A 127,522-nucleotide genomic window follows, 5' to 3' on the forward strand; every position below is an offset into this window, starting at 1 on the left:
ATGTAAACAAGTGTACTGCCATTTGCCAAATGGAAGAAATTCCCTTACCCACTGCCCTTCGAGGATGTTCCAGAAAGGGGCTGCAGTGCTGTGCCTTTATATCATGCAGAACCACCTGTGAACCAGGCCATAGACACAAGCTGGGAGAGAAAAGGCAGTGTATGTAGCAGGAATGGGATTCATGGACTCTTGGCCACTTCTCCATATAACTTGTGCCTTTAAGACATGCTCAGGCCTAGTCACACTTATGCCACTTACATTTGATGATGCATTGTAGCTGTGCATACCTAACTTTGTGGTTTTGTGGGTCACATATCACCCAGTTCTGATGCACAGGCCCAATTACAGGGCAGCTTGATGGCACATGGTTAAGTATTCAGTTTCTAGTAAAACTCTCTATCAGGCTAATAGCTGTCTACAAATGATGGCAGGGCTCTTCTCCAAAACTCTAAAAGCAGGTGATGTGGCTTACCTAATGGGCCTACCTCCAAATAGCTGCCCTATCTGCCAACGACACTGAGTCTGTGGGTCATGTTACCCAAGTAACAACAGCTTCACAGCAACCTGGACCTATGGCTGAGCATTCTCTTGTCAGGAACCTCACTCAAAACCAGTAGCTTTTCAGATCACTAGGTAAACACATTGGTCTAACACACCCAAATAAGGAATGAATTGTTTCCAAAATCCAAAGGGGCCCATTAGGTATTGTGCCTTCCTTAGTACTCTGAGGGACCAGATGTAACAAACTATCTTTCACTTAGAAAAAATATTTAGATAAACCCCACACCACTGGATTCTTAGAAATATAAGTCCCATGAATTTTAGTTGAATTTATTCCCCACCCTCTGACACACAGATTTCCTACCAACAGTTCTGTAGTTTGCTACTTCTTGCTCACGAGGTCCAATCAACACAATGGCATCAATATAATAGAGAAGTGTATTATCTTGTAAGAGAGAAAGGAGACCAAGATTCCTGTGAATTAAAGTATGACATGTTGGGGAGTTGACATATCCTTGAGGCAGGACAACAAAGGTGTATTGATGGCCTTGCCAGCTGAAAACAAACTGTTCCAGGTGGACCTTGTGTACAGTTATGGAGAAAAGGGCATCTGCCAGGGCAGTAAGGGTATACCAGATACTAGGATATATGTTAATCTGCTTTAAAAAGGAAACCACATCTGGCACAGCAGCTGCAGTTAGAGTCACCACCTGATTAGGCTCACAATAATCTATGGTCAGTCTCCGGGATCCATCTCTGCACAGGTGGAATAGGTGAGTTGAGTGGAAATGTGTTTGGAACCAACAACCCTCCATCTTTCAAGTCCCAGATGGTGAGACTAATCTCAGAAATCCCTTCAGTAATGTGATATTGCTTTAGATTTACCATTTTCCCTGATAGAGGCATCTCTACTGGCTTTTATTTGGCATTTCCCACTATAAGAGCCTTTACTCAACAGGTTAGAGAACCAATGTAGAAATTCTGCCAGCTGCTAAATATGTCTGATCCATTTATGCATTCTGGAACTGGAAAAATAACCACAGTAAGGCAGTGAGTTGGGCAATTCCCACTCACTCATCCTGGGTCAACCAACTGAACACAGAGCTGTTATTAACTCCTGGGCTGCAAAATAAATACAGTCTCTTTACTGGGCAGGTTCATATGTATAAATTTGACCTGATACAATATGTTCCTTCCACAATTAACAATATTTCCACAGTGTACCCTGAATTTTTTCTCGTGTAAACTAGGAAACTCAAGTAGTCTTTTGGAGCACAGTACACCTCCTCATGGATCATGCTCAGCACCCATGGCATTCATCCTAAAGGGTCATGCTCCTTTTCTCACTGCGCCCTGTCCTTAACCTGTGCCCAGGCCCTCAAACCAACTCACAAAATGGCTGCTCTGGACTTGGGCGCCATACCCAGGAGAAAAGAAAGGGAGGGCCAAAGCCTTTCAGAGAAGCCTCACCTTTCTATTCAAAAAGGAAGCGTCCCTCAGAACATTCAGCCTACATCTCATTGGCCTGAGGTGTGTGAGGAGGCCAGCAAAGAAGGCCAGGAGTTTGGAGGCCTTGTTTCTAGCCTTCATAACGTCAGAGGCCGGGGGAAAGTGAGCTGAGTGGGTGCCGAGCCAACCAATTTACATAAGTACATGCACAAAAACTTGCACACTTACTCGCTAACTACAGCAGCAGACCACGCATTGCTAGCCTGCCTAGAGGGATCACGAGAGATGGTCCTTTCTTTTTGTTGTTGTTTTTTTTAATTTATTGGTGCTTTGTAGTCATACATTTTAATGGGGTACATGATTGCGGAGGCATACGTGCGCACATCACCCAATTAGCCCTTACCCTCCTCCTCCCTCCTCATGTTTGGCTAAGTAATTGATAAGTTTGTTAGTGTACATCATGGACATTAGAGGATTTCCCTCATGGTCCTTTCTTTTTGGTCGTATCGGTCTGTGTTCCTCAGCCAAAGGTGTTTCTTTGCTGTTGCCCAGTATGTTCCTACACACACACACACACACACACACACACACACTGCCGCTCCTCGGGCAGTCAAGCTCCCTGGGTCAGAACAGACTGTGTGGAACAGATTAGCATCCAAACTGTGCCTTCAACACAGGGGAAGTTTTCTTCTTTTTCTTCCCCAAAACGACGAAGATTGCGGGCAGGGGAAGCCTCAGAACTCCAGTGCCCTGTGTCCTTGTATTTTGCTGCTCTGCTTTCTTCTACCTGTCATTTACCTCTCGTTCAACCTTGATGTCCCTAGAGCAGCACATAGTTGGCACCAGGACAGAGACTTAGGCTAAAGAGAAGGGAAAGATCTCCGTCGGCAAAGTAAGAGGCAAGGTGCTTTTCCACTTTTCTCTTCTGCTTGATGTTAACAGTTCTCCTTGATCTCCACTAGATGGCAGCACATAGATATATAAGGGGTAAGGCTGGTGAGATTTTCTTTTTTTTACAACTAAAAAAAAAAAAAAAAAAAAGCACTAGGAAGTGCTGTAGAAGGAACTACAAACCCCAGCGTGCGCTGAAAATCTGACTTGGTTCTGAACAAATATCTCCAGTTTCTTGCTCCGGCAGAGACCTGGAGGACGCCATCTACCCACTACTCTAAAGTAAGATTTCCTAATAGTTTTTAAACAAAACTTTGGACTGTGTGAAGGGGAGGTTTAATTCTTAGATTTGCTTTGTCCTGCACATTACCTATTTCTAGATTAATCTTAGCAACTAGATCAGGTCAAAGACAAGGATTTTAACAAATTTCTAACTCTGCCGTATTTTCAGCAGCCAAGCCAGGGAGCATATCTGGATCCCAGCTAGCTGGATTCGCAGCCCACCCACATAAGAAATAAGCAAAGAAGGAAAAAAGAAAAAAGGAATTTTATTCAGTTTCATAAAACTGGGGAGAAGCAGCAAGATTGCTTCTCTACCCATCCCACTTTATACAAATAAAAAGCCAAGAGCCATCCATATGTAGTTTCAGGGAGCTAGAGAATGTGGGGTGGGGGTTCAGCCGGCAGGGGGTGGGTTTTTATCCTCAGCATGAGGAGGGTGTGGAGCTGTTTCACCCATATTTATAAGCTTTCAAAGTAGCCAACGGAAAAGCAAACTTTTATAGTATTTGTCCTAAGTGAACATCTTTCTGTCTGGTTTATGGAAGTTATGGAACCCTTTAAATTTCCTGAAAATGCTCTGTTTATGTTTCTACTAATAAAAAATAATATTTTGCTCCATTATCTAGAGTAAAAAAGACAACATGCTCAGTTTTCATGTGGGATTTGAAAGTCGCGTCGGTTTACTCTTCTGGCCATATTTGCGGTCATTTTCCCAAAGAAATCTGTTCATTTGAGAATGCAGCTTCTCTACGGGAGGGATTTGGCTCTAAAACCTGATACGAGAAGGACAGTGAGGCCAGAGAGGGAGAGCTTTTCAAAGCAACGCAAAGGCTGCTTTGTGCTTCAGCCATTGTTCAGTAAGCGCTTCTCAGAGTCAGAGATCCTTAAGGAAACCCTTGTGCCTTTGCAGCTCCAGGAATCCAATATCCTGGTGTTGTGAAATGACACCTTCTTAATATGCCATGCTCAAACCGGGGGGTGTCAAGACAATTCAAGTCTTTTTCTAAAGTGTATGTTGAGTTTTCTTGTCTCTTTATATATTTAAAGTGATATTTTATCTCTCCTGTAAGAAGAGAAATTTGTTATATCATCAGAACAGGCCAGGCCCTACAAAATCATCAGTCATCTCTGTTTCTTTTTTTTTTTTAGAACAGGGGATGGAACCCAGGGGCATTCTATCTCCAAGCTACACTGCCAACCCTATTTTTTATTCTTTTATTATTCTTTATTTTTTAATTAATTTATTTATTTTTATTGGTGCAATGTATTCATACATCATAATGGTATAAAGAAAATATTTTTGTAGACATACATGCACACATCGCCCAGTTAGCCCCTACCTGATCCCCACCCCGTTCCCTCCCTATCCCTCCTTCCCATGCTTGGCTTAGTGGTTGACATCTAGTTTTATAGCAATTTATCCAATATTAACTATGATAATCTCACAAAACAGTTTCATTTGTCTGATACCAAGCTTTTGATGACTAAAAGATAACAGTTCTTTTTGCTTTCTTTCTTACCAGAGAATATTTTTTTCTTTTCTTTTTTTTAGGTGAAGCTATCATACATTTATTTATTTATTTTTCAGAAAAAATCTATCCTTATATGGAATATGGACTCTAGATACCCAAAACAATCTCGAAGAAGAACAAAGCTAGAAGATGTATATTTTCTCATTTCAAACCATATAAAGCTACAATAATTGAAACAGTGTAGTACTGTTCCAGAGGCAGATATATAAACCATTGGAGTTAAATAAAAGCCTAGAGATAAATTCTTCCATATATTGTCAAGTTATTTTTGACAAGGTTTCCACGAACATTTGGTGGAGGAAATAATAATCTTTTAACTAAATATTGTTGAAAAATAATAATTACATGAAAAATAATAAAATTGGACCCTTACCTAGCATATTTACAAATATTAACTCAAAATAGATAAAAGACCTAAGTATAAATCTTAATACTATAAACTTTTAGAAGAAAATCTGGGTCATAAAACCTCACAACATTGAAATTGGCAGTGATTTCTTGGATAAGATTTCAATGGCACAGGCTACAGAAGAGTATACAAACTCCCTAAAAAATAAAAAAAAAATATTGTATATCCAAAGACAATGTAAACAGAGTTAAAAGTTACTGATAGAATGGGATAAAATATTTCCAAATGCTATATCTGAAGGTATATTAATATTCCAACTATAAATCCTAAAAATTAGCAACAATAAAAGCAAACAATACCATTTAGAGATAGGTAAAAGACTAACATAAATAATGAATCTCCACAGATAACCAATCTTAGTTGTCTGTTGGATGGAAAATCTTGTTTCTCTGGTTCTGGTGTGTGTTACCTATTTCTTCTTTGTACTTAATCTCTTTGAGTATTTTCTCTAGCGCTGGTTTTGAAGACATAAATTCCTTCAGTTTCTGTTTGTCATGGAAGCTTCTTATTTCCCCATCTAATTTGATAGAAAGTTTTGCTGGGTAGGAAATTTTTGGCTGGAAGTTGTTTTCTTTCAGAGTTTGGAATATGTTACTCCAAGCCTTTCTGGCTCTCATGACTTGGTTTGGGAAGTCTGGAGTGATTCTAATTGGTTTGCCTCTGAATGTCACTTGGCCCTTTGTTTTTGTTGCCTTTAAGATTCTCTGCTTGGCTTCCACAGTGGTCATTTTGACAGTTATGTGGCGTGGGGATCCTCTTCTCTGATCCTCTCTAACGGGAGTTCTATAACTTTCCTGGACCTGTGTATCGACCTCTTGCTCTATGTTTGGAAAATTTTCTGCTATTATTTCCTTGAAAAGATTGTTAATCCCTTTGGTTTCACCTTCTTTTCTCTCCTCTATTCCAATTATTCTTAGGTTAGCTCTCTTAAAATGGGCCCTTATTTCTTCAATGTCAGCTTCCTGCTGTCGGATTTTTTTTTTTCTAAATTAGAAACTATGCGTTCATTTTTTGAATGATCATCTTCTAAGAGTGAGATTCTGTTCTCCATGTGGTCTAATCGGTTGTTTGTACTTTGAATTGAGGCCTTTACTTCATTAATTGCATCCTTTGTCTCTCTTTGGCTCTCTCTGAATTCTTTTCGAAACACCTCTATTATTTCTAGAGTTATTTTCCTGATTTGATCTTCTATAAATCTCTGAATTTCTGTTTTATCAGGTTCTGATGTTGTGGGGTTGTGGGCCTTCATTGCTCCATTGTTATTCCTCTTTCCCATGATTTCGGAAGTTTGTGCCTTCTCTGGGTTCTTCCCTGGGTCACTACGACTTCACTTAAGGTGCTGTGGATCTCGAGTCTATGGTATCTCAGTTCCCACTACTCCTTTACTGGGTTGTATCGCAGAGTCTCAGACCCAGAGAGTCAATCAAGGCTGCTTTAGATCACGGCGGGTGCCAGGTTGGGCGTTCTCCTATGGTGTAATATCTCTGCCACCACCACTCCCCCACTGGGTCAAGTCCCTGGGAGTACAGTACTGGGATTTCTCCTCTAGGGGCCCCAATTTGACTCACTGTTGAGTGCGCAGATGGAGTTGTCCTGGACTCGGTGAATTCGCTGCTGCTGCCGCCGGTAGCAATATGGCACCGCTGCCGCGCCCTCGGCCGTGAGGCTGGCATATTTCTTTTCTGTTTTTCAACTCCACTCTGGGTCCCTGCAGGGTGTGCTGTGCCCAGCCCCTGGGAGCTTTAGATGCTCGCTGCACCGAGAGATCTGCTGAATCCTGCCCAGCTGTTCTGCAGCGGCTCACCTCGGCTCGCTGTCTGCCACTCCTCTCTGGAGTTTGGTGGGCTGTTGAGTGTATTGGTCTGGTGCCATCCGGTGAACTCGCCGCTGCCGTCAGCAGTAAGGCACTGCTGCTGCGTTCTGGGGCGTGAGGCCGGCGTATCTCCTCTCTGGTTTCTGAACTCCGTTATGAGTTCCCTTCCTCTCTGGAGCCTGGTGCTGCAAGGCAAAATGGTGCCCACCGCTTCACGCCGTGACTCCGGCTGCAGCACTGCGGTCTGGTTTCTGGTGTCTCGTTTTCCAGTTTCTTTTTCTCTGTCCTTTAAAATTACATTTTTTGTTTCTCTGCTGATGGTGTTTTCTGGCTATGAAAGGCGCTGATTTTGTGGTAATAGAGATTGGTTGTTAGCGGGGCTCATAAGCCCCATTTTGCTCCATCGCCATCTTCCCAGAAGTCCTATTCTTTATTTTGAAATAGGTCTCACTAAGTTGCGGAGGGCCTAAGTGACTGAGGCTGGCCACGAACCCTGATACCCTCCTGTTTCAGCCTCCCAAGAACTGGGATTACAAGCATGTGCCAACTCCGTTTCTAACACTAGCAAAGGAAAATGGAATGAGTGGCTAGTTGTAAACAGGTCCCAGGACCTGATTCTTATAATGTGGCTGCCTTAGTCTGGACAGACTTACACGGGCATGGATTTTATTAGAGGGAATGCTACTGCAAAAGAAAATGAAGTGGGAACTAGATAAGGATGACAAGCCCTCAGGCCATGATGGAGACGGAATCTGAGCCAGGCTGGATGGACAGAGGCGCCCCGACTCCTGGGCAGTCTGGGAGACTCCACGAGGAGCTTGGGGTCTCCTGAAAGCAGGTCTGTGTTAGTCTCTCATTAGCTCCTAAAAAAAGTCACCTCAGTACAAACACCCCCTTGCCGATTATTCCCTGTAGTCTGCAGTGTGCAAAGCACCAGGGTGGAATTGTAGGGAGGTGAGCTGGGCACAGAAGGCTGGCTCTTGGCCCTGCAGTCAGAAGGCCTGGGTTTGAATTCAGAGCTGAAGAACACTGGGTAAACCATGATCTCTAAACTTAGCCTCACCATTGACCAGGGCCTGCTCTCTCTCACCTCTGAAACCCGTCTCACCCACTCCTAGACAATCCCCAGCAACCACCTACTTGCATGCCTGCCAGGTCTGTCTCTGGGCAATCTTTCTAATATACACATATGGTCCCATCAGGCCCCTTCCAGTTCTCAGTGTCCACCGCCTGCGGGAGTGACTAGCATTTGAGCATAGGGAGCCCTGACCAGGGCATGAGGCTTAAAGGGAAGGGCGGCTTGTGTTCTGGGGGGAGGGGAGAAGTTGGCCTTGTAGAGAGAATGCAGATAAGTTCAAAAGCAAGGGAGTAGGTAATCGGAGCCCTCAAGCAAGGCTGGCAACCTGGACCTTATCAGGCAAGAGGCTGAGCCAGCGACTGTGAAGGCTGTTTGTGCGTGACTATCAGTTGTTCTCAACACCCATCCAACTCGCTCTCCCTCCGCCCCTTCACTTTACACTGGCTGGAAAACAAAATTCTCAGATTGCTACCTCCATTGCTGTTAGGAGTGGCCAAGCTGCAGAGGTCTGACCAGTGCTATGCAGGTGGGAATTTCCAAAGAGGGCTTTCTCCACGAGTAGAAAGGTGAGGTCTTTTGCTCTTCCCTTTCTCTTTACCTGGGGTGTGGATACGATGCCTTGGGCCAGAGCAGCCACTTTGTGATTAGTATGAAGTCAGAGGTACACGTGAAGGACAGCAGAGCGAGAAGAACTTGGTTGATCATTCTGCGACTCTTCCTCAGTCCTGGTTCAGCTCCAGCCAATCCTCTCGCCCTGGGGTCCAACCCAAGCACTGGCCAAGTATTTCATGCATGCTGAATTTAACCTTAGCTCAGAGTTTCTCAACCTTCCCTTCTAGAAATTGCTGATGGTGCATGTTAAAGTGTTACTACAACATGCTTAAACTTTAAATGACCAGCAGCGTTCTGGGATCTTCTCACAGCAGCAGAGCCAGGAAGCCCAAGTTTAGTTCTGGCTCTGCAATTGACAGGCTCCATTACCTTCGGCGAGTCCAGTTTCCTCTTCTGTAAAATGGGGATATGGGACATGATTTGATTTTCCAGCCCTTTTGTCCAATCAATCTCTGAAAGCAACTATGAAATCTTTATTTTATTGTGGGTCTAGGGACGAAACCCAGGGCCATTCAACCCCCTGCCCTATTTTTTATTCTTTATTTTGAAACAGGGTCTCACTGAGTTGCAGAGGGCCTCACTAAATAGCTGAGGCTGTCCGTGAACCGCGATCCTCCAGTCTCAGCCTCCCGAATGCTGGGATTACAAGTGTGCACCACCACACCCAGCTACTATGAAATCTTTTTGAGGGACAAAATAAAACAATAGGCAATTGAAAGTGTGCCCTCAATCAAAGTTTGCAGAAGAGAAAAACAACAGAGAAGCAAGTGGGAGTGGCAAGGACACAGTCTGCCACAGTGGTGTGTTCAGGGGCCATGGGCAGGCGGCGGTGGCGGGGAGGATGCTGACCTCACAGCGTCAGGCTGGCCACTCCCGCTGCCCAAGGGACCAAAAGGTGAGTTAAAGGCCAGTGTCCATCGCCAGGTATGGCTTCAGTGGGTTGTGCTCAGTATAAAGCCAGGCACCTAAAGTGCACGCTCCCGAACAGTCAGACGGCAGGACTGTTTGTGCAGAGCTGCTGTCGTCGTGTTCTTAAAGCAGCACATTGAGCTGTCTGTGACAGTGTAAACCACTAAATGCACTTGTGTTTAGGTTAAACTGCAGGTTCCCCATGGGCCGACTCGATGGGAAAGTCATCATCCTGACGGCTGCTGCTCAGGGGATCGGCCGGGCAGCCGCCTTAGTAAGTGACCTCTTTGCTGTTTACACTCACTCTCGAAGTATTGAATAATGTGGATGGATGCGATGGTCATCCAATTCCGCTCTACTTTTGGGGAGGGTGCTGGAGAGTGAGCTCAGGGCCTCAAGCACCTCAGGCAAGCACTCTTAACCACCTAGCGACACCTCTGTCCATTTTCTTTTTTTTTAATGAACTCGTATGGTCCTGTTGTCTTAAGTTACTAAAAGAAGGCACTAGCCCCAGTACGATGAAGCAATTAATACCACACACGTGTATTGTGTGATGACACTGGTAACCTTCAACTCTGAGAAATGAAGTGCCTTGGTTTCTCTGTACTGTATCAATTTACTGCAGGGGGCCCACAGAAGTCTACAACTTTCTGAAACCATGATAATTCAGAATTAAGACTTCAACATTATAAACTCTCAGGTTACCTTTGTCTTTTGATTTACCTCAACTTCTCCCACTCTCTACCCCCCACCTCAAGTATAATCGTAGCACATGGTTTAACACTTATGAAGGTACTCATATGCTCCTAGGAGGGAACGTGCCCCCTTTTCTCTTACTATTTGGAGTTTAGTCACCTCAGGAATGGCATATAGGATGTCATCACAGATAGTAGCATTGTGAGAACTGTTAAAACAGAACTATAGTTTTTTTTTTTTAATTTTTTTTTTTTGAGCCAGGCGTGGTGGCGCACGCTTGTAATCCCAGCATTCGGGAGGCTGAGACAGGAGGATCATGGTTCGTGGACAGCCTCAACTACTTAGCGAGGCCCTCCACAACTTAGTGAGACCCTGTTTCAAAAATAAAGGATAAAAAAACAGGGCAGGGGGTGTAACTCGGAGGTCAAATGCCCCTGGGTCCCATCCCCAGACCCACAAAAAAAATTTTTTTTTTTTGTTTGAGACGAAGGGGACAAATTCAGATGATAAGCACAATGTAAGCCTCATTGTTCTAATGAATTATGAAAGTAATAATACGGGGGGAGAGAGGAGACTACGTAGTTTGAAATTCCACCTGTAGGGGAAACAACAATGAAGTAAGATACAAGAAGAAAAGCCACATGATTCACTTACTCAAGTAAACAAAAGATTTACTTGTACTTTGTCTCTGCCAGGCTTTTGCAAAAGAAGGTGCCAAAGTTATAGCCACTGATATCAATGAGTCCAAACTTCAGGAACTGGAAGAGTACCCAGGTAAGCGGCCTGGGCCTGGGCCTGGGCCTGGAGTTCAGAGTCTAGCAGCGGTTATAAAGCAGTGGCTTTTGCATGCTGGAAGTTCCTTAGCGGCTCAGCAGCACTGGCTGCCTTTTTACCTTCTGACTCCTTGATTACCAAGGCTATATTGCCATCAGGGTAAGGTGGCCTGCAATCACAGTACCTAGGAGGTGTGTGTGTGGGGGGGGGATCCCAGGTTCCAGAACAGCTTCAGCAACTTAGCGAGACCCTGTTTTAAATTTTTTTAAAAAAAGGTTGAGGGTAGGCTCCAGGCATGGTGGCGCACGCTTGTAATCCCCAGGCTTGGGAGGCAGAGACAGGAGGATCGCACAGGTTTGAAGCCAGCTTAAGAGCCCGGAGGTAGAAGGGTTTCCAGGAACCCCAGTACCACACACACACAAAAAGAGGTGGAGGTTAGCCAGGCGTGGTGGCACATGCCTGTAATCCCAGTACAGCTGAGGCTGAGATGGGAAAACCAAGGTTTGAGACCAGCCTCGGCTACTTAGTGAGGCCTTCTGCAAATTAGTGATACCGTGTTTCAAACAAAAACAAAAACGATAAAGGCTGAGGGTATAGAATGCCCCATGGGTTCAATCTCCAATACCAAAAAAAATTAAAAATTTAAAAATTTAAGGGCGGGAATTGGGTAAAGGCTAATTGGGTGATGTGTGCAGGTATGCCTCCACCATCTTGTACTCCATTAAGAAGTATGACTACAATGCACCAATAAAAAGTTCAAAAAGCTAAAATAAAAACCATGTTAAATCAATATAGTGTCAGCCTCAAAAATCTGTGTACTTAAGTGCATAAGAGAAACCTGAATCCTGGAAGAAGGGGAAGGAGAGTGGCAAGAGCTGAGGGGCAGATGATGAGGGACCAGAGCCTGGCAGGGTTCCACCGCCAGCTACGCCTTACCACCGCCCCCGAGCGGTGCCGCTGGAGCTAAGTGCGCCTTTTCAGTTGTGCTACCAACCTGAATTAATATTTAAACACTTTCAAATATGGAGGTTAGTCACCAATTTATTTTACTTTTTATCTTTCTTTCTTTTTTTTTTTTTTGTGGGTCTGGGGATGAAACTCAGGGGCATTCGACCTCCGAGCTACACCCCCTGCCCTGTTTTTTATTCTTTATTTCGAAACAGGGTCTCACTAAGTTACGGAGGGCCTCACTAAGTAGCTGAGGCTGTCCGAGAATCGCGATTTTCGGGTCTCAGCCTTCCAAATGCTGGGATTACAAGTGTGTGCCACCACGCCCGGCTCCAATTTCTTATTTTGGAGGCCAATTGTATTCAATTTTTTGTTTCCCATAATTTTTCTAAAGCATTGCTGTCGGATGCTAGAAGAAGGTCGGACAGCAGCTTTATTGTTTATGTTCCTTTTTGGTGGACTCTTAATGACTCCTTTTGGTTTGCTGGTAAGCTTAGTTTTCTTGGACCAGGCCCTAATAGTAATGCTTGTCAAGGGGTGGAGACAAAGGAACCCATTTGTCCAAACAAACTTCTGCCTTCTCAACATCTAGGTCTGTTTTCTGCCCTGGGCGCTCTTGGGGTTTCCCTTGTTGTTGAGGAACTTAATCATTGTGGATCTCTTGAGTATTGCAGTTGAACAAATATATATTTTCTTGATATATTCCCCAATCAAGCTTGTGAAATAATTCTGAAAACAACATCTATTTTGAGGACTATTTTTTCTTTTCTGGTAGTAAGGAGAGAACCCAGGGATGCTCTAGCACTGAGCTATATCCCCAGGCCTTTTTATTTTTTATTTTCACATAGGGTCTCACTAAATTTCCCCTGCCTTGCCTCCCGAGTTGCTGGATCACAGGTGAATGCTACCTGGCCAGCCCTGAGGACTATTTTTCACACACCAGGTGAAGATGCTAACGCTCTACATGAGGAGTGGCCAAGAGGCCTGGCCTGGGATGAGGGCCAGTGTCTCCGAGGCTAAAGCAGCCGCGTCAGTGATGAGACCCAGTGGAAAGGACTCGATGTCATACCAGTCGTTCTCTTGCCCCTCATTGCAGAAGTGTGGACACTTTTAACAGTGCGACACATTTTAACTCCAGAAAACAAGACTAATCCAGAAACAGTCTGCTAGTGGTTTCTGGCTACATTTGTCTTGCAAGTGTAATTTTTTGAAGTAACACATGAGTGATTGAATTCTATTGTATAGGCATAGACTTCCTCTTCACTGATAGATGAGGCCAGGGCAGAAGTTCTAGAGAGGACAAAATAATACTGAATTTCCCCATCTCTCAAAATAAATCTGAAGATGTATACTTAAATATTTTCTTTATCAAAAATAAGTAATACGCTAAGGATTTAGTTCCTAATTACAAAGTTATATATGAAAAGTAACTGTTGTTATGGCAACTGCTAAGGACAGCTCTTCACTTCAGCTCTCCTCTCCTGTCTGGTACTTGGTCCGATACTAACCTGTGGACTCGTCGATTTTCTTTTCTTCTTTCCTTTTTTTTTTTTTTTTTTTTTGGTACCAGGAAAATGGAACCCAGGGCCATTCTACTTCTGAGATACACTCGCAGCCTGATTTTTTATTCTCTATTTTGAAGCAGGGTCTCACTGAGTTGCAAAGGGCCTCACTAAGTAGTAGCTGAGGCTGGCCTCAAACCCAGATCCTCCTATCTCAGCCTCCCAAATGCTGGGATTACAAGCCTGTGGCACTACACCTGGCTGACTTGTCAATTTTCTAGGAACCACATTAAGAAAGTAAAAAGAAACAGGTGGAATTAATTTAATAATGTATTTTAATCCAATATACCTAAAATTTTGCTATCTCAATGAATATTCAATGTTAGGAATTATTAACAGAATACCTTTCTTTTTTCATACTAAGTCCTTTTATTTAAACTCTTACAACTTTATTACAAATTTCAATATTTATTTTCTTTTTATTTTCTTTATTTTATTTTTGTGTGTGTGTGGTACTGGGAGTGTAACCCAGAGGCTTTCTACCTCCGGACTATACTCCCAGACCTATTTTATACTTTATTTGGAAACAGGGTCTCACTAAGTTGCTAAGAGCCTCACTAGTAGCTGAGGCTGGCTTCGAACCTGTGTGATCCTCCTGTCTCAGCTTCCCAAGCGTGGGGATTACAAGAGTGTGCCACCATGCCTGGCTCAATATTTGTTTTCTTTTTTAGCTTTATTGAGGTATATTTTACAGATTCTCATGTATTCAAGGTATACAACATGATGTGGGGTTTTTGTTTGATTGATTGATTGATTGATTGATTGATTGGGTTTTGTTGTTGTTGCTGGGGATAGAACCCAGGGCCTCCTGCATGATAGGCAAGTGTTCTACCACTGAGCTCCATCCCACCCCAACAGGAGGTTTTGATGCACACTGTGAAATGATTATCACGGCGAAGTTAATCAACAAATCCATGACTTCATACAGCTCGCTCTCTCTCTCTCTCTCTCTCTCTCTCTCTCTCTCCTCTCTCTCGTATTCTTAGCTATTTCAGGTACACAATGTATTATTAACTGTAGTCACTGTCCTATTAAGTCTTCAGAACTCACTGATAACCACAAGACTGTGCCTTTTAACGTCACCTCATCACTTTCACACTGAATCTTCAATGAATGGGTATATAACTCAGTGCTAGAGCACTTGCCTAGCATGTGCAAGGCTCTGGGTTCAACTCCCCAACAACACCCCAAAAAAAGCATTCATATTAAATCTTCAGAAGCCATGTGTATTTGACACTTACACACATCTCAGTTCAGACCAGCTTTGTTTCAAGTGCTCACATGTGGCCAGTAGTTACCGCAATGGAGAAAGCTCAGCCCTAAGGCCACATCAAGGTGAGAACACCTAAGAGACTGCACAGGGCATTCATGCACCTCCACCCATGGCACCACACTGGACGTAACTCCGCATCAGAGGACTTCAACTACAGTTACCCTGGAGAAACCAGAGCAGAGAGCCCACTTGTGAGTTAACTGTTCCAGCAAAAAAAGACAGGTGACATGATCAAACACTCAGTACTTCTCAAATTATCCAACTGCATTAGTGTTACTGTGAGAATATAATTGTACATTTTCTGTCTAAGGAGCAGCTTAACTTACACCACCATTCTGTTACCTGGTAAGGACTCACATTCCTTTGCAAAAATGAGCATCTCCTAAGAGATTGCAGGAGTCGCCCCTTCCTGGTCTTCCCCTGTAGCTGACTGGGAAGAGTGTGAAGCTGTAAGTCCCACCAGCAGGAGTTCAGCACAGGAGCCCTGTGTCAGGGATATAAGACCCACCGAGTTCTTTGTGAGATGTGCTTTTACATACCCGGGAGCACCCTTTTTTTGCAAAAAAGTAAAATCGCCTTGCCAAACAATTTTTTTTGAAGCCATGAAAATGTATTTCTAACAAATTTGGCATGCAACGTGGGATATGGCGCCTCTCCAGGGTGAAGAGGATCCCTTCTTCTTAAGGGTGACACGTCATACTGCCTTATTGAAGTAGACTTGGGGGGAAGGGGATCTACAATCTCTGGGGCAGGCGACAAATCTCCAGGTGAAAACTTCAAGACAATGCAAAGAAGGCCTTAACAGATTCTGCGGAGGCCAGAAATTTCACATGGACCTAGGTACGAATGCTTCAGGGAGAAGCAAGTAGTGTCTGGGTGGCCGGGGCATCCTGGAGGTGTGTGTGTGTGTGTGTGTGTGTGTGTGTGTGTGTGTCCTGGAGGTTGTGTGTGTATGGTTGTGTGTGTGTGTGTGTGTGTGTGTGTGTGTGCACGCATGTGCGCTTGCGCTTGACTCTTGATTTGCTATTCTATTATCTCCTTGGGGCTTCATACAGAATAAGGGGGCCTCTTCAGAGAAGCCTGCTAGGGCATTATACTAGCCCTCCAAATAGATGAGAAGCACCTACTGTGGATATATTTTCCTCTAGGAAGATGGACAAAGAAAGACGAAGCACATCAGGAGAAGAATACTAGAAACCCCCAGCAGGGAGAAACTAGGTCTCAGTCAAGTATCTAGTTGTGGTCACACAACCAGGAAGGCTGAGGCGGGAAGTCAAGGCTGTGAGTGTGCTTGAATGAGACACAGCAGGTGTGGAGTCTGACCTGCCATTCTGTAATATGGCACTTTGTACAGCATAAGGCGGCCTCTCTGGAGGAGCCTGCCAGGGGACGTTACTAGCCCACCAGTAGCTAAGAAGCACCTACCATGGATATGTTTACATCTGGGGAGAAATACTAGAAACCTCCAGCAGGGGGAGACTAGGTGTCAGCCAAGGATCTAGTTGCAATTACACAAGGGGGCAAGCCAAGTTGGAAAACAAAAGTTCTCCACCCAGGGAGGAGAGGATTACACAGAATTCTCTCAGATAGTCCCCTGAGGCATATGCTCCAATACTGAGAAGACAGCAGGGGGAAAGAAACACCAAATGATAAAATACTGCTGTTTCATTTGGACATATGAACCCATCCTCTGACCATCAGTATTCTGGCCAAAATTTGGTTCCAGTGAGGATTGGGTTTGCCGATCATTAATTGAATATGTCAGTGATAAAAGGCCTACTACCCAGGAAGAAATAGATTACAAACTCTGCTAGAGAAAGGGACCTGTAGTCTTATTCCCTGTGAAAGAAGAAACAAACAAAAACAAAGGCAAAAATAGCAAGTGGGACCCCCTTGGCTGTTTACCTCCTCCTGTAATTCAGGGAATCGACATACTGGCCCTCCCAAGCCCCTGAGGAGGGAGGGAGAAGGTAGAAAATCTGTGTCGTCTACAGAGACGTCAGACGCCATCCCCCCCCCATTATATACCTCTCTTTTCCAACTGAGAAGAGAGGTTCAACAATTTAAGCAGAATATCCAAAATTTCCCTTTTCCTTCTAAAAAGAAACAGTCACAGACTCTTTACCCACTTAGGGAAGTTCCTCTGGGTAGAGGGGCTATTGGTTTTGTGAATGGCCCCCAAACTCATTCCAAAGTCAGAGCTATAAGAAAGGAACTCAGGCCTCTTATGGAGGATGACCATGGGGTTGCAGACCAGCTAGATCAATTTCTAGGGCCCCAGATTCAAACACAGACTGAACTTATGTCCATTTGGGGCATTGTCTTTATTGGGAAAAAAATAGGGCAGCCATTAGACAGGCAGCCATAGCCACACGGAAAGGAGGGAGCCCAGCAAGTCCAGATGTCCTAGCTGCTGAGGTTAAGTTTCCATTCAGGAGCTTCTATAGAATAACAACAACCCAGAACATAGAAGTCATATGAGGGAACTTCAGGAATTAGAGAATTCATACTTCAATCCCAGAACTAAGGCTTTTGATATACAGCAGGAAAAGGAGGAGGTGCCAGCTGATTTTCTTAACAGATGTAAAACAGATGTTAAACCCAGAGAATGCTCTAGGACAAGGAATGCTTAAGATACATTTTATTACTAAAAATTGGCCAGACATTGCAAGGAAGCTACAAAAATTAGAAAACTGGGAAAATTGGACCCTAGAGGAATCGTTAAGGGAAGCTCAAAGGGTATATGTAGGGAGGGATGAAGAGAAATAAAAGTAAAAAGCTAAAATAATGGTCTTTTATATGGAACAAGAAACCCAGGGGAAAACTGGTCCCAGAAGCTGGAGACAGAGATTCTCAACAGGGACCCTCAAAGGGAGGATGACTCAGGAACAACCTAAATGGAAAGGGAAAAGAATGTTACAGGTGCAGAAATGAAGGCCATTTTATAAAGGAATGCCAGATCAAAGGAAGGAGGAAAGTGTTAACATCCTTCATGACCTTCCAGGAGGACTGGGGAAGTCAGGGGCTCTTTTATGCAAATGGATCCAAGAGCCCTTGATAAATCTGCAGGTGGGACCTGAAAGGAAGGGTTAACATTCCTGGTTGATTCTAGAGCATCCAGGTCCTCCTTTGCCCACCACCCCCCTCCTCATGGCTGTCTAATAAGTTACTAATGGCTTCAGGGGTGAGGGGAGAAGGACTTAATGTATCTATTTTTAAGGAAACACAGGTTGAGACCAGACTAGCCCAGGCAGAATTCCTTTTTTGTACCCAAGGAAGGAACTAATCTTTTGGGCCAAGACCCAATGATTAAATTAGGAATTGAATTAAAAGTAGGTCGTCAAAATATTCAGATTTCACTCAATCTCTTATCCACCCTGGACAGGAGAGGAGACACCGTTTAGTCTGGAACAAAGAAGGAAATAGAGGGGGGCTTAAGATTTCTTCCATTCAGGTTGAACTGAAAAGAGAAGGGGAAGCCGTTAGGAGAACACAGTACCCAAAACCCCATGAAGGAAGGATTGGGTCACAACCCATCATAGAGGGCTGACTCCAGGATGGCCTGCTTGAACCCTGCATGTCCCCATTTAATACTCCTATGTTACACATAAGGAAATCAGATGGGTCCTACAGATTGGTTCAGGACCTAAAGGGCCATAAACCAGATTGTTTAGAGAAGGCACTCTGTAGTCCCCAACCCTTATACACTTCTAAGTAGGATTCCTCACAAACATAGCTGGTTTATAGTGGTAGATATAAAGGATGCCTTTTGGGTCTGTCCTTTAGCTAAGGAAAGTAGAATTATCTTTGCCTTTTGCCGGGGCCCAGCCCTAGCATGAGTTGGGGGTCATGTGTTGGTGAGAGAAGAGTCGAGGTTGAGTGAGAGAAGACTCTGACACACGAGACCAGATGCAAGCTTCTCCAACTTTATTCAGGATTTGTTACAATCTTTATACTTTCTTTCTTGGTAGGGTAGACAAAACCACAGTCATGCCTAGAAAACTTCAAGGACAGAAAAATTCTTTAGCAGACTTTAGGACAGGGTGCCAGACACTTAATAAATCATAAAAAGTATGCTTTGTCTCATATCACAAGGCCAGCTTGAACTTAATCTTGTATGTTGGCCCAAACTAAGGCCAGCTTGAGCTTAATCTTTGGCCCAAACTTTTTCTTAGGGAAAAAAAAAAAAAGATCTTTGCTGACTCAGTCTCTTTTACGCCGCTGCCCATTAGTTATAATGCTTATTCATAAAATTCCAATTACACATATTCAAATAATTTTAAAATAATTATTTTGAAGGGGGAAGGGTTAGTTTTTCTCGCGGGGGACTCCAGCCTTTGCGGGTCCTCTGGCCAAGCTTTTGCTCAAGGTCTGCACGAGATGCTGTAGCAGCCTTTGAGTGGGAAGACCCTGGAACTGGGAGGGAACAGCGATATCACTGGACAGTCTTTCCACAAGGGTTCACAAAGTCATCCAACTTGTTTGGACAAGTTCTAGAAAAGGTGCTAGAGGAATTTGAGGCTCCTTCTTCAATTGGACTGATCTAATATGTGGGTTACCAAAATAGACTTATTAAACTTTCTGGGACCACACAGCCTAAGGGTTGCAAAGACCAAATTGCAGTTAGTTGAAAAGGAAGTAAAATATTTAGGGTACCTAATCAGCAAGGAAAAAAAGAAGTTCGGTCCAGAGAAGATCTCGGAGTACTAGCATGCCCCTTCCAGGTACCAAAAGAGAATTAAGGACATTTTTAGGGCTTTTCGGGTACTATAGATTATAGATTAATTCATACACCCTCAAAACTAAGGAATTAGTTCTTCATCTCCTTGATGAAGAACCTGACCCCCTCCTCTTGAAGCAGGAGGAAATGTAATTGGCCAAGGGTCTCAAGCAGGCCTTGATCACTGCCCCAGTTTTAGCTTTACCATCCCTAGAAAAAGCATTCCACCTCAGTGTTAATCTAACTATAAAGGTACTGCGTTAGGGGTGTTAACCCAAGAGCATGGGGAAAAGAGCTAGCACATGGCCTATTTATCCAAGCTCTTGGACCCCATTTCCAGAGGCTGGCCTGATTGCACTTACTCAGTAGCAGTGACAGTCCTACTCACAGAGGAGGGTAGAAAACTGGCCTTTGGTGGAACTTTAGTTGAGAGTACTCCATATCAGGAGCTACAGGGTTTATGCCAGTATTATTTGGTGGTCCATTATTAATAAAAAGGTAGATTGAATGAATAATTTACAGTAAAATCAACAGAGATTTGTCAACTATATCCTAGATGTCATTAAGGAAATAGCTAAAGAGTTAGATGCTACTAACAAATAACCTAAGAAATAGACTAGCTTTAGATACGATCTTAGAAAAAAGGAAAAAGTTAAGTGCCATAAAAATTAGACCTTTTTAGATATTAGACCTTTATTAGACCTTTATCCCAAACAATATGGCACCAGATGGAGCTATAACTAAAGCTCTGTGAGGCTTGACTGCATTAGCAGCTGAGCTAGCAAAAAGTTTAAGGATAGATGATCTTTTCCCCAGCCTAATGGGACAATGGTTTGGAAAGCAAGGAGAAATAATGACTGTGGTCATAATATTTTCTATTATAGTATTTGGAATAATGATCCTAGCAGGATGTGGTATAATACGCTGGGTTAAGGCCCTAGTCCTGAGACAGAGACAGTTCTAATGAAACAATCCCCAACAGATTACCAAAATAATCTATTGTCAAACATCTATGAGAGCAAAAGTTGCCATGTATTAATAGGATTTGAAGAAAAGAGTAATAATATATAATAGAGCAGGGGGAATTGTGAGAATACAATTGTACCTTTTCTGTCAAAAGACAGCTTAACGTAAACTACCATTCTCTAACCTGATAGGGACTTGACATTCCTTCACAAAATTAGTATCTCTTACGAGGCTCAACCCTCCTCCTCTGTAGCTAACCAGAAAGAATATGAAGCTGTAACTCCCATTAATAGGAACACAGCACAGGAGTTTTATGTTGGGGATTTAAGACCCACTGGGTTCTTTGTCAGGTGTGCTCTTGAATACCTGGGAACATACTTTTTTCTTTTGCAAAAAAAAGTAAAATTGCCTTGCCAAACAATTTCGAAACACATGCCTTTTTGACACCATGAACCTTAATTTCTAACATTGCCAAATCCATTGCCCCAATTTGCTGAATCAAATAATTGGGACAAGTATTTGGAAAGAAGGAAAAAAACTGATTGATTCACTAGCAAATCAGAGAAACCAGTGAACTTAAGCATTTAGGAACAAGCCCTGGATTCCCCTGAACGAAGCAATCAGGTGCCTTTTAGAGGTTAGCTCTTCAGGGTCATGCTGGTGTCTTATCAGAAGAAATGCAATTTATGTTCGAGTCTTCCTTGAGTCAGTTCTTAATCAGATGCATAAGTGTCAGATACCCTTCTTTCAACAAACAGGTAAGAACATGTTATTCCTTAACATGGGGTGAAAGAATGGAGAACGAAGGGGGGAAAATGCCAGCTTTGAAACAGGCCATTTGTTAGCTGCCAGTTCAGAAGCAGCCCTCTCAGGTTAAAATATATTGAACTATGTATCCCATTAAGATATATGACTACAATGCACCAATAAAAAATTTAAAATAAAAAAAAATAAATTAAGTTCCAGCAAGTCAAAATAAATCTACTATACTGGAAGTCTTTCTGAAGCAAAATTTCAGTCTTGCTTTAGTTTGTTTATTCTTTTCTATCTTTAAAATAATCAAATAAGTCATGTTTATATTTTAAAGAGACATAAATGCAGCTTTTATTAGAGAACTTTTGCTTTTTTGTAACTAGTTTAGTGTGTCTCTCTCAGACCCCATGCCAGAGTGCTGTGTCCAGCCTAACAGTCACTTCTAATAAATAATGGAAGTGTAAAGATAAAGATTATAAACAAAAACAGTCTTTATCCCATGGCTACTCCCTTTCCTCACTCTCACTCCAACAGAATTCAGTGTTACCCTATTAACAACACAGTTTCTCGGGAAAACAACGCACTAAAATGATCTGACTTTCAGCTCTTGCTGCTGGATACAAGAATCATCTACTGCAGATCAGTCATAGTTCACTATAAAGTCATTACCCAGACAGGCTCTTATTACCCAAGTTAGAAAATGAAAGAGAGGGAGAAGAGTGAGTGTGTTAGGGGGGCCTCAAGATGGTATTTTAAGATTGTGTGTGTGTGTGTGTGTGTGTGTGTGTGTTGCACTAGGGGCTGGACTTGGAGTTCTACCTCTGATCTACATCCTCAGCCTTTTTATTTTTTATTTTAAAACAAGGTTTCGCCGGGCGTGGTGGCGCACGCTTGTAATCCCCGCGCTTGGGAGGCTGAGACAGGAGGATCGCACGGGTTCGAAGCCAGCCTCAGCTACTTAGTGAGGCTTTCAGCAACTTAGTGAGACCCTGTTTCCAAATAAAATATAAAAAAGGTCTGGGAGTATAGCCCGGAAGTAGAAAGCCTCTGGGTTCCACCCCCAGTACCACCAAAAACAAAAAACAAAAACAAAAACAAGGTGTCACTAAATGACTATGCACTATCCTCAAACCTACAAGCCTCCCAAGTGCTGTGATCACAGGTGTGCGCCACTGCACCTGGCTAAGCTTTTTATAATTTAAAGGGAATCTTAAGATTAAGACCCTAGCGATAGTCCACAATCCTGTGCAGCCAGACTGTAGGGGCCTTACTCTCTTCACACCTCACACCTCAAAACAGCTAAGTCTTCAAGGCTAAGGATTTTTTATATAGTTGTTAGTAATCGTATCTTTTGTTTTCAGGTATTCAAATTCGAGTCCTTGATGTCACAAAGAAGAAACAAATCGATCAGTTTGTCAATGAAGTTGAAAAAGTCGATGTTCTCTTCAATGTTGCTGGGTAATCCATAACTTTTTTTTTCAGTACCAGGGATTGAACTCAGGGGCATTTCTACCCCTAAGCTACACCCCTAGCCCTATTTTTAATGCTGTATTTTGAAACAGTGTCTCAGTAAGTGGGAGGGCCCCAAGATCCTCCTGAGGCTGGCTCCAGTCTCAGCCTCCCAAGTACTGAGATTACAAGTGTGCGCCACCATTCCTGGCAATTCATAAGTTTTTAATTTCACTTTCCTTACAGAAAGATTTTTTTTTTTGCAATACTAAGGATGGAACCCAAAGGCATTGTACCTTCAAGCTACAACCCCTGCCCTATATTTTATTCTTTTTTTTTTTAAACAGGGTCTCACTAAGTTGCAGAAGGCCTCACTAAGTAGCTGAGGCTGTCTGCGAACAGCGATCATCCAGTCTCAGCCTTTCGAATGCTGGGATTACACGCATACACCACCAGCCAGCTCAGAAAGATTTTTATGACTTTTTTTTTTTTGGTAGTAGGGATGGAACCCAGGGGGATTCTACCTTCGAGTGATACCCCCAGCTCTATTATTTATTCTTTTATTTTTATTATTTTTATATTTTATTTTTTGGTGGTACTGGAGTTCCTGGAAACCTTCTACCTCCGGGCTACACTCCCAGACCTATTTTATATTTTTATTTAGAAACAGGGTCTCTTAAGCCAACCTGGCTGGCTTCGAACCTGCGCAATCCTCCTGTCTCGGCCTCCCAAGCGTGGGGATTACAAGCGTGTGCCACCAAACATGGCTTATTCTTTTATTTTGAAACAGTGTCTCACTGAGTTGCAAAGGGCCTCACTAAGTAGCTGAGGCTGTCCACAAGCCATGATCCTCCTGTTTCAAGCCTCCCAAATGCTGGGATTATAAGCATGTACCACTATGCCTAGCTTTTCTATGACTTTTTAAGAAACAACTGTGTTAATATGGTAAATTTCTTCACTATGGATCATGATAGTCCTTGTGAAGTAGGACTAGATTTTGAACAGGATTTTTCTTAACACATAAAATATAGCAAGTCATTCAGCCATAATCTGGGTCTCAAGAACCAAATCGATAAGAATTCCAGTGTGGCTGGGCTGGTGACTGAGACACTTGCTTTTCCTTGCGAATTTTTATTTTTCTGAAGAAATCTAAATCTCTGCCACCGGAGGGCACTGTTGCTTTTGAAACAGAAGTCAAATAGGGCAGGTGTCTCTCATTTATTTGGGGCGTGGATCCTTCCAGTGCAGTTAGTAATGAGCGTCTTGATTTGGTGACGCAAGATGCTTGCCTTCTTCTTTTGAAAGAAGGATGTTGTTCTTAGATAACAAATATTCTAGCTTGAGTTTTCGGGATTCTTACCAACATAATGTTCTAAGTGTCTCTGTGCTTGAATTGTCTTGAAAAGGGAAAAGACAAGTCTTGAAAAGGGAAAGAGACAATGGTCAAGTCAATAAATAATAATGGAAATGATCAACAAAGGGATCCGAAATTTTGTGATGAGGATTTCTTATTGTTGTTTGGATTTAGGGTTTGGTTTTCCCAATGCTAGGGGTCAAACCCAGGACCTCAAGCATGCCAGGCAAGCACTCTACCGCTGAGGCTCGTCCGCAGCCCTTTAGTGACAGTCTTTCCCCACTGTTTGCTCACTCTTCCAGTTTTGTCCACCATGGAACCATCCTGGACTGTGAAGAAAAAGACTGGGACTTTTCGATGAATCTCAACGTCCGTAGCATGTACCTGATGATCAAGGCATTCCTTCCTAAAGTAAGGCAACCACCTCCACTTGATAAGTACCACATTAGATCCCATCCTGGGCAACCAGACAGGATGCCCCGTGTGCTGGAGAGCGATGGCCAACAGAGCAGCTCATGTGCATTGACCATTTATGCCAAGGCATTTGACATAAGTTAACTCGTTTAATCTTCCAGCTCATACATTCCAGAAATATTTTATATTTACTTATTTATTTATTTGTGGTACTGGAGATTGAACATGGGGTGTTCTACCTCTACACTGCATCCTTAACCTTTTTATTTTTTTTTTTGAAACAGTGTCTCACTAAATTGCTGTAACTTACTAAGGCTGGCCTCAAACTTGTGATCCTTCTATCTCAGCCTGCCAAATCCTGGGAGTATAGGCAGACACCGCTGTGCCCAGGTTCAGTAATATTTATTAAGCATTTCCTACATGCCAGGCTCCATTTTTTTTTTTTTTTTTTGGTGGTACTGGGGTTCCTGGAAGCCCTTCTACCTCCGGTATACACTCCCACGGGCTACACTCCCAGACCTATTTTTTAACATTTTTATGTGGAAACAGAGTCTCTTAAGCCAGCGAGACTGGCTCCGAACCAGCGCGATCCTCCTGTCTCCACCTCCCAAGCGCGGGGATTACAAGCGTGCGCCACCACGCCCGGCATGCCAGGCTCCATTCTAAGCACAAAAGATTCAAGGGAGACTTTTTATTGAGGGGAGAGAGGACAACAAGTAATCAGATAGACATGAAATGTGTGAGGTGGCTGTAAGTACCATGAAGGAAAAGAGACTAAATGAACAGCGAGGCCCTCCTGTTCCTTACCACCAAGGTGCAATCTTCAGATTGAGGACGCTCTGGCTCCAGGCAGACAAGCCAGCAAGGAGGTACACAGGGCTGGAACAATCCTGGGGGGAAGTGACTGCTTCATCATATTCACTGACTAAGAGGATAAAATTGAGAGGTTGGGTAACTTCCCAGAGGTCACACAACAAGTGGTTCGAACCAAAATGCGAAGCCTGGAAGCTCAGCTGCTCCTGAATTGCAGTGTCTACACCTCCACCCCCGAGTCAAAATAGGGGCACCCTATTTTGGTATAGTAATATTCAGGTATTAATTGTATGAAAGAACAGAGCAGGGGCACTGCTCTTCTCTGCCCTCAATAGCCTCCTTTTGCCTGGTGGTCAACCTGAGCCATGGAGGTACTACAGAGGCAAGAGAGGGCGTGCTAATGAGAACATTCCTCTTGGGTTAACTCACCTTGACTTTTCCAGTTTCCATACAGCTCATCACTGTTTTAAACTTCTTTTTATAAGCAAGCATTAGACGCCTTTTGGTGTAAAGAACTGAATTAGGTGCTGGGGGTTGTGGGTGTGGGAGGCCGATAGCCCTGACTGTGAACGAACCTGTAAGCCGCTATAGCAGACAGTGAGAGGAACTGACTGACACAGCTCAGCCCCAGCTTGTAAATGGAGCCCCAGTGAAATGCAGAGGAGGCACCCTCCCCCATCTGGATTAGATGACTGGCGCTGCTGAATGCTGTCCAACTCAGGACAGAGGACTTGACGGCACAGCGAAGCTGATGCTGCGCTCCACTCTCAATATTCCACCGAATGTCAAGAAGGATCCTGATGAACACTAACAAGAGAGTTAGACAAACTGGCTTGGTAATCGTCATGTTTAACATTCTCACTGCTATAATCCCAAATGACTGCCACCATGCCAGGCTGCTTTTCTTGGCACATGCTTGTCATCCCAGTTCTTGGGAGGCTGAGACAGGAGGACTGCAGGTTTGTAGCCAGTCACAGAAACTTAGCGAGACCCTATTTCAGAATAGAGACTAATATAGGGCTGAGAGTGTAGCTCAGAGGCAAATGTCCTGGGGTTCAACCCCACTATCACACATACACAAGAGCACATTAGGGTTAAATGTTACTTTTTCTCCTGTGGTCTTCCTTGACATGGTTGTGTCACCACAGCCTCTCCTGTGTCCTTTTAGTCCTCTCAACACAGTGGCTTCGGGTTATTTTAGACTCTGTTCTCTCATACAATTAGTACCTGAACATTAAAACAGGAAGTAAAAACTATACCAAAAGGAAACATCATCTTGGCTAGCACAGCCCTGGCTCCAATACCTGCACACCTTCCCCTTCCCACACCTCTGTTTTGTGAAAGCCTCTAAACAAACTCACCCTGACCAATGTAATTCTTTTCTCCAGACCCTTTAACTCAGCCAGTGGAGGCCCCACCCCTTCAGAAGCCATTTCTGTATGTGATTTTCATATGACAAACACGTCCTGGGTTTCCTTCTGCTCTCTACTCCGCCCTTTGCTTTAACTCTGTGTGTTCTCCGCTCCCCCACCTCCGCCTTGCTCTGTATGGCCGGCTGCCTCACCAATGACCTTGCTGGTGTTCTGTATGGCCGGCTGCCTCACCAATGACCTTGCTGGTGCTCTGTATGGCCGGCTGCCTCACCAATGACCTTGCTGGTGTTCTGTATGGCCGGCTGCCTCACCAATGACCTTGCTGGTGCTCTGTATGGCCAGCTGCCTCACCAATGACCTTGCTGGTGTTCTGTATGGCCGGCTGCCTCACCAATGACCTTGCTGGTGTTCTGTATGGCCGGCTGCCTCACCAATGACCTTGCTGGTGTTCTGTATGGCCGGCTGCCTCACCAATGACCTTGCTGGTGTTCTGTATGGCCGGCTGCCTCACCAATGACCTTGCTGGTGCTCTGTATGGCCGGCTGCCTCGCCAATGACCTTGCTGGTGTTCTGTATGGCCGGCTGCCTCGCCAATGACCTTGCTGGTGCTCTGTATGGCCGGCTGCCTCACCAATGACCTTGCTGGTGCTCTGTATGGCCGGCTGCCTCGCCAATGACCTTGCTGGTGTTCTGTATGGCCGGCTGCCTCGCCAATGACCTTGCTGGTGTTCTGTATGGCCGGCTGCCTCGCCAATGACCTTGCTGGTGTTCTGTATGGCCGGCTGCCTCACCAATGACCTTGCTGGTGTTCTGTATGGCCGGCTGCCTCGCCAATGACCTTGCTGGTGTTCTGTATGGCCGGCTGCCTCACCAATGACCTTGCTGGTGCTCTGTATGGCCGGCTGCCTCGCCAATGACCTTGCTGGTGTTCTGTATGGCCGGCTGCCTCACCAATGACCTTGCTGGTGTTCTGTATGGCCGGCTGCCTCACCAATGACCTTGCTGGTGTTCTGTATGGCCGGCTGCCTCACCAATGACCTTGCTGGTGTTCTGTATGGCCGGCTGCCTCACCAATGACCTTGCTGGTGTTCTGTATGGCCGGCTGCCTCACCAATGACCTTGCTGGTGTTCTGTATGGCCGGCTGCCTCGCCAATGACCTTGCTGGTGTTCTGTATGGCCGGCTGCCTCACCAATGACCTTGCTGGTGCTCTGTATGGCCGGCTGCCTCGCCAATGACCTTGCTGGTGTTCTGTATGGCCGGCTGCCTCACCAATGACCTTGCTGGTGTTCTGTATGGCCGGCTGCCTCACCAATGACCTTGCTGGTGCTCTGTATGGCCGGCTGCCTCGCCAATGACCTTGCTGGTGTTCTGTATGGCCGGCTGCCTCACCAATGACCTTGCTGGTGCTCTGTATGGCCGGCTGCCTCACCAATGACCTTGCTGGTGTTCTGTATGGCCGGCTGCCTCACCAATGACCTTGCTGGTGTTCTGTATGGCCGGCTGCCTCGCCAATGACCTTGCTGGAAACTTAGTTCTCAAGCGCCAGGACTTCTCCCAGCTTCCTGTTTCTTCCTCCAATACCCATGGTGCCCATCCCCCTGCTCATACCTCTATAATCTCAAAAACACTCCTGTGATGGCTAAGAAAGCCTAAGTTCATTTGAGAATAATTTAATTCAGAGAAGCTTTGCTCATTATCTACTCCTTTAGGTCTAGAACAGGGCCTAGCAATCTGCATTTTAAGCCAGCATCTCAGGAGATTCTGATGCACCAAGTTTTATTGATTGTACCATGTACCCTTTTGAAAAGACAAAGCAGCCAAATGCCTCCTCTTGATAAATTCACATTTCGGTGGAGGTTCTGAAGGTGGTCGTGGGAAACACTGAGCCAGCCTCAGCCCCATCACAGTCACCACTTACCAGGTCCCGCCCATCTGACCCAGCCATCTCCACCTTGCCACTCCGTACTTCTGAGACTCGCCTTTTACCATCCTTTTCCAAATCACTGCATCAGCTTCCACTGGTCTCTGCGTGGTGCCAGAGAAATCTTTGTGATCCCAGATCTGAAGATACTGCTCCTCCCTCCCCCCTTAACACCTGCCCTTGGATCTCTGTGGAGGCCTCGGCTGCTGGTGGCTGCTGGTTACGTCAGCCACTCCATCCAACAGGACAAGCTGCTCCCTCTAGCCTGGGATACTGCGTCATTTGTCTTTGAATCTCCTGAACCTTGCACAATACCTACCACAGTAGGTATTCAATAAATAGGTATTCAGTCTGGCACCGTGGTACATGCCTGTAATCTCAGCACCTTGGGAGGCTGAGGTAGGAGGATGGCAAGTTTGAGCCCATCCTCAGCAACTTAGCAAGACCTTGTTCAAAATAAAATAAAAATAAAAGTAGCTCAGTGGTAGAGCACCCCTGGGTTCTCTCTCCAGTACTGGAAAAAAAAATTCACCACAACACACATAGACACATACATATGCATACCTAACTTATTCTACATCTCTCTATAGCTAGCTAGCTACATAGATTGATAGACCAATATTATATATAGATATACCGATATTATGTATGTGGATAAATGATAGATAGATAGATAGATAATAGACTAAGGTAATAGTTTCCCAAAGCACAGTAATAGGAACACACAGTAACAACTGACAGTCATTCACATTAGCTCAGCATCTGTCCTTGGTCTTGCTGATGTTCTTGTATCACAGAACAGGGGCAACACCACTTGGAAATGCCAGTGAGTGTGTGCCAACACCACCAGCCTCAATCACAGCTAGGTGAGTATTGCGCGCTTACTGTTAATTGTGTCTAACATAAGCAATATATGGTCAAATTGGTTCTGCAAACCATAAGTTAACGCAAATATCCTAAAAAGGTAGCATTTTGAGGCTGAAGAGTGGAATTTCCCTTTTTCTTTTCTTACTTTTTCTTCATTTATTCTGCATTTGTTTTGTTTTGGCAGATGCTTGCTCAGAAATCTGGCAATATTATCAATATGTCCTCTGTGGCCTCCAGCATCAAAGGTAGGAAAGTGTTCCTTTCTCTGGGGTTCATAGTACACACACATGCACTCACACACGTGCAGACACACACACCTTTGTGAGATGAGTTTGAGAATAAGCAACTGAGATTTTTTAAAAGGCACACACTTGTAATCCCAGTACTTGGGAGGCTAAGACAGGAGGATCACAGGTTCGGGGCTGCCTCAGGAACTTGGTGAGGCTCTCAGGAATTTTAGTGAGACCCTGTTTCAAAATTTTAAAATATTAGCCGGGTGTGGTGGCGCACGCTTGTAATCCCAGCATTCAGGAGGCTGAGACCGGAGGATCGCAGTTCGTAGACAGCCTCAGCTACTTAGTGAGGCCCTCTACAACTTCGTGAGACCCTGTTTCAAAATAAAGAATAAAAAAATAGGGCAGGGAATTTAGCTTGGAGGTCAAATGCCCCTAGGTTCCATCCCCAAAACCCGCAAAAAAATATATATTAAAAAAATTAAAATATTAAAAAAGTAGGGCTGGGGATGTAGCTCAGAGGTAAATGCCCTTGATTTCAATCCCCAGTATTACACACACTATATATATGCCTGTGTATGTGTGTGTGTTTATTTATATATATACATACACAAATATATATCTACATACAAATATATATAATTTCAAAACATTTTTACAAAATCGGTATTAAGTTTCTTAACCATGAGACCTGTTGCCATAAACATAAGCCAGTTATAAATATCTTTTCTTTGCCTTCCCTTTTATTCCTCCTAATGGATATGGAAGTAAACATTGGATTGGGTGAAGGAAACATTTATCATTTACTTAATCCAAAATGATGAATTGATCAGGGTGCCATGACATACACCTGTAAACCCAGCTACCCGTGAGGATGAGGCAGGAGGATTACCTGTTCTAGTTCAGCCTAGGCAACATAGTGACATGTATTTGAAATCACTCTGCAAAACTCTAAAGGCATTTACAAAATCAACTTCTATTTCTCAGAAAAAAAGTGATTTGTTTTGTGGTACTAGAGATTAAATCCAGGGGTATTCTACCTCTGGGGTACACTCCCAGCTTTATTTTATTTTTTATTTTGAAACAAGGTCTCACTAAGTTGCTGAGGCTAGTTGTGAGTCTGTGATCCTCCTGTTTCAGCCTTCCAAGAACTGGGATTCTAGGCATGTGCTGAGAAGAATTTAACAAAAAATAATTTACTGAGCTCCTGTCCCCCAAGAGAATTCAGTCCAAAAGTGGGAGAAAAGTAGGCAAAAACCTTCCTGTAGAGTGTGGTAGTGTTAAAACAGAGGTTTCTACACAGAGCCATCACAAAATGGGGGAGAGCCTCCCAAGTACTGGATTACAAGTGTGGGCTACCATGCCCAGCTTAAAGTTGTTGTTGTTGTTCTTGTTGTTGTTCTTGTTGTTGTTGTTGTTGTTGTTGTTGTTGTTGTTGTTGTTCTTCTTCTTCTTCTTCTTCTTCTTCTTCTTCTTCTTCTTCTTCTTCTTCTTCTTGTCCTCCTCCTCCTCCTCCTCCTCCTCCTCCTTCTTCTTCTTCTTCTTCATCTTCTTTTTCTTCTTCTTTTTTTTTTTTTTTTTGTGGTACTGGGGATGGAACCCAGGGGCATTCTGCCTGTGGGTTAGAGAATGGCTTTCCAAGGACAGTTGATCTGGCCCCAAAAGGAGAAGACAGGTCCTTCAGGGCAGGGTGGCAGTGCAAATCAGAGGCAATGGCACAGCCTGGCACAGATGGGCTGGTGGCAACAGACAAAATCACTACTGCTGGGATGTCGTTGTCCCTGTCCTTGCAGTGATGCACAGGAAGGTAAAGACATGCTGAGGCCACTGGTTTTGTTGTCTTTGTTTGGTTTGGTTTCTCCTTTACCCCTCCCTCCTTTCGGCATCTGCCTGTAGGTTGTACTAAGAAATGCAGACCGCTGTTGTGAGCTAAGAGCTGCACCTCAACACCTAGGTCTCGACTGAGTTGCGCTTGTACCAATGCTATTTTCCCAGATTCAAGAACTGACCCTAGTATGGGAGAAAACCTGACATCTTTTCTTTTATTCCCTCAAGAGGAGGTGGGTAGGGGAAGCATGAAAATGGCTGCTGGGGAGAGCCGTGCTTCTTTTCTAAAGGAGACTGTGTTTCTGATTGCCTCCTTTCCACCCACGTCCACCCTCAGGCGTGGTGAACAGGTGTGTGTACAGCACCACCAAGGCGGCGGTGATCGGCCTCACCAAGTCTGTGGCCGCGGACTTCATCCAGCAGGGCATCAGGTGCAACTGCGTGTGCCCAGGTGAGTCAGCACCGTGGGCTGCCGGCCGGCCTTCCCAACGCCCAGACGCCTGTCAGCCATGTTAAATTGCATTCTGTAGCTAGGCGTAGTGACATATGCTTGTAATCCCAGAGCTTGGGAGGCTGAGATCGCACAGGTTCAAAGCCAGCCTCAGCAATGTAGTGAGACCCTGTTTCCAAATAAAATATAAAATAGGTCTGGGAGTGTACCCCAGAGGTAGAAAGCCCCCGGCTTTCATCCCCAGTACCACAAAATAAATAAATTAATTAACCAATTAATTTTATTCTGTTTCCTGGGAAAAATCCAGAAAAGTACATCTCACCTGTCTGAGCTAACAGCCCAGTTGTAAGTTGTGAAGGAAATCCTAAGGCATTAGGAACCAGCCACAGGTGCAAAGTGTTTCACTGGGGGACAAATCAGAATCAATTGGATAAGACACATTTGCCAAGGCCTGGTGTTTGGGAAGCAGACCAGGTGGGAAGAAGCTCTTAAAGCTGTAAAGATTTTGAGAAGAGTGTTCATGGAGGATTAAGATGCACACTGTGGGTAAAATTTTGGGCATTAACAAGGTTATTGACGAAGGATGTGAGGAAAATATTGGAAACTAGATAAGAGGGGACCTCTGTTCCTATAGTAACGTGAAGGTAGAAATTTACTTAAACAGAAGAAGAAATGAATAAACTGTAAATTGTGTGTGTGTGTGTGTGTGTGTGTGTGTGTGTGTGTGTGTGTGTGCTAGGGATTGAACCTCGGGGCATTCTACCTCCTAGCTATACCCTCAGCCTGAATTTTTATTCTTTTATTCTGAAATAGGGTCTCACTAAGTTGCAGAGTGCTTCACTAAGTAGCTGAGGCTGGCTGTGAACCTGGATCCTTCTGTCTCAGCCTCCCAAGTACTGGATTACAAGTGTGGGCTACCATGCCCAGCTTAAAGTTCTTTTTTTTGTGTGTGTGGTACTGGGGATGGAACCCAGGAGTATTCTACCTCCGAGCGATACTCCCAGCCCTATTTTCTATTCTTTATTTTATTTTATTTTATTTTGGTGTTACTGGGGTTCCTGGAAGCCCTTCTACCTCCGGGTTACACTCCCAGGCTTATTTTTATATTTTTATTTGGAAACAGGGTCTCTTAAGCCAGCATGGCTGGCTTCGAACCTGCGCGATCCTCCTGTCTCCACCTCCCAAGCGCGGGAATTACAAGTGTGCGCCACCACACCCGGCTTCTTTATTTTTGAAACAGGGTCTCACTGAGTTGCAAAGGGCTGCACTAAGCAGCTGAGGCTGCCTGAGAACTGCAATCCTCCTGTCTCAGCCCCCCAGTGCTGGGATTACAAGTGTGTGCCACCACACCTGGCTAAACTTCTTTATAATAAACTGAAATGCTTTTCCTTTGACTTAAAATGACAATTTCACCTCTGCCTGCCTGGCTCTGTGTGTGTGTGTGTGTGTGTGTGTGTGTGTGTGTGTGTGTGTGTGTGTGTGTAATGAGGATTGAACCCAAGGCCATTCTACCTCTGAGCTACACTATCAAAGCCACCGCCACTGGATTCTGCTGTATCTGTGGCACAGACACACTGTGCCATGGTCTGCTCGTATCTGGTTGGAGACCAATGACTCACAGCCCTCTGTCCCCTCTCAGCCACACTCACTCCTCCTCGGGTTTTGCTGCCTGGCTCCATGAATCACAGCCAGTTCTTTGTTCCAGAGAGTTTGATAACATATTTTCCAGTCTGATGAGAAATGCAGCTGATGAAACAACCACATTTTCTAAATCCTTTTTCCATTTATTCCTCTGGGTAAAATGGCATCAAGAATAATAGTTAAGCTCAAAGTAATACCAGCATGTTCACCAAAACCCAATGAAGCTCTTCTCTTTTTTTCTTAGTGTTATCTACATGTGCATTTCTACTCCAAGGAAAATCAAGCAGAACATCTCAAACACCAAGATTCCGTACCTTGAGGATATTTAGTAGCTTTTCCTCTTTAAACCAGTGCTTTTCAACCCAAAATTCAAGCAGAATCTCCTGGGGGGGGGGTCCTAATGACACACAGTTCTTCGCATTCACTCTGTCCTCATGATTCTTTTATGCCTTCAGGTTTGGAAAGATCACACAGGGGACTTTAAAATGATCCTCCAATCCCTAGTATTTGAGCTGAGACAGAAGGATCACAAGTTCAAGACCAATCTCAGCAATTTAGTGAGCCTCTTAGCAACTTAGCAAGGCCCTGTTTCAAAAAATAAAAATAAAAAGGACTGGGAGTGTAGCTTTCAGGTAGAATCCCCCTTGGTTCAATCCCTAATACCTCCCCTCCAAAAAAACAAAAAAGTCCTCTAAAAACCTCCAAGACCAGCTGTAAACTACTGAAAACCTTGTTCCTGGATTTGCAATATTTCTTTTCTAAAGACATTAATAATTCTTATTAGGCACCCTCTATTCTTTTAGGGTTGTGGAACCAGGTAAAAGAGCATATCTATCTAATAGATATACCTACAGTTACTGAAAACAAAAGAGTCCTTTTTTTTTTTTTTTTTCCGGTACTGGGGATGGAACCCAGGGGCATTCTACCTCTGAGCATCACCAGCCCTATTTTTTATTATTTACTTTGAAACAGGGTCTCACTGAAAAAAACTCACTAAGCAGCTGAGGCTGTCTGTGAACCACGATCCTCCTGTCTCAGCCTTCCAAATGCTGGGATTACAAGCCTGCACCACCACGCTCGGCCTGCTTTCTTTCTTTACAGGAGAGGTCTACACATTTTTTTTTGATAGACAACAAACAGTTTTGGTTTTGAGAGCCATTTCATCTATTGAAAGCACTCAGCTCTGCTCTTGTAGCATGAAAATAGTTATAGCCTACCTTCCTAATTAACTGGGCAGTCTAGAAGAGGTTAGTTTCCACCCAGAGTTGAAAGTGTTGTCTGCTTATAGGAAAGTGAGGAGAGAGAGAAGAGAGCCTAAAGAAAAGGCTCCACCTAGGAGATGAAATTTCTGATTTGGAAGATTCTCAGCCTCTCAAAAAAATAAAAATAAAAATAAAACTGATGCTAAAACTAAGAGATGCTTTTCAAGCAAAGATCAAATCTCTGGCATTCCCAAGGACATGTTCTAAATATGAAGCTGAGGGTGTGACTGTAAAAGCACTTGGAACATTTTCAGAAAGATCACGATGCCCCAAAGTGCTGTTCAGTCTGGGGGTGGGGAGAAGGCCCTAAAAAGAATCTACAGATAATTTGAGTTTTTTTGTTTTGTTTGCAGTACTGGGGATGAAACCCAGGGGCACTGTACCTCCGAGCTACACCCCTAGCCCTATTTTTTAGTCCTTTTTATGTTTGAAACAGGGTCTCACTGAGTTGTGAAGGGCCTAAGTAGCTGAGGCTGGCCTCGAACTGCGATCCTCTGGCCTCCACCTCCCAAGTGCTGGGATTACAAGTGTTCGCCACCACGCCCAGCCATATTATATGAGTTAACAAAAAAGTCTGGAGAACTTGATGGAGAGGCACGTAACCTAAGTGAAGTTTACATTTTTAGTATCATTCTTTTCTTTCTTTTTAAAAGAAAACAAATTTAAATTATATTTTTATCAGGAACTTAAAGCAGTGGTTAAAAACTGGAATTTTAAAACCAATGAAAACAGGTGAGATGATGAGGAAAATCTCAAACCACTAGACTACCTAGGACTGGCAGCCTTGGAGCTGTCCCCGAGGGTCCTCACAGTGAGTTTGACAGCAAAGAAGGGTTTTGAGATCACTGACTCAAACTGGACTCTTAAACTGGCAATGCGCTTATATGATTTCTTTCTGCACCTCAGGACAGTTGTGAGGGTAAAAGTGCTTAAAACAGCTGGGGATGGTGGTGCACTCCTGTAATCTTAGTACACAGAAGGCTGAGACAGGAGGATTGCAGGTTCAAGGCCAGCTTCAGCAATTTACAAGACCCTATTTCAAAATAAAAAATACAATATGGCTGGGAGTGAAGCTTGGAGGTAGAATGCTCCTGGGTTCAATTCCTAGAACCCCAAAAAGGTGCTTAAAATCCACCCATCATCATATAAATACAATGTTACTAAAATGTATGTCTTGGAGAATGCTGGGTAATTCACCTGGAGCCCTGCCTAGTGTCATATAAAAGTATAGTATGTGTTTTTAAAAACCATAGTGATGTTATTTAAAAAGTTATATGCTGGCCGGGTGTGGTGGCGCACGCTTGTAATCCCCGCGCTTGGGAGGCAGAGACAGGAGGATCACGCAGGTTCGAAGCCAGCCTTGCTGGTTTGAGACCCTGTTTCCAAATAAAAAGTATAAAAGAGGTCTGGGAGTGTAGCCCGGAGGTAGAAGGGCTTCCAGGAACCCCAGTACCACCACCAAAAAAAAAGTTATATGCTTATTAATTAAGAGGTTAAGCAAACTGGATGTATTGGTGCACACTTGTAACCCTAGTACTTGGGAGGCTGACTCAGGAGGATCACAGGTTCAAAGATAGCCTCAGCAAATAGTGAGACTTTTATCAACCTAGTAAGACAGTTTCAAAAGAAAAATAGGGCTGGGGCTGTAGTTCAGAGGTAGAATGCCACTCGGTTCAATCTCGTCACACACACAAAGAGACCAGGCAGACAAAAGTGAAATTGTCATTTTAAGTCAAAGGAGAAGTGTTTCAGTAATTGTATCATAAAGAAAAGAAGTTTAAATTTTATCTGTTTCTTTTTCTGTCTAAGTAAGTAACCAAGCTGAATGTCTCCTTTGATTTAGGAACAGTTGATACACCGTCTCTGCAAGAAAGAATACAAGCCAGAGGAAATCCTGAAGAGGTATATATATATATATATATTTTTTTTTTAGTACCGGAGATGGAACCCAGGGGATTATACCTCCAAGCTACACCCCTAGCCCTACTTTTTAGTCGTTTTAAAAAATTTTTGAAACAGGGTCTCACTGAGTTGCAGAGGGCCTTGCCAAGTAGCTGAAGCTGTCCAGGAACTGAGATCCTCCCATCTCCACCTCCCATAATGCTGGGATTACAAGTGTGCACCACCACATCCAGCTATAATTAGCATTTTAAATGTGCTTAAACATTTTGTTTTTAAAAAAATGCCCTCTTCCTTATGGAGGGTCAACAAAAGGTAGTACAGCGGTTGCTAAGACAAGGGGCAGAGGGAAATAGAAAGTTAGTGCTTAATGGGTATCAAGTGTCATTTTTGTAAGAAGACAAGTTCCTGGAGACAGATGGTGGTGATGGTGGCACAATAATGTGAATGTACATTACACAAGCGAATCATACACTTAAAATGGTTAAGACAAATTTTAAGTTCTGTGTGTTTTACACTTTTTTTTAGAAGCCCTCTTCTTTCAGATCAGCTTCCTGGTCTGCCCTGGGGTCTGTGGGTTTTAGTATGTCACAAATAGTTTGAGTAGCGTGGGTGAAATTCACTGCAACCCTGGCTGAAGATTCATCAAGGCAGCTGTGCATTCCTCCTGACGAAGTTACAGGTGGACATGCTTATCAGCTGACACCACTGATGTCTGGAACGCTCTCTGGTCACAGGCACTGAACGATTTCCTGAAGAGACAAAAGACTGGAAGATTTGCGACCGCGGAGGAAGTGGCCCTTCTCTGTGTGTATTTGGCTTCCGATGAAGTAAGCGCTAGGCTTTTGGGAGTTCTTTATTCTCCATCACATTTGGCTAGGACTTGCTCACCAACATGTCATCTACAGAGTCAATGGCATATACATGCCTAGATGCTTTATTTACAAGTTAAAGGGATCACTTTCCTGAGATACAGATGCTTCCAAAAAGTATAACTGGGAAGGAGTGGTAATGTACACCTGTAACTTCAGCCACTGAGAAAGCCGAAGCAAGAGGATGGCAAGGTGGAGGCCAGCCTGGGCAACTTAGCAAAACCCTGTCTCAAAATATAAAAGGAGAAAGCCAGGCGTGGTGGCACACGCTTGTAATCCCCGCGCTTGGGAGGCGGAGACAGGAGGATCGCGCAGGTTCAAAGCCAGCCGCGCTGGCTTAGGAGACCCTGTTTCCAAATAAAAATATAAAAAATAGGTCTGGGAGTGTAGCCCGGAGGTAAAAGGGCTTCCAGGAACCCCAGTAACAAATATATATATATATATATATATATGGAGAGCGGGATGCAGCTCACTGGTAGAGAACTTGTTTAGCATGTATGAGGCCCTAGGTTTGATCCTCAGAACCACAAACATTATATTTGGGAAAATCCTGAGTAAATATTCATTGAATTATGGAACCTCCAGTGTTGTGAGAGTTTCTGGTGAGAGGGTCAGCCTGACTAGTTGTGTTCAGTTGATGCATGTGGTGCTTTGGGTTCTACTGGTGACTTGTTTGGAAGAATTACACTGGCTGTTTTCCCTATTACTTGTTTATCATCGTGTATGAGAATTCTTTCTTTTTTTTTTTTTTGCGGGTCTGGGGATGGAACTGAGGGGCATTTGACCTCCGAGCTACACCCTCTGCCCTATTTTTTATTCTTTATTTTGAAACAGGGTCTTACTAAGTTGCAGAGGGCTAAAGTAGCTGAGGCTGGCCACGAACCGCGATCCTCCAGTCTTAAGTCTCCCAAATGCTGGGATTACAAGTGTGCGCCACCACGCCCAGCTTGAGAATTCTTAATTCTCGCTTCTACTTTGTATTCATTTAGTAAACCATTTTCTTCCATATTGTCTATTTTATATTCTTCTCTTTTTTTATTTTGAAGGGGGGGTGCTAAGGTTGAGTCCAGAGGCATTCTACCTTGGAGCTACACCCCCCAGCCCTATTTTATTTTTATTTTGAAATAAAGTCTCGCTAAGTTGCTGAGGTTGGCCTCGAACCTGCTATCCTCCTGTCTCAGCCTCCTAAGTACTGGGATTGCAGAAGCATGCTACCATGCCTGACTTATTATATATGAAATAAAAAATTATGCTACAGGTGGAGCATAAGAACATCTTTTGTTTTATGTCCTTGAATGTTATATAAACAAGGAGTAGCGATGTCTGGAAAGAGAGAAGGGACATGGGAGTGAGGCTGCCTGTCACTTACTGCTGGCGCCTCTTTACAGTGATCTGGTGCCCAGCAGATGGTAGATGAACATGACCAACACGGGGGCCGAAACGTTTTAGTGACAGAGCAGTTACCACTTCTCAGAACTCTGAGCAATAGTTGCTGATAGCTGGGGACACTACTAGTCCAAATATGAGAAGAGCGAGCACATTAGCCCAGGTGATTTTTCCCATATCTTTGGAAGTGCTGGTGATGAGTTAAATGACCCTTAGGTTGCCAAATATTTGCGAAAATTCTGGCTTGAATGTGCAGCAAAGGGACCTTTGGCTCGTTAAAGGGTCTGGGCATAGTTCATGTGCATATGAGAGAGAGAGATTGAGATTGTTTTCTGAAGGAACTTGGGGATGGTGGGAGCATTACCTTTGTAACTAATAAGCCCCCAGTTCTTCTAACTTATATTATTTCATATATTGAACTTTTACAATTTTTTTTCAGTACTGGGTATAGAACGCAGAGGCACTGTACCTCGGAGCTACACCCCAGCCCTATTTTTATTCTTTATTTTGAAACAGGATCTCACTGAATTGCAAAGGGCCTAAGTAGCTGAGGTTGTCCGCAAACCACAATCCTCCTGTCTCAGCCTCCCAAATGCTGGGATTACAAGCACGTGTCACCACGCCCGACGAACTTTTACAATTTCTATATTCATAGGACGAGTCTTTCCTTCTGCCATATTCATTTTTAAAGCTTTAGATCAATTTAAAGCTAAGAACACAAATGTGAGACTTTACTATTCGATTTAAATTAAAATATTTTTAAACTTCTACTACCAGGATTACTACATGTGCTGGTCCCCAGCAGAGGCCATTAGCACCAGGTGTCAAGAACACTCAGTTTTAAATCATCCAAATTTTAATTTGGATTTTCCTAAATTCAATTTTTAAGTGAAGTTTCCTCTTAGAGTCAATTGTTGAGTTATCCCCATCATAGAAACACGTTTGTTTTTTTTTTTTTTGTTACTGGGGTTATCTCTGAGATATGCCCCCAGCCTTTTTATTTTTTATTTTGAAACAGGGTCTCACTGAGTTGCTGAGGATTTCAATAAGTTGCTGAGGCTGGCCTTGAACCTGTGATCCTCCTATCAGCCTCCCAAAATACTGGAATTACAGGCATCCACACTTGGCTTGGAAAAAAAGTTTAAAACACAGTCTGTGGTCATCTCGGTTATCTGTTGTGTCCCTTGTGCTTCTCCCTGCAGTCTGCCTACGTAACAGGCAACCCTGTCATCATAGACGGGGGCTGGAGCCTGTGACCGCTGGACCTCCTGGCTGGGAAGGCAGGCCCTTCGTATCCGCAGTCAACCTGTTGTGAAGAAAACTCACCAGTCAGCTGTCTCCTAGGATCGATCATATTGATGAAAACAACCCTCCTTTAATGATTGTTTCCAAGAGTCTAGTTCTTTAAATATATTAATCTCTTTCTAATCTTTTCTGAAATCACTGGAAATCAAAATAAAAATATTGGACTCACTAGAAGAGAGTAAAATTTTTAAATAAACTTCGACTTGTAAGCATCTCAGTTCAGGCTGCTATAACTAATTACCACAGACTGTGTGGATTAAACAACATTTACTTCCCCCAGTCTGGAGGCTGAAAAATGCAACGTCGAGGGCCAGCAGATCCGATAGCTCACAGGGCGTTGTGTCCAGGTGTGCAGTTCCCCTGGAACTACAGAGAGCAACGTCTTGAGCTCTTCCTGTCGTTTTGTGAGGACACGCATCTCAATCATGACGGCATCCTTCCTCACAACCCACTACATTCCAAGACACCCCCTAACCATCACATTGGGGAGGGGGAGGGTTTCAAAGTCAGGAATCTTGGAAGGATACAAATATTTAGTCCATAGCAGCATATAAATAAAAATATCACTGTGAAGAAAAAAGGAAAGATTTTCTAAAGGAAAACGATATTAACTTCTATTTTCCACATCTTGTAAAAGTGATGTCGGGTCCCTCCCCTTCCCCACGTGATCTCATGGTGGGGACAGGAGGCAGAACCCTGGAAGTAGAGATATCGCGAGAATCCAGATGCCTCGAGACTCCAAACATCGCAAGACTACAGATTTCGTGAGAGAATCAGCATGCCTATAGGTACTCAGCTGGCCGATCAGGAGTATGCGCAACTCTCCAGATATATGGCTATTTGGTCCCTTCCCCCATGGCCGGCTGACTCCCTGGAGGGTGCTGGGTTGGAGGGTGCTGGGTTGGGTCCGAATAAAGCAGCGGACTCTGATAACCTAGTTGGTGTTTTTACCTCCCTCTTAAACTCCCTACTCTATTTTTATTCATTCAAAAAGGAGTTGCAATTCAGAACCATACTTTTGATTTGTTATGAAAAAAGAAAAATAGCCAAGTGTTTATATTTAATGAATATTATCACTTAGTAAGTGCTATTTTTTTAGTTTAGACAATCTTTATGAAAATGGGCAACTACATTTAAGATGTTCCTAAGGAATATATAGTTAATTCATTGCCAATGAATATATATATATATATATATATATATATATATATATATTGTTTGAGAGTTTGTGGTTTTTTTGTCTATTTACTTATTTATTTATATTGCAGTACTGGGGATTGAACCTAGGGGTGTTCTGCCACTGAGCTACATCTCCATAACTTTATTTATTTATTTATATTTGAGACAGAATCTCACTAAGTTGCCCAAACTGGCCTCAAATTTGCAATCCTCCTGTCTCACCCTCTGGAGTCACAGGGATTACAGGCATGCACCAAAAGACTTAGCTTGTTTTTTATTTTTTGGCTAAGTGCAGATTTTTTTCACTAAATTCCAGGATAGCAAACAAGAGAATATAAAATTTGGAAATAGTCATTAGATAAATAGATATAAATAAGTCATCTCATGTTAGGAAACAAATAAAATTTTTAAAAACAAGTTTTCTAAGAAAAAATTAGTAAATTTATGGATGATAATTCTATAACACTCTTAAAAGTTTTTCCATTTTTCTTTAATTTTAGGGTTTTATGATTGCTATTTTTTTGTTGCAACAAAAGACCAAATGGAATGATGCACATACACCTACTCAATAAACCAGTGCTTGACTCTTAGCTCTCTTTCTTAGAACCTTAATTAAGGAGAAAAACTTTTATTTTTTATTTTTACGTGGATCATATTGAAAATGGCATATATTCAGACAGTGCTTGGTGCCCTTCCCCCCACTTCCCCTTCTCCTCCCTCCCAACAATGAGTGTCCAGGTTGGCCATGCACGGAGGAAAACTTTTAAATGAACAATATAAAGATAACATCTTTTGTATGAGGAAGAATATCATGTGGCAGATGAAAATTCCCAGCAAAGGACAGTCTGAGCACCCTTGCAGATAAGGCCTGAGGGTTGTAAGACTCGCCACCGGGTTCTGCATCAGGTCCTTCACACGTGGACAGGGAGGGTTTGTCTTGTGACTCGTTCCGGTCATCAAATTTACCTTGGATCCTAGTTTTCCGGTTTATGAAATTAGGGAGTTGGGCTAACTGACTTGGGTTTCTTTTGGTGTATCAAATTACTGTGGCTTCCAATATAACAAATTAATGGAATGCTAAAGCTTACAAGGAAAGGATGAAATAATTTATGCTGTGAGAGGTTTACACTCATATGCATAGCTATAAATGAACAGATTCAAATAAACAATGAATTCTACAAAATGGATTCCAGTCTTAAAGGATGCTCAGGGTTAGTTCTCTCACAGCTAACATTAAAAACAGCAAAAACGTTCACTCCAGCCCCCCAGATTCAACGTGTACCAAAGTCTTGCTAAGTCAGGAGATGTATCATATGACACAAAGGAAAGAAAATACACTTTTTTTTTCAGAACTGGGGGTTGAACGGGGGGAGGGGGGGCTGGGGGTTCTACCTCTTAGCTACACCCTCTGCCCTATTTTTAAATCCTTCATTTTGAAACAGGAACAGGGTCTCACTAAGTAGTGGAAGGCCTCATGATGTAGCTGCAGCTGGCTGCAAACTGCGATCCTCCTGTTTCAGCCTCCCAAGTACCAGGATTAGAAACGTGCAGTACCATGGCAGCTGGAAATAGACATTTTAATCCTGTGATAAAAGGAGGTTTGCAGAGATCATATTTTTTTCAAGCTTTTGAAAAGGAAGGGTTCAGTTTAGGGAAACGATCATTTTAGATGTTCTGAGGAGTATTGGGTGGAACCTACGTTGATCACAGGGAGGAGCTGGGGGCTGTTTTATGTCTGGTGGAGAAATTTACTTGAGAATAGATCTTCTTGCCTGAAATCAAGGTTACAATTTGCACTGGCATAACGGATCGAAAAACAGATAAGTGGTGCTTGCACACACACACACACACACACACACACACACACACACACACACACACCCTACTTGGAGGAGGAAATAATGAAGGAAAACACAAAAATGGAAGTGGAATTCATTGAACACAAATCAAACTTACTGGATGGAAGGGCTAAAAGCTAATACAGAGATTCAGGCATCTGCTCGGCGCCAACAGCTGCTATGAGAACTTTATCCCATTTAATTTATCGTCTGAAAAAAAAAAAAAAAGAATCCTGTCATACCACCGCACAGAAGAAGCCCTTAGTCAACAGTGCAGCTACATGGTGGCGGAATAGGAGCAGGAAGCTGGCTTGGCAGCCGAGCACACGCCCTGCGGGCCGGCAGAGGCGGCGGGGGCGGGCCGCCCTCCCCCGAGAGAGGACCCGGGACCCAGGCCCAGGACCGCCGGAGCCCGCGGGCGTCCTCGGCGCCTCCCCGCGCAGCTGGCCACGGCGGCGGCTCCGGGTGCGGGGCGGCTCGGCGCCCCGCGGCTCGGCCTGATGCTGGCTCCAAAGCGTCTCCGCAAAGGGATGCCACCTGCGCCACACTGTCAGGTGAGTCGCCCGGGGAACACCGCAGGGTAAACAAGCCCGGCTCCCGCCTCGTAAACCTCGCCGCACTTGCGGGGGCCACGGACCCGACAGAGAGGGAGGGAGGACCCAGCCTTCTCTGGCTGCAGGGTGTTGGGTGTTTGTGGAAATGGTTTTCCTCTTTGTTCTTGTCTTCAAATCGACATGAAGGTGTTGCTTTTTGTGGACTAAGCTCCCCTGAGGTGCTAAGAATCAGCAGATCCTATTGACTGGAAAGTACAAGGCCTGTTCAAAGCACAATGAGGTCCTGGGAACTTTTTATTTTCCAGGCATCAGCTTATCACACCCTAGTTAAGACTCGTGAATGATTCGTTACACATAAAGATTCAAGGCAGGAAGCCACACTTTCCGTTAACCTACTGGCAAAAAGAAAAAAAAAAAAATCCACACCAACGACAGATAAACAGAGCAGACCCTTAGTCAGGCCAACTCTGTTCATTGAAATACTGAAGCCCATTTTTTCTGCCCTTTCTCTAATAACTTGCTTGGCAGTTATTTCTACACAATGCTCCCATGGAATTCTGGCTCACCGCTTTTCTCAAAGTCGGGAATGAAACATCAGTAACTACCTGAATATCTTCCCTCTGCCAAGCAGCCATAGAGACAAGAGATAGACATATGAATTAAATACCGTTTCTACTCTATGGGAGTTCAGAATCTAATGGTTAGAATACACCTGAACAAGTAATTAGGAAGCTATGATTCAAGCTGTACTGTTAGCAAAGTGACTCAATCACATAGTTATTTTCCAGCATATGAATGTCTGTGGGATAATAGCCCTGTGAACTACATTTTCATCATTTGTCAGGACTTCCACAGGAGGCATCAGAGAATAAGTGGAATAGAACTATGGGTGTGGGGAGGCCTTAGAGCAGCTGAAACACCCAGACTCAGCTTTGTGGTGTTGAATCACCAGCCATGTGGCTGTCAAGAGGCACCTGAGAAGCTGGAAGGACATGATGGCACACGCCTGTACTCCCAGTACTTAGGAGGCAGAGACAGTGGATCGCGGTTCTAGGCCAGCATGCAGTAACTCAGCAAGACCCTGTTTCAAACTAAATAATTAAAAATAGTGGAGGGTATAACTTGGAGGTAGAGTAGTGACCTTGGCTTCAATCCCCAGTACCACAAAAGAATAAGTTAACAAACATTTAAAAAGAGGCAGGTGAGGGAGGTGGTGAACATATTCTTTGTTCCTCCGGATAGTTTCCAGATCCCAGCCTCTCTGGTCACAGCTCCAGTAGTGTTCTTGGACTCCATAGGCCCAATGGAGGTTCTTGATTGTGGCAAAAATAGTGTGCTCCCTAATGGTTCCATTACCACTGTTAGAGAAGTCATTCTTGGGAGCTAGCCTATATTGTGCACTTCTAGCCCTTTGACAAACTCATGAACATGTAATTCCCTGCATAAAATCTCTTTCTGCTGAAAATACTCGCAGTGGCTTCTGTTTTCTGCGTTGACTGATGAGTAGGCTCACTTGCTCTCTGGCATCTAAGAATCACCTAAGCCTACTCTCCTCAGTTTCTTTAAATGGCAACTGAAACTATGGAATTAGATCCAGGCGCCTGCAGTGATTTGAATGTTCAGTTGAGCTAGACCCTCTCCAATTGTTACAGACTCCCAGCTTACTTATTTCCTGCCTGACTCCCAAAGACATAGATCTCCCAAGTCTCTTGTTCTACAAGCATAATGTAAAACATTTCTTCAAAATATTTGCACCGGGCGTGGTGGCACATGCTTGTAATTCCCGTGGAGACAGGAGGATCGCGCTGGTTCGAAGCCAGCCACGCGCACTGGCTTAGGAGACCCTGTTTCCAAATAAAAATATAAAAACAAGTCTGGGAGTGTAGCCCGGAGAGTCAAGTGGTTTTTTTATTTTTTTGTTTTTTGTTTTTTTATAATTTGTTGCTATTTCTTCGTCAGTAAATAAACTCCAGAAATAGATTTTTCTTCTAGGCCAAAGAGATTTACCTCTTTTCCAAAGGAAGCTTAAAACATAGTACATGAGAAAGTGGAGTTCCCTGTACATGAACTTGTGAAATGAGAGAGTGTTCTCTTATAATCATGTGTTAAGGAAACTTATAATCATGTGTTAAGGAAACCACAGTTGTGGTGGATCCTAGAGTATGCTTTTCTTTTTTTTTTTTTTTTGGTGGTACTGGGGTTCCTGGAAGCCCTTCTACCTCCGGGCTACCTCTGGGAGTCCAGACCTATTTTTACATTTTTATTTGGAAACAGGGTCTCCTAAGCCAAGCCCCGCAGCTGGCTTCGAACCTGCAACCTGCGTGATCCTCCCAAGCACGGGGATTACAAGCGTGCGCCACCACGCCTGGCTAGAGTATGCTTTTTGTTGTTGTTGTTTTTGGTTTTTGGTTTTGGCTTTGGGGGTTGGACCCATTCTACCTCTGAGCTACACCCTGAGCAGTTTTTACTTTCTATTTTGAAACAGCATTGCTGAGGGCCTTGATAAAATGCTGAGGCTGGCTTCAAACTTATGATCCTCCTCAGCCTTCCAAGTACTGGGATTACAGTCAGTCCCACCACACTCAGCTCTAGAAGGTTTTTAGTAACTTTAAAAAGTTAATGTCTTGTTGACATAATAAAAGCCCTTTGTCGTGTGTGTGTGTGTGTGTGTGTGTGTGTGTGTGTGTGTTACAGGGAATGGAACCTTTCTACCTCCAAGCTACACTCACAGACCTATTTTATATTTTTATTTGGAAACAGGGTTTCTTAAGCCAGCAAGGCTTCCAACCTGCGGGATCCTCCTGTCTCCACCTCCCAAGAGCAGGGATTACAAGCATGGACCACCATGCCCGGCAGCCCTTTGTCTTTTTTTTTTTTTTTTTTTTTTTTGCAGCCCTTTGTCTTTTAAAGATCAGTTCTCTTGTTTTTCTGTTTCCTGTGAATTTTGAATTTACCAGTATCCCTTATTTGCCCTCTTCAGTGTCTCATATGCATGACTTCCTTCTCAAGGAAAATAAAGGAATAGGGATGCATCTGTATTAAGACTCTATGCAGTACTTGTTTTAGGATTTGGGGTACAAAGATGTTGGTCAGCACGCTACACAGGAAGAAACTTGTCCCAACTGGTTAAGTAACTTGCCCGAGACAACCTGATTTACACTTTGCATCTTCCTCTGACTGCTCATGTTGTGCACATGGTCTCCTTAACACAAATGCGTAGGACGATCTAGTAAATACACTTGCGCATAGAATTCGCTCTATGACCTTCCTTTCATACTTCATCCTTTGCTCACATGGTTTCTCTGCCTGGAATGGTCTTCTTTAGTTTCTTCACAAGACTTAGTCCTCTCTGAAGGCTGCTTCTGGCATCTCCTGACCCCTGTCCCCCAGCTTAAAAGAGCAATACATTCTCCCTTCTGTTCAACTCTCTACCTGCACTTCTAACATCATAATTAAATTACCATAAGGCAAAACTAGCTATTATAATAGATAAACCCCCAAATCTCAGTAACTAAACACTATAAAAGCTTATTTCTATTTCACATAAAGTCCATTCTGGTGTTCAGCTGGTGGCCTTCTGCTCAGTGATTCAGGAAGCTAAACTACTTTTATATTATGTCTTTGCCATCCCCTAGGACCTCGGTATCTTAGTTTTCAGGCAATGGACAGGTAGAAAGTGTATGTGGAGGATTTCATGAGAGTCCTCTTATGGATGAGTCCTAGAAATAGCACATTGTTTATGCCCACATCCCATTAGCCACACCTCAGTCACATGCCATGCTGAACTGCAAAGGAGACTGGGAAATGTTGATCGTGCCCAAGAGGCAGAGAAAACCAGTGTGGGAACACATACCCAACTCTGTCCCTCCTTAAAAAAAAGAGACTGCATCTTGCCGGGCGTGGTAATTTCTTATAATTTCTGCATTTGGGAGGCTGAGACAGGAGGATCACTGTTTGCAGACAGATTTAGCTATTTAGCAAGGCCCTTAGCAATTCAGTGAGACCCTGTTTCAAAAATTAAAAAAAAGACTAAGAAAAAAATAGGGCAGGGGGTGTAGCTCGGAGGTACGATTCCCCTGGGTTCCAACCCCAGAACTACGAGAGAGAGAGAGAGAGAGAGAGAGAGAGAGAGAGAGAGAGAGAGAGAGAGAGAGAAAGAGAAAGACTGTATCTTATTTATTTTCGTGTCTCTCTTTGCTTTAAACACTGTAGAAACCCAGTAAAAGTTTAGTAAACTTTACTAATTGTTAAGGGATGGGGTCGCTAGCTCATATGCCTAAAATGGCCCTTCATTATAATTGCTTAAGATTTATCTCTGATTCTCCTAATAGAATCATAGATTCCCACAGTTGGAGATACCACAGGAGGGGGGCAGTGGAATGCTTCCAGGGGCCATAGGGGCCTCAGGTCCAGTTGGGGAGAATTGAATAAAAATAAGGGGTATGGAAGTGCCCAGAGGGAAGCTGGGTAATTCTTTTTTGAAAAGGGGGTGGTAAGACAATAAGTTTGGGAATCTATGGTAGATTGCAAACTACCATAGATAGGCAAAAGGCTTCACTCCTAAGTCACCAGCACGAAGGCTAGAGCACAGCAAGAGCCCAGTAGATGTTTATTAAATGAGAAGTCAACCAAATCATGAGGTTAAATAATCAAATCACACTGGGTGTTTTTCATTGGTAATTTGGCTTCATTGGTTGATTCATCTAATATTTTCAGATAAGGTCATTCTCATTCAGGGAAGCATCCTTTGTCATTTTAGTAATTGTCAAGGAAAGTGTTCAGTTCTCTTCTGGGGCCTGATCAGAATTCTTCACTGTTGGGTAGGACTTCTTTGGGGAAATATACATTAAGTCAGAATTGATAAACAAAGTCCAGAAACTGGAATGTTTGTTCTATAAAGAAATATTATATGAGAGCCAAGCACAGTGGCACATACCTGTAATCCTAGTACTTGGAACTGAGACAGGAGGATGGCAGGTCTGAGGTCATCAAATGATAACTTAGACCCTGTTTCAAAGTTTTTAAAATTTTTAAAAAGAGCCATGGAGGCCAAGTGTGATGACACACACTTGCAATCCCAGGATTCAGGAGGTGGAAACCAGAGAATCGCAGTTCATGGACAGCCTCAGCTACTTACTGAGGACCCTTGCAACTCAGTGAGATCCTGCTTCAAAAATAAAGAATAAAATATTAGGGCTAGGAGTGTTGCTTAGAGGTAGAATGCCCCTGGGTCCCAGTACCGCAAATAAATAAATAAATAAATAAATAAATAAATAAATAAATAAGCAAGCCGAGGGTGTAGTTTATAAGTAAGATGCCCCTGGATTCAATCCCTAGTGCAAGCAGTGAAGGAGGGATGTAGGGAGGGGGCTTGTAAGCTGTATGAGCTGAGAACCTGTGCTTCCAACATATAAATGGGTGAACACCGAAGGTGGGAGATTGTTATTCGTATAATTATGAAATATTTAATGAACAACTATGATGTTCTCTATTAAATGCAAGATTATAGCAAAGACTACTCCAGCAATGCCTTAGGCCATTCCTGTTGCGATAACAAGATACCACAAATGGTATAATTCATAAATAAGTAATGAAAATATACTTCTCACAGTTCTGTGGACTGGAAGTTTCAAGGTTATGATACCTGATGATTTGGTCTGATAAGGGCTGGTGCTCTGTTTGCAAGTTGCATCCTCCTGTGGAGGAAGGAACAAACCTTGGGTCCTCACATGGCAGGAGGGGAAGAGCAAAAGACATTAGACTGCTCCTGTCAAACTCTTTTATAAGAGCACTAACCCCTTTCCTGAGAGTGGAATGCACATGACAGAATCACTTCCCAAAAGGTCCAATCTCTTCATCTTTTCCTTCGGAGGTTAAGTTCCAACATAGAAATTTTGAAGGGACACATACATTCAAACAACAGCAAGCATATGTGTGTAAATTCTTAGTAAGATTACCCCATCAAATGTCTGGCCTATCAGTATCACAGACAACAAATTCCAAGAAAGACCACTCTTTATAGCATTAAGCATATTTTACATGATTGAGAATCTGTGGACATTTGCAAATTGTTAATTCCTTTATTTCTTCTAGAGTATTATGGAAGCAATTTTAAAGATTTATTTGGAAATAAACAGAAAAAGAGAAAACTGATTTGACAAATACCTCTCTGTTTGAGAAAGTATATTCATAAAAGTGTTTTTTTCAAAGTCTACTTCACTTGCCAGGTAGGCAAGAGGCAAATTGGCAAGAGTCCTATAGCTCTGCCTTTATCTGTTCCATTTGTGGGATTTAAGGATAAACTCTCATTTGATGAAGAATTTTTGTCTTTAAAATAAAGTATTAAAAACAGCTGTGGAACATTATATGCAGTTCTCCACCTCCTATGAAAATCACAAAAACAAAAAGAGATCTCAAGTTGTGGTGGAAGGAATTTAAGTTATCCAAAATCAAATCACCAGAAAGTACCTATGAAAAATATTGTCGAAGAAAACTGTATCATTGCTTTTTTCTAAAGCTTTAAGAATTAAAGATTCTGTTTTAAAATGCACTTAAAATGCACAAGAAAATCGTATTGTAAAAATCCTAGCAATATCTGTATAGAGAAAAGAAAAATAAAAAGTCCAAACACTCCAATTCCATTCCCCTTCACAAAGGTGAACTGCCGGTAGACTTGTTTCTCTCTGTTTACTTAGCTACATGTACCTACTTTTGACATTTTTTTATTCTTGATGTAAATGCAATTTTCTCTAAGTGTGAAGGAAAGACTATTCCTTTCAAGTTGGCAGCTCTATAATTTTGGTGGCATATGTCTCTAATTCTGGAAATAAAGTTCGAGTTAGGTTGAGATAGTATCAACCTAATCAGTTGATCAGTATGCAGATCAGTTTTATAGGAAACTCTGATTATTAGGTATGCTAAAGAGAGGCACGAGTGTCCAACAGCCTTTGCATATATTTTTAGAAAATATTTGACCAGGCCGGGAGTGGTGGTGCACGCTTGTAATCCCCACGCTTGAAGTAAAAGTAGTTTAAACAATTAGCTCAAAGTTTGGCAATGTAAGACTGGTATTGTAACTCTAAGATATCATCAAGAAGTCAGTTCTTCCTGTTTTTTTCATCTACTATCCTGTGTATAAATTTTTCATTCTCATGGTTAAAAGATTCCTGGTACTAGCTGGTCATGGTGGCACACACTTGTAATCCCAGTACTTGAGAAGCTGATAAAAAAATTTCAGGTTTGTGACCATCCTCAGCTATTCAGTGAGGCCCTCCACAAATTAATGAGAAGCTATTTCAAAAGAATAAAAAATAAGGGTGGGGGTATATCTCAGAGGTAGAATGCCCATGTTTAATCCCAATACCACAAAAAAAAATTAAAAAAAAAGCCAGGTGCTTCTCTAGAAAGGTATCTCTAGGGACTCCCACCTATAACTTATGCATGTATGTGGAGGGAGGGGAGTACATGGCTACCTCTGGCTACAAAAGTGGCTAGATTGGATCTTCACCTCTCTATAGCATAGGAAACCAATAGGAAAGGGGTGAAAGTGGGTGTTTATTAAGCCAATTTTGCAGGTTTTTTAGCTTCTTGGTATAAATTTTGGTTTTGGTATACTATAAGCCTATGGAGAACAAAGAAATGTGTTTTAGTAAGCCACAAATTCCTTACAATGACTAGAGAGCATTAACCAGAGTGCCCAAGATCTGTGGCTACGCCAATTGATGGATTAGTTAGTTAGTTAGTTAGTTAGTTAGTTTGTGGTTCTGGAAATGGAACCCGGGCATTCTACCTCTGAGCTACATCCCCAGCCCCATTTTATTTTGTATTTTGAAACAGAGTCTCTCTAACTTGCAGAGGGCCTTGCTAAGTTGCTGAGGCTGGCTGCAAATCTGTGATCCTCCTGTCTCAACCCCCCAAGTACTGGGATTACAAGTGTCCAGATTGTGCCCAGCTGCTGTTGTATTTTTAACTTTTATTTACAAATAAGAGCCAGGCAGCAATTAGTGGCTCTGGGCTCTCTGAAAATAATAAAATCTAGAGAGTTCCTTTGATGGCTCATTCCCCATTTTAATTTTGGAAAGTTTCCTGGAGGTTTCCTGCTTCATCAAGTTGGCCCATTAAACAGAACACTTCAATAGTGTGGTTGCTCATAATGTTTTGAAGTACAACAAAAAATAGGGTGGGAGAGAAATAAAAATATGATTGGTCAACAGGGGCTTTTCTTTCTTTCTTTCTTTCTTTCTTTCTTTCTTTCTTTCTTTCTTTCTTTTTTTTTTTTTTTGCGGGTCTGGGGATGGAAACCAGGGACATTCAATCTCCGAGCTACAGCCCTGCCCTATTTGTTTATTCTTTATTTTGAAACAGGGTCTCGCTAAATTGCAGAGGACCTCACTAAGTAGCTGAGGCTGTCCGGGAACCACGATCCTCCGGTCTCTGCCTCCCAAATGCTAGGATTATAAGCGTGCGCCATCATGCCTGCAAAAGGGGCTTTTTAAAGAGTGGTTAGTGGTATATATAAACAAAGCTAATGTACTGAAATCAAAGAAAGGTTAAAAATTAAAAGTTAAGAATAGTCTAACAATAAGCCAGGCATGGTGGCGCATGCTTATAATCCCAGCATTTGGGAGGCAGAGACCGGAGGATCGCGGTTCACAGACAGCCTCAGCTTCTTAGGCCCTGTTTTAAAATAAAGAATAAAAAATAGGGCAGGGAGTATAGCTCAGAGGTCAATGCCCCTGGTTATATCCCCAGACCCCCCCCCCACACACAAAATAGTCTAACATAATATTTTAACCATTCAGAGTTCTACGTGAAGAATAAGAAAAATTTACTCGCCTCCAAGGATTTTCAAATCACTGCTCTTTTATTTATATGATTTCTTCTTCAAAACAGATCTTGTTCCTCTTGTATTGTCTTCTTCATAAATAAAAACCATGGGGGATGAAGATAAAACAATTGAACATCAAGATTCAGAACCATCCACAGTGGTGAAGCACACAGCCTCTGTATGTCAAGAAATACAGGTAAAATTGCTGAGGAATGTAGAAAATCCCAGGTGTTTCAAAAAAGAAAGGACTATGTATTTCCAAAGTATGAAAGAATTGTGTTCACCTTCCTACCAGGTATAGTGGTGCATTCTTATAATCATAATACCAGAGGCAATCTACCTTTGAGCTACACCCCTGGCCCTTTTTCATTTTTGAAACAGGATCTTGCTAAGTTGCTGAGAATCTCATTAAGTTGCTGTGGCTAATGTTGAACCTATGATCCTCCTGTCTCAGCCTCCCAAGCACTGGGATTACAGGAATGTGCTACGAAGCCTGGCTCACTACAGAGTATTTTAATTACCACATTCTCAGGCCAAATCCTGTTATTTTACAAGTAAAAATTTTGCCTTGAAACTCACCTTATTGCAGTAGGACTTCCATAACTTTTTATTATATAAATTCAAGTAGATGAATGAATATGAATTAGTTTTCATTATAGTTATCTTTTCCTGAACCACTGTGGTATGTGTACCAACTATTGATCTGAATGTTGTCTTAGCTATGGCTTTATTTATTTATTTATTTATTTTGTTGAAGGAGTACTGAGGATTGAACCCAGGGACATTCTACCACTGAGCTACACCCCCAACCCTATTTTTATTCTTTTTTTTTTTTTTTTTTTTTTTTTGGTGGTACTGGGGTTCCTGGAAGCCCTTCTACCTCCAGGCTACACTCCCAGATCTATTTTATTTTTGGAAACAGGGTCTTTTAAGCCAGTGCGGCTGGCTTAGAACCTGCGCGATCCTCCTGTCTCCGCCTCCCAAGCACAGGGATTACAAGCGTGCACCACCATCCCCGGCTTTATTCTTTATTTTGAAGCAGAATCTCACTAAGTTGCAGAGCGCCTAAGTAGCTGAGGCTGGCTACAAATCTGCGAGCCTCTTGTCTCAGCCTCCCAAGTACTGGGATTACAAGCATGCTCCACCACGCCCAGCTGTTTTAGCTATGCCATTTTTAAACATTAATGAAAAACAGTGCTGATTGCTTTATGTGACTCAAGCATTTCGAATTCTAAAAATAGTGGCTCAGTGCTATACACTCCTAACATAGTTCTTGTTTCCAGCACTAGCTCATTGATTAGCTAGTAGTGAAGATGAACATTTTCCTTAAAAAGGATCCTTGAATCTGGTCATGGTAATTTGATTTATTATGTATAAACTAGTATCTATAAAGATGTATATAAAACATACAATTTTAAGGATTTTTTAAAAATTACTTTAAATACAGGAGGAGACAGTTATGAACTTCAAAGGCATAGATGGAAATGAACCAACAGAGGGAAGTAACCTATTGAATAGCAGGGAAAAAAAGCTACAAGAAACACCAGCGGAATCCAGTTGTTTGCAAAGACTGGGGCAAATATTGGCTTGCCCTCCACGTGGTGTCCCGGACAGAGTAATAACAAATGGTATGTATGTGGCAGTAATGGACTGATGATGAGGTTATAATAACGCCAGACAGTGGCACATGCCTGTGATCTCAATATCTGGAAGGCTAAGACAGGAGGAGTGCAGGTTGGAGGACAGCCTCAGCAATATAGCAAGACTTTAGTGAGACCCTTAAAAAGGGGAGGTGGGTCCTGGGGTATAGCTTGGAAGTAGAATGCCACTGGGGTCAATCCCCAGTACCCTCAAAATGTAATTATAATGAGAAATTCCAAAATCTTATGGTTTAATGGACAAAAAAAGAACTTCATTTCTCCCGCATAAAAACTACACGTGAGACTACATAAAAACTACCCAGGGGTAAGGGGCTCAGCTCCACACTGTCATTCACAGGCTGGTGGGGCTCCATCCAAGGCTTCCAGGATCGCTTCGTCACCACCATTTGAGCCAGTGAGGAGAAGAAAAGAACAGATTGAACAACTTTTCCTTTTTATAATCCGAAAAATTTCACAGAATTACTTTAGGGCTCCAATGGAAAAACAATGCTTGAGAAATCACTTGAATTTCTCATTGCTTGAGAAATCACTACATAGGCATTGGTTGTTATTGCTGTTAAAATGAGGCAACTAATATTTGAGCAAACGCAACTTAATTTATACCTTTTTTTTTGTGGTACTAGGAATGGAACCCAGGGGCATTCTACCTTTGAGCTACACTCTCAATCCTATTTTTTTTTTATTATTCTTTATTTTTAAACAGGGTCTCACTGAGTTGCATAGGGCCTTACTAAGTAGTAGCTGAGGCTGTCCACAAACCATGATCCTTCTGTCTCAGCCTCCTGAATGCTGGGACTACAAGTGTGCGCCACCACGCCCGACATATTTTAATTTTAATACATGTTATTTTATTTTATTTTATTTTGCAGTACTGGGAATGGAACCCAGGGGGCATTCTACCTCTGAGCTACACCCCTAGACCTATTTTATTTTATTTTATTTTATTTTATTTTATTTTATTTTTTTGAAACAGGGTCTCACTGAGTTGAAAAAGGCCTCACTAAGTGGCTGAGGCTGTCCGTGAACCACCACTCTTCTGTTTCCCAAATGCTGGGATTACAAGCATGGGCCACCATGCCCGGCCTTCTTTCTTTTTTCTTTTGCAGTGCTGAGATCATATCCAGAACCTCATGCATGCTAGGCAAGTGCTGTACCACTGAGCCACAACCCCAAACCAAATCCTGTCACTTTATAAGGATCTTGGTTTGAAATTCAACTGGTTTTAGTAGAGCTGCCATTATTTAAAACGCTTTGAAGATTTGGGGAGCTTGGCGTGGTGGCGCACGCTTGTAATCCCAGCATTCGGGAGGCTGAGACAGGAGGATGGCGGTTCGCGGACAGCCTCAGCTACTTAGTGAGGCCCTCTGCAACTCAGTGAGACCCGGTTTCAAAATAAAGAATAAAAAATAGGGCAGAGGGTTTAGCTCAGAGGGCAAATGCCCCTGGGTTCCATCCCCAGTGCCAAAAAAAAAAAAAAACAAAACAAAAAAAAGAAGTGGATTTGGGTTTTAGAGGCAGCCAAAAATTGTTCTGGTATTGGTTTTATGAATAAAAGGGATGTTCAGACTCAGTGATGCCATTTTTTTGTCTTTGTTCAGAAAGAAAGTGTGTGTGTGTGCCAGGGGCATATGTTAAAGCATGTGCAATATGTTAGAAAAAAAAAGGAGAAATGGCTTGGAAATTATCTATAAAGGCAAATTTAAAGACAATTTCCCAATTTTGTTGGGAAATGAATATATCATTAAAGTAAATATATGATTTCCCATATATATTGTTTACTAAAAAGAGTAGTTCAATTTGTTATGGCTATATTTCAGTTGAGAGCTCGAAAGATGTTTTTGTCATGATCATCTGGGACAATGGAAGCCAAGTATAATATGTTATACTTTAGGATCTGGATATGTTTTTAGTGAAATCAAGTAAGGTTCTGAACTAGCATAGAAGAAAATCTCAAAGATCATTTGGAACACATAGGGAAGAACAAAGTTTCCAAAATAGGGGTCTGCTAATAAGGCCACAGATAATTTGATACCATTTCTTCTTTTTTATTATTTTTTAATTTTATCATTCAAAACATGCCACGTTTTAGTTAAAACATTTGTAGTTAAACAGATACCATTGTCATAAAAAAGAGTAAAAATTAATTATGTAATTTGCTCCTTTTTTTAAATTGTAATTAACGTTCATAAAACTGCTTGAAAAATGGGGCTCACCGTAGACACTTTGTCACTTGTTTTCTTATACTTCTACTCCTAAGGTTTATAAGAGTAATTTGTTGTGTATTTCTTCCTATATCCATTCAGTATTTATGAGCATTCTTTGTGTGTGGGGGGGGGGGTTGGAGTACTGAATGCCCAGGGCCATTCTACCTCCAAGCTACACCCCTAGCCCTATTTTTTTTTTTTTTTTTTTTTTTTGTGTGTGTGTGTGTGTGTGTGTGTGTGTGTGGTACTGGGGATGGAACCCAGGGGCATTCTACCTCTGAGCTACACCCCTAGCCTTATCTTTTATTCTTTATTTTGAAATAGGGTCTCACTATGTTGCAGAGGGCATTACTAAGTAGCTGAGGCTGTCTCTGAATCTCAATCCTCCTGTCTCTGCCTCCCAAGCACAGGGATTACAAGCATGCGCCACCACCCCCGGCCTAGCACTTTTTATTTTTTATTTTATTTTTTAAATTTAATTTTAAAAATTTTTTGCAAGTGTGGGGATGGGACCCAGGGGCATTTGACCTTCAAGCTACATCTCCTGCCCTATTTTTTATTCTTTATTTTGAAACAGGGTCTCACTAAGTTGCAGAGGGCCTCACTAAGTAGCTGAGGCTGTCCGCAATCCTCCGGTCTCAGCCTCCCAAATGCTGGGATTATAATTGTGCGCCACCACACCCGGCTTATTTTTTATTTTATTTTATTTTAAATTATTATTTTTTGGGGGGTGGTAGGTGGTACTGGGGTTCCTGGAAGCCCTTCTACCTCGGGGCTACACTCCCAAACCTATTTTATACTTTTTATTTGGAAACAGGATTTCTTAAGCCAGCGCGGCTGGCTTTGAACCTGCACCGTCCTCCTGTCTCCCCTCCCAAGCGCGGGGATTACAAGTGTACGCCACCACACCCGGCTTATTTTTTATTTTAAACAGGGTCGCACTAAATTGTTGAGGGTGGCCTCAAAACTGCGACGCTCCTGCCTCAGACTCTCAAGTACTGGTGTTAGATGCATGTTCCACCAGGCCCAACTGAGGTTTTTTTTAAGTGGAAAACAAAAATGAAAACTCTTAATTCTACCTTGTTGAATTTAGTAAAAAAAAAAAAAAAAAAAAGAAAAAGAAAAAGAAAAGAAAAAGAAAAGAAAAGAAAGGAAGGAAGGAAGGAAGGAAGGTAGGTCTTTGATCTGATAAAGTAGAATTTAGTAGCTGGAAAATCCAATATTGCACTGAAATTTTAGTCCTTATAGACAACTGGAAAAAACTTAAAGTCTCTTAATTTATTTTGCTGCAATAGTATCCCTAGAAAATCTGAAACCATTCAGTGAGGATTTAGAAAAAGAAACCTAGAATTTGTTCTCTAAACAAACTTTAAAAATCATAATATGCTCAAGATTCTGTGAGTATTTCTGTTACTTAAACCAAGGAAATATCTGGGGAAAAAATGGTTTGTCTTTTTACATGTATGTACCTTTGCTATATCGGAAAAACAGATAATCATCATAAAAATATAATAGAAGAGTTAAGTAAGGAGAGTTAAGTAAGGAGAGTTAAATATGAAAATATAATAGGAGAGTTAAGTAAGGCCTCAATCTGGCTTTTACCCTGGAGGTTTCTGCCAAATCTCAGTGAAACTGAGAATTCTTTTGAGAGCTGGGAGAGCACAGGAAGCCAGGCCAGAGTCACGCTAGGCTGGGAAGTCTATCATAGGAGAGACGATTCTCCTTCTCATATGAAGACAGAGCCCAGTGAGAAGGTGTATCTGGGGTAATACAGCCCTTCTGATGGGGCCTACAATTAAACAATTAAACCTGCCTAAACCGGGGCCGTGGCCCACACATAATCCCAGTATTGGGCGGGGCGGAGGGGGGGTGCTGAGACCAAAGGATCGCGGTTCGCGGACAGCCTCAGCTACTTAGAGAGGCCCTAGGCAATTTAGTGAGACCTTGTTTCAAAATAAAAGAATAAAAATTAGGGCAGGGGGTGTAGCTCAGAGGTCAAATTCCCCTGGGTTCCATTCTCAGACCCCCCAAAAAACCACACACAAAAAAACTGCCTAAATGCTGGTTACTGGCTAGTATGTATGAGTGTGTGTGTGTGTGTGTGGGGGTGTCTTCACCAAAAATGTGTAACAACTTGATTTGTGCTTCAAATTCACACACACACACACACACACACACACACACACACACACACAATCAACCTGAATATGTATCTAAAATCTGAATGTGTCCTGGATTGTAAACTTGTAAGCATAACATGATAGAAGCAAATCTGGAACTATTTTAGAATACATTCAACCTAAGGATTCACGAAGCCCACAGATACAGTTCAAGAGAGAGCTCACAATAAAAAAATAAAAAACAGCTAAAGAAATCACAACATGCAAAGGAAACAGAACATAGAGATTTCACACATTTGCATTGCTGATTGGATACAGTGGCATATATCTGCAATCCCAGCTACTGGGGAGGCTGAAGCTAGAGGATCAAAGATTGAGGCCAACATGGGCAACTTAGTGATGTCCTGTCTAAAAAAAAAAAAAAAAAAAAAAAAAAAAAAAAAAAAAAGGGTTTCAGTCCTCTGAACAGCAAAACAAATTTTTTTGCATTAACAGAAAATAAAATATAAAATATTTTATATATAAAAAGTTAGTCAGCCGGGCGTGGTGGCGCACGCTTGTAATCCCAGCACTTGGGAGGCAGAGACAGGAGGATCGCGCAGGTTCGAAGCCAGCCGCACTGGCTTAAGAGACCCTGTTTCCAAATAAAAAAGTACAAAATAGGTCTGGGAGTGTACCCCGGAGGTAGAAGGGTTTCCAGGAACCCCAGTACCACCCCCCCCCGAAAAAAAAAGTTAGTCAGGCGTGGTGGCACACCCTTGTAATCCCAGCATTTGGAGGCTGAAACAGAAGATCACGGTTCATGGGTAGCCTCAGCTACTTAGTGAGGCCCTTTGCAATTCAACGAGATTCTGTTTCAAAATAAAGAATAATAATTTTTTAAAAAAAATAGGGCTGGAGGTGTAGCTCGGAGATAGAATGCCCCTGAATTCCATCCCCAGTACCATAAAATAAATAAAGAAAGCTAAAAAGAAAATATAAGTACAAAACAAGTAACTTACAAATTAGCAAATTTGAATAAGAACCAACTTGAACTTCTAAAAATTAAAGATATAGTATAGTAGTTAAAATTTTAAAATGTAGTAGAGTAAGCAGAGGATTAAGTGCAAAGAAACTTAATCAACTGGCAAAGAGCTTGAGAGATCATCTAGAAGGCAGGACACATAGGGTGGAAAAAATGAAAACGGGTCTTGGTAACATGGAAGCAGCACAATCATCCAGTGACCGCTAAAGAAAAAGAACAGGAGAAGAGGAAAATGAAATATTTGAAGAAATAAAGACAGAATTTTCCAGCATTGATTTAAAAAGGGACTCCTAAGCAAACCAAAAGGAAGCCGCACCTAAGCACATAATTCTAAAATTACAGAAAAACCAAAAGAAATACCTTTAAAATACCCAGAGAGAAAAGAATTATATAAAAGAGCTGAAATTACACTTTAAGACAATAATGAAATCCAGAAAACCAAGAAATAATATTTTCAAGGAACTGAGATAAAAATAACTTTTGACTTACAATTTAAAGTAAACCTAAGCTGGGCGTGGTGTTGCACTCTTGTAATCTCAGCATTCGGGAGGCTGAGACCTGAGGATCACAGTTCAGGGACAGCCTCAGCTACTTAGTGAGGCCCTCTGCAACTCAGTGAGACTCTGTTTCAAAATAAAGAATAAAAAATAGAGCGGGGATGTAACTCAGAGGTCAAATGCCCCTGAGTTCCATCCCCAGGTCAGCAAATAATAATAATAATAATAATAATAATAATAATAAATATATAATAATTATTATATATAATATAATTAATAAAATATAATTGTTATATATTATAATTATATAATAATAATAAAGTAAACCTAAAGCCAGGTGTGGTAGAACATGCTTGTAATCTCAACATTTGGGAAGCTGAGACAGGTGGATTGCGGTTCGTGGACAGCCTCAGCTATTTAGGCCCTTTGCAACTCAGTGAGACCCTTTTTCAAATAAGCACAGTCTGAATGTATGCCATTGTTAATATGTTCCACATAAAAATTAAAAAATAAAAAAGATATGGTCTGAAGTGCCCCTCCAAAAAATAAAGAATACAAAATAGGGCTGGGGATGTAGCTCAGAGGTAGAATGCCTCTGGGATCCATCTCCAGTACCTAAAAATAAAAAAAGAGCCAGGTGTGGTGGCACACACTTGTAATCCCAGTGTTTGGGATGCTGAAAGAGGAGAATCACAGGTTCAAGGCCAACTTTAGCAACTTAACAAAACCTTGTTTCAAAAATAAAATTGGCTGGGTGTGTAGAAGGCCCAGAGATAGAATGCCCCTGGGTTCAATCACCAGAACAACAACAAAGAATAAGAGGGAGGCTGAGACAGGAGGATTGCAGGTCGGAAACCTCGACAACTTAGACCCTGCTTCAAAATTTTTTAAAATTAAAAGGGCTTGGATGCAGAGCAATGGTAGAATGCCCATGGGGTCAATCTCTAGTTTTAAAAAAAGGAGATGAAGAAGAAGAAGGAGGAGGAGGACGAGGAGGAGGAGGAGGAGGAGGAGGAGGAGGAGGAGGAGGAGGAGGAGGAGGAGGAGGAGGAAGATAACATCAGACAACGAACAACTAAAGCTCCATATGAGAAAAATGGAATGTTTCTACACCATGGAGTAGCTTCTGTTTAAAGGCAAATATTGGGTAACATGGAATTTGCAGTTTTGTGCATATTTTTCCCAGCATATTAATAATTTGCATCATTAAAGAATAGCAAGTAAAGGTAAGGTGAATTGAAAACAAAGAGATCAGGTATATGCTTTCTTACAATTAAAGACCAAAACCTTCCTTTAACAGTGAGATCCCTGTCGGAGTGCTCTATTTTCATGCAGTTAGTAGTTGTGCAGGAGGATTAAGAACTCTTACACCTTCCACAACACAAAGCTGCTGGTGCAGCTATACAAATGGATAAGTGCAGGGGAAGATGCTGCCAATTTTGATATAATTGCTCTCTGTTTAAAACGAATTCCCTCAAGAATTTAAGTCTTGAAGTATAAAGTCTACATAGAAAAGACTGCCTGGGTGGGGTACAAATAATCAGTAGAGGTTTCAGTGTGCTCTTCTTATTAGGAAGATTGCATTCGTTATATTAGTGCTTTGCTCATAAGTCTTGAGTTTTGAGTGGTCTGCACACCAATTTGGTTTTTTTCTGTGAGCCTTTCTGTTTTTGTTTTGTTTGCGGTACGGGGGATGGAACCCAGGGGCATTCTACCTCCGAGCTATACCTCCAGCCCTATTTTTTATTCTTTATTTTGAAACAGGATCCCACTGAGTTGCAAAGGGCCTCACTCAGTAGCTGAGGCTAGCCATGAACCATGATCCTCCTATCTCCGCCTCCCAAATGCTGGGATCACAAGTGTGCACAAACTACTCCCAGTGAGCCTTTCTGTTTTTAGTGTGCAATTTTATAGAAGATAAACTGGAAACATATTTCACATTCTTTTTTCTTTTTTTTTTTTTGGTGGTACTGGGGTTCCTGGAAGTCCTTCTACCTCTGGGCTACACTCTCAGACCTATTTTATACGTTTTTATTTTGGGGAACAGGGTCTCTTAAGCCAACACAGCTGGCTGGAACCTACGAGATCCTCCTGTCTCGGCCTCCCAGGCACGGGGATTACAAGTGTGCGCCACCACGCCCGGCTCATATTTCACATTCTGATAAGAAAAACACTTACTAAAGAGACTAGTTAAGGCATCAGGATAATTGTCCTAGATGAAAGGTTTGAGATGCCATAATGAATGATGATTAAAAAAAAAAAATGTGGGTAATTCTAAACCAGCAGTGATTATGAAAAGAAAGAAGGATAATTAATTCATGATAGAACTAATACTGAAGTAGGATTGGGGTTCAGGTATTTTCATTTACCTGTGAAGAAGATAAAGATAGCAATTGTTTCTCTTTATAAAATCAATTGCTAATATATTTGTGATAAAATATTTTCTTAAAAAAATAAAGAAAGAAATGAGCTGGATGTGGTGGTGCATGCTTGTAATCCCAGCATTTGGGAGGCTGAGGCAAGAGGATTATGATTTGCAGACAGCATCAGCTACTTAGTGAGGCCCTGTGCAACTCAGTGAGATCTTGTTTCAAAATAAAGACTAAAAAATAGGGCCGAGGGTGTAGCTTGGAAGTGGAATGCCCTGGGTTCTATCACCAGTACTGCAAAACAACAACAACAACAACAACAACAAACAACAACAACAACAACACACACACACACACACACACACACACACACACGGTAAAAAAAAAATTCAAGATAGAGGTTCCTTCTGGCAGTGTGAAGGGAGATAGAGGATGGGATTGGGGAAGATTCAAAAGTTCCCATAATACCCTATTTCTTAAAATGCTGGTAATTGCCCAGTCGTCCACATTACTGATAGTCTTTATATCAAGTATACATGGTTAAAATGTTTGCATATGTATTCAATGTTCATTTAAAATTATTTTCAACTATATCAAAATCTGCACATTTCAACTTACTCATAGAAATCAGTTTTTCTGGTTTATTTCAGTCACCATGGTTGTTCTTCTGTGGGCTGTGGTTTGGTCAGTTACTGGCAGTGAATGCCTTCCTGGAGGGAACCTATTTGGAATTATAATCCTGTTCTATTGTGCTGTCCTCGGAGGTAAACTATTTGGGCTCATTAAGTTACCAACACTGCCTCCTATGCCTCCTCTTCTGGGTAAGTGCTAAATACTTTCTATTTTCTTTAAATAAATTATATTTTTATTATTTATTGTATTGTATTTTTGGTGCTGGGGATTGAACCCAGGAGTATCCTACCTCTGAGCTATACCCCCAGCCCCATTTTTTTGGAAACAAGATCTCCCTAAGTTGCAGAGGGGCTCACTGAGTTGCTGAGGCTGGTAAATCATATATATATATATATATATATATATATATATATATATATATATATTTTTTTTTTTTTTTTTTTTTTTTTTTTTTGGTGGTACTGGGATTCCTGGAAGCCCTTCTACCTCCGGGCTACACTCCCAGACCTATTTTTGTATTTTTGGAAACAGGGTCTCTTAAGCCAGCACGGCTTGCTTCGAACCTGCGCGATCCTCCTGTCTCCGCCTCCCAAGCACCGGGATTACAAGCGTGCGCCACCACGCCCAGCTGGTAAATCATATTTTTTAAACAGTCATTTGGAAAGCTTTAGGAATAAAGGAATAAAATATTTTTGTATGTTCTGTGCTGGAGCCAAAAGCCAAATGCTAAATTTTGAGAAGTGTTGTGAGCTAGTTGTTAAACATGGTGATTTAAAAAAAATTATATAAACTACAATTAAATAACTTGCATTGAAGAACATTATGTCAATATCCAAAACTGAAAGCTTCCAAAACTTTTTTTTTTTAATTTTTTTTTTTTTTTTTTTTTTTTTTTCGGGTCTGGGGATGGAACCCAGGGGCATTCGACCTCCGAGCTACACCCCCTGCCCTATTTTTTATTCTTTTTTTTTTTTTTTTTTAGGGTGGTACTTGGGTTCCTGGAAGCCCTTCTACCTCCAGGCTACACTCCCAGACCTATTTTATATTTTTATTTGGAAACAGGGTCTCCTAAGACAGCGCTACTGGCTTTGAACCTGTGCGATCCTCCTGTCTCCGCCTCCCAAGCGCGGGGATTACAAGCACAAGCGTGCGCCACCACGCCTGGCTTTATTCTTTATTTTGAAACTGGGTCTCACTGAGTTACAGAGGGCCTCACTAAGTAGCTGAGGCTGTCCGCGAATCGTGATCCTCCGGTCTCAGCCTCCCGAATGCTGGGATTACAACCGTGCGCCACCACACCCAGCAACCAAAACTTTTTTATTATGTTTTCTTTTACCTTTTTTTGTTGTTGTTTTTTGTTTGTTTGTTTTTGCGGTACTGGGGATGGGACCCAGGGGCATTCTACCTTCAAGCTACACCTCAGCCCTATTTTTAATTCTTTATTTTAAAACAGGCTCTCACTGAGTTGCAAAGGCTCTCACTAAGTAGCTGAGGCTGTCTGTGAACCGTGATCCTCCTGTCTCAGCCTCTCAAATGCTGGGATAACAAGCTCGTGCCACTACACCCGGCTCCTTATATCTTTTAATAAACTATTGTCTCTTCCAGAAATTTGAAGTCCTTCATCCTCTTACCCTTCACTGGGCCCCCTTGCTTATCTTTTTCCTTTGTTCATAAAACACCCCCTCAAGCTTTCATGAAATCTGGACTGCTGGTTTTGTCTTGTTCTCCCAGAAGCTGAAAGCTACTGGTCTGTTATATCTCTAATGCTCGCTACTGTGTCTAAAATACTCAAGGCCTTGTGTAAATGTCGAATAACTAAAGGAAAGAAAAGCCACGAGCTGGCACGCCAGGCATCGTCCAGGTCATCATAACTCACTCCCAAAGTCTTTGTAAAGTGTGAGCTATGTGTTTCTTGTTAAATTATCTGGTGTGAAGGTGAAATAGAACCCATGTAAGTACTTACTGGCTTTTCAGGTAAGTTGATGTAGCACATTGTTTCAGGAGTTATTTGCTGTTTGTATGCAAAGGGATAAAGTACTAACATTGTACTGAAACATCTTATAATTAGGATCTGATCATTCTTTGAATCCAAAGGCTACATCTTGTTTTTCCCTTTTATGTTCAGTTATTTGGGAAACATTGGTTCATTTAACCTCACTTTTTATGTGCCTATTAAAATCTTTCTTTTGTTCCTCTAATTTCTATTATTTTAATTTTTAATTAAAAATTTAACATCATTTCACCAAGAACAAAGCATAAAGGAAGATTATGTAACATAAAATATATTCAATTTGATACACAAAATATAAATTATAGTAGTCTCATAAACAAAGCACTGAAAATTAACCAGATTTGAAAACTAAGTCATCTTGTTTGACTTCCATTCAAGGCATGCTGCTTGCTGGGTTTCTCCTGAGAAACATCCCGGTCATCAGTGATAGCGTGCGGATCAAGCACAAGTGGTCTTCGGCTTTGAGAAGCATAGCCCTGTCTGTCATACTGGTTCGTGCTGGCCTTGGTCTAGATTCAAAGGTATGAAGTATAAACTTCTAATTATTGAATAGGAAGTTTGCACCATGTATTCCATGTATGTGGGAGCACTGAGATATTGGGCCGTGGACGTGGACGCTTTGGATGACATTCTCAAGAAGAGAGCAGATTCCATTTCACACAGGGCTGTTTTGCAGGTAGAACATTGTGCCTCACGGGACTCCAGCAGAGATTCCTGTAGTCTTTCATGAAGGAAGGCAGGGTTACTCTCTGTGGGGGAAAACCAATAAAAAGCGCTTCTCTTTTTTCTCTGACAGAGATATGGGTGATAGTTAAAATGGTCATGAGGGAAGCACCATGTGTTTTTGGTGTGCACGATCCTGTGCAAGTGGTTAGGGCTAACTGTACTGGCTCAGGAAAGTGCCTCACATGTTGAATGAGTCTCTGGTAAGCTTTTGAAATGCTGTTTTCTTTTTTAACGTGTATCTTTGAATGCAGGAATGTTCCTGGGGGATGAGGTTCTTCACTTCAGCCTCATCCTAGGCCCCAAACTATAAGTAAAACCAACACTAAGCAGGTTAGGTCAGCTAGTATGGGGGTTATGGGGACACTTTGTGTGGGAGGGGGCATCTGGGGATGGAACCCAAGAGCATTTGACCTCCGAGCTATACCCCCTACCCTATTTTGTATTCTTTATTTTGAAACAGGGTCTCACTAAGTTGCAGAGGGCCTCACTAAGGAGCTGAGGCTGTCTGCGAACCACGGTCCTCCTGTTTCAGCCTTCCAAGTACTGAGATTACAAGCGTGTTCCACCACGACTGGCTTATGAGGATACTTTGGAAGCCACTGGTCTGGTTGCTAGCCTGGCTCCACCACTCACCAGTTTCAAGACCTTTGGCAAATGACTTTAATTTGTGCTTTTATTAGATAAGAACATCTGAAAAATGTGTATTTTAATATTAATTATCTCATAAGGTTACTGAAAGGACTACATACATTGTCTCTAAAACACTTAAAATGAGCCAGGCGTGGTATCACACGCTTTTAATCCCAGTACTTGGGAGGCTGAGACAGGAGGATCGGAGTTCGCAGCCAACCTCAGCTACTCAGTGAGGCCTTTTGCAATTTAGTGAGATCCTGTTTCAAAATAAAGACTAAAAAAATAGGACTGGGGGTATAGCTCGGAGGTAGAATGCCTCTGTTTCAATCCCCAGCAACCCTCCCCCCCCCACACACACACACTTAAAATGCTGAAATGTTTGTTACATGAAAGTAATTCCCTTAGCTGAGCATGGTGGCGCTTGCTTATAATCCCAGTTCTTGGAAGGCTAAGACAGGAGGATCACAGGTTTTCAGCCATCCTCAGCTACTTAATGAGGCCCTCTGCAGCTTCGTGAGACTCTGTTTCAAAATAAATAAAAATTAGGACTGGAGATGTAGCTCAGAGGTAAAATGCCCCTGGTTTCAATTCCTGGTACCACACACACATACAAAAAGTAATTCCCTGGAAAATTCCTGATGACCCATACTTGGTCTAAATAATGAAGAGAAAGTGTTTAGAGGCCATGTTCTTGGCATGTCCTCAGAGGATTGTATTCATGTATCTGCTTTTATATTTCAGGCCTTGAAGAAACTGAAGGGTGTTTGTGTACGACTAGCCATGGGTCCCTGTCTTGTGGAGGCATGCGTATCAGCTCTTCTTGCCCACTTCCTGATGGGTTTACCCTGGCAATGGGGATTTATACTGGGGTAATCATTTTTTCTTTATCACATGAAAATATGCAGGAAAATTAACCTGCTCCCATACAAGAAAATGTATAATGACATATTCTTAAGTACCTTAGAAAGTCCAACAAAGATATTCCTATATCATCTAAATATTCTAACTTCAAAGCATAGTCTGTGTCTCTGAGGCATTCAGTCTTGTAGGCATTCCAGTCATTCACAGTATTGAAGAAGTCATGGTCCTTTGTCCACACCTGCTCCCCCGCCTGTGAGAGATGCTGGGTCTCGTCCTAGAGTCTTCCCAGGGACAAGTAAACACAGCAGCAGCAATCAACACTCGCCACTGGTCCCTTCTGCCACCAGGCTACTGTGACTCGGTGGTTCCTCTGTCTCTTCCTTTCACCGTCAGCTTTTTATTTCCAATAGTCAAGAGCCATGAGAAGCAAATAAGCTCAAAAGTGCTAAGGAAATGCCGGGCGTGGTGGCGCACGCTTGTAATCCCCGCGCTTGGGAGGCAGAGACAGGAGGATCGCGCAGGTTCGAAGCTAGCCGCGCGCGCTGGCTTAGGAGACCCTGTTTCCAAATAAAAAAAAAATGTAAAAATAGGTCTGGGAGTGTAGCCCGGAGATAGACGGGCTTCCAGGAACCCCAGTACCACCAAAAAAAAAAAAAAAGTGCTAAGGAATAATTTAGTGTTATCAAGTAGGCAAAAAGTATGAATTTGTTACTTGTCATGGTGAAGACCAGAGCTCTACTGCCTGGATTCCAATCCCAGCTCAGTAAGGTTTCCAGTGTGTGACCTCGACAAATTATTTATCAATCTGGGCCTCGATCTCTTTACATGTAAAAGGAAATAGACTGTATCTACCTCATAGGGTTGGTACAAGAAGGAAATTAGTTAATATATGTAAAATGCTCACAGTGATCATATAAAATTTTTTCCAGTATCACAACTGCTATTACTAAGATCATGGTCACTGGAATGGCCTTCTCCCTCAAATCTGTTGTTTTTCTTTATACCAAGTCCCACCTGAAGGCTCAGTATCAGTAGGTCCCAGCTCAGAACATCCATGGGCGTTTTTCAGACCTCCTATCTGCATGTTTTGTTTTTTAGAAAAGCAGCCTTCTAGGGCCTAACTCTGGTAGGACTTCTACACCATTCATAAATATGTTTATTTTAGGCCACCTAAGTAGTTTCAGATTGTTCATGGCTATACTTTGAAAAACAGTGTTCTATAAAACTTTTGTGTACAAATGCAAATGTGTTTCTTTGTCATTGAAACTATAATTGTTCAAAGCCTAACCTTTAAAGGAGTAGAGGTTTTATTTTTTTTATTTATTTTTTTTTTTTGTGTGTGTGTGTGTGTGGTACTGGGGATGAAACCCAGGGGCATTCTACCTCCGAGCTATACCCCACCTTTGATTTTTAGTCTTTTTTAGTCTTTTTTACCTTTTTTTTTTTTTTTTTTTTTTTTTTTTGCGGTACTTGGGGATGGAACCCAGGGCATTCTACCTCCGAGCTACACCCCCAGTCCTATTTTTTAGTCATTTATATGTTTGAAACAGGGTCTCATAAAGTTGTGAAGGGCCTCACTAAGTAGTAGCTGAGGCTGTCTGCAAACCGCAATCCTCCTGTCTCTGCCTTCCGAATGCTAGAATTACAAGCGTGCGCCACCACGCCTGGCAAGGAGGAGAGGTTTTAAAAAAGTAAACGTTAATGCCAGGTGTGGTGGCGCACGCTTGTAATCCCCGTGTGAGACAGGAGGATCGTGAAGGTTCGAAGCCAGCCAGGCTGGCTTAAGAGACCCTGTTTAAAAAAATAAAATAGGTCTGGGAGTGTAGCCTGGGGGTAGAAGGGCTTCCAGGAACCCCAGTACCACCAAAAATAAAAATAAAAAAGTGGCAGTTATAGCCACGCATGGTGGTGCACACCTATAACCCCGGTACGTGGAAGGTTGAGACTGGAGGATCACACGCTTGAAGACAGTCTCAGCAACTTAGCAAGACCTTGTTTCAAAATAAAAAACAAAATAGGGCTTGAGAGGGGTATTCAGAGGTAGAGCATCTCTGGGTTCAATCCCCAATACAAAAAAAAAAAAATTTTTTTCAAGCAGAGGTTATTATACTTTAAAAAAAATAGAAGAGATGAGTAAGGTGTCCCAACATCTGAAGTCTGTGTGCTCAGTTTTGTCTTAGGTGCTGTGTCTCCTGCTGTTGTGGTGCCTTACATGCTCCTGTTGCAGGGAGCAGGCTATGGTGTTGAAAAGGGGGTGCCGACCTTACTCATGGCTGCCGGCAGCTTCGATGACATTCTGGCCATCACTGGCTTCAACACGTGTTTGGGCATGGCCTTTTCCACCGGTAAACTAATCTGTTCACAACATACTGTTCTCTTGTCCTCGAGAGACATAGGTTAGAATGTTATACGCATAGCTGGGCATGGTCATGCAGACCTGTAATCTCTGTACTTGGGAGGCTGAGACAGGATGATTGCAGATTTGAGGACAGCCTCAGCGAGTAGTGAGACTCTCATCAACCTAGCAACACGCTGTTTCAAATTTTAAAAATTAAAAAAAGAAATAAAATAAGGCTGTGGGTGTAGTTTAGAGGTGGAATGCTCTATAAACATGGCATTCGCCAGGCGTGGTGGTGCATGCTTGTAATCCCCGTGCTTGGGAGGCAGAGACAGGAGGATCGCGCAGGTTAAAAGCCAGCCTCATTGACTTAAGAGACCCTGTTTCAAAAAAAAAAAAAATAGATAGATAGATAGATAGATAGATAGATAGATAGATAGATAGTAGGTCTGGGAGTGCAGCCCAGAGGCAGAAGGGTTTCCAGGAACCCCAGCACCACCAAAATAAATAAATAAATAAATAGACATGGTATTTGCTTAAGACAAATTAAAAACTGGGTAGAGCTGGACGTGGTAGCACACTCTTGTAATCCCAACACTTGGGAGGCTGAGACAGGAGGATCACAAGTTCGAGGCCAGCCTCAGCTACTTAGTAAGGCTCTCTGCATCTTAGTGAAACCCTGTTTCAAAACAAAGAATAAAAAATTGGACTAGGGGTGTAGCTCAGAGTAGAATGCCCCTGGATTCAATCCCCAGTAGTGTAGCTCAGAGTAGAATGCCCCTGGATTCAATCCCCAGTACTGAAAAAATAAATAAATAAAAATAAACAACAACAACAACAACAAAAAGAGAGAGCCAGATTTGGGGAGGCTGAGACAGGAGGATTTGGGTTTGAGGACAGCCTCAGCTACTTAGTGAGACCCTCCACAACTTAAGTGAGACACTGTTTCAAAATAAAGAATAGAAAATAGGGCTGGGGGTATAGCTCAGAGGTAGAATGCCCCTGGGTTCCATTCCCAAAACCTAAAAATAATAGTAACAATAACAAGAGTTCTGAACCTAAGGGGAAGCAGAAACTACCTGCTTTTACTCCCTTCTTCCCTCTAGACACAGGTTCCCAGGTGCATGCAGAAGTGCAGGAAGTAAAGTATAAAGGGGGAAGAGCTCTGCTGCCGCTTGGAGAGGTTGGGGAAGTTTAGTCCTGGAGCTCTCCTGCAAAACCTACGGAGGTCTTCCCTTGAGCACACATGACCCAGAGCAGGGAAAGTTGAAAGAAGGAAGACCCTGCTTCTAAAATGGCAACAATCTGTTCTCTCACCTGTAACAGTGTATGGGCAAGAAGAGCAGTGTCTTTATTGGGTGTTTTACTAATCCTTAATACGTGTCTGAAATGGATGTATTTGGCTTGAAATAGAACAAAGAGAAATGGAGGGTGCTTCCCTCTCTATTAGTCAATACCTTTATTGAACTGATGTGAACAAATGGTGTGTACACACAACCTAAGACAAGAGTGAGAAGAGATTCAAAACCTTTGGCATGGCACAGTTTAAGATTCCTCCTTACTCTTTTGCCAAAATTGGGAAATAAAATTTGCAACTTCATAAGATTCCTGAAGTGTAACTGTAGCCTAAGTTTAGCTTAGATTCTTCCCTGGAAGCACACTTCTTGGAAATTCATTTTTCTTCTCCTCTCCAGTCCCTGGAGTTATCTTCCTGTTTTATGATTATATGTGACTTATGCTGATTACCTAGAGCCTCACCCCTTCCCATTGCTCCAGGTCTGCTGTCATCTACTCTCTGGTCAATTCATCTTCTCAAACCAGTGGGTGTTTCTTTGTTTGTTTGCTTGTTTGTTTCTTTGTTTGTTGCAGTACTGGGGATTGAAACCAGGGGCATTCTACCTCCAAGCTACACACCCAGTCCTAGTTTTTACTCTTTATTTTGAAACAGGGTCTCACTAAATTATGGAGGGCCTCACTAAGTAGCTGAGGCTGGCTGTGAATCTGGGATCCTCCTATCTCAGCCCCCCAAGAACTGGAATTAAAAGCATGCATGACTATGCCTGGCCACATCCGTGTTTTTATGATGTTACTTTTTGTTCAGGAGCCATTAGAGATTCTCTATGGTCCAATTGTCCCTCTTTACCTCATTTTATGCAAACGTTTGTTGTTGCTGCTCCTTGTACACACCTTTAAAATAATGGTTCTCAGTCTTAGCTGCACGTTAGAATTACCTGTGGAGCTTTTCTTTTAAAAAAAAAATCTTATGTAGACATTATCTTAGACCAATTAAATCAAGTCTGTAGGGAATGGGGCAATCATACCCCCTGCCCTATTTTTTATTCTTTATTTTATTTTATATATATATATATATATATATATTTTTTTTTTTTTGCGGTTCTGAGGATGGAACCCAGAGGCATTCGACCTCCGAGCTACACCCCCTGCCCTATTTTTTTATTCTTTATTTTGAAACAGGGTCTCACTAAGTTGTGGAGGGCCTCACTAAGTAGCTGAGGCTCTCTGCGAACCTCGATCCTCCTGTCTCAGCCTCCCAAATGCTGGGATTACAAGAGTGAGCCACCACACCCAGCTTTACTCTTTATTTTGAAACAGGGTTTCACTAAGTTTCAGAGAGCCTCACTAAGAAGCTAAGGCTATTCACAAACTGCCATCTTCTGGTCTCTGCCTCCCGAATGCTAGGATTACACACGTGCACCACCACACCCTGCTCCAATTTTTTTTTTTTTTTTTTTTTTTTTTTTTGTGGTCCTGGGGATGGAACCCAGGGGCCTCTACCTCCGGGCTTACATCCCCAACCTATTTTTTATATTTTATTTTGAAACAGAGTCTCACTAAGTTGCTGAGCGCTTCACTAAGTAGCTGAGACTGGCTTCGAACCTGTATGATCCTCCTGCGTCAGCCTCCCAAGTACTGGGATTACAAGCATGCGCTACCACGTCTAGCTCCAATTATTTTTAAATAAGAGAGCTGATTGTTGCAATAACAACAAACCACAATACATAGTACATTTTTTCTTAGCATAGTTTTGAAGCATGACTTTGTGTTTGGAGCAATTTTAATATGATTTTTGGTATACTGTACTTACAAAGAGTTTTTTTCATGGAAGTTTTCTAAATCTAATTTTCATTGGGAAATCTAGATTCAATTTACCTCTATATTACATTTCAAAGAAGTTAAGCAACAAAGATTCTAAGAGAAATTTCAAGAGTCATTTGTTTCACATTTATTTTTATTTTTTATTTTTATTTATTTATTTATTTATTTTGGTGGTACTGGGGGTGGAACCCAGAGGCTTTCTACCTCCGGGCTATACTCCCAGACCTATTTTATATTTTATTTGGAAACAGGGTCTCACTAAGATGCTGAGAGACTCACTAAGTAGCTGAGGCTGGCTTCGAACCTGTGCAGTTCTCCTGTCTCAGCCTCCCAAGCGCGGGGATTACAAGCATGCACCACCACGCCCAGCTTCACATTTATTTTTAGAATAAAATCTGAGAAGATGAAGATGATTCTAGATTTTAATTGCTTGTGTGTGTGTTTTTTTTTTCCAGCTCTGGGAATCAACCCCAGGACCTGGCATATACTAGCCAGCCACTCTACCACTGAGCTGTATCCCAGACCATGCTAGATTCTCAAGTTACTGTATTCTTTTTTTTTTTTTTTTTTTTTGGTGGTACTGGGGTTTCTGGAAGCCCTTCTACCTCCGGCTATACTCTCAGACCTATTTTATATTTTTATTTGGAAACAGGGTCTCACTAAGTTGCTGAGAGCCTCACTAAATAGCTGAGGCTGGCTTCAAACCTGCGCGATCCTCCTGTCTCAGCCTCCCAAGCGCAGGGATTACAAGCGTGCGCCACCACGCCCGGCTCAAGTTACTGTATTCTATACATATCAGACTTACTAAAATCAATGTACATTTATTGTTTTTAAAAAATCAAGTTCTTAAATGGTAATTTGAAGATTTAACTTCTTACTCACCTAGATCTGTTTGTTCACCATACATATAATATGCATAGACTGTACATATAACATAGTATAACAAGCTAGCTCTACTATGAATTTTATTTTTCATGACTTGTTAGTCCCTAAAGTAGATTTTAGGTGTGTGTGTGGTACTGGAGATGGAACCCAGGGGCCTTCTACCTCCAGGTTGCACTCTCAGACCTATTTTACATTTTTATTTTGGAAACAGGGTCTTTTAAGCCAGCTGAGGCTGGCTTCGAACCTGCAGGATCCTCCTGTCTCAGCCTCCCAAGCGCAGGGATTACAAGTGTGTGCCACCACGCCCGGCCCTAAAGTAGAATTTTATTGAAGTAAACAACAAAGTACATGAATCATATCTTATTCTTGTTTTGAAATTGGTCTCCAATAATAGTTATACTCTTCTTATAAGATGGGCCTATTTTATTTGACATTCTTTTAAAGTTAGGAATGTAAAGTATATGAAATACAAGAATTTCCTTCTATTTATGTACTTTATATTGATAACCTTAGACTAAAGCTTACGTATTTATGAATTTAGAGTTACGTATTTATGGATTAAGAGTTGTCTGAAGTTTTTCTTTTTATGTGTTTTTCAGGCTCCACAATTCTTAATGTCCTCAGAGGTATTTTGGAGGTGGTAATTGGTGTAGCAACTGGATCTCTTCTTGGATTTTTTATTCAGTATTTTCCAAGCAGTGACCAGGTGAAAGAAATGATCTATGGGAAAGTCATGCTCTAAATTGTCATTGGGAAGCTGGGCACCGTGGCACATGCTTGTAATCCTAGCATTTGGGAGTCTGAGACAGGAGGATCACGGTTCACAGACAACCTCAGCTACTTAGTGAGGCCCTCTGCAATTTAGTGAGACCCTGTTTCAAAATAAAGAACAAAAAATAGGGCCGGGGATGTTGCTCACAGGTAGAATGCCCCTTGGTTCCATCCCCAGTACTGAAAAAAAAAAAAAGTCATCGGGAAAATATTCTAGAACACTTCCCTCAAAGCTGGATAAGGACATGTTTAAGAACATCACCCCCTATTTTAAAAATGCTTCCTGCTATATCAGTGTTGTACATGAAATTAATGATGTGGGCTAAATATATGAGATTTTAATGTATTTCCAGAATTTTTCTGTATATTATCTACATTTCACGTTTCACTATAAAATAAATAGCATTAATTTCAAAATAAGAGGATATGCAAGTTATCTGAGGTTTCATAATAATCAACTAAATTAAGATACATAATGACTTTTCTGTCCCCCTTTTTATTTTTATTTTTATTTATTTATTTTTTTAATTTTATTTTATTGGTGCACTGTATTCATACATCATAGTGGGATACAAACTTTTGTAGACATACATGCACACATCGCCCAGTCAGCCCCCACTTGATCCCCACCCCATTCTCTCCCCATCCATCCTTCCCATGCTTGGCTTAGTGGTTGACATCTAGTATCATAGCAATTTATCCAAAATTAAAAATGATAATCTCACATAACAGTTTCATTTGTCTGATACCAAGCGTTTGATGATTTAAAGATAGCATTTCAATATTTCTTTTTGCTTTCTTTCTTACTAGAGCATATTTTTTTCTGTTTTTTTAGGTGAAACTATCATATATATATATATATATATATATATATATATATTTATTTTTCAGAAAAAAATCTATCCTAACATGGAATATGAATTCTAGATACCCAAAACGATCTTGAAAAAGAACAAAGCTAGCAGATATATATTTTCTGATTTCAAACCATATAAAGCTACAATAATTGAAACAGTGTAGTACTGTTCTAAAGGCAGATATATAGACCATTGGAGTTAAATAAAAGCCTAGAGCTAAATTCTTCCCTATATTGTCAAGTTATTTTTGACAAGGTTTCCACGAACATTTGGTGGTGGAAATAATAATCTTTTAACTAAATATTGTTGAAAAATAATAATTACATGGAAAAGAATAAAATTGGACCCTTACCTAATCCCATATACAAGTATTAACTCAAAATAGATAAAAGACCTAAATATAAATCTTAAGACTATAAACTTTTAGAAGAAAATCTGGGTCATAAAACCTCACAACATTGAAATTGGCAGTGATTTCTTGGATATGATTTCAATGGCACAGGCAACAGAAGAATATACAAACTCCCTAAAAAATAAAAGAAAATATTGTATATCCAAAGACAATGTAAACAGAGTTAAAAGTTACTAATAGAATTGGATAAAATATTTCCAAATGCTATATCTGAAGGTATATTAATATTCCAACTAGAAATCCTAAGAATTAACAACAATAAAGGCAAACAATACAACTTAGAGATAGGTAAAAGACTAACATAAATAATGAATCTCCACAGATAACCAATCTTAGTTGTCTGTTGGATGGAAACTCTTGTTTCTCTGGTTCTGGTGAGTGTTACCTATTTCTTCTTTGTAGTTAATCTCTTTGAGTATTTTCTCTAGCGCTGGTTTTGAGGACATAAATTCCTTCAGTTTCTGTTTGTCATGGAAGCTTCTTATTTCTCCATCTAATTTGATAGAAAGTTTTGCTGGGTAGGAAATTTTTGGCTGGAAGTTGTTTTCTTTCAGAGTTTGGAATATGTTACTCCAAGCCCTTCTGGCTCTCATGACTTGGTTTGGGAAGTCTGGAGTGATTCTAATTGGTTTGCCTCTGAATGTCACTTGGCCCTTTGTTTTTGTTGCCTTTAAGATTCTCTGCTTGGCTTCCACAGTGGTCATTTTGACAATTATATGGCGTGGGGATCCTCTTCTCCGATCCTGTCTAAAGGGAGTTCTATAAGTTTCCTGGATCTGTGTATCAACCTCTTGCTCTATATTTGGAAAATTTTCTGCTATTACTTCCTTGAAGAGATTGTTGATCCCTTTGGTATCACTTTCTTTTCCCTCCTCTATTCCAATTATTCTTAGGTTAGCTCTCTTAAGATGGGCCCATATTTCTTCAATGTCAGATTCCTGCTGTTGGATATCTTTTTCTAGATTAGAAACTATGCATTCATTTTTGGATTGCTCATCTTCTAAGAGCGAGATTCTGTTCCCCATGTGGTCTAATCGGTTGTTTGTGCTTTGAATTGAGGCCTTTACTTCATTAATTGCATCCTTTATCTCTTTTTGGCTCTCTCTGAGTTCTTTTCGAAGCACCTCTATTATTTCTACAGTTATTTTCCTGATTTGATCTTCTAGAAATCTCTGATTTTCTGTTTTATCAGGTTCTGATGTTGTGGGGTTGTGCACATTCATTACTCCAGTGTTATTCCTCTTTCCCATGATTTCGGAGGTTTGTGCCTTCTCTGGGTTCTTCCCTTGGGTCACTATGGCTTCACTTAAGGTGCACTGGATCTCGAGTCTGTATTATCTCAGACCCCACTACTCCTTTACTGGGTTGTATCACAGAGTCTCCGACCCAGGGAGTCGATAGAGGCTGCTTTAAACTATGGGGGGTGCCAGGTTGCACGTTCTCCTATGGTGTGATATCTCTGCCACCACCACTCCCTCACTGGGTCAAGTCCCAGGAGGCCCAATACTGCGATTTCTCCTCTGTGGCCCGCAATTTGACTCACTGTTCTTGAGTACGCAGATGTAGCTGTACTGGACTCGGTGAATTCACTGCTGCTGCCGCCGCCGGTGGCAATATGGCGCCTCTGCCACGCCCTCGGCCATGAGGCTGGCGTATTTTTTCTTCTCTGGTTTTGATTTCCACTCTGAATCCCTGCAGCGTGTGCTGAGCTCAGCCACTGGGAGCTTTAAATGCTGTCTGCGCCGAAAGATCCCGCCTGGCTGTTCCGCAGCGGCTCACCTGGCTTGCTGTAGCCGTCCTTGAGTTCGCCGCTGCCGCCGGCAGTATGGCGCTGCTGCCGCGTCCTCGGGCGCGTGTGTCTCCTCTGTGGCCCTGAGCTCTGTTCTCAGTCCGCTTTCTCTCTGGAGCCTGGTGGTTTTTTTTGTTTTTCTGGTGATGGTGTTTTCTGGCTATGAAAGGCGCTCTTTTTGTGGTAATGGAGATTGGTTGTTAGCGGGACTCTTAAGCCCCGCTTTTCTCGGTCGCCCCCCCTTTTTAATATTAAAGTATCTTCTATTCTAATACCATCAGATAGATAAAATTTTAACACCACTCTATAATATAATAGACAAAAGTTCTTGACTGTACACAATAATTTCCTAATGAGATCCTCCTGTCTCAGTCTCCTAAGTACTGGGATTACAAGCATGCACCACCACGCCCAGCTTTCAAACCCTGTTATGGGAAGGAAATGCTACTGATGACTGACAATGCAAGCAGAACTAAGCATCACCTGCTGCCCACGTCCCTTTTACAGGCCAAGTCCAAGTTCTTTCTCGAGAAGCTCAGCCTGAACTGCACCACCCCTGGATTGACGGATGCCCTTGCTCTGGGCTCCTGAGCACCCCTTAGTTCCCGCATAATAGCACTTATACTGTTTTGCAATCTCTTGTTTAATGGATGCTTTCCTCAACTGCACTCTCAAATCCTTAAAGACAAGATTAGTATTGATGATAGGCCTGACACCAAAGGCTTTCAGCCAGCACAGTTAGTCCTCTGTACTGTGGGCCCCACATCTGTAAATTAAACAGCTGGAGATAAAAAATATTGGGGTTAGCTGGGTGTAGTAGCACATGCCTGAAATGTACCTCCCAGTGTTTGGTAGGCTGAGGTGTAACTCAGAGGTAGACTGCCTCTGGGTTCAATCCCCAGTACCACACAAGAAAAAATAAATTTAGTTATCAAGGGGCTGAAGACATGGCTCGGAGGCAGAGTGGTCATCTAGCAAGCCTGAGAGGCTAGGTTTGAACCCCAACAATTGAGGAAAAAAAAAATCAGTTACTTGAAATAATTGAAGTAATCATAATTTTCGTCTTGAAGGGCCACCTTGTATGGAAGAGGGCCTTCCTCGTCTTGGGATTCTCTGTGCTAGCTGTGTTCAGCAGTGTGTATTTTGGTTTCCCTGGATCGGGAGGACTGTGCACGCTGGTCATGGCTTTCCTTGCAGGCGTGGCATGGAGCAACAAAAAGGTGAGGCTCATTTTAAGTTCTGATGCTAATGATTCTTTTTTGATCAGATTGATTTTTCTTTTTAAATACTTTAACATTAATAAATTTAAGTAACAACATTACTTAAAACAGACCATGGTCACAGACTATCATGCTGCCTTCCCTCTTTATTTTTTTATACTTTCATTGGTACATTATAATTATACGTCATAGTGAGGTTCAAAGTAATACAAACAAACACACCTACAGATCTCAGTGCATTTCCCTTCAAATCCCACCTGCTACCCACCCCGCCTGTACATGTTAGTGAGACTCGTAATGGTATCTTCACATATGGCCATCGTATCATTTGAACTGTTTCGCTGTGTGTGTGTGCTGGTGGGAGGCACTGGGGATGGAACCCAGGGACCTTCGTCCTCCAGGCCATGCCTCCAGCCCAATTTTATCTTTTTATTTGGAAACAGTGTCTTGATAAATTGATAAAAGCCTCACTAAATTACTGAGGCTGGCTTTGAAGCTGAGATCCTCCTGTCTTGGCCTCCCAAGTCCTGGGATTATAAGTGCGCTCTACCAGGCCTAGCTTTATTGTTTTTTGTGTGATTTATTGTTTTTTATTGTTTTGTGTGTGGTTCTGGGAACTGAACTCAGAGCCTCACACATGCAAGGTCAGTGCTTTACTGTGAACTATATTCCCAACTCCCGTTTTTAATTTTTATTTTGAAACAGGATCTTGCTATGCTGCTGAAACCGGCCTCAAACTTGTGATCTTCCTGTCTCAGCCTCCCATGTAGCTGGGATTACAGATATGCATCACTATGCATGGGTCCTTTATATATATAAATATATATATGTATATAAATATATATAAATTTATATATAAATATATATTATATGTATTTATATATAAATATATATTTTATATATATATAATGGTGTGTGTGTGTGTGTGTGTGTGTGTGTGTGTGTGTGTGTGTTACTGGGGATGGAACCCTTCTACCTCCAGGCTACAATCCCAGACCTATTTTATATTTTTATTTGGAAATAGGGTCTCTAAAGCCAGCGAGTCAGGCTGGCTTCGAACCTGTGCAATCCTCCTGTCTCCTCCTCCCAAGCGCGGGATTACAAGTGTGCAACCACCATGCTGGCATGCATATATATATATATATATATATATATATATATATATATATATTTTTTTTTTTTTTTTTTTTTTTTTGTGGTGGTGGTGGTGGTGGTACTGGGGTTCCTGGAAGCCCTTCTACCTTTCTAGCTCCGGGCTACACTCCCAGACCTATTTTTTTTTTTATTGGTGCACTGTATTCATACATCATAGTAGGATACATACTTTTGTAGACATACATGCACACTTTTCCCAGTCAGCCCCAACCCAATCCCCACCCCATTCTCTCCCTATCCCTCCCTCCCATGCTTGGCTTAGTAGTTGACATCTAGTATTATGGCAATTTATCTAAAATTAAAAATGATAATCTCACATAACAGTTTCATTTGTCTGATAACAAGCTTTTGATGACTTAAAGATAACATTTCAATATTTCTTTTTGCTTTCTTTCTTACCAGAGAATATTTTTTTCTATTTTTTAGGTGAAACTATCATATATTTATATATTTATTTTTCAGAAAAAAATCTATCCTAATATGGAATATGGAGTCTAGGTACCCAAAACGATCTTGAAAAAGAACAAAGCTAGATGATATATATTTTCTGATTTCAAACCATATAAAGCTACAATAATTGAAACAGTGTAGTACTCTTCTAAAAGCAGATATATAAACCATTGGAGTTAAATAAAAGCCTAGAGCTAAATTCTTCCCTATATTGTCAAGTTATTTTTGACAAGGTTTCCACGAACATTTGGTGGTGGAAATGATAATCTTTTAACTAAATATTGTTAAAAAATAATAATTACATGGAAAAGAATAAAATTGGACCCTTACCTAATCCCATATACAAATATTAACTCAAAATAGATAATAGACCTAAATATAAATCTTAAGACTATAAACTTTTAGGAGAAAATCTGGGTCATAAAACCTCACAACATTGAAATTGGCAGTGATTTCTTGGTTATGATTTCAATGGCACAGGCAACAGAGGAGTATACAGACTCCCTAAAAAAAAATTGTATATCCAAAGACAATGTAAACAGAGTTAACAGTTACTAATAGAATGGGATAAAATATTTCCAATTGCTATATCTGAAGGTATATTAATATTCCAACTAGAAGTCTTAGCAATTAACAACAATAAAGGCAAACAATACCCTTTAGAGATAGGTAAAAGACTAACATAAATAATGAATCTCCACAGATAACCAATCTTAGTTGTCTGTTGGATGGAAACTCTTGTTTCTCTGGTTCTGGTGTGTGTTACCTATTTCTTCTTTGTAGTTAATCTCTTTGAGTATTTTCTCTAGTGCTGGTTTTGAAGACATAAATTCCTTCAGTTTCTCTTTGTCATGGAAGCTTCTTATTTTTCCATCTAATTTGATAGAAAGTTTTGCTGGGTAGGAAATTTTTGGCTGGAAGTTGTTTTCTTTCAGAGTTTGGAATATGTTACTCCAAGCCCTTCTGGCTCTCATGACTTGGTTTGGGAAGTCTGGAGTGATTCTAATTGGTTTGCCTCTGAATGTCACTTGGCCCTTTGTTTTTGTTGCCTTTAAGATTCTCTGCTTGGCTTCCACATTGGTCATTTTGACAATTATATGGCGTGGGGATCCTCTTCTCCGATCCTGTCTAAAGGGAGTTCTATAAGTTTCCTGGACCTGTGTATCGACCTCTTGCTCTATGTTTGGAAAATTTTCTGCTATTACTTCTTTGAAGAGATTGTTGATCCCTTTGGTTTCACTTTCTTTTCCCTCCTCTATTCCAATTTTTCTTAGGTTAGCTCTCTTAAAATGGGCCCATATTTCTTCAATATCAGATTCCTGTTGTCGGATATTTTTTTCTAGATTAGAAACTATGAGTTCATTTTTGGATTGCTCATCTTCTAAGAGCGAGATTCTCTTCTCCATGTGTTCTAATCGGTTGTTTGTGCTTTGAATTGAGGCCTTTACTTCATTAATTGCATCCTTTATCTCCTTTTGGCTCTCTCTGAGTTCTTTTCGAAGCACCTCTATTATTTCTACAGTTATTTTCCTGATTTGATCTTCTAGAAATCTCTGATTTTCTGTTTTATCGGGTTCTGATGTTGTGGGGTTGTGGGCATTCATTGCTCCAGTATTATTCCTCTTTCCCATGATTTCCGATGTTTGTGCCTTCTCTGGGTTCTTTCCTTGGGTCACTATGACTTCCCTTAAGGTGTTCTGGATCTCGAGTCTGTATTATCTCAGACCCCACTACTCCTTTACTGGGTTTTATCACAGAGTCTCCGACCCAGAGAGTCGATAGAGGCTGCTTTAGACTGTGGGGGGTGCCAGGTTGGGTGTTCTCCTTTGGTGTGATATCTCTGCCACCGCCCCTCCCCCACTGGGTCAAGTCCCAGGGAGTACAGTACTGGGATTTCTCCACTGTGGCCCACAATTTGACTCACTGTTCTTGAGTACGCAGATGTAGCTGTACTGGCCTCGCTGAATTCGCTGCTGCTGCCGCCGATGGCAATATGGCGCCGCTGCTACGCCCTAGCTATGGGGCTAGCGTTGTTCTTCTTGATTTTGATTTCTACTCTGAATCCCTGCAGCGTGTGCTGAGCTCGGCCACTGGGAGCTTTAGATGCTCTCTGAGTCTCCCAGACCTATTTTATACTTTTTTTTATTTGGAAACAGGGTCTCTTAAGCCAGCGAGGCTGGCTCCGAACCAGCGCGATCCTCCTGTCTCCTCCTCCCAAGTGCTGGGATTATAAGTGTACACCACCACACCCGGCTCCTTCTTATATTTGTAATGGCTGCAGAGTATTTCACTGTATAGCTAGACTACACTTTATTTAGCCTGTCTCCTATTAACAGATAATTAGGTTCTAGTTTTATGACCAAACATCATAATGCTTCAATAAAATATCCATACACATGCCACATTTCATAAACTCTAAGACATTATCAGTTCTTAAGAATGCCATCATTTTATATGCCACCAAGAAAGATATGGTATTCTGCTTAATGAAGTTCAGAATAGCTAAGCTTAGATAAATAAATAATTAATTAATTAAAATGAGGCAATGGGGAAAATTATGAAAAAATTACATCAAAATTAGCTGTATAATCATACTGCATTAGGAGGATTTCTATAGGGAGACAAAATTTCTTTGTAGATAAGTAGCACTTGTATAGGAGGCTTTCCAGACTCAGCAAATCGAGGGCCACATTTTTGTTCTCATATGTGGTGTCTAGAAAGAAAAAGGGAAAAGAAAATAGGCCTCGTGAAAATAGGAGACAGTGGTTGAAGGAGATGAGGGGGGAACAGAAGTGCAGAGAAGGAAAGAGACCAAGTAAGGCTATGCACATATGTGAATGTATCACTCAGAGTCTCACTATTATACACAGTTATAATGCACCAATAAAAACAAATAATAAATAAATAGGACCCTGTCACTCTATAGGTTATGATTATAGTTAGGATAAGGGTGATTGTGAGTCAGGAATGGATTAAGTAGAGCTTCCTGGAGCTTTGTGCCTTAAAGAATATTGAGGCCACAGGAAAGTGGTTGAGAGGGATTGGGCTCGGGTGCACGGGGAGCTGGGAGTTCCTCTCAGCCCTGCTCTGTGCACTAGATGGCACCTAGGTTTGCTACCTTGTCCGGGTGTGTGGCTATAAGCCTTATTTCAGATCTATTTTTTCAGTAGCACCTCTGTTATTAAACTCTACATTCTGATCTCAATCAACTTAATACCTGAGAATTGTAAAGCTAAGAGAGAAACCGCCTAGTATAAACTGGGTACTCTTCCATTACTTCTCATAAACATTTGCTCTAACTTTATCTGTTTTATTTATTTTTTTTTACTTCTTTTTTTTTATTTTATTGGTGCACTGTATTCATACATCATAGTGGGATACAAACTTTTGTAGACATACATGCACACATCGCCCAGTCAGCCCCCACCCGATCCCCACCCCATTCTCTCCCCATCCCTCCCTCCCATGCTTGGCTTAGTGGTTGACATCTAGTATTATAGCAATTTATCCAAAATTAAAAATGATAATCTCACATAACAGTTTCATTTGTCTGATACCAAGCTTTTGATGTCTTAAAGATAACATTTCAATATTTCTTTTTGCTTTCTTTCTTACCAGAGAATATTTTTTCCTTTTTTTTAGGTGAAACTATCATATATTTATTTTTCAGAAAAAAATCTATCCTGATATGGAATATGGACTCTAGATACCCAAAACAATCTCGAAGCAAAAACAAAGCTAGAAGATGTATATTTTCTGATTTCAAACCATATAAAGCTACAATAATTGAAACAGTGTAGTACTGTTCTAAAGGCAGATATATAGACCATTGGAGTTAAATACAAGCCTAGAGCTAACTTCTTCCCTATATTGTCAAGTTATTTTTGACAAGGTTTCCACGAACATTTGGTGGTGGAAATAATAATCTTTTAACTAAATATTGTTGAAAAATAATAATTACATGGAAAAGAATAAAATTGGACCCTTACCTAATCCCACATACAAGTATTAACTCAAACTAGATAAAAGACCTAAATATAAATCTTAAGACTATAAACTTTTAGGAGAAAATCTGGGTCATAAAACCTCACAACATTGAAATTGGCAGTGATTTCTTGGATATGATTTCAATGGCACAGGCAACAGAAGAATATACAAACTCCCTAAAAAATAAAAGAAAATATTGTATATCCAAAGACAATGTAAACAGAGTTAAAAGTTACTAATAGAATTGGATAAAATATTTCCAAATGCTATATCTGAAGGTATATTAATATTCCAACTAGAAATCCTAAAAATTAGCAACAATAAAGGCAAACAATACAATTTAGAGATAGGTAAAAGACTAACATAAATAATGAATCTCCACAGATAACCAATCTTAGTTGTCTGTTGGATGGAAACTCTTGTTTCTCTGGTTCTGGTGTGTGTTACCTATTTCTTCTTTGTAGTTAATCTCTTTGAGTATTTTCTCTAGTGCTGGTTTTGAAGACATAAATTCCTTCAGTTTCTGTTTGTCATGGAAGCTTCTTATTTCTCCATCTAATTTGATAGAAAGTTTTGCTGGATAGGAAATTTTTGGCTGGAAGTGGTTTTCTTTCAGAGTTTGGAATATGTTACTCCAAGCCCTTCTGGCTCTCATGACTTGGTTTGGGAAGTCTGGAGTGATTCTAATGGGTTTGCCTCTGAATGTCACTTGGCCCTTTGTTTTTGTTGCCTTTAAGATTCTCTGCTTGGCTTCCACAGTGGTCATTTTGACAATTATATGGCGTGGGGATCCTCTTCTCCGATCCTGTCTAAAGGGAGTTCTATAAGTTTCCTGGATCTGTGTATCAACCTCTTGCTCTATATTTGGAAAATTTTCTGCTATTACTTCCTTGAAGAGATTGTTGATCCCTTTGGTATCACTTTCTTTTCCCTCCTCTATTCCAATTATTCTTAGGTTAGCTCTCTTAAGATGGGCCCATATTTCTTCAATGTCAGATTCCTGCTGTTGGATATCTTTTTCTAGATTAGAAACTATGCATTCATTTTTGGATTGCTCATCTTCTAAGAGCGAGATTCTGTTCTCCATGTGGTCTAATCGGTTGTTTGTGCTTTGAGTTGAGGCCTTTACTTCATTAATTGCATCCTTTATCTCTTTTTGGCTCTCTCTGAGTTCTTTTCGAAGCACCTCTATTATTTCTACAGTTATTTTCCTGATTTGATCTTCTAGAAATCTCTGATTTTCTGTTTTATCAGGTTCTGATGTTGTGGGGTTGTGCACATTCATTACTTCAGTGTTATTCCTCTTTCCCATGATTTCGGAGGTTTGTGCCTTCTCTGGGTTCTTCCCTTGGGTCACTATGGCTTCACTTAAGGTGCTCTGGATCTCGAGTCTGTATTATCTCAGACCCTACTACTCCTTTACTGGGTTGTATCACAGAGTCTCCGACCCAGGGAGTCGATAGAGGCTGCTTTAAACTATGGGGGGTGCCAGGTTGCACGCTCTCCTATGGTGTGATATCTCTGCCACCACCACTCCCTCACTGGGTCAAGTCCCAGGAGCCACAATACTGGGATTTCTCCTCTGTGGCCCGCAATTTGACTCACTGTTCTTGAGTACGTAGATGTAGCTGTACTGGACTTGGTGAATTCACTGCTGCTGCCGCCGCCGGTGGCAATATGGCGCCTCTGCCACGCCCTCGGCCATGAGGCTGGCGTATTTTTTCTTCTCTGGTTTTGATTTCCACTCTGAATCCCTGCAGCGTGTGCTGAGCTCAGCCACTGGGAGCTTTAAATGCTGTCTGCGCCGAAAGATCCCGCCTGGCTGTTCCGCATCGGCTCACCTTGGCTTGCTGTAGCCGTCCGCTGAGTTCGCCGCTGCCGCCGGCAGTATGGCGCTGCTTCCGCGTCCTCAGGCGCGTGTGTCTCCTCTGTGGCCCTGAGCTCTGTTCTCAGTCCGCTTTCTCTCTGGAGCCTGGTGGTTTTTTTGTTTTTCTGGTGATGGTGTTTTCTGGCTATGAAAGGCGCTCTTTTTGTGGTAATGGAGATTGGTTGTTAGCGGGACTCTTAAGCCCCGCTTTTCTCGGTCGCCATCTTCCCGGAAGTCCTCCACTTTATCTGTTTTAATATGACTTCACTTTCCTTGTGGGCAGAGGCAAGTTATAGCACATCAATGGTCAGTCTGTATTTTCCTAACATCATCTCTAACAATCTCAGAATTTTCTGTCTGATTTTCCTTTTAATCATTAATTATGCTTTTGTTATATTTAGATGCTGTCACCTTTTTTCTTTTTCTTTTTTGGTGGTACTGGGGTTCCTGGAAACCCTTCTACCTCCGGGCTACACTCCCAGACCTATTTTATACTTTTTATTTGGAAACAGGGTCTCTTAACCCAGCGCGGCTGGCTTCAAACCTGTGTGATCCTCCTGTCTCACCTACCAAGCATGGGGATTAAAAGCGTGCGCCAACACGCCTGGCTGCAGTCACCTTTTTAAAACGCCTCATCTATCTATTGTTTGTTTGTTTGTTTGTTTGTTTGTTTGTTTGTTTCAAATCCAGGGCTTCTTTGATGACCTTTGGAGTTATAGGGTTTTCTTTTCTTGACAAATACCTTGATGTTTCTGAATCTCTAAATGCTCTAAAAAAAAGTACCAACCTAAGTAGATCTTTAACTTATAAAGAAACCTCCATTTCTCTTAACTTTCTCTTTTTGCCTATCCTTGAGAGCAATTTATATTTTTGAAGGTTCTTACTAGTCATGCATACAGATGAATAATGTGGCCTTAATTTTCAATGAACAGCATGGTCTTCATTTCCATGGGCTTATATTCTTTTACACTTAACCTACTCAATGACTCCTTTTTAATTTTAAATTTTATTTAGTTTTAACATTATGAAAAGGTCACAGAAGACATGACTACTCCCATTCATATATATATATATATATATATATATATATATATATATATTTTTTTTTTTTTTAATTTTTTATTGGTGCACTGTATTCATACATCATAGTGGGATACAAAAAAATCTTTTGTAGACCTACATGCACACATTGCCCAGTCAGCCCCCACCCTATCCCCACCCCATTCCCTCCCCATCCCTCTTTCCCATGCTTGGCTTAGTGGTTGACATCTAGTATTATAGAAATTTATCCAAAATTAAAAATGATAATCTCACATAACAGTTTCATTTATCTGATACCAAGCTTTTGATAACTTAAAGATAACATTTCAGTATTTCTTTTTGCTTTCTTTCTTACCAGATAATATATTTTTTCTTTTTTTTAGGTGAAACTATCATATATTTATTTATTTATTTTTCAGAAAAAAATCTATTCTAATATGGAATATGGACTCTAGATACCCAAAATGATCTTGAAAAAGAACAAAGCTAGAAGATATATATTTTCTAATTTCAAGCCATATAAAGCTACAATAATTGAAACAATGTAGTACTGTTATAAAGGCAGATATACAAACCATTGGAGTTAAATAAAAGCCTAGAGATAAATTCTTCCATATATTGTCAAGTTATTTTTGACAAGGTTTCCACGAACATTTGGAGGAAGAAATAATAATCTTTTAACTAAATATTGTTGAAAAATAATAATTACATGAAAAATAATAAAATTGGACCCTTACCTAATCCCATATACAAATATTAACTCAAAATAGATAAAAGACCTAAATATAAATCTTAAGACTATAAACTTTTAGAAGAAAATCTGGGTCATAAAACCTCACAACATTGAAATTGGCAGTGATTTCTTGGATATGATTTCAATGGCAGAGGCTACAGAAGAGTATACAAACTCCCTAAAAAATAAAAAAAAAATATTGTATATCCAAAGACAATGTAAACAGAGTTAAAAGTTACTAATAGAATGGGATAAAATATTTCCAAATGCTATATCTGAAGGTATATTAATATTCCAACTAGAAATCCTAAAAATTAACAACAATAAAGGCAAACAATACAATTTAGAGATAGGTAAAAGACTAACATAAATAATGAATCTCCACAGATAACCAATCTTAGTTGTCTGTTGGTTGGAAAGTCTTGGTTCTCTGGTTCTGATGTGTGTTACCTGTTTCTTCTTTGTGGTTAATCTCTTTGAGTATTTTCTCTAGCGCTGGTTTTGAAGACATAAATTCCTTCAGTTTCTGTTTGTCATGGAAGCTTCTTATTTCTCCATCTAATTTGATAGAAAGTTTTGCTGGGTAGGAAATTTTTGGCTGGAAGTTGTTTTCTTTCAGAGTTTGGAATATGTTACTCCAAGCCCTTCTGGCTCTCATGACTTGGTTTGGGAAGTCTGGAGTGATTCTAATTGGTTTGCCTCTGAATGTCACTTGGCCTTTTGTTTTTGTTGCCTTTAAGATTCTCTGCTTGGCTTCCACATTGGTCATTTTGACAAGTATGTGGCATGGGGATCCTCTTCTCCGATCCTGTCTAAAGGGAGTTCTATAAGTTTCTTGGACCTGTGTATCGACCTCTTGCTCGATGTTTGGAAAATTTTCTGCTATTACTTCCTTGAAGAGATTGTTGATCCCTTTGGTTTCACCTTCTTTTCCCTCCTCTATTCCAATTATTCTTAGGTTAGCTCTCTTAAAATGGACCCATATTTCTTTAATGTCAGATTCCTGCTGTCGGATATTTTTTTCTACATTAGAAACTATGCGTTCATTTTTGGATTGATCATCTTCTAAGAACAAGTTTCTATTCTCCATGTGGTCTAATCGGTTGTTTGTACTTTGAATTGAGGACTTTACTTCATTAATTGCATCCTTTATCTCTTTTTGGCTCTCTCTGAATTCTTTTTGAAACACCTCTATTATTTCTACAGTTATTTTCCTGATTTGATCTTCTAGAGATCTCTGAATTTCTGTTTTATCGGGTTCTGATGTTGTGGGATTGTGGGCATTCATTGCTCCATTGTTATTCCTCTTTCCCATGATTTCGGAAGTTTGTGCCTTCTCTGAGTTCTTCCCTTGTGTCACTATGACTTCACTTAAGGTGCTCTGGATCTCGAGTCTGTGGTATCTCAGACCCCACTACCCCTTTACTGGGTTGTATCACAGAGTCTCCAACCCAGGGAGTTGATAGAGGCTGCTTTAGACTATGCGGGGTGCCAGGTTGGGTGTTCTCCTTTGGTGTGGTATCTCTGCCACTGCTACTCCACTACTGGGTCAAGTCCCTGGGAGTGCAGTACTGGGATTTCTCCTCTGGGGCCACAATTTGACTCACTGTTGTTGAGTACACAGATGGAGCTGTAGTGGACTCGGTGAATTCGCTGCTGCTGCCGCCGGTGGCAATATGGCATCGCTGCCATGCCCTCGGCCGTGAGACTGGCGTATTTCTTCTCTGGTTTTGAGCTCTGCTCTGAGTCCCTCGGCTCGCTGTCCGCCGCTTCTCTCTGGAGCCTGGTGGGCTGTTGAGTGCGTTGGTCTGTAGCCGTAGCCGTCCGGTGAACTCGCCGCTGCTGCCGGCAGTAAGGCGCTGCTGCTGCGTACTCGGGCATGATGCCGGCATATCTCCTCTGTGGCTCTGAGCTCCGTTCTGAGTCCCCCTCCTCTCTGGAGCCTGGTGATTTTTTTTGTTTCTCTGGTGATGGTGTTTTCTGGCTATGAAAGGTGCTGATTTTGTGGTAATGGAGATTGGTTGTTAGTGGGGCTCTTAAGCCCTGCTTTTCTCAGTCACCATCTTCCCGGAAGTCAGTCCCATTCTTATATTTTACAATATATAAGCCCATGTCCTGTCATATAATGTGTCATAATAAAAAAAAATCGTGCCTCTTGTCTATAGTTTATAAATAAAAATAATTTGATAGAGAAAACTTGTCCTTCCAATTTTATTGTTATTCTGAGTATATGAAATACATTTGGAGACTTCCTTAAACAATTAGTCACCACAATAAAAAACTAAGCAACCTAAAATTAATAGAGTTGATTCTTATTCTTTGTTACTATGGTTATCAACTAAAATCTAGGCTTTAGCTATGATCTCTCAAAAATAATTCAAGTAAAATTTAAAGATATGTGAAAGGGTGGCAACTGGACCACAGGTTGGGCAGGACTGTTATTATCATTAAATGATAAAGGATCTTAATATAAATCTTTATTTTACAAATGAGAAAAATGAGATGCCCAAAAGCAGGTGGCTTGCAGTTAATGGGTCATGGATGTGAACCTAAGTCATTATCTGCTTCCTTATTATATGAAAGCATAAATTTTTGTGTGCTATAGAAATAAAAACCTTAAGTAAATCAACCAACCCCTGACATGCTGTCTTTCAACATGTATAATCCAAGAGAAATAGAATCTTCACTTGGAAAAAAATGCCAGAAATAATAAAAATGAAGGAAGTAGAGAAATTATGTAATCCTTCTCTGTGAATCAGAATATATGTGTATATACACACATATATATGAAATTACAGATACTTAAAATATATAGTTGTAAACATAATTATGTCATCCAAAAATATAGGTCCTTAGTAGTTAATTGAAAAAAATTGTCCAATGTAAATTCTGAAACACTGCTAACAGATATTGCTAAATTTATCTCTCACAAAAAAATTATCAATTTACTCTTCTAGCAGTTGTTGAGATTGCCTTAAGATCTCACAAATGTTTGATGTTATTAATTTTTTTGTGGTACTGGGCATTGAACCCAGAGGCATTCTATATTCCCAGTCCTATTTTATTTTTATTTAGAAACAGGGTCTTGCTAGGTTAATAAGAGTCTTACTACTAGCTGAGGCTGTCCTTGAACTTGTGTTCCTCCTGTCTCAGCCTCCCAAGTACTAGGATTACAAGGGTGTGCCACCACACCCAGATTTGCTTGATGTTATTAAGTTAAATAGTTTTTAGTAATTTTTCTAATGTGGTGAGCCACCTCATCCCCCCAAAGAAAAGGCATCTCACATTAATGTGTGTTTCTCTGGTTTCTGAGCTTTGACATCTTGAGTGTTTTGGTTATTTGCACCTCTCTGTATTAGAAATGCCTTTATGAAATTGTTTTGCTTTGTTCTAGCTAATCTTTTAGATATAGATGTTACAGAAATAAAGCCTATCTTATATTGAATGATTCATATTTCAAATTAGTAAAATTCTTGGCATTTTTAACTTCACATAATAGAAAGATCTATGTGTATTTTGTTTCTCTTTATTTTAGGCAGAGGTCGAAAAGATCATTTCAGTTGCTTGGAACATTTTTCAGCCTCTTCTTTTTGGGCTGATCGGAGCAGAAGTATCTATTGCATCTCTCAGACCAGAAACTGTTGGTAAGAATTCCAAAGTGATTCTTATACTAAAACAAAATCTCTTTATTTTCGAGAGAAATATCTTTAGATGGTATGTATTTGGTGGTTTGCGTTGTCACAACTGTATGAATAGTTAATTAACTATGATATAAGTCTTTTTAGAGTGGTTGGTCAGAAAAGAATGCTTGTAAATCTAAGATAGTAAATTCTATGCCTTTAATATTGTTCCTTGTAAAGAAAAGCAATACTGCTTACTACTATTCAGAACCTGGGCCTTAATATTTTATTTCCCAAGATAGAAATGTTCTTCTACCCTTGTTCTGACTGGGGGTATAGCAGCTCAGAGGTAGAATGCCCCTGGGTTCCATCCCCAGTGCCGCAAAATAAATTAAATAAATAAATAAAATTACATGTATTAAAATTAAAATATGCCAGGCATGGTGGCAAATGCTTGTAATCCCAGAATTTGGGAGGCTGAGATGGGAGGATCGCGGTTCAAGGCCAGCCTCAGCTACTACTTAGTGAGGCCCTTTACTACTCAGTGAGACCCTGTTTCAAAATAAAGAATTAAAAAAAAATAGGGCTGGGGGTGTGGCAGAGGTAGAAAGCCCTGGGTTTCATTCTGGGAACTGCAAAAAAAAATTATTTTAATAAAATTAAAGTATGGTGAGAATTATCGATAGATGATCGATACACACAGACATAGTTAGATGTACTCTTTCTCCAGTTGCCCCTCACCTGCCACACTACCACTTTCTTCCTCCTTTTAAATTTTTCAAAAGAGCTAACTCCAATTTCTTTTTCCACTTGGCTTTTATTCTCTTCCTCAATACACTTCAGTCCAGCTTCTGCCGCATCACACAACCAACCGAGCTCTTAGCAAGATTATTTCGCTGAACCAGTCCTTGTTTACTGGACCTCTTTGTTTATAGCACCTGGTGCTGTTGCCTCTTTACCACACTCTAACGTTGAACTCTCCTTCTTCCCAGAGCCCTTTGAGCCCTCCTTCACACCCTATGTAGCTTGAACACTGCTCCTCATCAAAGTTTTAAGTTTTTTCTAAGGCCTTTCTTTTCTCTCACTCTATGTCACTTCTCTGACCTTGTCTACACCACTGACATCAATGGCAAACTATATATTTCCAAAATCAACTCTTTTACTTTTTGTACTATATGCAACAGATACTTTTGAACACCTACCAACCTGGAAAAAATACTCTTTGACAAAGAGCCACAAAACTTTCAGTAACGAAACTATACTACAAGCTGGGCATGGTGGCACATACCTGTAATTCCAGTTCTTGGGAGCCTGAGACAGAAGGACCACAGGTTCAAGGACAGCCTCCGCAACTTAGCAAGCCCCTCAGCAACCTAGTGAGACCTTGTTTCAAAATAAAAATTATATAGGGCTGGTGGTGTAGCTCAGGGGTAGAACATCCCTTTTTTTTTAAATCCCTACTACCAAAGAAAAAAGGAAAAGGAAGGAAGGAAGGAAGGAAGGAAGGAAGGAAGGAAGGAAGGAAGGAAGGAAGGAAGGAGGGAGGGAAGGAAGGAAGGAAGGAAGGAAGGAAGGAAGGAAGGAAGGAAGGAAGGAACCTTGAGAAATTATTCATACCTTCTGAACATCAGATAGATATTTCCTATTGCTGAGAATCAGTTGTGAACCTGGGTTCCGTCTTTCTACAAATTTGAGGCCCATACAGGTACATTATACATTTTTATGTGCCAGGTATCTGATTTAAAGTTTGTCATGCATTATATTATTTAATAATTTTTTGTAAATGAACACATGGAAGAAAGTATGGACCTTCCTGTAAAATATAAGCAATACAACATTCCAGTATTCTTTATAAGAATCCAAAATGTTCAATTAATTTCTAGTTTTAATCTTGGGAACATTTTAGATAAATTGATTTATCATTAACATTGACTTTTTAATAAATAATGCCTAACCATTTTATATTTTAATTTTTAGTATTTTATCATTGTTTTTACTAGAATCAGTAATTCTACAGAAGATGTGATTTTGCTGCTATATTTTATTATTTCTAAAGATTGAGTATTTCTTACAGGTCTTTGTGTTACCACCCTGGGCATTGCAGTATTGATACGAATTTTGACTACATTTCTGATGGTGTGTTTTGCGGGATTTAACATGAAAGAAAAGATATTTATTTCTTTTGCATGGCTTCCAAAGGCCACAGTGCAGGTAACGATAGATAGAATGGCTTAGCCTTTTAACTGTTATTTCTATATGATGCCTTGAAATATTGAATAGGAAGGTTTATTTAATTTGGTGAGAAATCATTGAAATTGGATTTATGAGTTTATACTAATCTACCTTTTAAAAGTTTCATATTTTTGGCATATTGATTCTTTAAATGTAATGGCCATTTATATTTCTTTAGATTAACAGGCTATTACTAAAATTCTAATAAATTATTACACTCCTAGATACCAGTGGTAGCAAAAAAGAAGAGTTTTGATTTTAACAATTAAGAGTTCTCTAAATCACCCAAAGAGAGTGTTACTAACTCTTTTTACTTTAGTATCTTCACTGAAGAGAAAAAAATAGAAATAATATGGTCCATCTTATTATTTGGGAAAACTTCAGTGTCAATATGATTGTTGATCAGTTGTGCTTGACCACAGTCTTTATATATAAAATGGAGAAAAGATTTGTTGGGAAAAAAAAAACTCAGAAAATGCTTTTACAATAGTCCCCTTTTGTCCCTGATTTCACTTTTTGGTACCCATTGCCAACCACAGCCCAAAAATATTAAATGGAAAATTCCAGAAATAAACAACTTGTAAGTTTTAAATTGCATGCCATTTTGAGTAGTACTATGAAAGGTCACACCATCCTGCCCTGTCCTGCTTTGTCCTGCCTGCCTGAAGATATAAATCCTCTCACCATATCCACACTACATATACCACTCTCCTGTTAGTCAGGAGTTTTTGCAGTATTACAATGTCCATGTGACACTTCAAATGGTCCCAAAGCACAAGAGTAGTGATGCTGACAATGTGGATATGTGAAAAAGAAGCCATAAAGTCCTTTCTTAAATAAAAGGTGGAGGTTCTTTATAATAAGGGGGAAACATGTGGGAAAACATTGTAATATGAAAGATTTAATACTATTTGCAATTTCATGGATCCCTTGGGGATGTCTGACTTATCCCCCAAAGATAAGGGAGGGATTATTGTATTTATTTCCTGAATTATTCACTAACATTTATTATTCACAACTAGCTGAACCTCCTAACAAATGTTTTAATCACTTGACCCAACATTTGTGTACTCTAAAATAAAAAGCAAGTTGTAAAACACAGATAGGTGCTTGAAATTGTTGACCAAGCATTTGTTAGAACACATATAATTCCTAATTAAATTAGAACTATATAGATTATGATTTATTGTAAATGTAATATATCCCTAATTGTTTTACATGTTTCTAGATTCTAATATCAAACAAGATCTAAATGTTCTCTATCGTCATAATTATTGAAACATGCAAATTTTTATTATCATTAGGTGAAAATTAAATGTTCTTAATTTGGGAGGCTTTGGAGGGCTGGCTGTATTATATGGGATTATTTTCTTTTTCTTTTTCTTTTCCTTTTTTTTTTTTTTTTTTTTTTCTTTTTGCGGCTCTGGGGATGGAACCCAGGGGCATTCGACCTACGAGCTACACCCTCTGCCATATTTTTATTCTTTACTTTGAAACTGTGTTTCACTGAGTTGCAGAGGGCCTCACTATGTAGCTGAGGCTATCCATGAACCACGATCCTCTGGTCTCAGCCTCTCGAATGCTGGGATTACAAGCATGCGCCACCACGCCCCACTTGGAATTACTTTCTTTTCCTTCTGTTAACACTGTAGAAGCAACAAGACTTTCATACATATGTATTTTCTATATTAGCATTTTCTAACTCTTTTGTCTATGACCTGTAGAAAATGAAATCTCAATCACATTTCAGCATAGAGACATAACCCAAACATACATACATATACACCTGCAACAGAGAATAGAAATAAAAATATGCATTGTAATGTAATGTGTGAAATTGGCCAAATTATGTTATATGCATATACAAATATTTCACAAGAAATCTCACTATTATGTATGATAATAATAATGCACCAACAAAATCTTGCAAAATGGAAAAACAAAATATCAGTTGGCAAAAAATTCATAAAGTGTTGAATTAGTGATGCACAAGGTAACACACAATAACAAAAAGCCTTCATGTGTAAGGACTAAACAAGATAGATTTTTTTCCTCTCTGGCCAACAGTCCTCAGCATGGACATTCCATAGCTGACAGGGTAACAACCACTCCCAGCATGCGCTTCCATCCATGGGACCAACTGTCACCATTTTTCATCCAGTGGGAAGGAGGAAAGAATAAGGTACATGCCTCCATTCCTTTTCAGGAAAATAATCTAAAAATAGCACTTATGGCTTCCATTTACCCATTAGTGGCCAGAATGTACATTCATAACTATATATACTTGCAAAAGAAGCTGAAAAAATAAAATTTTTCTGCTTGAACAGCAACATACAGGAAGAACAGGAAGTTCTATTAGAGAAGGAAGAAATTCTGACATTCAGCTATCTGTGGACAACTGGTATTCTCTGCCATTATATCTGATGTGCAATATTTTCTCTTCTGTTTCAGTATCTTAGAGGCTTTTCTCTGTGGAGTAAGGAGATAACCCATTTGTTAATACATCTTTCCCCATGTACATTCATAATATTACATTTTGCCTTTAAACTAAAGTAGGGATTTTCATAGTGCTATTCTAATAGATACATTTTATTTTTGTTGTCATCTTTAGTAGATAAATTTTAAACTAAGTATTTCACCAACTCCCCAGGCAAAGAGTTAACCAAATGCCAAATAAGATTAACTTGAAGTTTTGAAGAACCCTACTGCTTTCGTATTTCATGTGACTTGAAATTAATTTCATCGCTAAAGCAATACTTATTCATTTAAAAGTTCTCCATTTGCCAATAAGTATTAGTACTTTTTGTTTGTTTGTTTTGGTGGTACTGGAGATGGAACCCTTCTACCTCTGGGCTACATTCCCAGACATATTTTTATATTTTATTTAGAAACAGGGTCTCTTAAGCCAGCGCGCCTGGCTTCGAACCTGCGTGATCCTCCTGTCTCTGCCTTCCAAGCATGGGGATTACAAGCGGATGACACCACGCCTGACTAAATATTAGTACTTTTAAAAATATTTTTTTTCTTTCTTAATTCTAGGTTCATAAAAATAAAGCAACAAGCAGTAACTTTCATCTTTACTGAGAAGAAATTTAGTATACAGAACTTCATGCTTTATTTAGTTAATTATGAAATGTACATTTTCCTTGTGTCTTGAAATATTTGTGCCTGATATTTACAGACTCCTGTCTTATGCAAATAGGTACATGTGAGTCATCAGTGTGTCTTCATGCAAGGACAGGGAGAGTTTTTAGATAATCAAAACAAATACAAGCCAAGCATGGTGACACATGACAGTAATCCCAGTATTTGGGAGACTAAAACAGGAGGCTTGTAGGCTCAAAGCCAACCTCAGCAACTTAGTGAGAGCCTCAGCAACTTAGCAAGACTCTCTTTCAAAATAAAAAATAGGCCGGGCGTGGTGGCGCACGCTTGTAATCCCCGCACTTGGGAGGCAGAGACAGGAGGATCGTGCAGGTTCGAAGCCAGCCGCGCGCGCTGGCTTAGGAGACCCTGTTTCCAAATAAAAATGTAAAAATAGGTCTGGGAGTGTAGCCCTGAGATAGAAGGGCTTCCAGGAACCCCAGTACCACCAAAAAAAAAAAAAAAAATAGCCAGGCATGGTGGCACATGCTTGTAATCCCAGCATTCGGGAGGCAGAGACCGGAAGATGGCAGTTTGTGGACAGCCTCAGCTACTTAGTGAGGCCCTCTGCAAATTAGTGAGACCCTGTTTCAAAATAAAGAATTAAAGCCAGGCGTGGTGGTGCACGCTTGTAATCCGTGAATTTGGGAGGCAGAGACAGGAGGATTGCACAGGTTCAAAGCCAGCCGGTCTGGCTTAAGAGACCCTGTTTCCAAATAAAAATATATCTAAAAAAAAATAGGTCTGGGAGTGTAGCCCAGAGGTAGAAGGGCTTCCAGGAACCCCAGTACTACAAAAAAAAAAGTAAAAAAAAAAAAGAAAGAAAGAAAGAAAGAAAGAAAGAAAGAAAGAATTAAAAAAAAATAGGGCAGGGGGTGTATCTCGGAGGTCAAATGCCCCTGGGTTTTATCCCCAGACCCACAAAAATAAATTAATAAGTAAATAATAAAAAGGTCTGGGGTATACCTTGTAGGTAGAATGCCCCCAGACTCAAAACCCAGTACCCCATTCCCTCAAATATGCAATACACTTTGAAGAAAGACTAAAGACTGAGAAGACAACTTTCTCAGTGGAGCAAAAGAATATGATGTTATTTTAAAAATTATGATATGTCACTTTTCAAAATATGTGCTTGCTGAAGCATGTCTACAATTTTCCTCTTAAACATTTATAGGCTGCAATAGGATCTGTGGCTTTGGACACCGCAAGATCACATGGAGAGAAACAGTTAGAAGAGTATGGGATGGATGTGCTCACAGTGGCGTTTTTGTCCATCCTCATCACCGCCCCAACTGGAAGCCTGCTTATTGGTTTGCTGGGTCCCCGGCTTCTCGAGAAATCTGAAGATCAAAATAAGGATGAAGTTCAAGGAGAAAATTCTGCACAAGTTTAGAGGTGAAAAGAAAAAAATCTGAACATAATGATTAGAAAGCTTCTAGCAGAGGCTAATTTTATCAGGATAGATATTGAAATGTGTAATGTTTAAGTTTAAAATGTAATAGAAGCCGGGCGTGGTGGCGCAGGCTTGTAATCCCCATGCTTGGGAGGCTGAGACAGAAGAATCACACAGGTTCGAAGCCAGCCTCAGCTTCTTAGTGAGGCTCCCAGCAACTTAGTGAGGCTCTGTTTTCAAATAAAATATAAAATAGGGCTGGGAGTGTAGCCTGGAGGTAGAAAGCCCCTGGATTCCACCCCTAGTACCACACACACACACACACACACACACACACACACACACACACAAAAGTAATAGAAGCCAAAGTGCCTCCGTTTTCTTAAATAGCATTTTTAGCCCTTGCCCTTAGCATGTGGGAGATAATGTTCTACATCCCAGCCTTAATTTCTCTTCCTCCCTCCAAATACTCCTTCATCCTATTCCTTAATTTGTATAAAGATACAATGTACTTAAACATATGGAAGTCAACCACTAAGCCAAGCAAGGGAAAGAGGGATGAGGAGGGAATGGGGTGGGAATTGGGTAGGGGTTAAATCAGTGATATGTACATGTATGTACACACAAGTTTTTTACCCCAATATGATGTATGAATATAATGCACCAATAAAAATTTTTAAAAAATTTGCATAAAGACATATCTACTTAACTATACTACCACAATTTAAAATGAACATGAATTAGCCATCAGGGAAATGCAAATCAAAACTACCCTGAGATTCCATCTAACCCCAATCAGAGTGGCAAGCATAAAGAAATCAAATAACAACAAATGCTGGTGAGGATGTGGGGAAAGAGGAACTCTTTTACACTTTTGGTGGGAGTGCAAACTAGTTCAACTACTATGGAGATCTGTGTGGAGATTCCTTAGAAAACTGGGAATGGATTCACCATATGATCTGGCTATTACCACTCCCGGGTATCTTTCCAAAGGGGTTGAAATCAGAGAACTACAGTAATATATGTATTCCCATGTTCATAGAAGCACAATTCGTAATAGCCAAAATATGGAACCAACCTAGGTCTCCATCAACAAATGAATGGATTGCAAAATTATGGGAAATACACACAATGCAATTCTACTCAGCTATAAAGAAGAACAAAATCATGTCATTCGCAAGAAGATGGAAAGACCTGGAGAACATTGTGTTAAGTGAGATAGTTAAGCACAGAAAGAGAAGGGACATATGTTTTCTCTAATATGCCCAAACTAGGGAGTATTGGGGATACCAGAGGGACTCCAGATAATGGAGGGGAAACCTCAGCAAAGCTAGAAAGGAAGGGTAGGAGAGGAAGAAGACTGAGGTTGATTAATGGAGGAGCTACATTTGAATATGTGCTTAAGTGTGAATGTAGCATGGTCAACCTGGACACTCATTGTTGGGAGGAGGAAAGGGGAAGCAGAGTGGAAGAGGGCACCAAGCACATTCTGAATGTATGTCATTTCCAATATGATCCACATTAAAAAACAACAACAAAAAAAAACCCTCTTACCTTAAATGTACAAAAATAAGTAAGTAAATAAATGAAAGATGGTTCATTTATAAAATGGAAAAAATAAATAAAATTAACATGGAGAAGACTAAGCTACCCAAAAGGTGTCATGATTCTTGGCCATCTCTAAGCTCTCATGCCTTGAGTTGTTTGGGGTTTCCCCCACCCATCTTTTTGTTTTGTTTTATTTTTGTTTTTAAACATCAAAATGCAGTACTTCATCAGTTTCTACCCACATTTTCCCTGTCAATCTGCTCCTTCTCAATTTCTACCTCTTACTACTTTCTGTGAAGTATTGTCACTTATTGGTCCCAACAAAAATTTTAAGTATACAAGGCTAATCTGCAAAAACTCCATGTACTCTTCTCCTTATTAGACTATGGTTCCAGCTCTTTTCACCATGGCAATTCTATTCGACACTAGCTTCATATTCACATATCCTAAACACACTTAGCATTCCTGGCAGCCAGACTCAGGTTATTTGATAGTACTGTGGTTTTGTTCTCACTGTGGAAGGAACTAATTTATATCAAAGTTCAGATAGGTATTTAAAACTGAACTTCATTAGTTACATGCACTTCGTTGGGGCATTCTAAGCTTAATACCCATCTGCTTCTGTACTATTGCAGGCTTTGAAACTACATTTATTCAACGATCACAGTCGCCAGTGCGGGATTGGTTCATCCCCCTAACTCAGATTCCAAAATCTGTGGACACTCAAGCCCCTTGTATAAAGTAGTGTGATATTTGTATATAAGCTACGCACATCCTTCCACATACTTGAAATCATCTTTAGCTTGCTTATTATACCTAATAAAATGCCTGTATATTATTTTATTTACATATATTCGGTGTAGTATTAAGTATTCTGCAAATTCAAGTTTTGCTCTTTGGAACTTTATGGAATATTTATTCCACACCATATGTATATAAACAGTTTATATGCCCAAACTAGGGAGTATTGGGGATACCAGAGGGACTCGAAATAATGGAGGGGAAACCTCAGCAAAGCAAATACACACACACACACACACACACACACACACACACACACTGGAGATGAAATCTAGAAACTTCTACCTCTGACCTTTTTATACTCCAGTTCTTTTTATATTTATTTTGAAACAGGGTCTCGCTAAGATTCTGAGCCTGGCCTTGAACCTACGATCCTCCACCTCAGCCTTCCAAACACTGGGAGGTACATTATGGGCATGTGCCGCTACACCCAGATAACCACAATATTTTTTTTTATCTCCAGTTGCTTTAAATCACAGATGTGGAACCCATAGTATAGAAGACTAACTGTGCTGACTGAAAGCCTTTGGTGTCAGGCCCATCATCAAGACTAATCTTGTTCTTTAAGGATTTGACAGTGCAGTTGAGGAAAGCATCAATTAAACAAGAGATTGCAAAATAGTGTAAGTGCTATTACACAGGAACTAAGGAGTGCTTGGGAGCCCAAAGCAAAGGCATCTGGTCAATCCAGGGGTGGTGCAGTTCAGGCTGAGTGTCTCAAGAAAGCAGGGCCTGACTGAGAGATGTTTGGACTTGGCCTGTAAAGGGGGCATGCGCAGTGGGTGATGCTTAGTTCTGCTTGCATTGTCAGTCATCTGTAGCATTTTCTTTCCATACAGGGCTTGAAAGCCAGGTGTGGTGATGCATGCTTGTAATCCCAGTACTTGGGAAACTGAGACAGGAGGATCACAGGTTTGTGGCCAGCAATAGCTACTTAGCAGCCTCTGCAACTTAGTGAGACCCTGTTTCACAATAAGGAATAAAAAAATAGGGCTGGGGTGTAGCTTGGAGGTAGAATGACCCAGGATTCAATTCCCAGTACTGGAAATAACAGGCTTTGGATACTTAACTTATACAAAATACAATTTGTTTCACTAAATCATAATAGTATTTAAAATATTCAGGACCCCAAGGGAAGATAGAGAAGTCCACAAAATGTATAAAGAATTGAAGAGCACATAAAGTCACTGCCAGTAGCCTCGGACTTTCCAAGGGCATGTAACAAGGTCCTTCCCCCTCTCCTCAGTGGGCAACCACCTTCCAAGTCTCTAAGACTGTTAAGTACTGGCCTTTGGATTCCTTCCACACCATCTCTGATGTTTGTGCCTATTACTGGGAACTCCTTGTAGGAATGTATTCATTGCTAGACTATGTTGCTATTTTAGATAATGGACATGGTAGGTCAGAGTGAAAAGGGCTGACCACTCAGCAGGGCTCACCACATGAAGCCTAGTGTTTGTCACCACACTAACAGCCATTACTCATGACTTTGTTGGTGAACCCAGAGTTAACTTGATCATGTATTGGCCAACTTATCCCACCCCAATCACAGATAGAAACTCAAACTTTTGGGTCCCCTGTACACACTTCTGTCAGCACACATATAACACATTTTTTTCAGTTTGTTTACATGTCTGTCTTCAATTGAGTCAGCTCCTAAGGGGGTAGAATCCTTGTCTTGGTCATCTTTGAATCCTCAGTATTTGTACTAGGCATGAAACACAGTATGCATTTGATAAATATTTATGAATCAGCGAGAGGGTCATCTTTCAGTATCAGATAACTACTTGCCTCGGATCTTGTTCAGATCTTAGTCTGCTTATCTTTCTTAGTCCACTTGTGTTCTAACAAAATACTATTAACTGAATGCCTTGAAGAACAGAGACGTATTTCCATTAGGGAATGGGAGTCTAAGTTCAGGACCTCCACATGGCCAGCCTGAGTGGTTGGCTTGCCACTGCCCACCTTCTCCTATGGCCCCACATGGCAGAGAGAACGCAAATAAGCTCACTGATAGCCCTTTTTGTAAGGGCACTCTAATAGCATCATGGCCCTACCCTCATGATCTGATCTAAACCTAATAAGTCATCCTTGGTGGTCCATGCCTGTAATCCTAGTATTTAGCAGGCTGAAACAGGAGGATTGCAAATTCATGGCCAGCTTCAGCAACTAAGGAAAGCCATTAGCAATTTAGCAAGAACCTCTTCCAAAATGAAAAATAAAATAGGGCTGAGAATGTAGGTGGAGGTAGAATGCCTCTGAGTTCAACCTCCAGTATTAAAATAAACAAATTATGTAAATCTAATCACCTCCCCAATTGCCATATCCAATTTCCATCACATTATGGGGTTGGAACCTCAAAAATATGAATTGGGGATGGGAATCACGACATCTGAGGTCTGCTCCAAGATGTCTTGCGATGTCTGGAGTCTCACAACATCTCTGCTTCTGGCTTCCAGGGTTCTGCCTCCTGTCCCCGCTGTGGGGTCTCATGTGGGAAGGAAGGGACCCGACCTATCATCCCAGTCTTTTGGTGATATTGGGCAATGACCAAGTCAATAACTACTTCCTGCTGTCAGGGGGCATTGTAGGGGGCCCCTTGACCAGGAGAGGTTGGGTCATTTGGAAGTGGGCAAGTGGGAGTATGGCTGCAGCAGGAGTTGATTGAAGGTTATTGTTGACAACTTGGTAATGCACGTTTGAATGAACTTTAACAGATGTGGGGCTACTAAAAGAAAAGGCAAATCATGAGAATGGGTTCCAGGAGGGGAAGCAGCCCAGCAGCTACTGGCCCTTGGAACTCTTCCAGATATGAGGGAGACTGTCAATATCATGTTTTTAGCTGCATTTTTCCTGAGAAAGAGACATACACCACCCTTTTAAGCAGTTTTCTTCATTAGACCAGATTCGTTAATGTATGGGTCAGTCTGGTCAAATGGAAAACATGCTATTGGGTCAGGAGCATCGGCAACAGATTTTAGAGAATTTAATACTTACGACTGGCATCCAGAGAGGGAGAGCACTGTACTGATCTCAGCTTGTGATTGGTCCAACATTTTATGAAAGGGAGCCAAATAGGTCTCTTGCATGGTGAATTTCCAGACATAAACAAGTGGGCCTGCTGAAATAAAAGCATTAAAGAGAATTATGATGAAAAAAATGGAGTTTAGTGGCCCCCAACATTGTACAGGAGAATTTGTCATGGGACTGTTGTAATGGAGCCCTTTTTAGCTGAGTAAGGTGATGCCAGTTGGGGTCCTCCAGCAGTTTGGCCCCAGTAGGTATGGTGGGGATCACTGTAAAAGTCCCAGTCCACCGTGGTGGAAGATGTTTTGGTTGAAGTGACTTAAGGAGGACTTAGTCTTCTGGCTCAAGGGCCTTGGCTGCCAGGTGTGGAGCTGCTTTTTCAGTCCCAGGTTGGGGAAGATATCAGTCAGCATGTTCCTGAAGGAGGTGCCTGAGAAAAGACAAGTAAGGGAGATAGGAAGCCAAAGGAAGGGGATCTGAAGGGAGAGTGTGATTAAGGAAAAAAGGGTGACCATACAGCAATTCAAAGGGGCTCATGAAGGTGGGGCTTTGAGGGGTGGCCCATATGCACGCCAGATCCAGTGGTAGGAGTTCAGGTCATGACACCCACAGCTCCAGGGAGTTTTGTTAGATAATTTTAAAGAAAACCATTCATTTTTTCTACTCTTCCTGATGACTGTGGTTGATATGGGATGTGGAGCTTCCAAGAAATGCCAAGGGCCTGTGCCACTTATTGAGTAACCTTAGGAATCAAAGCTAGTTCATTATCAGACCGTAAGGAATTGAGGAGTCCAAACCAAGGGGTTGATGTCTGAGCATAGAGCACTGGCCGCCATGTTGGCTGTCTCGTCCTTTGAGGAAAAAGCCTCTACCCATATTAGGGTATCAATCATGGTAAGAAGATATTTTAGTTTTTTGTGAGAAGGCATATGGGTGAAGTCGATTTGCCAGTCCTGTCCTGGCAAATGTCCTCTCATTTGGTGGGTAGAAAAAGAAGGGTGAAGCCCTCCTTGGGGAGAAACAGCAGCACAAGTAGAATAGGAGGCACTGGTTTTACTAATCAGCTGTTGCAGAAAGGGAGAATAAAACAAGGGGCTTAGAAAATGTTTAAGTGCCATAGGCCCAACATGCAGGGAATTATGCATTAAGCTAATGATTTCTTCAGCCTGAGCCTCAGGCAGAGCAATTTTGTCCTGTAAAAGAGGGCCTGAGCCAGGCATGGTGGCGCACGTTTGTAATCCCTGTGCTTGGGAGGGGGAGACAGGAGGATCATGCAGGTTCAAAACCAGCCTCATTGGCTTAGGAGACCCTGTTTCAAATAAAAAAACATTTTAAAACATAGGTCTGGGAGTGTAGCCCGGAGGTAGAAGGGTTTCCAGGAACCCCAGTACCACCAAAAACAACAACAACAACAACAAAAAGAGGGCATATAGTGCGTGGGCAGGAGAGCTTACCATCAGTCCCCTGTACCAAGATTGGAAAAGGAAAACTAGAACCCGGAAAGGATGGAAGGACTGAGTAGGCAACCAAAACAGAGGTTGCATTACCCACTACCTTGAGAGTTACCCTGGGCTTGGCAAGGGGGATCTAGGTTGAGGAGTCCGGGAGTCTTTGGCCAGACCAAGTAGGGCCAGTGGCAGGGCCTAGTCTGGAAGGGTAGTCCCCCTGTGTTGAGGCACCTGGAGCTCACAACTTTTTCAAGGGCACTGTTACAGTGTCTCTCCTGGCCGTACACTGGGCATGGTCTGGATCACCTTTAGGCCCAAAGCCCAAAACTTCTGTTACTACCTTCAACCGAAACAGCTCTGCTTTTGTTTGTTTTATATTAAAGTTTCCACATAGGATTTCATGAGGAAAAAAATAAAACGGTTTTATACTGATGACATTGTATCGAGTGCTTACTCTGTACTAAGTCCTTCCTATACACTAGCTGAATGTCATTTATTCTCACACCACCACCATCACAGCATCCCTTACAGAGGAGAAAGCAAGCTCAGGGAGATTATGTATTTGCCTCCAAGTGACAGCACTGGGTTTTGAACCCAGGTAGATTCGTCTTCAGACTATGCTTTTCTTTCTCTTTTCTAACCTTTGGAGCATATTTAAGCTGATTTCAGGGGAAACATGATCTGAGTTTTGCAAGTTACTCTGGCACTTGCAAACCTTGGCGCCCTGGAGCTGCTTCCTGGCTAAAATGCCCAGTAATGTCAATTTTGTCCTTGAACTTTAACAATCCAACAGGTCAGAATTAAAGAGAGACATCAAACGGAAGGTATTGCCTGAACTCAAAGCACGGGGATGAATCGGGAGCCTAGTCATCCTAGCCTCTGCAGAAGCTTACAGCCACCTCAAGAGGCTGCCGCTGGCCCCGCCCCTCTGGCCCCGCCCCCACCAAGGTCCCGCCCCTCGCCGGAGGCCCCGCCCCCGCGTGCTGCGCTCCGGGTCCAGTCCCGCCCAGCGCCCGCGCGGAGGGAGGCGGGCCAGGCGGCCCGGCCACCCCCAGAGGCGCGCGGCCTACGTGACGGTTGCTGAGCGCCTGGGCCGGCGAGGTGGCTGAAGGACTTTAGGTACGCCCATTTTCTGGGTTCTCCCTTTCCAGGCCCGTGGGCGCTGGTCCCTTGTCTCCTGCGGTCATTTTCCTTTCTGCAGCTCCGAAAGCCCATCCACCTCCTTCAGTTCAGGGGGGCGCACGCGGGCTTCTTCCCCAGAAGCCCAGTCAACAGTCACAGGCCCTCTCTGGCCCCCCCTGACCCATTTCTTTACCGTTTCATCGCAGACCTCTCTTCTCCTCTATTCTTTCAGTCAAGATTGACTCAGTTGTTTCTATTAAGCACAGGCTATTATGCAAATGCCGAATCTCTGCAAATGCACATTCACATGCCTCAGTGGTTGGAGATGTGGAGATGTTTTCCAGGATTTGTTGTTGGTCCTAAGCCGGGTCTCCTCCCCCCACACCCTTAACCCGCGTCTAGTCCTCGTGGCCTTATCACAGCGGACCGCCGCTTACAATCAGTGCTTTTGAAGGACTAAGGACAGTTGTTGCACACTTACCCTGTGTCAGGTACGTCATCGAGTCTCATGAGGGCTCCAGAGGACCGTACGGTCCTGACAACACTCTATGGGTTAGATCCTAGAAAGATCAAACTGAGCTGTGGGGAAAGGTGATTGGCAGACGGGCACTGAGGCCACATCCAACACACCCCGATTTTCCTCAGAGGTAAACGAAATTATTATTTGCTTAACAGAAGTGTAAAAAATTAATGCATCGCTATTGCATGTAGGACATTCATTCCATATTTTCGTCGCTATGTGCTTATGAAAGGGACTTTCCTATTTATTACTTTCTGTGAGTACTAGCTGTTTTTCTTGTCATAGCATCTGCCCCTTACCAGACAAAAGGAGAAAGGCAGGTACAATTAGAATAGTAGCTAAAGTACCATTTTATAGTACTTCTCATTTTGTATATCATTTTCATAATCATTCTGTTGATATGGTTCTGTAAGATAGGTGGTTAACAAAACCCCATTTTTTTCTAGGAAGGGAACTAAGTATTGGGTTGAATAGTATCTAGAACATAATATGTGGTCAGTAAATATGTATTGCTGGAATAAATAGATGTGCTTCTAAAGGAGCCACTATCTACTTTTCTATTCTCTGAACCAGAAGATCAAGAAAAAAAGAGAAATCTAGTGACATGCTTAGGAACAGTTATTTATCAGATATTTTTAGAGAATCTCCTACTTTTCTCCTGCATTATTTTAGATTTTGTGACTGCAGAGCTAAGAAAGACTAGTAAGGTCCCTGTTCTTGTTGCTCTTAAATTCTAGTAAAATAAGATAGAAGTTGTAGTGGTGCATGCTTATAATCCCAGTACTTGGGAGGCTGAGACAGAAGGATCACAGGTTTGTGGCCAGCCTTAGTAACTTAGTGAGGTCCCCCATAACTTAGTGAAATCCTGTTTCAAAATTACAAGTAAATAGGGCTGAGGGTGTAGCCCATAGGTAGAATGCCCTTGGGTTTAATCTTCAGTACCACAGAAATAAATAAAAACAAACAAACAATATATGTGCAGGAGTTTTTGGATAATGTTAAATGCAATGAAGAAGTAAAATAGTGTGACATGAGAGATATTCAGGAAGACATTGCTTTAAATTGCTTCTTTAGGGACGTCCTGTCCAAAGAGCTGGCATTTGTGCTGAAACTTCAGTGATATTAAAAAAAAAAATTCAGCCATGGAAATATCAAGGATCAGAGCCGTACAGTAAAGGCAAGTCCAATTACAGAAGCTCTAAAGTAGGAAAGAGACTGTCCTTTAAAGGAACATCATAAAAACTCCAGTTGCTGGAATATAGAAAATGTGCTACAAGATAAGCTTGGAGAAATAGGTAGGGATCAAGTCATGGAGAGCTAGGAATAGACTATTTATGTATGGAATAGGTTTGGAATTTATTTAAGTATAATGAGAAACTTTTAGTGAGTTTTGAAGAGAGTGGTAAGATTTGCTTTGAATGCAATGAATGGATTGCAGGATGGGGAGTAAGATCCATAACAGAAGACAATTACAGAAATCTAAGGAGCAATGACACAAGTTTGGGATAAAGTGGATGTATGTATGTATACTTTGCCATCACAGCCTACAGATTTTGTTATGTTTTGAATATAGGGATGAGGAAATAGGAAGAGTCATTTCTAACTGCAGGTTTTTGTCTTGAGCTTGAGTAGATGGTTATGCTGTTTGCCAGTTGGAAAAGACTAGGAAAGAAAAGAAGGGGAAAGTTTTATTGTGCTTGCCTTGATATTTATATGATTATTAGAAATATAAGATAAGTTTTAAGTCTTGACTTTTGTGCAGATGGCAAGATACCCAACTTTCAAAGTTGGGAGTCACTAGCATATAGAAAAAAATTACCTCGGGCAAGTGTGTTCACAGAAACCATTCCAATGATTAAAGAAATCAAAGAAGTAGACAAAGCAAATGAAGGAATAGCCAGAAAAGTAGGAATAAAACAGAAGTGTGGTGACACAACCCCAAACAAAACATTGTCAGTTGATATTGAATCATGCCGAGAGGTCAAGTAAAATAAAAACACCTGCATGTGAGGCTTTGGCAACATAGTTAGTTATGTACTTTGACAGGTACAGTGAAGAGAAAATATGATGTGAAGAAGATGATAGGTCTGTAGAAATCTCAAGATCTTTTACTATAGAGAGGAATGTGTGGAGTCAGTGAAGGTTACCTAAAGGTGAGGATATTAATTCACGTTCTTTAGACTAATGTGAATAGGGGAACTTATATACAAGAGTGCATATACTTTAGGCATGTAATTTTTGAGAAAACAAGAGAAAATAGAATACAGGAAATATGTGAAAATATTGGCTTTGGATGAAAACATGTACATATAATTTCTAGTAATAAGAAAAGCAGTGAATGCAAGCAAAAAATCAGATAGATGGATAGATTCAGGGTCATAAAGTGAGAGTTTTGCCTAATATTCTCTCTTTCATAAATGAAGTATAAGGTATGAGATAAGATGAGTAAGGGTGAAGATTGTTTAGAGAGTAGGGATAAGAGAAGAAAAAAATATATAAAATAGCCGCATTAGAGAATGGAAAACATTCACACTAGAAAAGTCTATTTACATGATGAGAGTGAGGGGCCCAGATCAAGTGGAAACAAGGATAATAAAGCAAAAGAAATCAAGGAACTGGAAGACCACAGTAGTGGGTGGTGTGGGTGCTTAGGTGAACAGCTGAAATAGTCTTTGAGCCCACACACCCTGATTATCCAGCTTAATAGGCTACCATTTTACTGAGAAATAGTTCAGAATATCACTGTGCCAACTACCCTTCCAGTTAATGCTAAAAAAAAAAAAAAAAAAATTGTGGCCTGATTTTTAAAAATTGGTTCATACATCCAAATTGTAGACTTTGGTGGGCTGGCACTTCTGTCTTTTCCCTTTAGTACTTTAATATGACTTATTAAAACTTTTGTTTGCTTTTTATGTGTTTTTTTACTTTATTTTTTGTGTGGTACTGGGGGTGGAACCCAGAGGCTTTCTACCTCCGGGCTATACTCCCAGACCTATTTATATATTTTTTTGGGGGGGGTGGTACAGGGGTTCCTGGAAGCCCTTCTACCTCCGGGCTACACTCCCAGACCTATTTTTTACATTTTTATTTGGAAACAGGGTCTCCTAAGCCATCGCGCGCGGCTGGCTTTGAACCTGCGCGATCCTCCTGTCTCTGCCTCCCAAGCGCGGGGATTACAAGCGTGCGCCACCATGCCCAGCCATATTTTATAAGTTGCTGAGAGCCTAAGTAGCTGAGGCTGGCTTCGAACCTGTGCGATCCTCCTGTCTCAGCCTCCCAAGCGCAGGGATTACAAGTGTGCGCCACCATGCCCAGCTCCTTTTTATGTGTTTTTAACTATTTACATCGATATGTGTTTATTAAATCACAAAAGTCTACCTCTTAAATGGTAAAAAGATGATGAAAGATAAAATCTAAAATTTCTGTTGCCTTATACGGTTTGTATGAATAGTAATAGGAAGACCTGATCTATTTTGATTCCAATAACAAAAACAAGAATAACATTTTAAGGCAGGTACACTGGGAAACACACTTGTAATCCCAATACTTGGAAAGCTATCACAGGAGGATCTCAGGCTCCAGGTGAACTTTAGTACCTTAGAGAGATCCTAAGCAATCTAGCAAGAAGCTATTTCAAATGCTTTATTTATTTATTTATTTATTTATTTATTTATTTATTTTTGCAGTACTGGGGATGGAACCCAGGGGCATTCTACCTCTGAGCTACACCCCCAGCCCTATATTATTATTATTATTATTATTATTATTATTTTATTATTATTATTATTATTATTTGGTGGTACTGGGGTTCCTGGAAGCCCTTCTACTTCCAGGCTACACTCCCAGATCTATTTTTTACGTTTTTTTTTTTTTTTTTTTTTTTGTAAACAGGGTCTCTTTAGCCAGCACGGCTGGCTTAGAACCTGCACATTTCTCCTGTTTCCGCCTCCCAAGCGCAGGGATTACAAGCGTGCGCCACCACGCCAGGCATTTTATTCTTTATTTTAAAACGGGATGTCACTGAGTTGCAAAGGGCCTCGTTAAGTAGCTGAGGCTGTTTGTGAACCGGATCCTCCTGTCTCAGCCTCCCAAATGCTGGGATTACAAGCGTGTGCCACCACACCCGGCTTCAAAAGTTTTATTTTGAATGACTTTCAAGCGATTTCTGTCACTTACAAAGAAGAGATGCAGTGGGTAAGGAGGATAGCCAACAATATAAAAGTATGAGAAGTCTCATTTATGATAATTGATCCTAAACACTGTATTCTGATTTTTGAAGGAAATTTCATTTCTTATGTATGTTATTAATGCTATTATGAAATTTAATTGGAATTTATTAAATAGAGAGAAGAGGTGAGGAACAACTTTGAATATTTAGCTAAGCCACAAGATGAATCATCTAAATTTAGAAGACTTAAGAGTTGTCCTAGAATTTTTACTGAAAAACCTGTGGTCTAGTCAAGCTGGTTGACCTTACCACTAGATGTCACTATTGTACAACATTGCTCCCAAAAGATAAACCCATAATATTACATATAAGCCTGTCAGGGAAAGTTAAGTTATTTATGTTAAGTGATACACAAACACACATACATATATATACATGCATACATACATAGAAATATATATATATATATATATATATATATATATATATATATATATATACACACACACACACACACATACAAATGTGATATTTAAGAATCGAGTTCCCAGGAAATGTGCATTGGTATTCTTTTACTGTTTATTAGTAGGTCCATCAAAGAATAAAATCATAGACTTAAAGCTAATAAAGTTCTTACATCAGCTAAGACTCTTTCTATATAACCAAGTTTATAGGTTCAGAGTTGAGATGCCAAAAAGGAAAATAACAAGAAATATACCAAACATTTTGTAGCAAATGAATAAATGGAGAGTTTAGATTTTTCAGTTCTATTCACAATATCATACTGTATCCATTATTAGTATATACCATCAAACAGGCATAATTAGAAAGGTGAAAACAGCCTCTAAACTCATCAAAAATTTTCACTACTTTAAGAGCAAAACCTAGCAATGTAATGATAATGCATATTTAGGGTTTTTTTTTTGTGTGTGTGTGTGTGTGTATGTGGTACTGAGGATAGAATCCAGAGGCATTCTACCTCCAAGCTGTACCTCTAGCCCTATTTTTTATTCTTTATTTTGAAACAGGGTCTTACTGACTTGCAAAGAGTCTCACTAAGTAGCTAAGGCTGGCCATGAACCGTGATCCTACTGTCTCAGCCTCCCAAAGGCTGGGATTACAAGCACGTGTCACCATGCCCTGCTCGGACTCAAGTTTTAAATACCATAGCTTTTGCTATAAACTCTCACTTAATCCATATAATACAAGGTGTGTATATATGTGTGTGTGTGTTTATCCTCTACCTGCCCCAAAATCTTACTAAAGTAAATATAGCAAAAAATAGCCCAGAGGTAGAAGGCTTCCAGGAACCCCAGTACCACCAAAAGAAAAAAGAAAACATGGCATGATCTCCAGTAAGCTTACTCAGTTAATTCATGTTTGTCTATTCTTAAATTTGAGTCTGCTTTCCCTAGTTGTGAGCATGAAGTGAGAAAAGTAGGTGATACAATGCCCATTTAAAAATAAAAGAAGGCTGGGGCTGTCACTCAGTGTAAAGCACTTGCCTCGCATGTGTAGGGCCCTGGGTGCCATCTTCAGCACTCAGAAAGGAGAAAAGGTCCCCGCGCGTGGGAGGCTGAGACAGAATCGCACAGGTTCGAAGCCAGCCTCAGCTACTTAGTGAGGCTCTCAGCAACTTAGTGAGACCCTGTTTCCAAATAAAATATAAAATGGGTCTGGGAGTATAGCCCGGAGGTAGAAAGCCTCTGGGTTCCACCCCCAGTACCACCAAAAAAAAAAAAAAAAAAAAAAAAAAGAAAGAAAGAAAGGAGAAAAGGTGACAAAAGATTGTAATTTATCAGCTGGGCGTGGTGATGGTGCACACTTGTAATCCCAGCATTTGGGAGGCTGAGACCAGAAGATCGCAGGTCAGGGACAGCCTCAGCTACTTAGTGAGGCCCTCTGCAACTCAGTGAGACCCGGTTTCAAAATAAAGAATAAAACATAGGGCTGGGGGTGTAGCTTGGAGGTCATATGCCCCTGGGTTCCATCCCCAGACCTGCAAAAAAAAAAAAAAAAAAAAAATTGTAATTTATTTAAGATCATACAGCTAGAATAGTTTTGTTTTAAAGCCCTCATTTTTACCACAGTGCCAAATGTCCAAACATCTAATGCAAAGAATCCTAACAATAGATAGTCTCTATTGCCTTCAGACACCTGAATTACCATGGTTATGTCTGAATTATACAGACAGGCTTTTGTTTACAGCACACTTTTTCCACACAATTCCACAAATCTGTTGGCAGAATGTCTCCTATAACAAAATTTACTTTTTTCCTTTAAAGAAGTTATTAAAAGATTAAATTCATGAGTTTAGTTTATCTGCATTTACAAAATCTATATTAAGGAAATAGCCATTTTATGTGAGATTATCATTTTTAATTTTAGATAAATTGCCATAATACTAGATGTCAACTACTAAGCCAAGCATGGGAGGGAGGGATAGGGAGAGAATGGGGTGGGGATTGGGTGGGGGCTGACTGGGAAAAGTGTGCATGTATGTCTACAAAAGTATGTATCCTACTATGATGTATGAATACAGTGCACCAATAAAAATAAATAAATTAAAAAAAAATCAGTCAGATAAGCTAAAAAAGATGTTGGAGGAGAGATAAGTCCAAGGAAGGATAAAGATAAGGAAATACCTAGAGCATAGAAGGATGTCAGGTATAGTGTTTAAAAGGGAGGTGGGAGTGGGGGAGGGCACCAAGTGCTGTGTGCATGTATCTCACTGTCAACACGATCTACATTATTACGTGAGATGATGCACCAATAAAAGCATACAAAAAAATTGAAAGAGGGAAAAGGACAGTGTGGAGAGAACTAAGGCTAATAAGTGCTACTTATCCTTACACACTTGTAGGCTTGGATTTTCTTCCTCAGCTTCCTCCACCTAAAGCAATGCCTGAGCTGGGCATGATAGCACACACTTGTAATCCCAGCGCTTAGGAGGCTGAGACAGGAGGATCTCACATGTTCGAAGCCAGCCTCAGCTACTTAGTGAGGCTCTCAGCAACTTGGTGAGACTCTGTTTTCAAATAAAGTATAAAATAGGTCTGGAGTATAGCCCAGAAGTAGAAAAGCCTCTGGATTCCACCCCCAGTACCACCGACACACAAAAAAAATTTTCCACTATTTAGGTTTTTGTTCTATAGAGATAGACCTTTTTCTAAGTTGTGCTGCTGACTTCTTAAGGGTCTTATTTGTTTTATAATTTTCTGTCATTTTATTAATATACTTAAAAAGCCTGTTCTTGGTTTGGGTGTCTCTCTCCCTCACTTTATCACCCTCTCCTTTTTTTTTTTATGGTTCTGAGAATTACACCTGAGAGCATTATACCTCTGAGCTACACCCCCAGCCCTTTTTATTTATTTATTTTTTTTGAAACAAGGTCTCACTAGGTTGCTGAGAGTCTTACTATTTGTTGAGGCTGTCTTCATATATGTGGTCCTCCTGTCTCAGCCTTCCAAATACAGGGATTACAGGCGTGCACCACCACATGCAGGTCTCCCTTTCTCTTTCATAAAGAGAAAGAACTTATTTTGGCTCATAGTCATGAAGGTTTCAGGTCATGGTTTATTGGCCCATTGTTTGGGGCCTGTGGCAGGGAAGTACATCATGGTGGGAATTACATTGTGGAAAAAACCCTCACTTGTGGCCAGAATCAAGAGAGGAACAGACTGGTGCCTCACAATCCACTTTGAGGCCATGCCCTCTGTCACCCAAGACCTACCACTATGCCCTGTTATTAAAGGTTCCACTAACTTCTAGTAGTGCAATGAGTTTGAGCCAACATGTGAGCCTTTGAGGACATTCCAGATACAAACTATACCAGTTCACTCCTGGCCCACAAGGGCTCAAGTCCACCTCACAGTGTAAAATGTATTCAGTACATCTCCAAGAGTGCCCAAAGTCTTAACTCTTCCAGCATTGCTGAAAAGTACAAAAGCAAAGTCTCTTCCAAAGCCTGGGGGTGTAACTCAGTGGCAGAGCACTTAATTAGCATGATTAAAGCCATGGTTTCAATCCTCAGAACTGAAAAGGAAAAAAATCAAGTATCAAGTCTCTTATAAGGATTAAGGCAAACCCAGCTAGGAGCCCCTATAAAATAAAAAGCAAGTTAATATACTTCCAACATACAATGGTGAGGACACAGGGTAAATATTTCCATTCCAAAAGGAAAGACTAGGAGCGTAGCATATAAGGATTGGGCTAAAGCAAGACTGAAACCCAACGGGGGAAATATTAAAGTCTAAGCCTTGTGTCTGGTACCCTCCAGGGTATGCCATGGCAGAATGTGGACTCGGGTTGGGTAGCCTCACCTCCATGGCCTAGCAGGTTGCAGCCCCCATGCCCACTCTCTGGGCTGGCTCTGCTGGGCACTACAGCTTTCCTAAGCAGGCATTCCACATTCCTGGTGTATCCAGCTTCCTGTAGCCTCCACTACAGCTTTGGCTTCACTCACATGGTGACACTACACACTGCTGCTTATAGAGACTCCAACCTCACCACACACTGACTGACCTCCCAGGCTTTCCTTTTAACTCTTGATGGAAGCTTTCATGACCCATAACTCTTGCTTTTACATTCCTGAAAACGCAGCATCATATGGCCAACACCAAGGTCTACCAATGGCTGCAGTGGCCTCCAAGTGCCTTAGCAGCTGAACATGGAGAAGTGAATCCATCTGTACATCTCTTACTCAAGATGCTTTTCTTTTTAACCAGGCAGAAATCATTTTGTTGACATTTTATATATCTGACGTTTTTCAATTCTCAATGTTTATTCCACAAATATGCATTGAGTGTTAACCATGTGCCAGGCACTCTGTAGATGAAGAGTAAAACCATATATATAGGCCCCCCTCCTTTCATGGACCCCCACAGGCTTCCATTTCTACCCAAAATGGAGTAGACTACTAAAACTCATATTTTCCACTGCTTACAACCAAAAACACTGAATAAAATGCATAAAGCAACTATCTGAAGACTCTGAAATATAAACAAAAGCAAGTGGATTGTGAAAGGAATTCAACAGCAGGGGTGGATTTTTTTGCTCTTACAACTCTGATCAGAAGGCAGGACTCAGTCACTGTACTATACAAGAACAGCACAGGAGCCAGGTGTAGTGACACAGGCTTGTTATCCTAGTGTTTGCAAGGCTGAGACAGAAGGATTGCAGGTTTGTGCCAGCCTCAGCAACTTAGTGAAGTCCTGTTTAAAAAACAAAAGTAAAATAGAGCTGGAAGTATAGCTCAAAGGTAGAATGCCCCTGGGTTCAATCCCTAGAAATAAACACACACACACACACACACACACAGAGTTCACCGTAAAGAACAAAGTGAAGGTGAGACGTACTTGCCCATGCTTGTATCCCAGCATTCAGGAGGCAGAGATCGGAGGATCGTGGTTTGCTGACAGCCTCAGCTACTTAGCAAGGCCTTTGCAACTCAGATCCTGTTTCAAAAAATAAAAATATAGCCAGGCGTGGTGCCGCATGCTTGTAATCCCTGTGCTTGGGAGGCGGAGACAGGAGGATCACACAGGTTTGAAGCCAGCCGCACTGGCTTAAGAGACCTTGTTTCCAAATAAAAGTATAAAAATAGGTCTGGGAGTATAGCCCAGAGGTAGAAGGGTTTCCAGGAACCACAGTAACACCAAAAATAATAATAATAATAATAATAATAATAATAATAATAATAATAATAAATTAAAAAATAAATAAAACCTAGCTCCTTTGAAAGTTATGTAATCTGACAATATCATCTTTCTCTTCTAGTTATTTACTGACCTCATTTTGGATATTTTTTATTATTCACCAAACACCCCCAAATTTGTAATGTTTGTGAATGTATTAAACATTCAATTGGATTAATTCATCTACTATCTTGGTTCCTTAGTTCTTTATTTTTATTTCTCTTTCTTGCTTTATGTTTATTTGTTTTTATAGTACTAGGGATTGAACCAGGGGCATTTTATCTCTGAGGTCAACTCGCAGCCCTTTTTATTTTTTGTTTTTGAAACAGGGTCTTGCTTGATTGCTAAGTTTCACTTAATTGCTGAGACTGTCCTCATCTATCTGTCTCACCCACCCACCCTGTACTGGGTGACAGGCATGCACCACCACACCCAGATTTTTACTTCCCTTTCAATAAGGAAAGGCCTTGTTGGCCACTTTCATTTTCTGAAATATTCTCTTCTCAATAATCACTAATCCCAGCATCTACTTCTGTGCACACTACTTTGTTTTCTTTCAGTTGTCTTGTTCAATTTCACTTTTACTCCTCAAATTATTTTTCAATCTCATTAGGATGTGCAGTTTAATGACTCTTTTAGTTCAATCCTTTAATCCCTTTCTCTACTTTACTTTTTTTTTTTTTTTTTTTTTGCAGTACTGGGGATGGAACCCAGGGACATTCTATTTCCCAGCTATGCCCCCAGCCCTATTTCCAGCCCTATTTTTTACTCTTTATTTTGAAACAGGGTCTCACTGAGTTGTTGAGGCTGTCAGGAACTGCGACTCTTCCATCTCCACCTCCCAAATGCTGGGATTGCATGTGTGCACCACCATGCATGGCTTATTTTTTACTTATTCTTGTATCAACATCTATGCACAGCATCCTCAAAAGGTTGTTATCAATATACTGAACACTCCTGAAATAATGTTTATTATTTTGTTGCTATATCTTTCTAGAAAATACCAGATCTTGCACCAGTCCTGTTATCTCATTTCTCCATTCAGTTAACTGAGAACTGAATGCTGCTATAGAAAGCTGTACTTAGGTCAAAGACCATGTCTTCAATAGTAACTCAAAAATTGAGAGATTAAAAAAAAAGGCATCCTCCCTACATTTATGGGGCAAAGATCAAAGAGAAGGGGGAAACATATGTTAAAAGTTCCCTGGTATAAAATTTTTATTTTATTTATTTATTTGTTTTGGTACTGTGGACTGAACCCAGAGGTATTCTACATCTGAGCTAAACCTCCACTCCAGTCCTTTTTGGTTTTTGTTTTGAATGAGAGTCTTGCTAGGCTGCTGAAAGTCTCATTATGGTTTTGAGCCTGGCCTTGAACCTGTGATCCTCCTGTCTAAGCCTCCCAATAATGAGATTATATGCGTGCACCACCAAGCCCAGCTTGTAATTTTCTTTAGATGTACTTTTATTTCAATGTTACTCAGACTACAATGGTATAGATACCTTTAAGTGTTGGATCTTTCAAATTGACCATGTAAGAAGATAACATGTATCAGCAACTATAAATGTAGGTATTAGACTTCGGGAAGATAGTGACCGAGAAAAAGAGCGTTTACAAGTCCTGCTAACACTCGATCACTATTGCCACAAAATCAGCGCTTTTCATATCCAGAAAATACTATCAGCAGAGAAATAACTGTAAATACAAGGGAGAGTGAAAAAGAAGACTAGAAGAACAACCAGAGACCAGAAAAAAAAAAAAACCAGCCTGCATTGCAGCAGTGGAGCCACACTGGCGCCATCTCATCTCACAGCACCAGGCTCCAGAGACAAAAGGTAAACAAGGAGCTGAAGTGAGCAGCTGCGGATCATTCGGGTGTAATTCAGAAGTTCTTTCAGCGCAAAGAACGTCTAAAACTCCCAGTGGCCAAGCTCATCACTCCCACCAGGGACTCAGAACAGAGCTCAAAACCAGAAAAGAAATATGCCAGCCTCACAGCCGGGAGTATAACAGTGGCGCAATACTGCCAGAAGCAGCATCGAGTTCCCCATGCATGCAACAGCTCCAGATCAGCACGCACAACAACCGTAAGTGAAATTGCAGCCCCTAAAAGAGAATCCCAAAAAAGCACACCCAGGGACTTGCACAGCTTTGATAATCTCCCTAGGTCTGAGATTTTGCAGTCCAACCCAGTGAAGGATTAGCCAGTGGCAGAGATAACACAACCTAGTCACAGCTTCCCATGGGAAAATGCCCAGCCGAGCACCCCTACAGCCTCGCACAGCCTCGATTAATTTCCTGGGTCTGAGACTTTGCAATACAACTCAGTAAAGGAGTAGTGGCAGCTGATATTACCACAAACTCATGATCCAGAACACACTAAGTGAAGTCGTGGTGACCCGGGGAAGAACCCAGAGAAGGCACAAACTTCTGAAATCATGGGAAAGAGTAACAACAATGGAGCAATGAACGCCCACAACCCCACAATATCAGAACATGATAACACAGAAATTCAGAGATCTCCAGAAGATCAAATCAGGAATATAACTGTAGAAATAATACAGGACCTTCTAGAAGAGTTTAGAGAGAGTCTAAAAGAAATCATTGAAGTAAAGGCATCAATTCAAACTATAAACAATCAATTAGACTACATGGAGAATAGAATCTCGCTCCTAGAAGATGATTACTCTGAAAATGAATGCATAATTTATAACACAGAAAAAAATCCGACAGCAGGAATTTGACATTGCAGAAATACGGGCCCATTTTAAGAGAGCTAACCTAAGAATAATCAGAATAGAGTAGGGAAAAGAAGGTGTATCCAAAGGGATCCAAATATCTTCAAAGAAGTAATAGTAGAAAATTTTCAAAACATAGAGCAATAGGTTGATACACAGGTCCAGGAAACTTATAGAGCTCCCTTTAGACAGGATCAGAGAAATGATTCACCACACCACATAATTCTCAAAATAACCAATGTAGAAGCCAAGCAGAGAATCTTAAAGGCAACAGAAACAAAAGGCCAAGTGGCATTGAGAGGCAAACCAATTAGAATCACTCCAGACTTCCCAAACCAAGTCATGAAAGCCAGAATGGCTTGGAGTAACATATTCCAAACTCTGAAAGAAAACAACTTCCAGCCAAAAATTTCCTACCCAGAAAAACTATCTATCAAATTAGATGGAGAAATAAGAAGCTTCCATAACAAACAGAAACTGAAGGAATTTATATCTTCAAAACCAGTGGTAGAGAAAATACTCAAAGAGATTAACTACAAAGAAGAAATAGGCAATACACATCAGAACCAGAGAAACAAGATTTTCCATCCAGCAGACAACTAAGCAAAAAAGAATAAATGGAATTACAAACAGAAATAAAATCTTAACATATTAAAAATTATCTCTCAATAATCATACTGAATGTAAATGGCCTCAATTCCCCGATAAAAAGACATAAAGTGGCAAAATAGATAAAAAACCAGAATCAATCCATCTGCTGCTTACATAAAACACACCTTACAAATAAAGATAGTAACAAACTCAAGGAAAAGGGCTGGAGCAAGGTAAACCACGCTAATGGAACTCGAAGGCAAGCAAGAGTAGCAACTATGATATCAGACAAGTTAGACTTCAAACCCAAACTTATTAGAAGAGATAAAGAAGGTCATATTTTACTGGTAAAAGGAATAATCCAGCAAGAGGAAATAACAGTAAACAACATCTATGCCCCAAACATAGGTGCAGCTACTTTTATAAAATAAACTCTTGTGACATTAAGTCACACATAAATCCCAATACAATAATACTGGGAGAGTTCAACACACCTCTCATAACATTACACCAATCTTCCAGACAAACGGTCAGTAAAGATGCCTCAGAACTAAAGAACACCATTAATCAAATGGACCGGTTGGACACATATAGAATATTTCACCCAAATAAAGTGGCGTTTACATTTTTCTCAGCTGCTCATGGAACCTTCTTCAAAATAGATCACATCCTGGGACACAAAATGAGCACTAACAAATTCAAAAAATGTTACATACTTCCCTGTGTTGTTTCAGACCATCATGGAATGAAACTAGAAATTAACTATAAGATGACCCGGAGAAAACTTTAAACATGTGGAGACTGAAAACCACACTTCTGAATGAAGAATGGGTCATAGAAGACGTAAGAGGTGAAATCAAGAAATTTCTAGAAACAAAAATAAAGATACAACATATCAAGACCTCTGGGACACTTTGAAGGCAATATTAAGAGGAAAATTTATAGCACTGAGTGCTCACATAAGAAAAACAGAAAATCTTCAAATAGTGACATACCTCAAAGCTCTTGAAAAGCAGGAACAATTGAACCCTAAAGCCAGTAGAAGACAGGAAATTATTAAAATTAGAGCAGAAATTAACGAAGTAGAGAAAAAAAAATACAGAAAATCACAAAAATGAAAGCTGGTTTCTAGAAAAAATTAACAAGATAGATAAACCACTAGCCAACCTAACTAAAAAGAAAAGAGAATCAACCCAAATTGTGAAGAGAAGAGATGAAAAAGGAGATATTACTACTGACAGTGTAGAAATCCATAGGTTTATCAGAAACTACTTTGAAAAACTATACTCCAAGCCAGGCACGGTGGCACACACTTGTTATCCCTGTACTTGGGAGGCTGAGACAGGTGGATTATGCAGGTTTGAAGCTAGCCTCTGCTGGCTTAAGAGATCTTGTTTCCAAACAAAATATAAAATAGGTCTGGGAGTATAGCCCGGAGATAGAAGACCCCTGGGTTCCATCCCCAGTACCACCACCAAAAAAAAAAAAAAAACTATACTCCAACAAAATGGAAAATCTGGAGGAAATTGACAACTTTCTAGATAAATACAACCTTCCTAACCTGAGTCAAAAATATATAGAAAATTTAAACCAACCAATAGCAATCAAAGAGATTGAAACAGAAATAAAAAAGCTTACCATCAAAGAAAAGCCCAGCTGGCTTAAGAGACCCTGTCTCCAAATAAAATATAAAATAGTTCTGAAAATGAAGCCTGGGGGTAGAAGGTTTCCATCCCCAGTACCACCAAAAAATAAAAAATAAATAAACAGTGAATTCTAAAAAGCCTTTATAGAAGAGCTAATCCCAAAACTACTCAAAATATTTTGTGAAATAGAAAAAAGTGGGACTCTCCCAAATACATTCTATGAAGCCAACATTACACTAATACCTAAACTGAATAAAGATAGTTCAAGGAAGGAAAACTACAGGCCTATATCCCTGATGAACTTGGATGCAAAACTATTAAACAAAATACTAGCAACATGCATTCAAGACCACATAAGGAAAATCATACATCATAACACAGTAGGGTTCATCCCAGGGATGCAAGGCTGGTTCAACATACAAAAATCAATCCATGTAATTCAGCATATAAATAGAATCAAAGATAAAAATCACATGATCATTTCAATAGACACTGAAAAAGCATTTGATAAAATTCAACATCCATTTATGATAAAAATCACTGCAGAGAATTGGAATAGAAGGAACATATCTCAACATCATAATGGCAATCTACAATAAGCCCACCGCAAATATCATATTAAATGGGGAACAACTTCAAGAATTTCCCCTAAAAACAGGAACAAGACAAGGATGTCCATTATCACCACTTCTTTTCAATATAGTACTAGAGACTCTAGCCAAAACAATAAAGCAAGAAAAGGAAATTAAAGGAGTACAAATAGGGAAAGAAGAACTCAAACTCTGTCTATTTGCAGATGACATGATACTATATTTAGAAAACCCAACAAACTCAACCAAAGGCTTACAGAACTGGTCAACAAATTCAACATAGTGTCTGCATAAAAAATCAATCTTAAAAAATTAGAAGCTTTTCTGTATATCAACCATAAATCCACTGAAATAGAAGTTCAGCAAACACTTCCACTCAGTATCTCCCACAAAAAACTAAAATACTTAGGAATAAACTTAACCAAGGAGGTAAAACATATCTACAAAGAAAATTATAAAACATTGAACAAAGAAATCAAAGAAGATCTTAGAAGATGGAAAGATCTTCCATGTTCATGGATTGGCAGAATAAATATCATTAAAATGGCCATCCTTCCTAAAGTGATCTACAGATTCAACACAATGCCCATTAAACTACCAAGATCATTCCTTACAGACATAGAAAAAAATCAGTCCTTAAATTTATTTGGAATAACAAAGAGCCCAGAATAGCCAAAGTAGTTCTCAGCAACAAAAACTATGCAGGAGGAATCACAATACCTGGCTTTAAACTATACTACAAAGCCATTGTAATAAAAACAGCCTGGCACTGGCACAAAAACAGATACATAGACCAATGGAGCAGAATAGAAGACCCAGAAACAAGTTCACAGACTTTCAGCCAATTTATTTTTGACAAAGGGGCCAAAAACATACACTGGAAAAAAAGATAGCCTGTTCAACAAATGGTGTTGGCAAACCTGGTTAACCATATACAGAAAATTGGAAATTAATCCCACTTTCTCACCCTGCACAAGAATCAATTCAAGATGGTTCAAAGACTTGGAAATTAAACCAGAGATCTTGAAGCTCCTTGAAGAGCACATAGGTCCAACACTGCAACACATAGGCACAGATAAACACTTTCTCAACAAGACCCCAAAGGCACAACAAATTAAAAGGTGAATCAATATGTGGGAATGCATGAAACTGAAGAGCTTCTGTTCAGCAAAGGAAACTGTCCAGAACCTCAATCGAGAGCCAACAGAATGGGAGAAGATTTTTGCCACCTACACCTCCAATAGAGGACTAATATCTAGACTAATATAGAGAACTTAAAAAACTCAACACAAAAAAAAATCATCCAACAAAAAAATGGGCAAATGAACTAAATAGACACTTCACAAAAGAAGAAATTCAAATGGCCAATAAATGCATGAAAAAATGTTCAACATCATTGGCAATCAGATGCAAATCAAAACTACCCTGAGATTTCACCTAACTCCAACTAGAATGGCAGTTATTCAAAACATAACAACAAATTCTGGCGAGGCTGTGGAGAAGTGCGAACTCTAAAACATTGTTGGTGGGATTGCAAATTAGTGCAAGCACTTTGGAAAATAGTATGGAGAATCCTCAGAAGAATGGAAATAAATCTACCATTTGATCCAGCAATACCACTTCTGGGTATCTACTCAAAAGAAAGGAAACCAAACTACCAAACTAATGCATGTGTATCTATGTTCATAGCTGCACAATTCACAATTGCTAAACTATGGAATCAGCCAAGATGTCCATCAACAGATGAATGGATTACAAAAGTATGGGATATGTACACAATGAAATTTTACTCAGCCAATAAAAAACTCAATTACATCATTTTCAGGGAAATGGATGGAACTAAAGGATATTATGCTAAGCGAGATTAGTCAATCACAAAAAATAAGAAATTGGATGCTTTCTCTAATATGTGAAAGCTAAGGCGAAATGGGTCATAGGAGGAACTCTAGATGAAAAAGGAAATCCTATAGAGGAGCAAATAAGACAACCTAAATGAGGGGATTGGAGGGGGGAAGAAGGAAATTCTCTAAAACACACAATGTACTTAAACATATCGAAGTCAACCATGAAGCCAAGCATGGGAAGGAGGGATGGGGAGGAAATGGTGTGGGAATTGGGTAGGAGCTAAATGGTTGATATATACATGTATGTCCACACAAGTTTTCTACCCCAATATGATGTATGAATATAATGCACCAATAAAAAATTTTTTAAAAAAGAATCTCCTAGAGACCCAAGCCAAAAATAAATTTTTTAAAAAACAAATGTAGGTTTTAATGTAGTTCATCATATTTCATTTGGTTTCATTTTTAATTTTTATCTTATTTGGTAATGGGGATCGAACCCAGAGACAATCTACCTCTGAACTATACCCCCTAGCCCTTTTTATTTTTTATTTTGCAAAAGGGTTTCACTAAGTTACTGAAGCTGGTCTAGAACCTATCTTTCTTCTGTTTCAGCCTCCCAAGTGCTGGGATTATAGACATATGCCACTGTGCTTGGCTGGTTTCATTTTTTACTGATAATTGTATATGTTTATGGAGTACACAAATGTATTTGATATATCTAAACAATGCATAGTGATCAAGTCAGTGAAATCTCCTTAAACATTTAGCATTTTTTGTGTCTGGGACCTTAGAACTCTTCTCTTTAGTTCTCTATAAATATAGAGACAAATATATATAGAGAGAACTAATATATAGAGAACTATAAATATATATAGTAAATAAATGTGAACTATAGTCATGCTACTCTGCTTTAGAAAATTAGAACTTATTTCTCCTATCTAAAGTGTTTTGATACCTGTTATCTAAACTCCTCTGTTCTCCCTCCCTCTTCTCCTTCTTAGCTTCTAGGAATGGCTATTCTGCTCTTATTCTATGAGATCAACTCTGTTATATTCCACAATTAAAGAGAGTATGCAGTATTGTCTTCCTGTGCCTCTATATTTCACTTAGCATGATTTCCTCCAAACTCATACTTTTTGCTACAAATGAGAGGATTTCATTCTTTTTATAGCTGAATAAGATTCTTTGTTTCTTTATCCCTTCATCCAGCAATGGACACCTCAGCTGATTCCGTGTCTTGGCCATTGTGAATACTGCTGCAATAAACAAGCCAGTACAGGTATTTTTTTCATCTGCTGCTTTAATTTCCTTTCAATATATAACCAAAAGTGAGATATCTGGATCATAGGATGGTTCTATGAATTTCCAGTTTGTATTTCCTCCAGTAGTATTGAGAGTCCCCCTTTTTCTATACATCATCACAGTCATTTATTATTTTTTGCCTTTTTTGTGGTGCTTATAATTGAATCCAGGGGCATTCTACCTCTGAGCTACACTTTCAGCTCTGACTTTTATTTTTATTTTGAAACAGTCTAACTAAGTTGCTGAGGCTGGCTGTAAACCTGCAATCCTCCTGTCACAGCCTCCCAAGTACTGGGATTACAAGCGTGCGTCACCACGCCCGACTCATATATACATACATACATACATACATACATATATATGTATGTATGCATGTATGTATATGTATGTATATGTATGCATATGTATGCATATGTATGTATATGTATATGTATGTATATGTGTATATATATGTATATGTGTGTATATATGTATATATATGTATATGTGTGTATATATATATATATATACACACATAGCGTGTGTGTGTGTGTGTGTGTGTGTGTGTGTGTGTGAGGTACTGGTGTGGCATTCTACCTTCAAGCCACACTCCCAGCCCTATTTTATTTTTTATTTTGAAACAGTCTCACTAAGTTGCTAAAGCTGGCTGCAAACCTGCAATCCTCCTATCTCAGCCTCCCGAGTACTGGGATTACAGGCATATACCACCATACCTGGCTATTTTTTTTTATAATAGCCATTGTAATTGAGGTGAGATTATATCTCATTGTGGTTTTGATCAGCATTTCCCTAATGATGAATAATAGTATTTTTCATATACTTGAACATTTGAATATCTTCATTTGAGAAATATCTATTCATATATTGCTCACTTTTTAATCAGATAATTTGTTTTTCATTATTGATGTTTTATTTCATATGATGCTGGCCATGGTTATGTCAGATATAACCTTTATTATGTTGAGGTATGTTTGTTTAACACCTAGTTTGTCCATAAATTTTACTATAAAGGGATTTTGAATTTTATTGAATCCTCTTTTTGCATCTATTGAAATAATGACATAAATTTACTCTTCATTCTATTAACGTGTTATATTTCACTTATTAATTTATGTATTTCGAGGCATCCTTGCATCCCTGGGATAAATCCCACTTGATCATGATAAATGGTCTTTTGGATTTACTGCCGAATTTGATTTATTGCTATATTTTATGGAGGTTTTTGTACCTATGTTCAAAGATATTAATCTGTAGTTTTCTTTGTATTGTGCCCATTTCTGATTTTGGTATCATAATAATGCTGGCCTCAAAAAATGAGTTTGAAAGTATTTCCTCCCTTATACTTTACTGGAATAGTTTGAGAAGAATTGATGTCAGCATCTTAAAAGTTTGGTAAAAATTCAGCAATGAATCTATCTGGTCCCTGGCTTTTCTCTGTTAGGGGACTTTTTGTTTTCTTTTCTTTTATTTTGTTTTGTTTTTACTGATTAGATCTCTCATGCATTATTGATCTGTACAGGTTTTCTATGTCTTCATGGCTCAGTTTAGATATATGCCCAGAAATTTATCTGTTTCATCTAGGTTTTCTAATTTGTTGTCTATATCATTCATAATAATTCCTAATGAGCCTTTGTGTTTGTTACATCAGTTATAGTGTCTCCTTTTTCATCTTATTTTTCTTGATTAGTCTAAAGGTTATATATATATATATATATATATATATATATATACATATATATATATTTATATATATATGTATGGTGTGTGTGTGTGTGTGTGTGTGTGTTTGTGTTTTGTGGGATGGAACCCAGGGGCATTTGATCTCCGAGATACATGCCCTGCCCTATTTTTTATTCTTTATTTTGAAACGGTCTCGCTGAGTTGCAGAGGGCCTCACTAAGTAGCTGAGATACGATCCTCCTGTCTCAGCCTCCTGAATGCTGGAATTACAAGCGTGTGCCACCAGGCTGGCTGTAATTTATATTTTTAAAAATCAACTCTTTATTCTGTTCTATTTTATGTTTGTTTAGTCTTTATTTCATTTATTCCTGTTCTAATCATTGTGTCTTCTCCTTACTTTGGATTTGATTTG

General features: G+C 40.8%; 2 protein-coding genes across 4 annotated transcripts; both read left to right on the top strand.

Moving 5' to 3' along the window:
* Nucleotides 1–9,678: 9,678 nt before the first annotated feature.
* Nucleotides 9,679–40,188, top strand: BDH2 (3-hydroxybutyrate dehydrogenase 2; the record flags this gene model as incomplete). Its single annotated transcript, XM_080697325.1, has 9 exons — nucleotides 9,679–9,750; nucleotides 10,868–10,946; nucleotides 22,530–22,626; nucleotides 24,274–24,382; nucleotides 29,546–29,606; nucleotides 31,759–31,872; nucleotides 36,619–36,677; nucleotides 37,412–37,504; nucleotides 40,135–40,188. 9 exons carry the CDS (start codon nucleotides 9,679–9,681, stop codon nucleotides 40,186–40,188), a joined length of 738 nt encoding a protein of 245 aa, XP_080553451.1.
* Nucleotides 40,189–52,741: 12,553 nt separating this feature from the next.
* SLC9B2 (solute carrier family 9 member B2) lies at nucleotides 52,742–98,385 on the top strand (the record flags this gene model as incomplete). Of its 3 annotated transcripts, XM_080697837.1 has the most annotated exons (11): nucleotides 52,742–52,831; nucleotides 54,083–54,263; nucleotides 63,161–63,331; nucleotides 65,533–65,675; nucleotides 67,255–67,382; nucleotides 69,544–69,719; nucleotides 74,314–74,420; nucleotides 78,614–78,763; nucleotides 91,532–91,640; nucleotides 93,691–93,827; nucleotides 98,167–98,385. In XM_080697837.1, 11 exons carry the CDS (start codon nucleotides 52,742–52,744, stop codon nucleotides 98,383–98,385), a joined length of 1,611 nt encoding a protein of 536 aa, XP_080553963.1. The 3 variants fall into 3 exon arrangements, with proteins under 3 accessions (XP_080553963.1, XP_080553965.1, XP_080553964.1); XM_080697839.1 differs by lacking the exon at nucleotides 67,255–67,382 and having other exon boundaries at nucleotides 69,602–69,719; XM_080697838.1 differs by lacking the exon at nucleotides 63,161–63,331.
* Between the last annotated feature and the right edge of the window lie 29,137 nt (nucleotides 98,386–127,522).

Source organism: Muscardinus avellanarius (genome assembly GCF_963383645.1).
Source record: "Muscardinus avellanarius genome assembly, chromosome: 6".
NCBI lineage: Eukaryota > Metazoa > Chordata > Mammalia > Rodentia > Gliridae > Muscardinus > Muscardinus avellanarius.